Genomic DNA, 139,465 nt, shown 5'->3' on the forward strand with positions numbered 1-139,465 from the left:
GAGAAAAACTCAGTTGCACACAGTGCGGGCTCTCTTCACAGGAATTTAACACAATTGCCCTGATATTAAACACCACTACTGAACATCTATACACATTAAGCTCGATTTAGACGTTTGTTTTATTTTAAAGTGTGTGAGGACAATTGAGCATACCATGTGCGCTGTACACAAAGTATTTCAATTTGTGCTATTTACCAGTGACGGGATTGTTTTTCATGGGGGTTTCAACAGCATTTATTTCTATGGATTTTCCTGCGATTTATAATTTTTTTATAATTCCCTTCTAGATTTAAAAAAATCATAATTTATTAATTAATTCACTATTGCAGAATCATGCTTAAATTGTAGTATTTTTCATTGTCAATCAAACTAAATACTTCTCCATTAATATAAAAATCACTGTACTTATTCTAAAAACATTTTAAAAGACAAGCCAGTTATCACATTATCTGAGTTCACCATTTTCTCACTGTATCCTCCCTCAATGGCAACACTGCTTTCAGTTTCAGCCACAGTGTGGCCGAGTGTTTGTTGTTGCAGAAGGATTCTCTGTGTGGTGATAGCAGCGGTGACATGGTGGGGACTGCAGTTTCAGGGGGACAGTTAGCCAGAGTTCAGGCCCCCTCGAAGCCCAGGCCTGGAAAGAAGTGGTCAGCTGGGAGGCCAGGAGGGATGTGACCTTTTCGGCATGTCAACCAAAGGTTAGAAATGTCCACTGGCCTTAAAAGAAAGGTACTTGTTTGCCATAATGGAGGAGGCCCCTGCCGATTCTGACCAGGGAGGAGAGACCAGGTCCAATCCCGGGAGAGTTTTTACTCGCGGAATTCTCCCGTCCGCACCCCCACACACACACGCTTACACACGCGCTTACACACGCGCTTACACACGCGCTTACACACACACAGCCTCGCATGCACAGAGCTACACAGTCTCTCTTCTGTGGTTTTCTTCCCTGTCCTCCTCAAAGTGCTTTGCTTTCTTTTCAAATTATAACGCACAGAAAGTATCTATTAAGATATCTGCAAAGTATCCTGACACAGAAATAAAACAGAACGTTTATATATATATATATGTTTTTTAATCGCCTTATGTGGATGTATTTTGCACGTCAGATTACGCTTATTAATATTTCATGTAATTTACGTTTAAGAAGGAAGGCATGTGTCAGATGTGAGAGGATGAGAGACTCCATACGATGAAGAGAGATGAGTGATCCACTGCATGATACCCAGAGAGCAGATCACCTCATCCTCTTCCAAGATACAGAAAATCTCATAAATATTGGCATGACACTCTGTCTGCTACCTATAGACATATTGCACATCATATAACACATATGACCGCTCGTAATTCACACATTTATATTCATAAACGTGATTTTGTATTTAAAATACGACTCATAAACCATGATATATGGAAATTGACAGATCATATGTGAATCCTGAATTAAATATGGAATAGATCAGCTGCCGCGTGCCCTTCCTCTCCTCTTCCCTCGTCTGAGAGAGGAGCCTTGACCATGCAGGTAATTTACTGTGTTATGGGATGGGTGCAAAACATGCAGTAAATAAATAAGAGTCGATCCATTTCATTTTAGGACAGGGGGAGGGTGGCCCGCCTCCCCCTGTGTGTCCCTCAGAACGTCCTCCCCTCACGGAGCACATCCGTATACCACAGGCAGAGGGGGGGGGCCACGCGCGGGGCAGCGAGAGGAGGGGGCCACGCGCGGGGCAGCGAGAGGAGGGGGCCACGCGCGGGGCAGCGAGAGGAGGGGGGCCACGCGGGTGGCACTGTTCCGTCCATTTGCTAATTTCAATATGGCGTCTGTCTGTGTCGCTGTGGCCTTGGGCTCCGTGGTAACACCCCCCCCCCCCCTCAGCTCTCCACTCTCCCTGCCTCCCCCATGTCCATTTGACCTTGCTCTCAATCACACAGAGACTTAATAAACAGGAAACACACACACATACAAACACACAGACACACACGCATACATACATACTCACAAACCCAAACAGATATATATACCCCCTTGCAGCGTGGATATAATTTTGGATCACTCCTAGTTTCAAAATACAGAAAACACTGTTCATAAACACTGCACGGGCACATGATCACAAACAGTAAGCTGACAAACAAATAAACAAACACGCACACAAACAAACTGAATATTGAGTATTGATAATCTTTTTTGATGATCAATTAAGGACCAATATTTACTCTTAAACAATGTTTAACAACAGCTTAGTAAGTTGTAGTTCAATAAAATGTTCTAGACCAGTTTCAGCTCCACCCCAATCATTTGACTAAAATGTCTGTGACCCAAAGTTTTACAAAACAACATTTCTCATGCACACAAATGCAACGCTTTCTTTGAAACGCCAATAGGTGATTTAAAGCTTCCTAAACGTTCCCCTATTGTCTCAAAGACATTGCCTGAAAGTATCTTTTATACCGTCAATCAGGAAACACACACTGCCCAACACAAAAGATACCTCTGTCAATTCCTGACATTCGTCAATAGCATCAGTGCCACGCTTGAGGCCTCTCTGGTGTCTTTGTGTAGTTAAAGCTTACATATTGGCAGCTGTTTTGGGGCATTTTCAATGGAATTAACACTGTCACGACTCAGCTAATTAGAATTGTCAGAGAATAGATTATTCTGGAAAACCCAATGACCACACTAGCATGTCCCATAGCCTTTCCTCTGTCACAGAACGGTTACACGGCTCAGCTGTATTATGCAACGAACGGCACGTGACTAAATTAATGGGGTAGGATATTTCCTGTTATCTGACAACGATTTGACCTCAAGAGGAATCCAGTTATTGTTTTCTCTCGTTGATGTCAAGTCCTAGACTGGAAACCGAAAGACTGAAAAATCATTGTGTCTCTGGACTTCATTTGAAGATGTTTCCATTGCTTACATCCATGTCCCAGCCCTGGTGACAGACAGACAGCTTTTAAAATGTTACTGGCCCATGAATCATGATTAAAACCTCTCCAATGAATCTCTTTATTGTTGTTGCTGTTTCTCTCCTGTAGTTTCACTGTCATGAGTGTGTGTGTATGTTTGTCTGTGTTTGTGTGCGTGTGTGTGATTGAGGGGGTAAAAGAGGCTTAATAAGAGAGAGAGAGAGAGAGAGAGAGAGAGAGGAGGAGGAGGAGGAGGAGGAGGAGGAGAGGGAGAGGAGGAGAGGGAGAAGAGGAGATGGGTGTCAAGCAAAAGCAGAGGGAATATCACACAATTCTCTTTATGCATTATTGTAATTAGATTCCCCATGATAGCTCAATTAAGTCACATAGCTCAAGGGAGAATAGTGTTTTGTGGTTTGACTTTCTCTCACAAGGGGTCCAGTCTGTTAAGTAAGAAAGAGGAACGCGGCTATTAATATGGTCACTATATCAATTAATGGAACACATCGTTTAGGCCCCGCAGGTTAGGTGAGAAACATGAACATTGTTTCTGCCACTTCCTCGAGCTCGGCTCAAGGACAGGTAAAGGTAGTCTCTCCCCCTCTCTGCCTCCAAAGCACCGTGAGAGATGAAGGACGTTGGCCACCGAGACGAGGACGGGCTTTTAAAGTAATGTATTCTAATGAGAAGAGCTCCATCTATGGACCACCTGTTGAACTGCATTTCATGTCGGAGCACCGCTTTGCCAAGAATATGACTCCATCCGACTTCGAAGCCATGGGTTAAGGTGAGGTAAAATAAACAAAAGACCAATAACAAAATGTAACGATATATACCGGACATAGTGCTTCTCTTTACTTGACAAACAAACCGTTTCGTTTTTGTTTGTCTTCAAGCTTAACTGGGCAATTGTGGTTATTTATTTGAGTGAATCACAACAAACGTGAATATATTTGGAGGAATTGCATGTCATGTCCGGTGACAAAGGGAGATTCAGCACTTTTCATGATATGTGGTTACATTACTGCTCTCAAGGCTGGCATCGAGTTAAAATGCCCGAGTAACATTTCCTTTTATTTATATCCGTAGACCTTGGCTGAAATAAATGAGTTGAGACAAGTGTGAGGAGCCGATGTTACGAACAATTTCTTCCTGACAACGGGAAACGAGTATGCGCGAGACATTCAACTCTTTCACTGCCAGTGCCTGTCAGACGGCCCCGGTAAGGCGTGAGGTCTTTTAAAAAGATTCAATGTCGGCAGGAAAAAAACGCATCAACGTGAAAGTCGTTGAGTCATTATCTTAAATCTTAACTATCCTCCTGGATGAAAGTGTGAGAGACAGCCATATTTGTCAGAGGTCGGTGAGAGATGCTTTATTCTCTGTGTACAGTGAACGAAGCCCCTCTCACGGTGAGATTAGCAGTCCGATCCGTGGACTAGCGGTGCTCTGCAGGGGTCATTCCTGCAGCCTGCCTTCAATTTACGGCCTCTTTTAATATTCTGTCATAGTTAAACATTTTATTGCTCGTTTTTATGGCCATATCCTTATGTCCCAAGCTTATGAACTTTTCTATGCAAATCACTCACTTCTGCCTAACATCTAGTCAAAAGACACGATGGCGTCTCCTGGTTTCCCTTTGTTGTGGAGGGCAATTGGTGGTCTCGGAGCCCCGAGTACAGCACGCGCGGAATGAATTGGCAAGACCCATCCAACACATTTCTCCATCACATTATCTTTGCCTTCATTACGCTATTTGATGGTCTTGTCAGCTACGTTGAATTAAAGTCCACCATTTGGCCAATTCCTGCAGGGACACAGAAGAGGGCAAGTGTAGAGATCAAGGAAGGGGTGCCAGCTTCAGACATAAGGAATTACTGAGATCACCTCCATTCCTTACGCTTGACCAAGAGAATCTGGAAAAAGGGTCATAGTTTTACTGTTCAGTACTGTGGATTTCTGTGGTAAGAACCCCGAAAAAAAAAAAAAAAAAAAGTAAAACTTTAATTGTCTGAGGTTAATCTCTTCTTACATACTGTTATTGTTAGCTGGCACTCACGAGACAGGCGGCTCGTGAGCTAAACACTTGTACTCGCATCACCTCCGCATATTCAGACTCATCCTCTCCAGCCGGCTCGCTCTTGTTTTCGTTCCTTCTCCCCCTTTGCGGCTTGACGAGTGAGTGGCGACGGAGAAAGGAGGGAGCGAGGGGGAAAAAGGGTTGAGTGGGTAGATTTACGACTGTGGATCAGCCACTTTGCGCGAGGGTTTATGAATATGTTTAGATTTTGTCCTCTGGCTGGTTGTGCCGTCCGAGAGCTCTGCAGAGCACAGCGGAGTGTGGCTAGGCTACAAGGCGCTGCTGTCTGCAATGTGTTCATCTGCTGTGGTATGGATCCTCGGGCCAGCCAGGAGAGTGGGACAGGGGGGGAGGGAGAGAGAGACGAGCCAAAGAGAGATAGATAGATAGATACAGAGAGAGAGAATGCTGCCAAGGGACTGACCAGTGGCCAGAGGCCTGGGCTGGGCCATTGTCCTGGTGCCATGGTGACTGGGAGTGATCAATATTACATTAGTACTATCACGCTATATGCATCCTCTGCCTCCTCTCTCTCTCTCTCTGTTTCTCTATCTCTGCCTCTTTCTATACCTCCCTCTCTCTCTGGTACTCTATCTTTCTCTCTGTCTCCCTCTTTCTCTCTATCTCCCTCTCTCATTGGGACACTCTTTGTCTCTCTATCTCTCCCTCTCTCTTTGGTACTTTTTTTTGTCTCTCTCTCTCTCTCTCTCTGTCTCTCTCTCCCTCTCTCTTTATTGCACGCGCTCCTGTGTGCCATCTTGTGCAGGTCTTTGTAAGTTATTTGATTGGAGCAGGTGATTTGAGCAGAGAGCCAGCCAGGGCAGGGGACGTGTGGATATGCAGGGGTGGGCTCTAAGTGCTCCTGAATGGTCCTAATGAAGGTGGCAAATGGAGACATAAAGAGGGAACTGGGACACTTTTCACTTTGGTCTGACATACCGTCGCTGCCCCCCACAGCCCTTGAGGGGGCGTTTGGAGAGGGTGCAACCATGCTTCACATCCTCCTCCCTCTCCTCAGACTAATTGTTGAAGATACTGACCTTGGAGAAGGGAGGAAACGAGGCAGAGAGGCGGGGTGAGGGGTTGAGAGGGGCCCAGGGTAGAGAATATACGCCGGTCACTTGACCTCTGGAGAATCCATTCCCTCTTCAAACCCTAACCCTTTGACAGAATCCCTCGGTGGTACACACACAGCACCGCCGCTCGCCCGCGGAGGAAGTCTGCGGCGCGATCGAAAGGGAAGTCACACAAATCAGAAGGCGTCGATGAACATGGCATCATAACTACCAGGATCAATCACTCCATTTTCATGCCTCGTTCCCAGAGTCCACGTCATTGATCGGAGCCTCCCCATGCAGCATTATTGGACAGGGCCAGAGAGTGGAGGGTCTTGCGCACACACACACACCCCCCTCCCCCTGGGCCTCAGCCCCTGTGCCTCGCCCTGACCCCGATCCATGTTAGACAAGTTCACCATCCTGTTCTCTCTCAAGCCCCAGTCAATGGGTGTCGATACGTTGGATTGGCTGGGCGACAGGGCCTGGGAGAGGAGTCGATGAGGGGCTGATAAGCGAGAAGCTGCTTTGTTTTAGTAATGACGGCTTAAACGAACCGACGCCCCTCCTATAACTTGTCGCTGCACCTCAAACACAACTAGACATCAATACCGGGGCTGGACACTAACCTTCTATCAGTCTGAACTGGTAGATCAGTAATGCTGCATGTTCACTACGATAATAACAAAAATATATTTTAGCTACATCCCCACAGACATATCTAAAGTATTCCCTGGTACGCCATCTTGTCATGGATGACACATTGCTTGGTGTGCAAGTTCCTTTGTTACAAGTTGCAGGACAAGTCTCAGAAGATTATTTGTAGGATTCCCAGCAGATCTGGGATCCTTACAGAATGGTGCTGAGCTCAAATCCCAGGTGGAGAGAGATGCGATGGTGCAGAATCTACAGGGATTTATCGAGCAACAGTCAGGGGAACAGTCAGGGGAACAGTCAGGGGAACAGTCAGGGGAACAGTCAGGGGAACAGCGATGCTGGATAGCTGTGGTATTAGGGTCTTTAAAATGGTTCCTTTTATTTTTCAAGCTGATTAACTGCTGGGTTAATGATATTTTATAATGTTACATTAACACTTTAACGATTTAATACTCTTGGTTCTGCACTGTAATATCCAAAGTTCATTAGAAATGAATCATGCCTGCAGTGCTGATGGTGCAGTGCTCATTACGTTTGTTGTAATTATGATCTACTTTTCACATGTAGACAAGCAGTTTGAAAATAGTAGTGATAGTCTGTCCTCTTATCAAAGATACACAGTCATGTGAACACACACACCACACACACCACACACACCACACAACACTCTGTGACACAAACAGACAAAACTGAAAACTGATTTTTGGATCTTCATTGATTCAGTTATTTACTGTCTGTAGTTGGTTTTCTGTCTCTCGACCTCTGACCTTGACCCCTGTTGTCCCCTGTCCCTGACTCCTGTTGACCCCTGACCCAGACTCTGTCCCCTTGACCCCTGACCCTGTCCTTGTCCCTGCCTCCTGTTGTCCCCTGACCCTGTCTCTTTACGTACAGATCATATGGAGGAAAGACCCAGACAGTCATGTTTAATACGGTTCGTTGCTTCTGTTGATGTTTGGGTGTTTTCCTCCGCTTCCTCCCTGGTTCTCTCACAGCCAGAAAACAACCGTCTCTCCACAGAGCCCTCTCCTCACGCGACAGACCTTTTATGGCCTGACAGTTGCACTATACCTCCGCAATTACTTTTCAATTAGCGCGATGAACATTTCCAACACTGCGGCGCAATTATTTTATAGCCCAGTGTCTTAGCACACTAATGAGCTACCAACAGCACGGGAGTGATAAACCGTCTGGCCGGGCTCCCAAAGAGATAGAGCACACTTAATGGAGTGAAAAAGTAAAAGCAATTAATGTCACATTAATATAATGATAATAATGCCTTCCCTTGCAGCTCTGGAGAGCTGAGAAACTGGGAAGCGGGGCAGGGCAGGGCTCTATGCCTGGTTGTCTGCTGTGGAGGGTGCAGGAGAGAGGGCTAGCCTGGGTATGGTGCCCCTGAAAACATCACCTGAATTGGGGAGGAATTCAGGCAGGCAGGTGTTGTTGAAAAGGTGTTTTACTGTCCAACAGGAAGAATGGAGAAAATGATGAGCGTGGCATGATAACAGGTCCAGTCTGAGTTATGTGAAATATGAAGTACATCACAGGTCAATATGAATGAAGTAGACAGGGTACAATTTCGGTGGAAATTGTGAGGTGTGCTTCCGTTGGTTGTAGCTGTAAAAACATTTAGAGAAAGACAATATTGGTGGGTGGTAGATTACATTGAAAGGAACTGTTGCTGCCAAATCAGTTGATTCACTATAGGATTTATCATTCGAAGGCGGAGGGGGATATCTCACCTTTCAAACAGCCTGAAAGATGAAGAACCGCCATCTAGCGATCATTAGGCTACGTGTCAGTAACAAATTCACTGAAGACTCATCGGTCATGTGGCCGGATATCCGCCCTATAAGTAGGGAGAACCACCTTGCAGCTCGCGCCTAGTGTTATCCATTCCAATCATTTTGATTTTGAATGCCATCGATTTCTCTACATGATTTAAAATCATAATTTGATGCCCCTCTACATGGTCGTTGTTTTATATCTATCAGGCCCACAATACTAGCTCAACAGCGCAAATACAGGGAAAACAAAATGTACGAAGTATTAGCTAACTCGGTATACCGAGTTACTGCTACGGTATACCTACTACTGTAGCTGGCTACCAGGTGGTGCATGCTGTGCTTTGGAGAGCTGGATATATCAGCAACAGAAGAGTACATCCGAGCAGGGATCACGTACCCATGTGCTTACCTGGAGAAGCCGACTGCTCCGTTTCCGAGATTCAGACCTGACCCCTGGACCGGTAAGTAACTTGTGCAGCTGAACAAGTCAAACTGCTACTGTGTGAGGTTTCCTAGCGCTAACCAGTACAAAAAAGGGCAAAAATACAGGGTGTTGATATCACAGCTTGGAATCATAGCTAGCTACATAATATCATATCATCCTACAGCTGGCCTGTGGCGTTTCTGCAACTTTTTGCTGTTTTAGCTAGCTATTTGCCAGAAGCTAACTAGGTTTGTGGCGTCGTGAAGTAAGTTAAGTTTGTGACTGTGGCTAGCTAGTTAACTACTGTTAGCTTCACTTTTCGCCACATAAACTTCAATTATGCCTAAACCGTTTAACGGAAGCATCCATCCGGTGTGTGTGTTTAGGTATGCGTGTGTATTTGAGTGTGTGTACGTGTGTTTATATGCGTGTGTGTGTGTGTTTATTTGTGTGTCAGCTGCTGTCTTCAGCCTGACTCCCCTGTCCCCTCCTATCTCCTGACCCCTCTGTGTTTCCGACGCCCTGTTCTGTTTGTGTTAATTCCCCTACATCTCCAGGGTGGCTTACATTAGAATATCTTAACCACTGGGCTGCATTAGCATAGCGTGATGGATGCCGTTGAATCTCTGTGCCAGATAATGTCCACATTTTGCATTTTAAACTAAGCTACGCCGTGGACGTGCTATCCATTTTCACAGGGGGAAATTAGACCCTGGTGGGGCACGCCTGGCACTCTGTCATCCCAGCCAAAGCTCCCTGCCTCGGTTTATGACACCTCTGGGGCACCATACTGAGACAGGTTGAGGGTCACCGCCCAGTGCCGCTGTGATGTCCCAGAAACAGTAAACAAACTTAGATGTCAGTTCCCCCGCACTTGTTGTTTTCAAGACTCAGCACCAAGTAAAAGAGAGAGGCCCCGTGAAACGATAGAGACGGCGTTCCTTTTTTTTAATGGCCGCATCCACCTGTCAGTCTCTCCTGCCCTCTCTCACTCTCTCTCTCTCTCTTTCTCTTTCTCTCCGCGCACACATCTTCTCGTTCAGCACCAGACTCTGAGGGAAACTTGATTTATCATGCATCAGTTTTATTGTAATCTCCATAGTCTGCCAGGGTGGGTCTGTGCGCGTGTCTCCTTTCCACACGCGTCCACGTCTTGATGCTGAGAGGGTGTTGATTTCCGTTACAGGGCTGTCAGAGCCCTCGGCAGATGATCAATAGGAATAAATCAGCCGCTTCCTTTATGTGACGTGAGATAGTTGTACATTTATAAGCCTCTTTATGAGATAAGATCTCGACACTTGAGCTCACCTCATACACGCTGACTAACTCGCCACCTCAGAATGAGTTCCCCGGGCGAAGGGTGCTTATTAGGCTGTTGAAGGATGCGATGCTCTGCTCTCTGGCTGGGGGCGAGGAATAACAGTATACAGGATCGTTACTATAACTGTTCATTTAATTATTTACCGTTTTTATTCATTTTAGGGTTACCTCACCTTAGCCGTGTTGGTGTAGCTAGTGATCATTACAGCCCCTTCAATTTTACTGCATATTCATAATAAAATTTTCTTTACAAGCTTTTATTATGGAGAAGATAAAATATAGAGACTCCTAAATATCAAGGCAGTGTTACTGTTCTCTCTCATTGACACCGTAATTATCAGTAGACGTGCTTACTCTGTGACATAAACACTGCCCATTACTGTCAGCGAATGGGAGGCTCATGAAGCAGCGCTCTCCTTGCTTTCTCCCCGTACAAGCATGAAAGGCAATCCTGAGCATGGTGGTAATCCTGTAATGTTCTGCTAATTGCGTTTTGAGTAATTATGAGTCTTTTATGCGCCAGTGCATGCTGGGAGTTTCCTCTCCTATCACGTTGTGAGTCCTCGCCTCAGTGATTATGATTGGATAAGAGGGCCTTTCGTTTTTTTTGTTTATTTTCTAATTAAATATTAGCTTTGACCACTTTGGGGTGATAATTAAACTATTAAACCCCCCCAACTCATTGACCACCCTGAATGTGATCAAGTGAGACTGGAGCGTTAATTAGATGCTTGGACATTGCGTTTCCTTACTCTCCAGGCTAGGTATACCAAGCAGGATGCTTTCAACACTAAGCACATTGACTGAGATCAAATTACATCCGCTTCTAAGTACTCAGATTGATCGGGAAATGGAAGGCCGTCTTCACAAGCTAAGTGTTTCTGAACAGCAGTTCACAGTGCTTCCCTCTGTCCTGTCCTGGGCCCTGCACAGAGAGCTCTGTCCTGTCCTGGGCCCTGCACAGAGAGCTCTGTCCTGTCCTGGGCCCTGTACAGAGAGCCCTGTCCTGTCCTGTCCTGGGCCCTGTACAGAGAGCCCTGTCCTGTCCTGTCCTGGGCCCTGTACAGAGAGCTCTGTCCTGTCCTGGGCCCTGCACAGAGAGCTCTGTCCTGTCCTGGGCCCTGCACAGAGAGCTCTGTCCTGTCCTGGGCCCTGCACAGAGAGCTCTGTCCTGTCCTGGGCCCTGTACAGAGAGCCCTGTCCTGTCCTGTCCTGGGCCCTGTACAGAGAGCTCTGCCCTGTCCTGTCCTGGGCCCTGTACAGAGAGCCCTGTCCTGTCCTGGGCCCTGTACAGAGAGCCCTGTCCTGTCCTGTCCTGGGCCCTGTACAGAGAGCTCTGCCCTGTCCTGTCCTGGGCCCTGTACAGAGAGCCCTGTCCTGTCCTGTCCTGGGCCCTGTACAGAGAGCCCTGTCCTGTCCTGTCCTGGGCCCTGTACAGAGAGCTCTGCCCTGTCCTGTCCTGGGCCCTGTACAGAGAGTCCTGTCCTGTCCTGAGATCCTTCCTCTGGAATGGAGTGAGGAGGAGGTGAAACAGAGAGAATAATTTAACACATGTGAACCAGTGGAGCACAGAGGCAACGACAAGATGTCTCAACAGAGAGGGAGGGAGGGAGGGAGGGAGGGAGGGAGGGAGGGAGGGAGGGAGGGAGGGAGGGAGGGAGGGAGGGAGGGAGGGAGGGAGGGAGGGAGGGAGGGAGGGAGGGAGGGAGGGAGAGAGAGTGAGAGACTGAGGACAGGGGAGGGGAGAGGGGAAAGGGGGAGTCGAGAGGGAGGTAAAGCACCATGGCGCTCTCTCAGCAGATGATGGATCGCAACAGTGGGAAGAACAAAACCAAGCATCCCTCATGCTGTCAACACAATGAAACAGGGACATAACAGGATTTGGTCACAATGCGAGCGGAGCACTTCAGAGAGATGCCAGACCATCATGCCACTTCTGCTGGAAGTCAAAGACTCCATCCATCACGCCCAGACGCCTCCTTAGCGTCTGACTGCGCTGCTGCTGTCCTCCTTCTCGGGACTTCCCACCCGAGCGCCACAGCCTCCGCCATGCACTTATTTTGGTGGCCATTGTTCTGTTGTTGTTACTCCATGGAGGTAGGTTGAGAGAGGCAGAGAGATGAGGGTGAGGCTAGGTGTGACGTATGTACCGTGGTCAGACACCAGGCACATGCAGAGTTAAGCTGCTGTCAAATCTGACTGAACTCAGTGTGCATCCTTGAGGTCTGAGTGCAGAGTTCTTTTAATACCGGCAATCCATGCATTGCAAATGTTTAGAATAGCTTCTGTCTCTAGCAGAGAGGTCAGTGGCCTCATATCTCTGTGATTCACCAACACTTGGCATCCTGTTCCATTTTTCAATCTCTCAAATTAACATACAGATGGAAACTAAATAAAAACGTGCAGTGTCAGTTTGAACAATTGTGGTCCGATTATCAGCTTGAAATCCCCTTTAACATTAAGACTGCCTGAACAACACCAATCGTTTCGAAGTGGCACGTGAATTCACATCATTGTGTACATCAGGAAGGAAACATGCAGCTACTGTATGAAACATCTCTTTGGCCCTCTTCTCCAGCCTGATCTTCCAGGTGGCCTCTTCTCCAGCCTGATCTTCCAGGTGGCCTCTTCTCCAGCCTGATCTTCCAGGTGGCCTCTTCTCCAGCCTGATCTTCCAGGTGGCCTCTTCTCCAGCCTGATCTTCCAGGTGGCCTCTTCTCCAGCCTGATCTTCCAGGTGGCCTCTTCTCCAGCCTGATCTTCCAGGTGGCCTCTTCTCCAGCCTGATCTTCCAGGTGGCCTCTTCTCCAGCCTGATCTTCCAGGTGGCCTCTTCTCCAGCCTGATCTTCCAGGTGGCCTCTTCTCCAGCCTGATCTTCCAGGTGGCCTCTTCTCCAGCCTGATCTTCCAGGTGGCCTCTTCTCCAGCCTGATCTTCCAGGTGGCCTCTTCTCCAGCCTGATCTTCCAGGTGGCCTCTTCTCCAGCCTGATCTTCCAGGTGGCCTCTTCTCCAGCCTGATCTTCCAGGTGGCCTCTTCTCCAGCCTGATCTTCCAGGTGGCCTCTTCTCCAGCCTGATCTTCCAGGTGGCCTCTTCTCCAGCCTGATCTTCCAGGTGGCCTCTTCTCCAGCCTGATCTTCCAGGTGGCCTCTTCTCCAGCCTGATCTTCCAGGAGACACGGTCCACCGTGAATGTGGAGGACTGTGGTGATTGCATGTTGGCCTCCAGGGAGTCCAGAGTTAAGGGATGACCTCCCTGGAGGTGTGCGGAGACCCCCCCCGTGACCCCTAGCCCCCCCCCTGTGACCCCTAGCCCCCCCGACCACAATGCCCAGCACAGCAGCCGTCCAGCCACAGCAGACTGTAATCAGCAGAGGAACGGCTACTGGTGGCTGATAAACCTGACTGTAGACGGTCGGCTCCTGCAGGTGATAATGTGACTTTAGTGTAGGGGGGAGAAGTGGGAAAGGGGGGGGGGGAATGAAGGATAGGGGGGGGGGGGGGGAATGAAGGATTGGGGGAGGGTAGAGTTGGGGGGGAGGGGTTGCATTCTCCAAATTAAAAGTTGTAGCCTATTAGTCTGTGTTTGCTAGCTGAGTACGCACCCATGCCTAGCGCGGCCGCTAATAGGAAAAGATGTGTGGAAGTGTATGATTTATGGTTGCATGCAGGCAGGGGTGGAATAATTTGGTGCAGAACGGGTACTTACTGAACGGCAACAACTCAGCTACTTATCCGTACTTTCTGGTGATAAATTAGCTCTTGTTGAAAGCAGCAGGAGCCCCATTCTTCATTTTGATTACTACACTTGATATCTCTTTCTTTCTTACTCTTTCTTTGTCAGTGGTGGTTCTCAGCGTTTGTTGTGTGTGGAGGTGGTGTGTTCCTGTGTTTGTGTAGCCCCAGGATGGTCCTTAACCCTGGGGTTCAGCAGCTGGCCTGCAGGTGTACAGTATCTTGTATCCCTCATGTCAGTTTGCGGGGTATGGGGGAGGGGGAGGGGGAGGGTGAACAAAGGTCATTTAGTTAATTGTGGAGATTCACAACATCCAGAGCAACATGGCTTCCCTCATTGACTGTGGCCTGTTCTGCTGCCAGCAGGGGTCCGGGGGGGGGAGGGGGGCAGGGCGGGGGGGGGACCTGTCCGTCAGCGTCCGACCCTGCCAGGACCTTCCCCCGCTCAGACAAGGTTCTCATTGATCCCCCCGTCGCCCCTCTGACAGGAAGGGGCCTGGACGGGGAAATAAGCAGGTGAAATATTAAGTTATAAGGCAGCTTCCAATCAATACACAAGGGCTGGGAGGGGTGTGTGTGTGTGTGTGTGTGTGCAGGGCCAGGTCCCCCGACAACCGCCCCCTGTAGCCTGGGGGGGGTAATGCGATTGAGCATTGTGGATCTCCCCCCTGCAGGCATGCCCCTCCCCTCCTCTCTCTGACAGGAGCGACCGGACTGAGCCCATGGCCAAGTCCTGTGGCAGCCCCTGGCACCCACTCCTCCTGTCCTCCTCTCCCTGGCTCTGGCCCGGCCCGGCTCGTGCCCAGGCTAGCTTGGCAGCTGGACCCTGGGCAGACAGCATATGAGAGGGGTAATGAGGACGGAGCTACAGTGGCAGCAGGTCTGCGTGGCGGCTCTCACACATACAGGACCACGGCATCCCTGTGCTGCCGAGACTGTGGAGCCACTTTTAGCTGTCAGTAAAAGCTTGCTCGCTGACAGTCCCCGTACATTCCAGGCAAGGGCATGTGTTCCTGCTTGGGTCTCATGCTCATTGTCCTGTGGCTTTGTGAGTCAGTGTCTCTCCTGGCCCAGGGGTCTGGCCGCTTGGCAGGTGTCATTACTTATCTTAGCCTTTGGTCTGTGGTCAGGACAGCTGAGGGGCTGGTGTCAGGTCCCAGCCCTGTTAGGGCCGGAGGGGGCAGGCCAGGGGGGGGGGAGGCCAGGGGGGGCAGGCCAGGGGGGGAGGCTTCTGCCTGGGCTCTAGGTCCTGGTGGACTCCCTGGTCTCCTGGGTCTGGTTCCTTCCTTCCCTCCGTGTCTCCCCCACACACCCCTGCGTCTGACTGACAGCTATCTTCCAGCTGTGGGACACGCCGCCCAGCAACCCACTACTGATAAAATGTTAATGTAATTAACAGATAATGGCTGTTGTTTTTAGCTGTCAATACTCAGACGGGGAGGGGATAAAGGATCGGAGCTCACAAAGTCACATTCAGATATCTGCCAGACATTGTAGAATTCAATTATTTCGCCAACAACGCTATCCCTTCCTCTTACCATGACCCCCCCCCCCCCACACACACACACACACACACACACACACACACTACACACACACCCTGACACACACACACACACACACACACACACTACACCCCCACCCTGACACACACACACTCTCTTCTCCTCCACCTGCCTCTGCCACACAATCATGGTCACGTGACCCTGCCAGCACCTGCCCTGCTGTGTGCTGGCTACCTTCTGCAGAGCTTCAGTGGAGAAACACAGGGCTGGAGGAGAGTGCTCCTCCCTGCTCCTCCCTGCTCCTCCCTGCTCCTCCCTGCTCCTCCCTGCTCCTCCCTGCTCCTCCCTTCTCCTCCCTTCTCCTCCCTGCTCCTCCCTGCTCCTCCCTGCTCCTCCCTGCTCTTCGCTACTCCTCCCTGCTCCTCCCTGCTCCTCCCTGCTCCTCCCTGCTCCTCCCTGCTCCTCCCTGCTCCTCGCTACTCCTCCCTGCTCCTCCCTGCTCCTCCCTGCTCCTCCCTTCTCCTCCCTGCTCTTCGCTACTCCTCCCTGCTCCTCCCTGCTCCTCCCTGCTCTTCGCTACTCCTCCCTGCTCCTCCCTGCTCCTCCCTGCTCCTCCCTTCTCCTCCCTGCTCTTCGCTACTCCTCCCTGCTCCTCCCTGCTCCTCCCTTCTCCTCCCTGCTCTTCGCTACTCCTCCCTGCTCCTCCCTGCTCCTCCCTGCTCCTCCCTTCTCCTCCCTGCTCCTCCCTGCTCCTCCCTGCTCTTCGCTACTCCTCCCTGCTCCTCCCTGCTCCTCCCTTCTCCTCCCTGCTCCTCCCTGCTCCTCCCTGCTCCTCCCTGCTCTTCGCTACTCCTCCCTGCTCCTCCCTGCTCCTCCCTGCTCCTCCCTGCTCCTCCCTGCTCCTCCCTGCTCCTCCCTGCTCCTCCCTGCTCCTCGCTACTCCTCCCTGCTCCTCCCTGCTCCTCCCTGCTCCTCCCTTCTCCTCCCTGCTCTTCGCTACTCCTCCCTGCTCCTCCCTGCTCCTCCCTGCTCTTCGCTACTCCTCCCTGCTCCTCCCTGCTCCTCCCTGCTCCTCCCTTCTCCTCCCTGCTCTTCGCTACTCCTCCCTGCTCCTCCCTGCTCCTCCCTTCTCCTCCCTGCTCTTCGCTACTCCTCCCTGCTCCTCCCTGCTCCTCCCTGCTCCTCCCTTCTCCTCCCTGCTCTTCGCTACTCCTCCCTGCTCCTCCCTGCTCCTCCCTGCTCTTCGCTACTCCTCCCTGCGCCTCCCTGTTCCTCCCTGTTCCCCTCTGCTCCTCCCTGTTCCTCCCTGTTCCCCTCTGCTCCTCCCTGTTCCTCCCTGTTCCCCTCTGCTCCTCCCTGCTCCTCTTTTCTCCTCCCTGCTCCTCCCTGTTCCCCTCTGCTCCTCCCTTCTCCTCCCTGCCCCTCCCTGCACACCCCCCCCCCATCCCTCCCTGCTCCTCCCTGTTCCTCTCTGCACACCCCCCCCCCACCCTGCTCCCCCCTGCTCCTCCCTGCTCCACTCTGCACACCCCCCCCCCTGCTCCTCCCTGCTCCACTCTGCACCCCCCCCCCCCCCCCCCCACCCTGCTCCTCCCTGCTCCTCTCTGCCCGGCCCTCTTTAACTCCTCCGCTTTCCGCCACGTCTCAGTGCTGCATGCTCAAGATCATAAATCATGTGACTGAGGCAGGCAGCCACACTGAGCCCCTCTCACCTCGGACAGGGACCGCGCAGTCTCCCAGCCAGCCCGCCACAAGACAAATGTATTTATTTGAAACACAGACGCCTATCAGGCTGTGGGCAGCTAGGACGCTCTGGCCGTCTGCTAGCCCACTATTCTGGTATTTTAATAAGTATCAAGCCCAAACAAGATTAGGCGCTTCCAGTTTACGAAATGTCAGTGAAGGCAGCGCTATCACTCATAATAAATGGGCTTATGCAAACAGTGGGGTTTTTGCCATGCATAAGAGCTTGTTTGGTGCGCGCTGTTGAGATGCCGCGTGCTGATATGCAATTATTCTAAAGAGTATCAAAGTTCAGGTGTGTGTCGGCCGGCGAGGTATGCACCGAGAGCTGCAGATTACCGCAGGGATATTTCATGAATAAAGAGAGAGAGGAAGCCTGGGTGATGATAAGAAGGAAGCTGAAAGTATGATAAAAAAAAAATACATACCCATAATGGATGATTCTTGGCGTATTCATATTTTGTTTTTGTAGCATCTTACCACAGTACTGTAGCTATCTGACAGGGACGATAACCACAGTGTTTGTTTTAGCTTGGATTACACCTAATGATGCCGGCCCCGAACTTTGATCAGTCCATCTAAAGGGTTTGTGTGTCGCTCCCGTAATTAACCCAGTTTGTGTGTGCTAATGATACCTAATTATCATTTGTGTAACAAGATTGCTCTCATTGCCGTAATGAGAAAAACTCCTTCAAATGTTTCGCTGTTTACAACTGGCTTTCTTCAGTTATTAGCCGAGTGTTTATGCAATTACGGCTAATTGAAGTGTTAATTAAATCAGGAATACCATTTTGTTAAACAAAGATGCTAACAACATAAGTACTGGGAGCTAGGCTAAACAGCGATGCTACCCCCCCCCCCCCCCCACCCTACCAGCCTGTGCACATGGCTACCCTTCACTCCCCCCCCCCCCCCATGGCACCCACACCAGGGGGACTGTGGCCAATCAAGCTGATTGGCACTTTGACTGGCTAGTAAAATCAGGCCTTTCTCCACCCACTGCTTGGGAATTAATTGGCATGCAGGAGAAACAGGAGTGCCGCCAGGTCTTGACCTTGGCTCACACGTCAACGCAGGAACAGCTAGGCTAACTGAGAGGGTGTCAGCTGACCAGAAACAGGAAGGAAACAGGAAGGTGGTGAACACAGTGTACTTAAAGCATTTGAATGCGCCAACCAGGAAGTTCTTTTTTTTGTGACCCTCAGTTTGTGTGCTAAATTATATTAGGATTAAAACAATTAATCTCCTCCTCTTCCTCCTCCTCATCTCATCGTCGTCACCCTCCAGGCATTACGAGACGTCCCCTCCTCATGTCCCTAAAAACGACCCTGTGGTCTTGATGAATCTGCAGCGTTCAGTTTAACGGCAGGTCATCTACATGCAGTCTCTGGTCACAGTGGCTGTAGGATCAGTGATGGATGGCCACTTGACAGAAATACTGTGGCGACGCAAAGTCTCTTCAACCATCATCCGATTTTCCACTTCTGTGCTATAAAATACCTAGAATGTATAAATACAAATTGTATCAGTCGTGTAGCACTCTTTAAATGATGAAATAAGCATTTGGGAATTTTTGGCCCATTTGCTTTTGTGCCGTTTGAGATTCTCCACACAATCCTCTTGCAGGCAGGAGTAAGTGGGTTGGGTAGATGTGGCATTGTGTGTGTGTGTGAGGTGTACTCCGAAGACACGTGATAGGTCATTCAGGTCTACGATCTCATGATAGACATGCAGACACCTGGAGAGAGAGACACACACACACAGATAGCATTTAGGACCAACACTACACCCACACACGCACACATGCACACACGCTTCAACAGAAAAACCTGCAGTTAGGAGTTTATGAATTGATTTTTTCCCCGCTCTATAAAGCCCATGTTTTCTTCTGAATGCAGTGATGTGTCCACTTGACCTTTCCTGGCCGCTTCCTCCTGGTGAACTGACTCCAGACTGGCGCTGGCCTTTCCAGCGCTCTGGGCCTCCATCTTCACTGGCCTGGCACGCAGTCCATCAGCACGTCCAACACACACACCAACACACACACGTGTGCGCACACACACACACACACACACACACACTCCTACCATAGAGTACAATGACTGACAACCCAGTGTTGGCCAGTCAAGGAAGCCCAGCTATTGGCACAGGTGACCTCAGGTGATGCTTTAGAAGGCTTGACACTGCATTACAGTTAGGCACAGGCCTTTTGTCCACCTTTTTAGTATTTATCGACACTCCATTTGTCTCTATATATATCTCAATTATTTAGAGATACGTTGCATGCACGTCGTCGGTACAGTGGAACAGAGCACCGTCGAATAATCCCTGCAGAATTAGACAGGAACGTGGACATTTTCATGGCAGCTTTTCCCCTCTTCAGAGCCCGTCTCCCAGCCCCCACCCAGCAGGGCAGGGCCGAGTGGTGGCTGTGACCGGTGCCATCCAGGTCCTGGCCGTCTGAGCTGGCATCTGCTGCCGACTGGCGAGGCACAGCGGCCTCCCCGTCCTCGCCGCTGGCCCGACATCACCCTGCCCACCACGCTCACCTGCCCGTCACATGCACACCCCGCGCCCTCACTTAATTGAGAACCGGAGCGAGCTCGTTTAGTCTCTCTGGCTAAGCAGCCCCTAATGACAGGCAGAGCGACAGCTACACATGTTCCCCGGGTGTCCCTCTGGAGCGGGCTGCTGATAGCGGAGACACAGGCCTGTCACAGAGCTGTCAGCAGCCAGGCTGTCAGGCTGCGCCGTAGCCCAGCGCGAGGGGCTCAGCCCCAGGTGCGCCCGTGACAATCTCCTCTCCCTGCTCTGCCAAGCCTGCTGCTGCCCCAACATTCATTAACACTTTTATTCTAATGGCTCCTCGGCAACGGCGGGTTCGTTATCAACACAGCGAAAAAGCCTCCTGACACAGATAAGTGTTTAGAGGTGTTGTGATGAGACAGAGCGGGATAGGGCTAGCAGGGTACAGGGCTAGCAGGGTACAGGGCTAGCAGGGTACAGGGCTAGCAGGGTACAGGGCTAGCAGGGTACAGGGCTAGCAGAGTACAGGGCTAGCAGAGTACAGGGCTAGCAGGGTACAGGGCTAGCAGGGTACAGGGCTAGCAGGGTACAGGGCTAGCAGAGTAAAGGGCTAGCAGGGTAGAGGGCTAGCAGGGTAGAGGGCTAGCAGGGTAGAGGGCTAGCAGGGTACAGGGCTAGCAGGGTACAGGGCTAGCAGGGTACAGGGCTAGCAGGGTACAGGGCTAGCAGGGTACAGGGCTAGCAGGGTACAGTGCTAGCAGGGTACAGGGAACACGTGAGATTCCTACATCAAATAGCACTGACGATGCGTCCAACTGTCGGCTTTTACCTCAGGGAAAATTCCGGAACATTTTGAACCACTGTTCCATCCTCCCCCCCCCCCCACCCGTTACAGAGACTCCGGAGGTGTGCGTCTGAGGTGTATGAAGGATTCTCCTGGCGCCGTAATGGACCTCAGCACAGACGTATGGAACACATGTGCTAATGCCTCCTCATAGGAGCCCGAATGAGCCATTACAGCAGCTAATCTGAAAGGCACCCTCCGTTCAGCTCCCCATCTGCCAGCCCGACTCTGGGGGAGGTTGTGTCTCTGCATGGAACGCTCTTCCCAAGCTCCACAGACCCTGTACCAGCCAGATGGAGGAGGAGCTGTTAGAGCTGAGTCACTGACCACAGCTCCTGCTCCACAACACGCCCAGGGGAGAGAGCAGGGACGCAGTGCTGAAGCTCAGACCTGAGAGAGAGGATAACTGTGGTCGATCAGTCAATAAAAACACCCCAACATGGTTTGTTGATATAAGCCTGTACGGAAGTGTGTGTTTGGGGTGTCTGTGTGCTGTGCTAGTGTGTTGGTAACACGTGGACGTACTAAACCGTCCTAGTGTCCTCTCCACCTCCCTCCATCTCCCTCTACCTTCCTTTACCTTTCTCCCTCCACCTCCATCTCCCTCCACCTCCATCTCCCTCTACCCCTCCCACTACCTTCCTCAACCTCTCTCCCTCCTTCTCCCTCCCTCCACCTCCTTCTACCTCCGCAGTCTCCCTGCTCTGTCCAGTCCGCCAGGGGAGAGAGAGAGAGGAGGAGGGGAGGTCCAGGGAACAAAGCAGTGACAGGGAGGGGGAGGAGGAGAGGGGGAGGGGAGAAGGGGGAGGGGAAGAGGAGGAGGAGGGAAGGTCCAGGGAACAAAGCAGTGACAGGAGGAAGCCAGCTTCTGCTGGAGTCCACCTATGGGGAAGAAGACATGTAACATTAATGGTTTCCTTTAACATCTCCTTAACCCCAATCCCCCCTAGCTGAACACCCCGCCTTCCCCCCTCTCCGCCCCAGTCCCCCTGCAACCCCGCTGCCCCCCGACCCCCTCTCCTCCAACCCTCCAGGCGCTGTTCCCCGAGGGCCTGTTTGTTTCCCTGCCAGGGGCACAGGCGGCGGAACACTGATGAGGTGCTCAGGCCACCGTGAAATGTGCCATAACCTGCCAGCGCCGGGCCTGGTGAGATTGCCGTATTTACTTTTTAATCTGGCCGCCTTAATACATGCGATAAAAACTTTGTCACATTAGATGGTGACAGATGGGCCAGGAGATGTTATTACTGGTAGGGGGGAGTGCTGGGAGGAGTGGAAGGGGGGCTGGGGAGGTGGGGGGGGGGAGGGGGAGGAGGGAGGGGGAATGGGGGTAGAAGCAATGCCCCCAATCACGATAATTTTTCATCACCCCAATTACATTGTTGAGTGCGTCTCATGGCGGCAGCCCTCGCGTGCACACCCAGACCCTCTGCTGGGAACACACACACAGAGAGAGAGAGACAGAGAGAGAGACAGAGAGAGAGAGACAGAGAGAGAGACATAAATAAAGATAAAACGAGCTGCCCTAGGTCTCCCATCCTGCTGACTACTCCTCCGCCAGCTCTCCAAACTGATGGAGGTCCACGCTTAAATGAAGGCTAAATCTTATTTAGATAAGAGAGCCAAACTGCTGCCTGGGTCTAAAGCATCATTGTTTGTTACTGATGGGTGGAGGGGGGGAGGGAGAGGAGAAGGGCAGGGGAGTGGGGGCGAGAGGCCAGGGCTGACGTTTGCATGTTCCTAGACTAAGGAAGTGATTGAATAACATAATGTAAATGTATTTGTGTGTGTGCATCAGGAGGGAAAACGTATCTATCACTGTATTAATAAATGAATCCTGGTTTGAGCTATGCAAATGGCCACGACTGAAGGGCACTAAGCATTAAGACATTCCATCCAATATCTAGTCTAACTAACCAGTAAGTCATTCAGATCACACAGACGACCAAGCGATTGTGCGTGCGCGTGCGAGACCGGTGTGTTTGTTCGTTCGCGTATCGTGTCGCGTGTGACTTCCTGGTGTGTGTGCCACCGTGCAGACGTCTCTCTCTCTCCGTCTCTCACTCTGTCTTTTCTCTCTATCTCTCTCTCTCTCTCTTCCTCTCTGTCTCTCTATCTTTCTACCTCTCTGTTTCTCTACCTCTCTCTACCTCTCTCTGTCTCTCTACCTCTCTCTCTGTTTCTCTACCTCTCTCTCTCTACCTCTCTACCTCTCTCTCTCTCTCTGTCTCACAGCCTCAAGTTTACCAACTTTGTTTTCCTCCCCTTTAATTGTTGTCTAGATTAAATAAGAGTGTTTGTGACATGGATATTGGCGGTAATGAGAGGAGCCGTGAACAGCTGCTGGGGCTACAGGCCTGTGCGGGAGCGCATCATTAGAAGCCCAGAGGCTTCCCACCGCCACGCTAGCGTAAGCCGCTAATGAAAAGAATGTAGTCACAGATCTCATTTTTCAGGCAATTCTTGTGTAAACTGGAGATTTTCCAGTGTATGCACTGTGGAACAAGGGGCCCACATAAATCACAAGAGCCTTCTGGCTGCCTCCAGAGCAGGAGAGGGGGGGGTTCTGAGCACATGCTAACCACTCAGACATATGCTGCAGCAAACCAGGAAGCTGCAACCACACAGCAGAGAGAGAGACACAGCACCTACACCTGTCCCTCTCTCTCTCCGCCTCACTCATCCTCCCCCTCTCCTCTCCCTCTCTATCCATCAACATGTTGTCCACATGCCCAGCCCCCCACCCTCTGCTAGCACACCCCCTCGCCTCCATTCCCTCCTACCCCCCCCCAGGCAAACCAACCAGCAATGCCTGCATGCAAGGCACTAAAATGGGTCATTTTTTAATTAAATACAATATTAATTACTGCGAGCATCATTAACGATATGTGAGATTTGACTAATTAGTGTAATAGTTTTGGAGTCACGCTCATTAAATATGAAAATTACAGCAGTAGAAAGGATTGGTTCCGTGATCAATCTTGTATGGACAGAGAGGAAATGATTTAGAGAATAGCTTTTATTGTACAATTAACTCCATTACAACCTGCCAGACAAGAATAAAGAGAGCAGGGAATTTGGTTGCTGTTAAGAGTTTCTGAGGGCCGCTGCCTTTGGCGTCAGTCTTCCCCCTCCTTTCAAATGTGATCTTTTTCCTGTAACCAGACGAGACACTTGCCAAAGCACACAATCCTCTCCAGAGTGGTCTCAGCTTGTCATCAAGTCAATTAGGACAGCTACTAACTGGAAGACTTGTTGATCGTTTCAACTGACAGGGCCGCTGTTCGTTATACTTTAGGCTGTCGTCCTCCGTTCCTCATGACGGATTGGCAGGCCTCAGAAGGGACGTTCATGAGGAGACTAACGGAGGACATTTTCTGAAGCTGCGGGCATGGCCGCTGTCCGGACAGCACCCCTCCTCAACAAACACACTTGTGTAACACAGAAGGAAAGAAGTTTTAGCTCGGCGGTGAGAGCATTTGACTGCAGATCAAGTGATTGCAGGTTCTGTGCGTCGCTCTGGACAGAAGCTGCTGAATGAATTCATTATTCTAACGGGGGCAAAGCAGCACAGCACATTGCGCCGGTAAACAAATGCCCTCTGAGGTGAGTCAATACTCATGTTGTTTATATGGACCAGGATGTCTGTCTCTCCTCTGCTCTGGTAAACAGTCCAGGAGCCAGGCCAGGAGCCAGGCTGGACTGGGAGTGGCTGCATCTGGCCTCGGACAGAGCGAGCGGTGGACATTGGCCCCGTCTGCAGTGTGTTCTGTGTGTTTAGCATCTGAAAGCTGTGACAATAACTGTGTTTGCAGTGCGTCTCCTGTGCCCAGGTGGCCTGGCGTGTTGGGTCCTCAGACGGATGGCAGTCTCTCTGTTTGTGTTGACTGCCCACGGATGCTGGCTCCTCTGGCAACACGCGTGTGGGGAACACATACAAATAACCTGTGTAGAGGCAAAGTCAATAATTAAGAAGCGATCCCTATTCAAATTTTGAAGTTGTTTTTATTCTGACATTTCCATGTGTTTTAACCATTAATGGATCGGTCCCAAAATAAGAAACAATTCTAATTTGTCAGAGATGAGTTAAGAATTTTTAATCTGTAATCATCATCATAATTTTCACATTAAATTACATTTAAGTTTTAAATGTAAAACTTTGCTCCAAAACTGTTCTTTGTGAGCTCTGAACAGCACAGTGTTGACGACCTTGGATCTCAGAGACGGTTCTGGTTATGTACCATAAACATCTCCTTCCTCTTTGAATATATGCAATAATCCTATCTCCCTCCTCCTGAATACAAGGCCTTCATATTATTGTAATGCTAACCTCCAGACTTCATGCCTGATAGCCAATACTTTATCACAGCTCTTTTTTTATAGCTTGGGTGTCTCTTTAAAATGATTGCCCCTGTTTTGATCTGATTAATTTTGTGTGAGCACAAACAATTACTTTTCATCTTTATCTGTTCAGGGAATCACCCTTTTTTATGGGTATCATTTATTACAAGTGGACAGCTACTTGTTTATTAGAATTTCAAGCAGCATATCTTGGCGGAGATCTCCCGTGGTCCGTATTTACATTTCAACTTCAGCTAAACAGGCATGACAAACACACACAGCGCAGCGCTGGCCAGCCCGGCCTCTTCATTTTCATTCCTTCTTTGCCGGCCAGACGGACTGGAGTTTATGCAGAAGTTCCTGAGCCCATGACAGTAGGAGCTGACTTGGGGAGGGAGAGGGAGGGAGGGAGAGAGGGAGGGAGATTAGGAGAGGGAGAAAGAGCCAGAGAGAGAGGGAGAGAAAAAGGGAGAGAGAGAAACAGGGAGAGAGAGAGAGAAACAGGGAGAGAGAGAGAAACAGGGAGAGAGAGAGAGAAACAGGGAGAGAGAGAGAGAAACAGGGAGAGAGAGAGAAACAGGGAGAGAGAGAGAAACAGAGAGAGAGAGAGAGTGAGGAGGTGGCAGCAGGCTGACTGTGAGTATTCAGGTGTGCGTCCATCATTCAGGGGAGGAGGATGAGTTCACGGCCCCTGAAATCCATCCATGACACGGGGGTCTTCTCGGTGAATATAAATGTATGTGCATGTGCCACGGCCAGGGCCATTCTTGACAAGCCAACAGCTGTTAATTATGAATTGGCCTGTGGAGAGGGAGACAGGCTGGTGAATATGCAGAACCGGAGGAACGGGCAGCGCCCGTGGAACACAAGTGTCAGACCCCCACTGCACCCTGACTGGCATGGGCTGACCCAGGTGTCAATCACCGGAGCAGGAGGCCCCTGCACCAGGGCTGGCCTGGAACCAGCCCAGAACACAGCCCTCCAGCCAGCACCGGACATCAGGGTTTCACAGGTGAAGCTATTAGGTTTGGAGATGAGTTCAATGTTTTCTTGCACAATACCCAGATATACGGTGGTTATTTGTTCATGTAGCCTGAAGAAGACATCTTTGGTCAGGGAGGGTGTTGTGGGTGAGGTCAGGGGAGGGTGTTTTGGGTGAGGTCAGGGGAGGGTGTTTTGGGTGAGGTCAGGGAGGGTGTTTTGGGTGAGGTCAGGGGAGGGTGTTTTGGGTGAGGTCAGGGGAGGGTGTTTTGGGTGAGGTCAGGGGAGGGTGTTTTGGGTGAGGTCAGGGGAGGGTGTTTTGGGTGAGGTCAGGGGAGGGTGTTTTGGGTGAGGTCAGGGGAAGGTGTTTTGGGTGTCAGGGAGGGTGTTTTGGGTGAGGTCAGGGGAGGGTGTTTTGGGTGAGGTCAGGGGAGGGTGTTTTGGGTGAGGTCAGGGGAGGGTGTTTTGGGTGAGGTCAGGGGAGGGTGTTTTGGGTGAGGTCAGGGGAAGGTGTTTTGGGTGTCAGGGAGGGTGTTTTGGGTGAGGTCAGGGAGGGTGTTTTGGGTGAGGTCAGGGCAGGGTGTTTTGGGTGAGGTCAGGGGAGAGTGTTTTGGGTGAGGTCAGGGAGGGTGTTTTGGGTGAGGTCAGGGGAGGGTGTTTTGGGTGAGGTCAGGGAGGGTGTCCAGGGGAACGCCAGTGCACTGTGATGTAGAGTGACAACAACTGTCTGACAAACTGCCAAGGGACGAGCTTAAAAACGATCCATTTCTTAATGTTGATTGGTTTTAGTGGTCAGCCAATCAGAATCGACAGAACTACTTGAGATGAAAAACCATGAATCCAGGGGTCTTTTTAAGCGTTTAATTTCTTTTGTCGCCACTTAAAATCCAATCCATCTGTCCTTTGGCCATGCAGTGATCTAGAGTTTACACTGCAGCCATCAGCGGGCTGGGGTTAACACAGGCCCTTTAACGTCAGGAATATCTCCAGGAATTTTAATTAATTTTCCACTCTTAGCAGCTGAATCTGCGTTAATTTCCCCCCCCAAGGACTTTTATAAATTTCATCATTAATAAAATCAGACATTCAATTAGTCCCAAAATCCAGATTGCCAACTGTTTCATAACAGTCCTGATCGCTTTTTCTTTATTCCTACTATGAGGTGGAGGGGGGAAAAAAGTTCAAACTAATTTCATTAATCTAATTGTCATCACTTCAAACCATCTCTTAATTAGTACAAATTAATATGATTAATCAAAATAATGACAAAAAATCATTCAATTACAGGTTTCCAATGGCAGGTGGATGTGTTGGGGGTTGATAGGGGCAGAAGGGATGGGGGCGGGACCAGGGTCGTCTGCAAACTACGGGATTGGTCCTGATTATTCCAATGACTGACAGGTTATCAATCACGCCACACTTTTAATAACGGCTTCCGTAACTTCCGTAACAAAGGGAGGCTAAGAAAAGATGTTTTCTCTCGTTGTCTTTTTTCTCCTGAAGATCTCTCCGTCCTGCGATGACAGGAAGTAGGAGCTGTGTTTGGAATAAAAGACAGTGGTGTGCGTGAAAACAGATTTCATTTATATGTAGATGATATGTGAGTCCTGCATTTCCTCATCCCATCCTTACCATCCCAATATTTAGGGAAATGTCATATATTTATTTGTTTAATGAATAAATGAATAGTCCCACACTTACATTTTCAGCAATTGTCACAATACCTACCCCTCTCCATCTCTATCTCTTTCCGTCTCTGTCTCTCCATCTCCCTCCCTTTCTCTGTCTCTCCATCTCTGTCCTCCTCTCCCTTTCTCTCCCCCTCTCTCTCTCTCCATCTCTCTCTCTCCCCCCTCTCTCTCTCCATCCCTCTCTCTCTGTCTCTCCACACACATAGGGGCCTGAGATGCTCCTGCTGCCTCGCTCCTCCATCAGGACGTCGGCTCCAACCAGGCAGGAGAGCACAACACGTCCCCATGTGTCCCGTGCCAATGGGGCACAAGCAGAGCAGCAGGTCCACCCTGGGGCTCCAGGAGCCTGGCAGGGCTGCAGCTGCCGCTCCCAGGCGGGTCCCCTCTCCCCTGGGACCAGCGACCAGGATGTCCCCCTGTGAGGCGTCTGAAGAGGCCTGGCTGTGACCCCCATCTGGAGGCCAGGGGGGAGGAGGTCTCCCCCACCCCAGGGAGGGAGGCTGATCAGCAGGCCCATCTGGGGACGGCCCCCGCCCCCCAGAGCCCCAACCCACAGCGCCTGGATCGGGTTTCCCTGCCTGGTAAGTCCCTCCGCGACTCCCAAGGGCCAGATTCCCTCACCTGCCGTGTCAGGGCCGCAAACAGAGAAGTCTGATGCTCATGGGACCCCAGCACGTCCTTCTACAGGGAGGGAGTGTGTTAGGCTGGCCTGCAGGGCAACACATCTTCAGGCCCACGGAGAATCTGAAAGAAGGTGTTTAGCGGGGGGCTGAGCATAGATGCGTCTGTAATATCTCTGTGACAGGGGCTTATCACGGTGCTCCGTCTGTCAAGATGCCACCCTATGGAAACGTCTCACAGCGCGCTGGTGTCTGATGCATATCTGTCTGACAGTGTGAGACTCTAAGGCACTGTAGACAGCCACAGCACCCCGCTACGGCTCCCTGTCACGTGCCCACGCAGGCTGTTTGCCTCTACGTTCCTCTGTGAGCCCAGCCACATCCGGCCGTGTTTCTGCCAGGCCTCTGCCCTCTGGCCTCTGGCCGTGCCCGGTGTGGGGGGCCCGGTGCGGGGGGCCCGGTGCGGGGGGCCCGGTGCGGAGGGCCCGGTGCGGGGGGCCCGGTGCGGGGGGCCCGGTGCGGAGGGCCCGGTGTGGGGGGCCCGGTGCGGAGGGCCCGGTGCGGAGGGCCCGTCATGTGAAGCAGAACCAGTCGACACAGATGCACGAGGAGGATCAGGTCACATGGGAAGGCATATGGAGCCATTTCCTGCTCCCTGCCAGCCCTGTTCAGACATGTCAGCCGGCCATAATCAGGCTTTTATCTGCATGAAGGGAGAGCAGGACGATCTGGGCTTGGTGGAGAGGCCTGGGGTGGAGAGGCCTGGGGTGGAGAGGCCTGGGGTGGAGAGGCCTGGGGTGGAGAGGCCTGGGGTGGAGAGGCCTGGGTGGAGAGGCCTGGGGTGGAGAGGCCTGGGGTGGAGAGGCCTGGGTGGAGAGGCCTGGGGTGGAGAGGCCTGGGGTGGAGAGGCCTGGGTGGAGAGGCCTGGGGTGGAGAGGCCTGGGGTGGAGAGGCTTGGGGTGGAGAGGCCTGGGGTGGAGAGGCTTGGGGTGGAGAGGCCTGGGGTGGAGAGGCCTGGGTGGAGAGGCCTGGGGTGGAGAGGCCTGGGGTGGAGAGGCCTGGGTGGAGAGGCCTGGGGTGGAGAGGCCTGGGGTGGAGAGGCCTGGGTGGAGAGGCCTGGGGTGGAGAGGCCTGGGGTGGAGAGGCTTGGGGTGGAGAGGCCTGGGGTGGAGAGGCCTGGGTGGAGAGGCCTGGGTGGAGAGGCCTGGGGTGGAGAGGCCTGGGTGGAGAGGCCTGGGTGGAGAGGCCTGGGGTGGAGAGGCCTGGGTGGAGAGGCCTGGGGTGGAGAGGCCTGGGGTGGAGAGGCCTGGGTGGAGAGGCCTGGGTGGAGAGGCCTGGGTGGAGAGGCCTGGGGCTCCCCCTCTACACCGACGATCGATACAGCACAGCTCACGGTAACACACACACAGAAGCACACACACAACTCCCAACTACCCTACATCCAGTAAAAGCTATGGCCAGGGTCTTTTCATCATGCCACACAATAGGCCATCCTTATTGTGGTCAAACCATTTCATTAGTGCAGAGTGGGTACTAGTAGATGAGGCCCATGCCTCCCCAGGCCTGGAAGAGACACAGGGACGACAGGGGCGTTAGTCAAGGTCTGGACCCATCTCCCAGTCCTCCGCCCAGACACCTTCCTCTGCACAGACACCTTCCTCTCCCCAGACACCTTGGCAGGCCAGAGCAGCCCTCTATGAGCAGGAAGTCGAAAATAAACTGCGCTCCATATTTTCATTGGGGAAAGTGAACCCAATTTACACAGCGCTCCATTGGAGATGAGCAATCTCCCCCCCCCCCCTCACCGTAACCCTCTCTGTGTCCTGTATTATTGTTGAAATAAATAACCTTTCACTGAGATCAGTGTGAGGATCTTCACTTAAATTATCGCCCCACAGATAGCTCACTCACGATCTGCTTCCATATCCATTAACCATCCTGGAAAGTGATTTATCGGTGAAGGGTAAGAAGAAGGAAGTGGTGAGATGAGGGAGGGGAGTGGGTTGGGTGAGTCAATAGTGCCCTCTAGTGGGCGATGTTGAGCTCCGCTTCAGCGTCACGATGCAGCACAAGCGGCCTCGGGCACTGATGATATTTAGTTTCTGACAGACAGTGACTGTTCACAACTAACACCTTCCTTTATGTGTTGTACGAGTGGGATATCTCCTTCTGTAACTAAATGGGCCTTCAAATGTTTTGGGTGAAAAGGGGACAGTCGCTCTTTGTCCACGGATGCGTCTTAGAAAGGCCTGAGGGGTTGAATTCAAACGATAGCTCAAACACTGGACACTTCCAGAGCCCAGCAGCACCTGACTGAGGTGCGTGTCACCACACAGAGTCTGTTTCAGCTGACAGCAACACCTCCAGGTGCCTGCCTGGTGCTCTGGTCATGTTAGGGGGGAACAGAGGACCAGAGAGGGGATGGAAACATGGCTGTACAGAGGTCCATCTCTCCATCTCACTAGTCGTCCACACTTGCCAAAGCTCCTGAATATAACCCTTCTCTTCCTCTCCTCTCCCCACCATCCTCCCTCCCTATCCCCCTCCCTCCCTATCCCCCTCCCTCCCCACCACCATCCCTCCGCACCTCCCTCCCCACCACCTTCCTTCCCTCCCTCTCCCCCTCCCTCCCTCTCCCCTCCCTCCCTCCATCCCCACCACCCTCCCCACCACCCTCCCTCCCACCCTCCCACCTTCCCCCTCCCCACCTCCCTCCCCACCACCCTCCCCACCCTCCCTCCCACCCTCCCTCTCCCCCTCCCTCCCCACCACCCTCCCTCTCCCCCTCCCACCCTCCTGTGCTGTGCAGCTGCACGCCTGGCTGGCTCCTCTTCCATGACAGACTGTTACTTCCTGGAGCGGAAACGCATTTGATTGTTAACATCTGGGCCATTACAATTGCAAACTAGGGCTCTGTACATCAATCAGGAAGTGATTTCAAAACAAAGAGACCATCCTCCAATCAATCTATTGGGAAGCGGGGGCATTACATGCTCCTGTAATCCTGGCTAATTAGCGGGATAATGGGAATGAGATTTATGAATCTGCTGAGGAGAGTGGAGGTGTGAGGACATACTCACATTAGCAGGGAGGCACGCTGGAGCCAGGACCAGCAGGGGGGGCGCTTGGTGAGGGTTTACTGTTTTATTTTTATCAACTTCTGACCACACTCTCTCTCTCCTGCCCTATAAATATATATATTCTCCCTCGCTCCCTCGCTCCCTCCCTCCCTCCCTCCCTCCCTCCCTCCCTCCCTCCCTCCCTCCCTCCCTCCCTCCCTCCCTCCCTCCCTCCCTCCCTCCCTCCCTCCCTCCCTCCCTCCCTCCCTCCCTCCCTCCCTCCCTCCCTCCCTCCCTCACCCTTCTGTCTCTCTCCCTCTTTCTTTCTCCTACTTTCACTATATCCATCTGTCATTCACGCTCATCACAAATTCTCTCTCACTTTCTCTCCTATCTCTCTCACTCTCTATCAGATGAATAAACTGATCATGAGAACCCCACAGTCGCCATGTATGTTGGTCTCAGAATCACAGAGGGCCAGGGTCAGGCTGTGTCGGCCCCAACCTCCATCTCCTGCTTGGTCTCTGTCACAGAGCCAGGGTCATGGGCCTCCCTCTCTCAGAGCCAGGGTCATGGGCCTCCCTCTCTCAGAGCCAGGGTCATGGGCCTCCCTCTCTCAGGGCCAGGGTCATGGGCCTCCCTCTCTCACAGGGCCAGGGTCATGGGCCTCCCTCTCTCAGAGCCAGGGTCATGGGCCTCCCTCTCTCAGGGCCAGGGTCACGGGCCTCCCTCTCTCAGAGCCAGGGTCATGGGCCTCCCTCTCTCAGAGCCAGGGTCATGGGCCTCCCTCTCTCAGGGCCAGGGTCATGGGCCTCCCTCTCTCACAGAGCCAGGGTCATGGGGCTCCCTCTCTCCCTCACAGAGCCAGGGTCATGGGCCTCCCTCCCTCTCTCACAGGGCCAGGGTCATGGGCCTCCCTCTCTCCCTCTCAGAGCCAGGGTCATGGGCCTCCCTCCCTTACAGGGCCAGGGTCATGGGCCTCCTTCTCTCACAGGGCCAGGGTCATGGGCCTCCCTCCCTCTCTCACAAGGCCAGGGTCATGGGCCTCCCTCCCTCTCTCACAGAGCCAGGGTCATGGGCCTCCCTCCCTCTCTCACAGGGCCAGGGTCATGGGCCTCCCTCCCTCTCTCACAGGGCCAGGGTCATGGGCCTCCCTCCCTCTCTCACAGGGCCAGGGTCATGGGCCTCCCTCCCTCTCTCACAGGGCCAGGGTCATGGGCCTCCCTCTCTCACAGGGCCAGGGTCATGGGCCTCCCTCTCTCACAGGGCCAGGGTCATGGGCCTCCCTCTCTCACAGGGCCAGGGTCATGGGCCTCCCTCTCTCCCTCACAGAGCCAGGGTCATGGGCCTCCCTCTCTCCCTCACAGAGCCAGGGTCATGGGCCTCCCTCTCTCACAGGGCCAGGGTCATGGGCCTCCCTCTCTCACAGGGCCAGGGTCATGGGCCTCCCTCCCTCTCTCACAGGGCCAGGGTCATGGGCCTCCCTCTCTCACAGGGCCAGGGTCATGGGCCTCCCTCCCTCTCTCACAGGGCCAGGGTCATGGGCCTCCCTCTCTCCCTCACAGAGCCAGGGTCATGGGCCTCCCTCTCTCCCTCACAGAGCCAGGGTCATGGGCCTCCCTCTCTCACAGGGCCAGGGTCATGGGCCTCCCTCTCTCACAGGGCCAGGGTCATGGGCCTCCCTCCCTCTCTCACAGGGCCAGGGTCATGGGGCTCCCTCTCTCCCTCACAGGGCCAGGGTCATGGGGCTCCCTCCCTCACAGGGCCAGGGTCATGGGCCTCCCTCTCTCTCAGGGCCAGGGTCATGGGCCTCCCTCCCTCTCTCACAAGGCCAGGGTCATGGGCCTCCCTCCCTCTCTCACAGGGCCAGGGTCATGGGCCTCCCTCCCTCTCTCACAGGGCCAGGGTCATGGGGCTCCCTCTCTCTCTCACAGGGCCAGAGTCATGGGCCTCCCTCTCTCTCTCACAGGGCCAGGGTCATGGGGCTCCCTCTCTCTCTCACAGGGCCAGGGTCATGGGGCTCCCTCTCTCTCTCACAGGGCCAGGGTCATGGGCCTCCCTCCCTCTCTCATAGGGCCAGGGTCATGGGCCTCCCTCCCTCACAGGGCCAGGGTCATGGGGCTCCCTCTCTCTCTCACAGGGCCAGGGTCATGGGCCTCCCTCCCTCTCTCACAGGGCCAGGGTCATGGGGCTCCCTCTCTCTCTCACAGGGCCAGGGTCATGGGGCTCCCTCCCTCCCTCACAGGGCCAGGGTCATGGGCCTCCCTCCCTCACAGGGCCAGGGTCATGGGCCTCCCTCTCTCACAGGGCCAGGGTCATGGGGCTCCCTCTCTCTCTCTCACAGGGCCAGGGTCATGGGCCTCCCTCCCTCACAGAGCCAGGGTCATGGGCCTCCCTCCCTCACAGGGCTAGGGTCATGGGCCTCCCTCCCTCCCTCACAGGGCCAGGGTCATGGGCCTCCCTCTCTCCCTCACAGGGCCAGGGTCATGGGCCTCCCTCCCTCACAGGGCCAGGGTCATGGGCCTCCCTCCCTCCCTCACAGGGCCAGGGTCATGGGCCTCCCTCCCTCCCTCACAAGGCCAGGGTCATGGGCCTCCCTCCCTCACAGGGCCAGGGTCATGGGGCTCCCTCTCTCTCTCACAGGGCCAGGGTCATGGGCCTCCCTCCCTCACAGGGCCAGGGTCATGGGGCTCCCTCCCTCCCTCACAGGGCCAGGGTCATGGGCCTCCCTCCCTCCCTCACAAGGCCAGGGTCATGGGCCTCCCTCCCTCACAGGGCCAGGGTCATGGGCCTCCCTCTCTCACAGGGCCAGGGTCATGGGGCTCCCTCTCTCTCTCTCACAGGGCCAGGGTCATGGGCCTCCCTCCCTCACAGAGCCAGGGTCATGGGCCTCCCTCCCTCACAGGGCCAGGGTCATGGGCCTCCCTCCCTCCCTCACAGGGCCAGGGTCATGGGCCTCCCTCTCTCCCTCACAGGGCCAGGGTCATGGGCCTCCCTCCCTCACAGGGCCAGGGTCATGGGCCTCCCTCCCTCACAGGGCCAGGGTCATGGGCCTCCCTCCCTCCCTCACAGGGCCAGGGTCATGGGCCTCCCTCCCTCCCTCACAAGGCCAGGGTCATGGGCCTCCCTCCCTCACAGGGCCAGGGTCATGGGGCTCCCTCTCTCCCTCACAGGGCCAGGGTCATGGGCCTCCCTCCCTCACAGGGCCAGGGTCATGGGGCTCCCTCCCTCCCTCACAGGGCCAGGGTCATGGGGCTCCCTCCCTCCCTCACAGGGCCAGGGTCATGGGCCTCCCTCCCTCACAGGGCCAGGGTCATGGGCCTCCCTCTCTCACAGGGCCAGGGTCATGGGGCTCCCTCTCTCTCTCTCACAGGGCCAGGGTCATGGGCCTCCCTCCCTCACAGAGCCAGGGTCATGGGCCTCCCTCCCTCACAGGGCCAGGGTCATGGGCCTCCCTCCCTCCCTCACAGGGCCAGGGTCATGGGCCTCCCTCTCTCCCTCACAGGGCCAGGGTCATGGGCCTCCCTCCCTCACAGGGCCAGGGTCATGGGCCTCCCTCCCTCCCTCACAGGGCCAGGGTCATGGGCCTCCCTCCCTCCCTCACAAGGCCAGGGTCATGGGCCTCCCTCCCTCACAGGGCCAGGGTCATGGGGCTCCCTCTCTCTCTCACAGGGCCAGGGTCATGGGCCTCCCTCCCTCACAGGGCCAGGGTCATGGGGCTCCCTCCCTCCCTCACAGGGCCAGGGTCATGGGCCTCCCTCCCTCCCTCACAAGGCCAGGGTCATGGGCCTCCCTCCCTCACAGGGCCAGGGTCATGGGGCTCCCTCTCTCTCATAGGGCCAGGGTCATGGGCCTCCCTCCCTCACAGGGCCAGGGTCATGGGGCTCCCTCTCTCTCTCACAGGGCCAGGGTCATGGGCCTCCCTCCCTCCCTCACAAGGCCAGGGTCATGGGCCTCCCTCCCTCACAGGGCCAGGGTCATGGGGCTCCCTCTCTCTCTCATAGGGCCAGGGTCATGGGCCTCCCTCCCTCACAGGGCCAGGGTCATGGGGCTCCCTCTCTCTCTCATAGGGCCAGGGTCATGGGCCTCCCTCTCTCCCTCACAGGGCCAGGGTCATGGGCCTCTCTCTCTGTTTCTGTCTCCCAGCGGATTTGCAGCATCTAAAGTCAACACTGAAACAGCCGAGATGCAACACATTGATGAGCCTTTCATGTGTGTCTTTTATTCCTCTCTCAGTATGGTGGCGTATATCTCCCTGACTTCTTGATCTCTCCAGGGAGACTGAAATGCCTGCTTTCAAAAGACGAGCCCTCAGGGTGTGTGAGGGGGGGGGGGAGTCGAGGCGCGAGAGAGAGAATCACTGAGTCTCTGTGGTAGAGAGTGAAGGGGCGTGCGAGGTGTGTGTTTCCACGACAGGACAGTGTGTGAGGAAGTGTGTGTGAGGGTGCGTGTGTGTTAAGTGTGTGTGTGTCCCTGAGGCGTGTGCCCCCTGTTTCCTCCTCAGGGCTCCAGTCCTGACCTTGCCTGGTGACTGGGGACATCGCCCCCGACAACGGCACATTCTGATAAAACCATTCCTTTCCATTCAGCATCCCTTTAATGTCAGCCCTGAAATATGAAGTCATTAGGCGATATTAAAACAGTGCTGACAAACTAATTAACAGAACACATTATACGGGATGGGCTCGATTAATCCGCTTTAATTGCTCTTTTAAATGGGGGCTCCAATTAAAATTAATAAAGATTTACCGGTGATCACACGAAACTACGTCGAGGAGAGGCTGTCTGAAGGGCAGCCTAAAGTCAGTGTCCTCCATTCTCAAGTTCCTGTCCCCCAACACCGCTCGCCCCCTCAGGGAGAGAGAGCCCCGCATGGAGGACAAACAGGATTAAGCAGGAGGACCGCCCAGTGCCTCCGCCTTGCTCCCTCAGTCTCCAGCCCTCCTGGGGTTGATCGCAGCACCTTGCTCCCTCAGTCTCCAGCCCTCTGATATGCAGGTTTTCTCTACATATGTGAGGTCGTCTCTTGCTGTGGTCAAGAGGTCACACAGTGAGCCTCTGACTGTACACATATAGATAGAGGAATGTGCTACTTTCACCTTTGGAAAGAGCAACATGCAGAAAATAGTACAAACGATGAGTGATGACCGAACCACCTGGGTGTTGTTTTCCCTGTGCATTAAGTCATGGAATGTGTGCTGCTTAAGGACATGTTTTGGTGGTTACTATATCTGTACTGTCCAGCTCATGTATAAAATGTCCATCTGAAAGAACTGCTTTTCACTCATGCTGGCCACTCTGTTGTGGATTGGTGACATGATCTGACGTTGTTGCTAATAAAACCAGAGTCAACCCTTTTTTCGAATAGTCGTGCCTCTGTCCGGTCTACCTGTGAAGAGATCTCATCCTTACACCCTCCTGGGTTTGATCAGAACCTTGCTCCCTCAGTCTCCAGCCCTCCTGGGTTTGATCACAGCACCATCACCTGAAAGGAACTTTGTCTTCTCACAGTGTCTTCTCTCAGAACGATATTCCTCCTTATTCAAGGCTCCTGACGTCGTTTTCTCTGCATGGCACTTTTTACAGTTGGGTCATTTTTGTGAGGCCTCGTATACAACATGATTGTAAAATATGTTTTAAAGAGATCGTAATTGTTTACGATACTGTAGAATAAATACAGAGAAAATTCTGAAGTTCTGTTGCTCAGTTGCAAGGAGCCCGTGACTACAACCTGTTTATGGATTTAAACAATCTGACTGTGATAGAAGATACAATCCAAAACCACGAACAATATTTTGTAGGCAAAATGATCAAACTATAGATATTTTTTCGTTTTTTTACACATTTTTTCTACAGCCATTGAGAGGGTTCTAGAGCGCTCTTAGAACGCTCCTAAGAAGCTCTTGGCGTTAACAGCTTCTTAACGAATCTGGGAATCCCAGCCGATGACGTTAGAACACAGCTGTGTTTCCTCAAACGACCACTAGGTGACACCGGTTCTCTTGCTTTGCTGTAGCCTACTCGTCGCTTTGCAGAGTGAGACATTAAACATGTGAAAAACAAATGTCAAATTCTACAATTGTTTTGTTGAACTCAGTGGTGATCTTAGACCCTTTTTAGGGACGCTCAAGCACCCCTAGATTTCATCTCAGCACCCCTAAAAATTATAATAATTAAAATATATATATATGTTGTTTAATATCATTTGATGCTGGTAGTTCATGAAGAAAGGGACATCCTTCGTTTTCATTCATTCGGTATTTTGCATAATAATACATAAATGTATTAATTGTTATCCAGTGAAATTAGGGATTTATATTAGCAAGGTGGTTTAGCACTTTTGCAAGGCACTGTATTCATGTCACATTCTCATTGGGGGCTGAGCACCCCTAAAGGCCTCATCCTAGAATCGCCCCTGGTTGAACTTATAAATAACCCAATCATTTTATTGACAAGCATGTATGTGTCAGCCAATATTTCATGTTGGCTGTAACTCTCCTTTTCTCTGAACACAACCATGCGGGCCTCCAGCACATGAGGTGAACTGGTCTCCAGGACTGGTCTCTATGGGTACAGGTCTCTGGGAACAAGGTCGTTTCTATGGGTAAAATCTATCATTAACAATGTATTCATTTAGCATATGCTATTTATCCAAAGCAATGCACAGAGATTTGAACCTGTAACCAGTTGATCCACGGAAATGCTCCAACCACTAAGTATTCTTCAGGCTTCATCTCTGTTGGTGTTATGAGGAGTTATATGGGTGGTCGTGCTAGCCCATGCCTTACACCCATGGCCATGATGACCCACAGACACATGTATACCACAATACATACAAGCTTAGTCTTTCATATCTGCCTATGGCATTGCTCTCAGGGATGCACCTACCTTAACGTTTAAATAACTATTTCTATTTGGTTTGCCTGTGAGAGTTCCTCTTCAGAGAAACCACAGAAGGAGAGCTGTGAAGGCTCGAAAAGTTTGAGACAACTGTCTTTGTTTTCCTTCATCATATCAGATGCTACATTTACATGTATTCATTTAACAGACGTTTTTATCCAAAGCGACTTCCAAGAGAGAGCTTTACAAAAAGTGCATAGGTCAACGATCATAAACAACGAGATAGCCCCCAAAACATTGTGGGGAGCCAAAACATGAGGCATACATTGTGAAAAGCAAATAAGTGCCAATGGGAAGAACAATAAGAGCATGTAGTTAAACAAATTACAATTAAATAACATGATCCTCGGAAGTTCTAGAGGCTACCTGGAGAAAAGCAAGCAACAATAATAGAATTCACAGCGAGTAGGCCTACAAGCAGTTACATCAGTTACAACTAATCAACAAGTGCAACATGTCCCTTAATAAGTGTCACTGTGTTCCTGGAGGAAATAAACTAACATCTCATTACCAAGTCTTGTACTGGAAATGTCATAACAAATTAATTGGAATAAAGCACTTAGGTTCAACCAGTGACATTTTAATTGAGTTGAACATTTTAATCAATTACGGAAGAAGATTGATCTAATTGAAAAGAAATGTATTAAATGATTACAAAGGTTTGCATTCTCCAGTCCTTCTCACAAAGCCAATCAAACTTGTGTTTTAATTTCTTTAATGTTATCATTTCCAATGTAATTGGTACTTGGGTGCCTAACAGGTTTTCCAATTAAATGTTTGTTCTATGCTGTGCCAAAACAGTTCATCACATGAACACCAAACGTTCTACTTTGATGAAGTGCTTCTTGTCAGTTGATTTTTTTTCCCCCCCATTTAGTTTCTAAGATGTAAAAGCTCTTGAATGAAAAGCTGAACTTTGTCACTCCTTCTTTGTTTTAATTTAGACGTTCCAGGATTTTGTTCAACCAACATTTCTATTTATGCATGTATGTGTGCGTATTGTGTGTGTGTGTGTGTGTTGTGTGACCGGAGAGGGGGCCAGAAGGCAGTGACGGACGCGTGTGTTTGTGAAGTGATTACCACACTCTGAGCGGGTGCCTGGAAGAAAGAGTCAACGGGTTTGTGGAATTTTGCTTTGGTCGCACTATTCTGATATGAGGTCACATTGGGCATTAGTCATTAGGAGGGAATGCATTGTGTCTGTTTTTAAGACGCGGCAGTTGTTCGCATCCGCGCGAGCCGCAACAATGAATGCCGGCCTTAGAAAGTCGACTTGAATTGGCTTCAGTGAACAATATGAGCAGCATGGTTTGTATGGCCCGGATTAGAGGAGTCGTAGTGACACAGAATTTAAACAAAATGTTTTCGATGGAGAGTCGCTAACATGTCAAATAGAAAACACATTTATTTGAAACAGTGAAATATCTCTAGTGTGTAACATTCATGTTATTCCTATTTTAAACACATGACACTAACATTATAAGAGTTAAGTGCAGTTTTATTCTATACTGTATTTTAACCACTCAAAAATACAGAGTTTGTGGCATGTTCACAGTAAACACAATACATATATATTGATTGTACTTGATTGAATGCTTGCACTTAATGACAAAAGATGTTATAACTTTCTGTAAAATGACTGTCTAATATAATCTTAAAACATTGTATGGTGTCCTCAAATGTACAGTTCTAGTTTTATTATACACTAACTGTATTTGATCCAACTGAAGCAGACTGGATTCCCAGAGAGTTGGTTCTATAATTGTTTCTGAATTAGAGGATTTAAAACCACAAAACATACCCAAGATAAAAGTCAAAAGATTGTTTCAAAAATGTACAAAACGTTTTCCACATTCTCAATTTATGTCTTTGCCATGACCATCAAGTTCCACAAACTGTCAAATATCACTGATCCATACGTAACCAACATGCTATACAATATATTTTGTATACACCTTAACATCTTTAAAAAATGAAAAAAGAACGCATGTAATACTGAAAATCGGTTTTAAAGACAACATAACCTATTTCATTTGGCAAAAGGTAACTTAAAAAGAACATTTTAGTAGATAATTCCTTGACTGACGTGGTAATGTTTTATTTACAACACTGAAATCTCTCTTGCTTTTAGATTTGTTGGCAAAATGTTGTCTTTATCTGTACAAAGTTCTATAGGCAGGTGGAGGATTTGAATTCGTCAGGAACATCACTGTCCAGTTTGCAGATAACCTTGTATATGGCCTTCTTCCACGACGGGTCTGAATCTTTGGATGTTGAGATGGCGTTGTAAAACTCGTGTAGGGTTATTTCAGCAACCTCAAGGAACCTATCCGGAACCTGCTTAAAGAAAACACAAATCAAAGTTGTAGATCACAAAGTGACCTTTTTTGGAAAGCGTCTTAGCTTTTACCAACACTCATCGCCTTCAAATAGTTTTTGCTGTACTCGTAACACACTGTCTCAAACAAATCATCAGGTCATCAAATACTCGATTCCAGCCCTGATGTTGTGAGAGGAGATGGAGCTGGTTAGGGCCCTTCCCAGGAATCCCACCAGCAACCATGAGATAGAACCTGGATACAAGGATGCTGGGACGAGGCTCTCTCTGCTCCTCTCTCTCTCCCCCCGCTCTCTCCCTCTCCTTTCTCTCTCTCTGAACGACGGCTGCTGTTATTTCCCATAGACCAGCCCATACAGTTGTTGGCATAACTTATTTTTCTTTCCCCTCATCTCTCGACACAAAGCCTCCGTGGGAGAGGAATGTCTTGGTCCCAAGGTAAAGACAACGGCTGCCCCTTTCCCACCAACCTCCCTTCTCCCTCGGAATTCACAGCATCTTTCTCAGCATTCCGCATCAGTAGCAATCTGAGCCCCAGTCAGGCGCAATGCTCCTCTAATCCCCAGTTGTTTTAGTGGGATTCTGTGGCTTCCTCTTCCCACAGTTTGATAAAGCATCGCCCTGGAGTTTAGATAAGGGCTGCACAGGCAGCCACAGGTGCTGTAGCGTGTGGGTCAGGGGAGGGCCATGGTTGCATGGTCGTCGTCCCAGCCCTCGAGGTGTTCATGGAGGGTGCCACCACAGCTGTTGTCAGAGCTGTGACGGTCAAGAATGCTCGATAGATCTTTAAATAACTGAAGAGAAAATTATCTATTTTTTGTAAAGTAAAGATGCCGTTAAAGCTTTGGTGTGTTATACTACATCATCAGTTGGAACAGGGGCAGGTCGAACATGCCCCCTCCCCCCCCCCCGCCTTCCACACACACCTTTTACTAAGAAAACCATATTTAACTGCCGCAACGGCCGATATTAAAAAAGCTGAGTCGTGGAAGAGAGACTAGGCAGGTCAGGGGGTCATCACGTACCTGGAAGTCATTGGCTTTGTTGTAGTGCATGTTGAGGGCGCGGAACAGCTCAGAGTCCCGACTGACAGACATGTCCTTGACGTCGTTGACCCCGTCTACGACACCCTGACGAGCAAACTTCTCCATCTGGATGTAGTAGAACTCTCTGAAGTTACTGAACCACTTGATGAGCTGGGAGGTGATGCAGCGGTTGAACTGGAGAGAAGCGGAGGAGATGAGACAATTATCCAGTCATGCATGTTTCCACAGACTTAATCATCAAGTGATAAAAGAAAGAACTAACTGTATGCTCAAACTGTGTTGAATTTTTCTAAGCAAATATTATTTTAGGTAATGAATGTTTTGATTCAAATGCGTCTTAAATAGTAATTAATTTAAGATCTAAATCGACTTTTCTGGGGGTATCAACACCTCAGCCATATGGATCACAATGGTCCATCACTTCATTCGACATTAATTGCTCAGATCTTTTCCCATCAACTTTTACAGAAAGAAAAAAAAACATCTGTCATAGCTGTGTGTTTCTAAACTCAGTCTTGACATCCACCCTGTTGTTCTATCTCTTCACCCAGAAAAAAACACCCAAGGGCTGGGCAGGCATCAAAGACGTTTCCCCCCTCCGCTGGGCTGGGTGAGAAAGCAAGCACTGCGTGGACAGAAGGAAGATTCCCTCTCACTGCCTCGGCCTGACGGGATGGAACCAGACACCAGGATTACAGCTCCTTTTGTTCCCTGCCACTTCCCACCACGGGGCTGTGGGCAAGGAGGAGACCCGGCCCGGCCGCAGCCTCGCCCCCGACCTCGGGGCAGGGCCAGGGTGGAGGCCAGGGTGGAGGCTAGGAAGGAGGCTAGGGAGGAGGCCCAAGGCCCAGTTCCAGTGGCCCGAGGAGAGGCTGGGTGTGCAGACTAGGAGACCAGGTCATGGACCCTGACAGGCAGGACGCTGTCAGGACCAGCATTGCTAGCAGCTTGCAGGCTGGCGGTTGCTGCAGTCCAACCGCTATAAAACCTCGCCTGGGTTTCAGCACAATAGCACTGCCTCTCTTACGGCCTTTTGTCACTCCATTTGCTGACTGGAGTGGCTTTTTAAAGAGAGAATGAGCCCCATGTCTCTCTCCACCCCAGGACATGCTCCTGGCTTTTCTGCTTTGTTGCTGTAAACCCTCCCTTGCTTTGTTCTTCCTCCAGCGTTGTGCTGGTGTCACCCCTGCCACCCCTCACACAGGCACAGGTAGACAGAGTCATGACCTCAGACCATAGCCCCCCTCAGAGGCTCCACACGCCTCCTGCTCTGGGGAGGACGGCGACGGCTCACCTTGACGTCTGGGAAGAAGGTTTTCAGGACGTTGGAGCTGGGATAGCGGGTATAGAAGAACATGAGTTTGGCCTTCTTCAGATGATTGGGGGTGAGACCCTCCTGGATGTGTCAGCGTTAAGGCAGTTACAACAGTCTGCTGTGACACACTTCACAAATCAGTTCACGAGACGTTAATAGACTGCTAGGGTTGTGTTGCCTCTAACTCCGGTTTGATTGGATTAGACGGACGAACAGCTCTCAAGTAACAAGAGAGAGTCAATTATGACCCTAACATGTGCTTATTGGCAAAACAGCGTTATGAATTAGATTACGGATTTCAATTAGGAAGGGACGCTTTTAGTGTCTTCTCCTCTAGGATGGTAGAGGATAGCATTGAAAAGATGTTTCGTAAATAGATTTTTACCATCTTTTTGAGAACACTAGGCTATTTTTATTAATCGACCTCATGGCAAAATACATTATATTTAAAGTATATTCTTTGTCAGCCGTATCAACATATCTCCTTTACTTACTAATTATTTTTTTTCTCTCGCTTCTTCACCTTCATAACCACACGCCTTAGGTTATTTCTTATCAGGCCACGGCACACCATACCTTTATTAGGGAATTCTACACTGAAAGGAAGTTGGAATGAAATATTTATGTGAAATATTTCAAAGAGAAGTGGATCTCTTTGCACTGCAAATATAGAGAGCATCCAGAGAGAGAGTATTCTGTTCTACGCCAAACAACCGAGACCTAATAGCCACCCAACAATGAGCACTTAGGACAATGTTTAGGACCTTCCTTATCATGGATGTAAGATGAGTCACACTTCTTTGTCATCTTACTACAGTAACAAAAACTACAACTAGCATTTCCAAATCTTCAAATAAAACAAAGCTTAAAAAAATAAATAAATAAAAATATTCCTGGGTTGTTTTTGTTTCAAATTCTGTGGAAATTATTTTAAATTGTTACTTATGGTAAATTTTTCCAAAACAGATGGTATACTTTGATGGAGGCATTCATCCTGTGTAAGACAGGAGCTCAAGTGTTGTGGTTTGAAGGCCCTTGTGGTGTTCACTGGCACTCAGACGTGACCTCTTAGATGCACCCCCATCACTCAGATGATAGAGGAATATATTCTGCACCTTTTCAAGTCTAAAAAAACACTGCTTCCTGAAAAGAAACTGATGCTTTCACTGCCTTTGAAAATTGGCTTTTGTTCCTGACAATTCTTATCAAAGCCTTGTATTCCTTTTTATTTGTCTTTTTCTGGACTTAAAGTCATTACTCTGCTCAGATTAAAGAAGATGCTGTAATTTTCTTGGGGGTTAGAGAGATCAAAGAAAAAATTCTCCTTGAAGTCGGTTTTATTGCATCTGCTCATACTGCAATGAACTCGACCAGTCATTGTTTAACTGGGAATGCAAGCTTACTGCTGGTTTGTACACTTAAATACGACAGTAAAAATACTTGTTATGTTGCTATTCATTTTCTATTGTAAATATTGTAAAACCTAGGTAACTCTCTAGGTAGCCTACTATATTTCCTCTATATATCCATAAAGTTGTATCCACAGTTTTACAGACACACAGACACACACACACACACACACACACACAGACCCTGTGTGTAGTCAAGGATATATTGAGAGCCAGGTAGGAGTTCCTCTCGGCCATGCTTTGCAGGTCTCCACATTCCATCTTGACGTGAGGGAGACACAGGCTATCCACCGGCCCCAGGGCAGAGGGCCGAGGGTGGTGGGCGAGGTGGCTGGAGGTCACCTTAGACCTCATGGCCATGCTGTCCCAGGGAAGGTCCACCGAGTCTGGGGAGGTTCTATCCAGAGGCGGGGGCATGCAGTGGAGGCCTCCGAAGTTAGAGTGAGGCCCGAATTTGAGGAGGTGCTCCAGGATGTGGCTGTCGTGCAGGGGGGTGCTGTAACTGAACTGGAACGGAGGCTGGTGCAGGGGGTAGGGTCTCTTCACTGCCTGGCCAGCCGAGCCAAGCTGGGTGAGGGTGGGCTTGCGGACCACCAGGGAGAGAGCCTCCGTCTGGTCTTGGGGGCTGTGGGTTGCGGGGCTCTCGTAGTAATCCAGAGACCTGGGTTTGATGACGTCATCAACGTGGGACTGCTCCTGGACACACGCCGCCTGGTTCTTCTTCTCTGAGTCCAGGGAGAGCAGCTCCGGACTGGGGCACAGGCGCTGCGGAGGAGACAGACTGATGCCGGCGGAGCTCAGCTTCTTGAACACCAGGTCGACACTCTCGGACACAGCCTTGGACAGCTCCTGCTTCAAGGTTTCCTGAAGGCTCTTGTCGACCCTGCGGTGACCTCCCTCAGCCTTCCCCCTGTCCCCACCTTCGCCGGTCACCGGGTCGTGTTGCTTCTCGTAATCGTCCTCGTAGCCGCCCTCCTGGTCCTCGGCCGGGCCATGGTGTCCCGGGGTGCTGCCAGAGGGCACCTCCTCCCCTGTCTCCTTGCTCTCCGCGTCCTCCTGATTGTAGACCTGCAGGAACTTCTCCTGCAGCTGACGGAGCAGCGTCTGCATGCTCTGCAGCTGCTCCTTCAGCTTGTGGCACTCTTCATCCTTGCTGCTGCCTCCGCCGCCTCCGCCGCCTCTGCTGACTTGGGCTGCCTCGCTGAGGCAGTGCTCCTGATGCTGGGGCAGCCGCTGTTTACGTTTGTTCTCCCGGTAGGCCTCCCTGGCCTCCAAGTCCGGCCTCCCATTGTCCCCGTGGAGCCGGCTGTTGGGGGATCCGGCCATCCCTCTGATGATGTTCTCCACGCGGGCTCGTTTGGCCTTGAGGTGATCGCTGAGCGGTCGCTCTCCCTCCGGGCTGGCCCCCGCTGAGGGCTGGCCCCCCGGGGAAGCAGACTCGGCCGTGCTGTCCTTGGAAGAGACGCTGCTCTGGTCCTCCTGGCAAGAGTCAGCCATGGTGGAGCTGGACACGGCGGACGGCGGGAGGCAGAAATGGCTCTCGTCCATGGTCCTCTTGTTGTGGATGGTCTTGCGCAGGAGCTGAGAGATCAAGGAACTGTTGGAGTAGGTGGTCATGGGCTCCTCGTACATGTTCCTGCGGAAGCAGGGGATCATGAGGTCAGGTTTGTCGTCCTCCGAGCAGCCGTCGCTGGGGGTCTGCATGTTGTGGTCAGACAGGCTGAGGTTCATGATGCTCGGTGCTGCTTGTGAAGCCTCGTGGGGACGACGGGGAGAGAGCAGACCACAGAGTTCTTCTCCGATCTGAGTCCCTGGGAACAGAACAGAGCTCCGTAAGACTTCGGTACATCACAGTCTCAATCATTTTTACAGTTCCCTGTCTTACTTCACATGTTTTGCCTCAATGGATTCCACCTATTGATGCTTGAATATAAACTGTGCCCTCAAAGAAAATAATTGTGTTTTCTTTTTTTTTTTTATGATGCTGCTTCACTGAAGAAACTATTGTATGTTTTTTTAATGTCCTTTCTGATTTTAAGATGAGTTCTTCCGTCGGCAAATTGTGAAATTACATATTGATAGTATTGAATTATCAAAGGATAATTATAAGAAGACCTGCAGATACATCCACCATAATATCAAGATCTTGAGGCAAAAAAAAACCCAACTAAAACAGCACTCGTGTCTCCTTTCATCTTTGGTTTGGAATTATCAATACATTTTATCATCGATAAAATGAAAAACAGTTCTTAACTCATGAAAGGTATTTTAAATCCGTTTTTGAAAGGCTTGAGAAATTGCATAGATAATTCATGCAAGTATTGAGATGAGAATCATTGTCTTAAGTAACTTCACACTGTTCAATAGATTATGTTTTTCACGAGGGTGGAAAGTAAGTATGGACAGAACCTTTAGTTATACATAAGAAAACCTAAACCAATCCTGATTGTGTTATTTGTTTTCATTGAGGTTCTATATGTTTTTGCCTTGCCTTGGCTACTAAAAGTAATATGTTTGTATATTTGTTATGTTGTTTGTATTATTATTATTTTAATACATAAACAATAATTAATTAAAATAACCTACTTAAGATAGCATTCAGTCTTTTTGATGATACATTGTACATACCATTAATCAATGTACAATCCAATATACAATTGTATCTTAAGTCTAAAATGCATTAATTAATATATAAAAGGAGTTACCAAAAAGATAGGCCTAAAACATGTGTACAGCATAAACAATATGTAATCTTATTTTACTGTGCAATAAAGTTGGCTCAGTAATATATTTAGTTAATAAACTCACAGCCAAAAAAACTGCCACAGTCAAATGGATCCTCTAACCTCAGTATATACATGTAATAACATATCATCTAACCTCAGTATATACATTTAATAACAACATATCATCTAACCTTAGTATATACATTTAATAACAACATATCATCTAACCTTAGTATATACATGTAATAACAACATATCATCTAACCTCAGTATATACATTTAATAACAACATATCATCTAACCTTAGTATATACATTTAATAACAACATATCTAACCTTAGTATAGACATGTAATAACAACATAAATACAGGCATGGGAAGTATAAATAAATAAATAAATAATATTCCACAAGGGAATACTATTTTACACTTGCAACAGAATTGATCTATAATCTATAATTTACGGCAAATTGTGTATGTAGACTGATGTATCCATTGCAGTAACTGGTGGACAGGTAAGATTATAGAATAAATTAAATTACTGGATGTGTTATTTCACTGTGTTCAATCAAATAAAGATGTTGTTGATTTTGTAACTGAACTATATTAATGCATTAATACAGCCAAACTAATAATAATTAGTAATAACCTTCAAGATTTGTTTCAATATTATCAACAACTCGTGGCATTTAAAGTCCAAATACAAAACTAAAAGAGCTTCAGACGTGAAGACGTAGCTTGACGCGTCTAAACAGTTTTACTATTTATTGACCAATATACAAAAAGTTTTTCCCGATTTTCAGAAAACGCAAACATTAAACTTTAAAACGATTGTTTTTTTTTTTCATGCTTGCTATGTGCTTCCCAATCGTGAGAGAATACCCCGAAATGATGCTGTGCTTGAAATGTGAATCTTTGAAAAACTTTCACAAACACTTGCTTTGATAAGTTACACAAAACATAGTATTGTAATTATTTTCATTATCTAATCTAAACCATTCTAATTTGTCACTACTAGCGCGTGTGCCAAAGTATAGTAACAGCATGCTTCTTACCTGTTGCGTTGAGGACAGTGGAGTTGATGCACCGAGATGTTGAGATGAGGTGATGAGAGAGAGAGACTGTCATAGCAAACCGGAATATAGGCGTGGCCTCTACAGATAAATGGGAGTTGTTGAGACACAACTGGACACGTGGAAATCCCGTAGAATACAAGGGAAAAATCTCTTGACCACACGATTTGTCTGGCTGCTGGAGATTTGTTTAATCTATGTGACGTCAACACAGTTTAGCATTAGGGCTGTTGGCCATAGCAGTAGCCTATGTATTATTTTCTTATTTTATCGAAACACATTATTGGAGTGTCTGCTTACTACACTATTTATTGTGTCGAGGTGTTTTGGGCCGCGGCTCCTGCTGAGTGCAGGTGTTGAAACTGAATATTGTCGAGATTATAGTGAATCAAAAGTGACCATATCTCCGCACATTGTCAGTTCTAGCTAACTATTCCGAAGAGAACACAGCATCAGAGAGAACACCGATTCAAAGTGAACAAGATTAATACACTTTTCAGTATTGAATTTACCGACGGTGCCATCACCTTAGTGTAAACACAAGAAGAGGACATAAGGAAAGAAAGCGACTTTAAACTATTGAGATGTGTCTCCTGCGCCCCTGTGTGCTACTGGTGTTGGTTCACCCCACACGACATCCGCGGTAGTTGAACCGCTCCAGCGTGAGCTACGGTACAGTGTGACAGGACAGGAGCTTTCCTCCCACGGACGGGTTGCTGTCTCTACAGCCATAATGTTATCCCATTCCCGGTGTCTCACCCGGAATTTTGGTCGCTCTCTATCTGCCCTTCGCCAGGTACGCATTATACGCACCGGAAAACAAAACTGGGACGTATTTTCTTCCGTCTACAGACTTGCAAGCTAACGCTGCTCCCGGTAACTAGTGTTGAGTGCGCTAGGCCGCTGGGCCTTAACATTCAAGCCAAGGACAGCATGACACTGAGTCTACCCGGCACGTCTAGAGCAGTCGAGATCGTTTTGGGGAATCTTCTGTTACATGCAGTATAGGGAATAATATAAATGCATATACGTTTTGTTTTATTCTACATTGTGACAAATGAAGCAAGCGTATTCTGTGCTACATGGCTACCTTGTAACTCATGTTAGCTAGACTAGCCTTTAGCCGGATCAGCTGCTACAACTGAGGTCATTTAATCATGCTCTTAGCGTCAGTCAAATATAGCAGCTTGTCAACCAGCGTGATACAGAATGCCCCCCTTTTAATGCAGCTGGCCAAAACGGTAGTATGTGTTTCGGGGTTTACTGCCAAAATAACCTCAACGTCCAAAGTCTGTCTCAGTACCCCCTCCAAACAGTCCGAAAAACAAACAAATCCATGAGCTCTGCATTCAAAGATAAGCCTGACATCTTCTCAAGCTACGGTTATTTATTGACGTTTTGTGTTGTCGAGGGAACTGTACAACGATTCTAAGTCCTATACCCAGTGCTATCCCTATACTCCTTCAACAGGTTGTCTAAAACACACAGGGCCTAGGCTAACTGAATCACCACTAGTTCAGCAGTGGCTTCCCATGTCAGTTTCCTCTGACCTTTGACTGTACCCAGTACCACACTGGTGTCATTGACTTTACAAAGCTGAACGTAACTTTATTGTCCACACGTGCATAACGGGGCACAAATGCACCAGCCTTGAAATGTAGACCCGCATATCATATCAAACACATGAGAAATGCTTAGTTTAGCCCACCTAGTTTCTGATTGACATGAGCCATCTACAGTAGGATCACGTTTAGGAAGCTACGGTATCAGGTGATATGTGTGTGTCGATGGTTCCTTGTACAGACCCTAACACTGTTGACTCCCTCTTTCAACAGGGAAACAATGTTTGGGTTCGTCGGGCCACTTCAGGTAAGTGGCTGACTGTGTTCTCGGTGTAGAATATTGTATTGCCTCATCAGCTTATTCAGTTTTATAATTTGTGTTACAGCCCTCTCTACAAGCCATGGTGTAACCTTAAACAGCCATGTGTGAGTCTCCCAGCATACTCTACCTCTTATAGGGTTACACTACATTCTGTTTGATGACACTCGTTGGCATAGTAGCCTGTATGTAATTCGACACAGTTTGTCCTGCTTGCAGCTTGATATTTTGTCGATGTGTTTGTGTTTTAGGCAATTCGAGCCCAAGTCTACCATCTTCCAGATCCGTTACTTCAGAACATCCATAACATGCAGTACGTCTCTTTCCAAACATCCTTCATTTCTTCCTTAAATCAGCACTGTGTTTCTGTGATGCTCCACCGTCATGTGACGTGATTATCCACCGTCATGTGACGTGAGTGGTTTTGTGGCGTCTGTCCTCTAGAGAACGAGGTGGTCACAGTCAAGACTCCGGCGTTCGCTGAGTCTGTCACAGAGGGCGATGTGAGGTGGGAGAAAGGTGAGCCTCAATAAGACCTTCTCTTTAGGTTTGGCTCAGTGGTTAGAGCGTTTGACTGTCGATCGAGATGGCAGGATCAAATCCCCATCTGCAGGTCGCTTTAGATAAAGGCATCTGCTAAATAAGTACGTTATTATTGTTGTTGTTATTGTTGTTGTTATTATTATTAAGAGGATCTGTATCCTTGCAGGTGTTGGAGACACCGTGTCTGAGGATGAGGTGGTGTGTGAGATAGAGACTGATAAGGTAAGAGCCTTCGCTGCAAGAATGGCTGTTGCATCATTGAATACCTTTGGCCTGTGTATCGATGAAAAGGCCGGTGGTTGAGCCTGTGCTCGGGGCAGGGCTGTGTGTGAGGATGTGTCCTGTCTCCAGACGTCTGTGCAGGTTCCCTCTCCTGCGGCCGGGGTGATCGAGGAGCTGCTGGTCCCTGACGGAGGAAAGGTGGAGGGAGGAACTCCTCTCTTCAAGCTCAGGAAGGGAGGTCTGTACCAAAGGAGGGGAAGCAGGGAGGTCAGTACCAGAGCAGGGGAAGCAGGGAGGTCAGTACCAGACCAGGGGAAGCAGGGAGGTCAGTACCACAGCAGGGGAAGCAGGGAGGTCAGTACCAGAGCAGGGGAAGCAGGGAGGTCAGTACCAGAGCAGGGGAAGCAGGGAGGTCAGTACCAGAGGAGGGGAAGCAGGGAGGTCAGTACCAGACCAGGGGTGGTCGTTCAGTTTGGTTCTGACCCTCCGACCTGCCTCTCAGTGTGGCCTCAGTCTCAACCTCCTGTCTCCTCTCTCCTGTCTCCTCTCTCCTCTCTCTTTCAGCAGGAGCAGCCAAAGCGGTGGAAGCCCCGGCTGCCGAGGCCCCCGCTCCTACAGCAGCTCCTCCCCCTGCTGCTCCTGCCCCCTCCCCCCCTCCCTCCAGCGTGGGCCCCATCCCCACCAGCTTGCCCCCCGTACCCCCTGTGCCAGCACAAGCCATGACCTCCAAACCAGGTCAGTCCACACTCAGCAGTTAATCAGAGGGCTGACTGTTAGGCTAGACAGGTCTTGTCACGGTAAGGGTCCTAGCTGTGGTCTGGGGTGCTGGTTGTGATCGTGGATCACCTGATCTTCTCCTGTGTGATGTAGTGTCAGCCATTAAACCCACCGCCCATGCTGCCACGGTAACCCCGGCTGAGGCAGGGCCCAAGGCTGCCAGGACAGAGCACAGGGTGAGACACACACACACACACAGACGTGACCAAACACACACACATACACACTACCAGACACACACACACACAGAAGGGACCAGACACACACACAGACAGACTACCAGACAGATTTAACAGTTAAAACGAAACTTTGTTTGCACAGTTTTCTTTTAGTTTAGTTAGTTTTGACTAGAAATACACTTTTTTTTCGCAGGTCAAGATGAACCGCATGAGACTAAGGATCGCCCAGAGGCTGAAGGAGGCACAGAACACCTGTGCAATGCTGACAACTTTTAATGAGGTCGACATGAGGTAGGAGAGTTAAGAGTAGCACAGCTGCCCTAAATTAATAAGCCTTCAAACCGCTGTGAGAACTTACCACCCTCAGAACCGTGTAGTGGGAAGCGTCTCATGGAGAGACTCTTTGACACAGGTCTAAAGTAGCACATCGGTTGTTTGAAGTCACATTTTTTATCTAATAAAATAGAGAAGTAAAAAAAAATTAACAAATACTGTCTGAAAATTGTACAAACTTAACTAAAAAAGTTCAAAGGTTGTGTCTTGGTGTTGTGGGTTTAAAGAGCGGAAACAAACAGTTATGGAATTTTCTTCATAGGAAAAGCTTTTTGAAACCTTACACCCTCTTCAATGCAGGAATGTAAATATTTGGTCATAATGTGGGCAGAAACAAAAATAAGATTTGTTAAAGCGGGCTTTATTAATTTACAAGGAAACGTTAATGCCAGTGTTTGCCCCCTGTGCTGGAGATTACACTTTAAGGATTTCTTTTCCCCACAAATGCGTGGTGTCAGCTTTCAGCTATTCAGGCGTTTCTCTGTGTCCTAATTGGATTGGCATTGATGGTCAGGAGGAAGACTTCCCCGGCTGGCCTTGTGGAGGGCTGAAGGAGAGAGTTAGACCAGGAGGCCCACAGAGACCTGTGTCCTGAGTGCTGAGCCTGCCTCAACCGATATGGGCTTTTATGACAGGCCAATAAGATTTACAGGCTTTGGAAAGTGAAGATTTTTATCGCTTCTTCTCTCCTTTCTCGGAGAGTGTGTGTCTTGGGAGGGGCTAACGATGTTAGCGGAGAAACCCTAGAGCTTCAACAGGGTTAGAGACAGGAAAACAAACAATTAAAAAACAGAGATACAAAAGCCTTTTTCATAACACGAAGGACAAGTGGCGGTGAAACAGTAGCAGCGTTATGCCACAGACACTCAGCACCCCTGACCCTGAAGGGCAGACAGCCACAGACACTCAGCACCCCTGATGCTGAAGGGCAGACTGGTTCACGTCATACGTAGTAGTAATCAGTACATGCTCTGCGGTTTGCCTTCCACAGCAATATCAGTGAGATGAGGCAGATGTACAAGGATGCTTTCCTGAAGAAGCACGGCATCAAGCTGGGCTTCATGTCTGCGTTCGTGAAGGCAGCGGCGTACGCTCTGACAGACCAGCCCTCCGTCAACGCCGGTAGGTTCACCGGGCGCTTGTCTGAAGGCCAGCTCCCTCTCCAGACCCAAACTCTGCAGGGGGGCTGTGGGTTTGAACAAGAACAAGATTGACATTTGAGTTTCTTCCATAACCCACCCTCAGACACCTCACAGAACTCATCTCCTCCCTTCAACACCACACTGGCCTAGTTACACCACCTGGGGGGGAAGCCTGTTCATCTTTCGTTTTTATCCGAGTGTCTAACATGGTCTGTGGTTTACCACCTTTACCTTCTCCCACAGATATGTATGTTGATGTTGTATGCTGACACAAATCTTAATTTCCGTAACCACAGATGGATAAATCAAACCTCAAAACGTGTTTATATCTCCTCAGTTGTATTTGAAGAACATGCAGTTCATGTTCCACTGTCTCTCTCTCCTCTCTCTCTCCTCTCTCTGTCTCTCTCTCCTCTCTCTCTGTCTCTGTCTCTCTCTGTCTCTGTCTCCTCTGTCTCTCTCTCTGTCTCTCTCTCCTCTCTCTCTGTCTCTGTCTCTCTCTGTCTCTGTCTCCTCTGTCTCTCTCTATCTCTGTCTGTCTGTCTCTCTCTCTCTCTCTCCACTGTCTCCTCTCTCTCCTGTCTCTGTCTCTCTCTCTGTCTCTCTCTCTGTCTCTCTCTCCAGTCATTGATGACACCACCAAAGAGATTGTGTACAGGGACTATGTGGATATCAGTGTGGCTGTGGCCACACCAAAGGTATCCTCACTCCTCCACCCTCACCTCCTCCCCACTCCTGCATTCGATGCGTTCAGAGTGTGTGGTTGAACAGTGTGGTTGAACAGGATGGTTGAACAGTGTGGTTGAACAGGATGGTTGAACAGGATGGTTGACTCCAGGTGTTCTCCTCGTCTCCAGGGTCTGGTGGTGCCTGTCATTCGCGGAGTGGAGGGAATGAACTTCACCCATATTGAGAAGACCATCAACGAGTTGGGAGAGAAGGTGAGCGTTTAGTGTCTGGTGTTTTCCCAGCGTTCTGTCTGTGTGTGTGTGTGTGTGTGTGTGTGTGTGTGTGTTGACGCTCTGTGGCGCTGGGTCGCAGGCCCGCAGGAACGAGCTTGCCGTGGAGGACATGGACGGAGGGACGTTCACCATCAGCAACGGAGGAGTGTTTGGGTCCATGTTCGGCACGCCCATCATCAACCCCCCGCAGTCCGCCATCCTCGGCATGCACGGCATCTTCGAGCGGCCCGTGGCCATCAAGGGGAAGGTGTGTTCGTCCTTCCGGATAGTTCTACAGTCTCGTTTTCTCTGTCACAGTTTTAGTCTCTGTTCTACTTACCCTTGCCAGCTGCTCATGTTGCCACATACTGATTTCTCAGATAGTTTATGTAGGTTACCTAACGTGAAGCCTCAGAGGGTGATGTAGGTCTCTGCTTTCTCGGGCCGTGTGTGTGTGTGTGCTGCAGGTGGAGATCCGGCCCATGATGTACGTGGCGCTGACGTACGACCACCGCCTGGTGGACGGCAGAGAGGCCGTCACGTTCCTCCGCAAGATCAAGACCGTGGTGGAGGACCCCCGAGTGCTGCTGCTGGACATGTGAGCCGCAGCGCTACCCACTCAGCACAAACAAACAGACCACACTTCACTGACCCTGGCTAAACCCTCATGACGACGATATCATTGATACATTGATTGTATCGTTTACTGGAAAAGGGAAAATTGGGGAGAAAAGGGAGATAGAACTATTGCATGGAATGAATTGGTGAGAATTGCTGCTTATGTCGGCTGTCTAGTTCTGGAGTTTCACAGAAACTGCTTTCTGCAGACTCAGAAGTGTGCCACGTGTCATTGACAACTTCAACATTGTAATATGACAGGCCAAGTTAACAAAAATGTTCTGGTTTTGATGAGGAGAAAAAGGACAACTGTACTCTTATCATAAGACGTACTTAACCCCCTAAAACACTATGTCCTACAAAGATGTTCAAAGTGCAGGGTTAGAATGCTTTCTTACACTGACAACTGTGCAGTGTGCATTTAAGCATTGTTTCAACATCTAATTCATAAAACACGAGAAACTATATTCATGCTGTGTAAAAAATAAGTGACTATATAAAGATTTTAAACAATAAAACTTGGGAGAAATGATGTGTAGTGGTCATTTATTGTGTCAGAGGTACTGAGTGTGATCCAGACTTGGTCGTACTCCCACCAACTATTGCCAAGTATATGTCTAGGAAGATGGAAGATTTAGTGTGAGTAAGCTGGTCTGTTTGACTTACAGGAAGTGAGTAAGCTGGTCTGTTTGACTGACAGGAAGTGAGCTTCTCTGAGTCAGTGTGGTGATCATCAGGTGGGAGGTTCCGGTGTGGAAGACATGTTAGGAAGACATTCAATTTCTTAGAATGGTGCAAATTCAGACACAAATCAAAGGGATATTATATATAAATAAAATAATATAAAATATATCAAACGTAATTATACACAGAAATACAAATATATAGGAGAAGTTGCTTATTTTTATTCATCGTGTTAACGCCGGCTCACAATGCTGGCTGACCTCTTTTGTGGTCGTTGTCGGAGGAGGGAAAATCTCTGTTCTTCGTGCCAGGTGAACATTACTGGCATTGACGGATCATGAATATTGCAAGTCAACTTCCAGGCATGCCTAGAAGTGATCCCATGCCTTGTAATCTGAGGGACTGTGTGGACACTGGTCAGTTAACCAGCCTCTATCTCTGGTCATACTGACTGGCCTGGTGATAGATGGAGGACTCACTGCTCAGCTTGTGCTTGGAAACAGACCCATGTCCAACTTCAGTTCTGCTCTGAGACACACACAGTGTTAGAAGCTAATCTAACCTGATCTAGGTGTCTTTACTGCATTCCACCACCAGGGGACAGTACAGTAGTGTTCCAGCATTGCCCTGCCAGCCCGGTGTGTTAACCTTGTATCTGCAGCGTGTAGTGTGGTTTCCTGCGTTATCGGTGCTAACTGCTCAGGCTCTGCCAGGGGACCCCGCTGAAGAAGGGATGACACTTGATGTCGCTCACTCCCCCTCCCCCAGAGCCCAGACGATAGCCAGCGTCAAACTGGAGCAACTGAGGAACACAGAGGAAGAAGTTAGGCTACACCGCTGTGTGAGTCCAGGGTGTGTGTGTGTGTGTGTGTGTGTGTGTGTGTACCTCAGTGAGCAGCGAGGCAGCTGCTGTACTCAGGTGGTCTGGGATCAGCAGCTGGGTGTGAGAGCGCACACCTGCAGGGTGGAACCGCCACAGAGCCTGGAGACGCAGGACAGAGCCTCACAGAACCTTCATCACAGAACCATGCCTTCATCATAGAACCTCACAGAACCATGAGGTACCCGAGCCAAAAAGAATTCTGGTGATGCTCACCGTTCCAGTCAGGAGTTCAAAGAGCAAGGCCCCCAGGCTCCACCAATCACAAGCCTCTGTGATCTTGGCCACGCCTCCGATCTCTTCAACAGACAGGATCACAGGATCATTTGGATGTTCAACACTAGATGGCAGACTATGTTTGAAGACTCTGTTATCACAGAGGTCTCTTAACCCTTGCGCTGCCTTCGGGTCACATGACCAAAAGGTTCATAACGAACCATCGTTGTGTTTACCCAATTTTACCCAATACAAAAGCAAATAAAAATAATTTTCTTTTAATCTTCGCAATGTGGGGGGTCTGAGACAGCCCAACGGTTAAAAGAAAATGCTTCACTTTGTTTTTGTATGCGGTAAAGTTGTCGCAAACGAAGGTGGGTCACAATGACTGATGGGTCAGAATGACCCGAGGAGAACACAAGGGTTAAACATGTTTTTAAACATCTTGAAACTGTGTTTTACCTGGAGCACAGTACATGTGCTCCATCGCCATGGAGCTGATCTCCAACTGCACCTCACTCCACAGGCTGAAGAACGTCATGCAAACCTTGCCTGGAAAAACAACATGTTTACGTCACAATGACGGCTGTCGTTCAAATGAGAATCGCACCACACGGAGGGGTCTTCCTTCACCCACCGTTGTTGGTGAGCAGGATGTTGTTTGGGTTGAGGTCTCGGCAGATGACCCCCTGCTGGTGTAAACTCTCCAGGGCCAGGAGGATCTGAGCCCCCCACAGACGCACCTCTCCCTCGGGCAGCCCCCAGCCGCCTGCCCTGGCTGCCTCCCTCCCCCTGGAGCTCCTGTCTGGGAACTGAGGCAGGTGGCACCAGCCCTCCACCTCCATCATCTGGTCCTCACCCTGCCCCTCCGATCCCTCTGATTTGAGGAAGGCGTCCATGTCCCCCCTCCGACACTGGGGGCTGGCCCCCGGGGGTGCGGTGGGGTCTGTGCTGCACAGAGAGCCCTGGATGTGGGGAGCATCTTTCCCCCCTGGGCTCAACAGCTCCCAGCCTTCCTCTACCTCCTCCCCGGGGCCCACGTGGTACTTCACCCCTGAGATGGCCAGGGAGATGCCCGCGGGATGGCCCTGCTGTGCCCCAGTCCCGCAGGAACACTGGGAGTTCCCCGAGGATGTCCTTACCTCCAGGGAGGCGGAGCACGCAGCCCTCCCTGGCTGGAAGGAGTCCCTGAGGTCCGGCTTTACCACGCTCTCCTCTCCGGCATCGCCGTGGGCCCCCGCCGCCCTGTGAGACGTCCCCACCAGCCCTGCGGAGGCGTCCAGCTCTCTGGCGGAGCTACGGCCAAACTGAGAAGCGCTGGTGGACAGAATCACCTGGCTCTGGCTGTGGAGAGGCAGGTGTAACGTGGCCGGGCTGGAGCAGCCTGTGCTGGAGCAGCCTGTGCTTGAACTGATACCAAGACTTTCCATGTTTGTTATGAAACCTGCCTCGCCGAACGAGGTCTGGGTAGTGTGAAGCACAGACGACCCTGCAGCTCCGTGTGTGTCTGTCGCTCCACAGGGAGCCTGGGTCTGGCCGGAGCGCGTGGGGTCAGCGGCGTTCCACGCCTCGTCAAAGTCCGAGCAGGACTCCATGAGTCCCAAACCTCCCTCCATCCTGGGCAGCTCTGAGACCACCTCCAGAGACTGTCCGATGAACGGCTGGATGGGACCGTCAGGATTGGCCTGAGATTCGAAACTCAGCCGCTGATTGGAGACTGGAGGGACGTGAGCGCCGACGCCTGTCCTGATTGGCCCAGAGAGCGAGGAGGGGGCGGGGCGGAGGTTCTGCAGGCAGCCTGTCTCCTCGCAGTACGAGTGAGTCCCACAGCTGTCCAGCCTCTGCTGGGCCTCATCCCAGGAGGCCAGGCCGTCCGGGCTGTCCTCTGCCTCACGCTCCCTCACGGGCCCCAGCCCAGAGCAGCTGTGCCCGTGCTGGTAGTCTGTGCTGAGGCTGGGGGAGGTGTAGCTGGTCTTCAGTCTGGTCTTGTTCTGGCTGAAGCAGTCTGGGTGCTCCTTGGCTCGGTCGGTCCGGGCCTTGTGGAGCTTTGAGAAGAGCCTTCCGCCTACGGGAGGAAGGGGAACACAACGAGATGCCTTCACTACAGGGCTTCCCTCATCGTGAAGATATCCTCTTTTCAAAATCCTGCTGCCCCTTTTTATGGCCTCCTCTAACATCTCCAACACCAGAAAGGTCAGACATGTTTACTCAGTTATTCGTAGCGTCAGAGAAACAGCATCTGTGTTCAGCTCTGCAGGGCAGCCTGGGCTGTGTCCAGCTCACCTTGAACGTGCTCCAGATGCAGGTAGACAGCGTCCTCGCTCACGTAGTAGCGCAGCAGCTTCACCATGAAGGGCACGCCCTGGGGAATGACGGTGGGCTGGTCTCTGCTCTCCCAGCTCGACTTGGGAAGACTCTGACAGGACAAGCCGTAACCGCAGCGACAGCACGGTTAGCACCCTTCACGCAAGATTTTCTTCAAAACAATTACTCCTTTCTATCAAACTACGAAACTAAGTACTCACTTTGACAACAAACGTTTCCTTGTTGATCAGGCTTTGGACAATCAGGACCTTGTGGGGAAGATAAATCAATGTTAATCTAAACGGTGCAGATACAACAGGCCAGACAGAGTCCCGTACAGGGGCAAGACCTCAATGTCACTGCTACTGTGTGATGGCAAAGGTTTAGCAGTTAGGAAGTTATCATGGAGACGACATGGGCACATGTAACTAGGAGATACTGAACAGAAGAGTCTGACAAAGTCCCAGAGGTCAGAGTCTGGTCAGTAACAGTCTCACCTTGTCGATGATTCCCACCACTTTACACATCTCTAAGTCCTCCACTGGGGAACTCAGGTGTCTGATTGGCCGGAACCGTAAGCTGCTGTAACCCTGGTGACAACAAACCAGGAGGGGGAACCCAGATCAAAACAGAGCAGACTGAATCGTCTGCAGAGCGGCGCTCTGCCCTTCTGATCCCTGGATGTGTTGCTGTATATTCCACCTGCGCTGTTCATACGTCGCTGACGAGAAAAAGCGTCTGCTACGCGAACAAATCGTCAAACGTAAGCTAGCCTTACGCTAGCCACAAGAGATGGTCTCAGCTCCACACATTCTGGGCTGGATGTGTCAGCACGTGAGAGAGGGCCCAGGGAGGGAGACCCCAGCCTCGCAGTCAAACATCATACAGATCAACACACTGTGAGCTGTAAATGAATGAGGGACCTGTGATGGTAGACTGTGGTCTGGTGACCCCCCCCCCCCCCATTTGTTGTCATCAAACATGTGACTTTACTAGGAAGGAAGTGATAAATGGAACTAGACACAGCTTCCTGTCTGACCCACAACAATAACCAGATCAGACTAATGGAAGTATAAGAACGTTAGAATGAGCCTCACTTTGTTTAAAAATAACAGCCGATTTTTAAAAACGCTACAGTAAGGTCAAGGATTCTTTTCTCACCCCTAAATGAGGGTTTCCTTTCCCAAGGTTGTCTTGGAGATGCGAGATGAAGATTTCCTCAGCTCTCTTCAGGTACTGGGTTGTCTTCCTCTTTACAGCTTCCCTGCGCTCCTTGTTGGGGTCCACTGGAACAGACAGCCCCCACATCAGACCTCCAGTCCTCCCTCACACGCACACACACACACACACACATGAAGCAGACCCTACACACTCACACCACACACCTGTCTACCAGCTCGTCTCCAGGTCGTGACAAGTTATCTATAGATATCTCACAGCTGGGTGTAGCTCCGCCCCAGAGAGAACGACCATAACCACAAAGAAGAAAGAGACGGAGATAGACAGAACTGGCTCTTAACTTTTGGTCGGCTACTTCCTGTTTTTCCCAAGCAATGATTCATCCTGTCTCTTCAAGAGATTGATCCATTTTCCCCTGTGACTTTTACACAGTAAGCAGTCACTTCAACTATTCCATTAGTTGTCACTCCATAGCTTTAAACCAGCTGCTCTCTGCTCATCAGACGCAAATAAACCAGGCATGAATCCAGGGGCGGAGCTAATGTTATACACGGGTAGAACACGTCCAGCCCTCTCCTTGAAAAAGGCTTATCTGTGCATCCCCACCCTACTTTTATAGTAAGAAAATTACATTTAAAAGGCGACATCCTCAGTCATTTAACCCCTGTGCTGCCTTCGGGACACAACGACCCATCGTTGTGCTGCGACAACTTTACCCAATACAAAAACAAATAAAAAGCATTTTCTTTTAACCTTTGCGCTGTGGGGGGTGTGAGACAGCCTGAAGGTTAAAAGAAAATGCTTCACTTCATGTTTGTATGAGACAAAGTTGTCGTAACACGTGGGGGGGGTCACAATGACCTGAAGGGTCACACTGACCCGAAGATTACACAGGGATTAAAAAGCTGCTCCACACACACACACACACACATCTCTGACTGCTTTGCTCCCCTCAGGATAGTCTGTACCTTGAACTCCATTCAGCAGCAGATCCACTCCGTTCTTGTAGTAGCTGAAGGCAGCCTCGTAGTCCTCATTCACCTCCCGGTCCAGAGCCATGCGGATCTGCTTGGCTGCCTCCAGCAGGTAGTCTCTCTTGGCCATGACCACCTCGGCTCGGCCGGGTCAAGGTCCGAACGGGCCTGGACACCCAGAGAGGGGGGGAGAGGTCTGGTCAGCACCTTACAGACTGAGCTACGGCAGCACAACTCCCCTATCAAACTAATCCTACACAAGTGAGGGATTCTGAAAACGACCTCACAATGATCAGTTCTTCTGGTAATATTGAATGCTCAACAACCAAGGTTGTGCTCAGAGGTAAATCCTTCCAGGCAGTCAAACATCATTGTTCAAGAACCAAACAGACAACGCACGGCAGTGTAAACTGAAAGTATGACAACAATGAAGCAGTTTTAGTTCCTCAAACTAAACATAGTTCTGTTCATAAACATGCAGTTATGGTTATTCACCTTTGCTCCCTGGTCCTATCAGCAATGGGATTCATCTCCAGGTGCCGACTCCTTGCTTAGGGTTTTCTTATCCTCCTTGACTGGAAGGGTAAAGTCTTTCATGCAGGGCATGACGAGATGAGCCTGGAGAACTAAAGAATGTGTGGGTGTGGGAATGAATGACCAGAAGCAGCAATGCAGTACTTCCTGGATAGAAAGGATGACTCTGAGCATTTTGAAGTAAGCTACTATAGCATGCTCTAGGGAGACACACACACACACATGCCCCCACACTTAGCATCCCTTTTGTGGGAAGAGGAATCGACGCAGATCCCTTCTTGGCGCGTTGTCAAGTTACATAGCCTTCTGCGAGATTTCCAAGATTCAAGCATGCTTGTACTGCTACTGTGTAAAACAACTCGTATTACAGGATATACTACGAAAAACTATTTGGTAGATCAGCGGATTGAAATCAGCAACTCATGTAGCTACACGTCACGTTGTCGACACAGGCATCTAAGGAGCGTTATAAAACAGTAATCTGCCGTTCCAGCATCCCCCATCACACTGCCATCACAGCATCCTGAATCCACCCATCTTTAGAACGGGACAACGCACATTCGTTAACATGGAGAAAACATCAGAATAAATACACGCCCTACTGTACCTGGTGTAAGGACATGCCCTGGACCGACCGCCACCGTCCCGACAACCGCTCTTATCTTCAACAGCCAGCCCTTACTGATGTGAGGAGAGGGCGCTGGGAGTCAGACTATTGGCTAGCAATGATGTCACAAGGGTACCATCAGCTACAAGGCCTACACTTCCCCCTCACATCCTAACAGATGCCCGATTTAAAGAGACAGCGGTGTTTTCCTGCTCTGAGAGGACATTACAATTTACGGGGTTAATTAACGGTGTTTCTTAGAAACAGATTCATTTGACGGATTTGAACTACAACCACGTGAAATAAGACAGTGCAGATGACGATTCTTTTCTTGAATAATTTGGATGGTGGCGGGCTGGTTTGAGGTAATAGAGATCACCCTGGATGGAATCAGTTTCTCAGACTTGGTCCACAGTACCAGATGGAGCCAGGCTCTCTGGATTACAAAGAAGTCCCAGGGGAGGGCTTCCTTACACACAGGAGGGGAGGAGAGGGGAGGAGGGAGGAGGATGGGAGGAGAGGAGGGAGGGGGAGGAGGGGAGGAGAGAGGATGGGAGGAGGGGAGGGGAGAGGGGAGGAGGGGAGGAGGGGAGGGGAGAGGATGGGAGGGGAGGGGAGGAGAAAGGAGAGGAGGGGAGGGGAGAGGATCGGAGGGGAGGGGAGAGGGGAGAGGATAGGAGGGGGGAGAGGATAGGAGGGGGGAGGGGAGAGGAAAGGAGGGGAATTAGAACCCACAGACTCAAGATCTGCAGTCAAGCCCTCTACCCACTGAGCCATACACAGTGGCAAACGTCACAGACTGCAGGGTTGGGGATGACATAGGGAATGTGACAGATTCTTATTGCTAGGATGTTTTGTTGGATGACATTTCTCAGGTGTGGATACACCTCTCAAGCCTTTCTTTGACAGTAAAACTCACCTGAACAAGTCCCAATGTTCAGACTACAGGAATGAGACCTGACGGATGAGGAGTGCATCTACACATGAACACTTTCCCAGGTATTATGAAATGTGCTGTTGTCTGAACAGGAGTGTTGTTTGCAAACATTGTTTTGAATGTCATTACAGGATTAGAAAAGTCAAATGTTTTTTTCTTTGTATTACTGTCTGGCATTGAAAAAAAAAGAAGATTTGGCCTGTGTACAAAATCCTATTTATTCAGAGTTGCATATACAGCCGTCAGTGATTAATTACAATAATTCAAAGCTTCTCTGACACAGAGATCCAGAGTCACTTCCTGGACTGATTTGGGGTCTTTTCAGGCGTAACTTTATCAACACCTTTCTTCTTCTTCACTTTCTTCCCCTTTGTTTTGGTTTTACCAGCTGCCGGCTTAACGTTGAGAGCAGGTCTGGACCTGGTCAGGTGGTTGGCGGTTGGACTCAGCTTGGTGTGGTCCACGTCCTGGTTCGAGGTGGAGTGCATCCCCTGAGCCGAGGTGGGCTTGGCGTGGGAAACGCGGGGGGAGGAGTCCTCCAGCAGGTTAGGCTGGGAGTAGGAGCGCATGGCTGGGGAGCTTCCGGCAGGCCGGCGGTGGGTGCTGCCCCCTAGTGCGGGGAGGTGGACGTGCTCGCTGCTCAGGTTGGCCACGGAGTAGTGGCTGCTGTTGGACATGACGATGTGGTGCCAGGAGCTGAGCGGGGTGGCGGAGAAGTGCTGGGGGCCGCTGGAGTCGTCCTTGGTCCCTCCTGGGGACATGACCATGGAGCTGCGGGGGGTCACAGCCTCGACGGCGCTCTGGAAGGTCTTCAGGATGCGCTCGCTCTTCTGCTTCTCCTTCTTCTGACGCGACTCCACCTTCCTCAGCTGCCGGCGATGGTCCCTCATCATCTGCTTCCTGGTGTCGGCCAGACCCCTGCACACACACAAACACACACACACCCCCGTTGAAGACATTCATACTTGACTTCCCCGTCTGATACCGACGTCTTCTCTCTATGCGACAAGACACACAAATCATGAACCTTTCCAAATATTTGGCTTGAGCAAGCAGATGTGTGGAAAGATAGGCCGTGTTACAATTCATTCAATCTAGTTCTAGTTGACCCTCAGTGATCCGGCCTGCTCTCTGCTCTCTGCTCCTCAGACACCTGTAGTCCACTATGCCTGTTCCTTCACCTGTAGTCCACTATGCCTGTTCCTTCACCTGTAGTCCACTATGCCTGTTCCTTCACCTGTAGTCCACTATGCCTGTTCCTTCACCTGTAGTCCACAATGCCTGTTCCTTCACGATCCAGTCTCTGGATCAGCTCCTCTATCTGGAAGCGCTCCAGAGGAATACTGGATTGCTGCGAGGGTTAGACATCGCAGTTTAAACAACATAAAACACAAACAGTAAATGTAATGTGATGTTCATCAAATATTCTGAACACGTCATCATTCATAAGTAAGATCACTTGATGATGAGGTGTGATCAACATGTGTGCCAGGATAACTCAGTGAATGGGAGTGATATTAGCCATGAGTGAAAATGAAGGGCCAGTTCTTTTGTGTATTCTGGGACATTGGAAAAGCATCAGCTCAGCCGCCCGTGTGAAGGTCAGTGGCTTAGGGGTGTCTGTCTGGAGACCTGCACAGCCTTCCGGAAGTCTGCCACTGGAACACGCATTGTTCCGTCTTTATCGATGTTCCTGAAAAAGTCCCAAAGGCGAAGCTTGCGCTCGTCCAGGTAGTCCTTAAAAACAAAAACAGAAAATAAACGTTTGGTTCCTTTATTTATATTTTTCAAGTCTAAGTTTGAGACTGAGCAACAAGGCAAGGCCAGGTACGATTATTTGTATAAACAATCTGTTTTTTCACTGTGTGCTTAGCTTGTCCTTTTTCAATGACCATGTTTCTAGAGTCTAACAGCACCATACCTGTATGACCTTCATAGGGTCTGGACGTTTGGGTGGTTTTTTGGCTATGAAGCCTCCCACCCCTCCATACTGCACCTCCAGAGAGGGGTGTTCCTGACAGGTCAGGTCCAGCAGCTGCACAAAGTTCTCATTTACCAGAACGTTCTGCACAGGAACACACATCAGTATCGAGTAAGTTCTCGTTCACCAGAACGTTCCGCACAGACGCATTGAACGTGACTTGTCCTGATAGGTTCGAGGTCTCTCTGGGGGGGAGGAAGCCACTCACAGATATGTTGATCTCCTCCAAGCCAGTTTTCGGTGTGTTCTTGACCACGTTGACGAGAGCAAGTGCGCCCTCTACTGTCAGGGAGTTGTATGCCAGCTGTAGAGAAGCAGGACGTCCAGATTACCCCGTGTATTTACACAAGGGCAGTAGTTTTTTTTTTTTTCAAATGTGGGCTTTGATCTAAGGATATCGTTTTTCACAATCTTTCACCAAAACTTTTTTACTCAACCTTTAAACTTTTTTTTCCAGCTGAGGTTTGTTGTGAGACAGACAGGAAATCCTTCATGCGTACCAGCAGAACCCCGAGGGTGTCGTTGGCTTCCAGACCCTTGCACAGCATGCCCACCCCCTCGTTAGTGATCCTGTTGTTGTTCAGGTCAAGGTGTACCAGAGTGTTGTTGAATTTCAGCGCCTCACCCAAAGCCAGGGCCCCCTCATTCCCAAAGCCGTTCCATGACAGGTCTAGGTACTTCAGGGTCACGTTTACCTGCAAGGGAGCACACACGGTGTGTGACGCTTTGGATCAAAAGACTCAAATGACTAAGAATTTGACATTTCGAAGGTGTGTCTTACCTTCAGCCCAGCACAGAAGGCCACCGCTCCTTTCATTCTGAGATGATTCCAGCTCAGATTCAACACCTCCAGGCCCTCATTGTTTGCTGTCATGATAAAATATTTGGCGCAAATTAATACAGAAAAATAATAGTTTTAACCGTTAAGCTCATGAAAATATGACCTACCTAACATTTGGCCCAGATGCTCCCCACCTCTCCCACAAAACTGATTGTGGCTCAGGTCTAACTCTTTCACTCTGTAGTTGCTCTGAAGGGAGACACACACACACACACGGTGTGTATAGGATTACCTCACAGCCAACCAAAATACATGATCCAATTACAATGTTGTTGCTATTCACTCACTGCCAATGCATCAGCAAAATACTTGGCGTCGTCCTCTATGAATTCATTTCCTGTTAAGATATGATGAACATATCACACAGATTGAGGTGGGGCAACAACATGAGGTGGAAGTGCAAAGCTTAAGTATGAAATTACCTGAAAGTTTGATCGATTTGAGGGAAATGTTTTCCAGTAGCATCTTTGAAAGGCACTCTGCCCCTGCTGTCTTTAGGTGGTTGTTGGACAAGTTCTGTAAACAAAAAAAACTGTATTTTAAAGTTGAGTGTCTTTCAGACAAAGCATGTAGGACCAACAACTCACTTATGTCCTCTTGTGGCACACACACAATAACCCACAACACTGCTGCAAAACATCAATTTAAGACTTTCACAAATGAAAAGACAAACATTACACAGCCCCTCACGCAAACATACCAGATGTTGAATGGTGAAATTTGCCTTTAACATCTCTACCATGTATCTAGCTCCTTCAGCAAGCAGGTGATTGTCTTCCAGTTCCAGGTTGTTAATATGCATGTCGGTCTGCGAGGAAAACATTGAAATACATGACATGAAGTCAACTGCAGAAACAACAGAGTAGATCTCTCCCAGACATACCACGAGAGCTATGGCCAGAGCCCTTCCCCCCTGAGGACCCAGCCCATGGTGGTTGATGTTCATGATGGGGGCGCCTAGGTTCCGTATGAAGTAGGACACAGGAACAACCCCCAGCAGCTTGCAGGCCTGCAGGTATATCTCAGCTGTGGACGTGTCCTGGTTGCTCGTCTTAACTTCTGTCAATACAGAACATGGTTGCCGATCAAACCTGGACCAACCTGTCCTCTCTCTTGAAGAAACACCATGAGGCCAGGGGTGTAGATTTAATTTAACATCCACCCCACTTTATGAAAAAGCCTAATCGGTCCCCGCCAATTTTTAAGAAAATAAATAACGGCCGGATCCTCAGTTATCAAAAAATAGCTGTTTTTGAAACATTTGAAAACAAACCTACGGCCCTGCATTAGGCAACAAGTGGCCAAAAATATTACCGTTCACCTCCAGGTCCGTGTCCCAGCCCTCCTCCAGTGCGGGATTTTCGACAGGAGAGGGACTGTCGTCCAGAAACAGTGACTCAAAAGACAGGCTCGACATCGATCTCTCTGAACAGCACTCCTACAACATCCACTTAATGTGTTTACTGCTTCTACGGGTCGTTTACTGATGCTGCCAAGCTTCCCTTGATGAGACTATGTCTTGGTTTGTTTGAAAGTTGCGAATGTGAAATGAAATACTTCTGTTGTCCATACCCCTGTAGTCCACAGTGTAATTCGACCTTATAGCAAGTGACATAAAACATTTACCACTCACCATGGTAAAAGCCTGTGTTTGGTCAATACGTATGTGACGTTATGCTCTTGGTACATAGGAATACCGTGAACATGCAATCAGCAGAAAAGTTGACAGCAATCAAAAATATAGGATTTCACAATTTTAGAACATTTGTATACGTCATAATTTTTATGTCATGCATACCAAAAGACCAGCGTATTGTTTGTACACATATTCTCCATCCGCTCTCACCATACCGATTATGGATGGGGGGGGGGGGGGGTGCGTATCTGTGTAGACACTGGAGCAACCGTACTTATAATAAACTTTTTTGCGCATGCGTCATTGGGAATAGACATGATTGGGACCATTATATTCTTCGGACTCTACCCACTAACTCGGTTTATAAATCGCGTCTCAGGTAAATTACAAACAAATGTCAGTCTTTACTAATAACTAGTAGGCTACTAAAAGTGATTGTGTAGAGTATTATTAAAATGTGTTTATATTTTCACTGAACACTCCCTGGCAGGCAAGATCAGATACTATCTGAGATAGCATGTTTTCCCACATTGACGTTTGCATATTCTGCAGATTTCAAAGCTAATAAATCCCCCGTTTTATCTTGAGCGCCACTAGAATAAGGATTGCATTGGTTTTTATCTTGAAGCGTCTTAGCTGAGTAAATTATTTGGAAGCTATTCATGGAATTTCCGTTTAGCAAACTTCGCAAGCTACCTAGCTAACAAAACCTTTAGCATATGTCTAAACGAACTGCATGACGTCAGACGAACACGTGCTAATGTTTTGGTGTAGATCGTGTGCAATGATCGAAAGAATGGGAACGTCACCAATTCTATTGGTGCTATGTTATGATTTTAAAAGTACAGTTAAGATTGTTTGTCAACCACAACCTTTTCTATTATGCAGAGACCGTGAAAAAGAGTTACTCTCCCGTATTAATTAATGGCGGAGGACTTTGGGATGGTGAACGAAGTGTCTCGACCAAAAGGTTTACAAAGACTCAGACTTCGCTGTTGGATCTCTGGATCAGTAGACCCGTCAAGGCCAAGAAAGAGACAGGGGAAATGCTGAACGAGGTAGAACCAGGGACGGAGGAGAAGAACAGAATAAAGGTGGAGAAGGTGAGGCCTGCAACGGAGGAAGAAGAAAACCCCGTTAAACCAGAAATGGAGGACAAGTTGACGGAGAAGAGTGAGGTACAAGTTGCGAAGCAGGAAGACGCAGACGTGATTAGAGAACTACAGGATGGGCGCGTCGGAGAAGAGCCCCCACGGCACGAGTTTGAAGACACGATCGTGAACGTCTTCTCTGAAACGTTGACGATGGACACCGCGGAGGAGACGGCCCTCGTCTCTATGGAGGAGTGTAATACCAGTGGACAAACGCAGGAATCATTGGTCAAGGCCCCTGAACTCCCAAACGGTGATCAAAACCAGTCCGTTATCGACAACAAGACAGAGGAAAATGGGGCGAGCCTTTTGGACCAGCAGGTTGACCTGTTACTGACAGCAAACAATGCTCAAGTTCAAGAAGGGCAAGGTGGCACCCAGATCAAAGTGCTCGCAAAGGAAGAACATTGGGATGAATACATTGACACAGACGCACTGTATTCTGGGACTTGTGGTCCTGGGACAGACCTGCGGTCTGGGGACAGTCCTAGCCAGCCTCACCAGGCCGGTTGGCACTTCCCTGTCGGCCCGGGGCTGGGAGAGGTGGTCTACTGCCCTGCCTGGGAGTTCCCTGCCATGAGCTACTACCCCACAGTGCAGGGAACCATGCCCTTCGAAGGTGAGAATCTGCCCACCTTGTAACACGTACAGCCCTGTGTGTCACCATACTGGATCACAAGGGGCGTAGGTTTGTTTTCAAATGTGGCTGGGACAGCTTTTTCTTTTCTTTCATAACAGTATGAGGCCATTAAAATGATAAAAAAAAAAAAAAATAATAATAATAATAATTGTGGGGGGATGGACAGATTAGCCTTTGCTAAAAGTGTGTGGGGGCGAGGCCCCCTCCCTGGTATAATGAACCCTTACCCCCTGCTGTGTCACCCCTGTGCTGTGCTGTGCTGTGCTGTGCTGTGCTGTGCTGTGCTGTGCTGTGCTGTGCTGTGCTGTGCTGTGCTGTCATCACACCTTGTGAGAGGGCTCGTACATCCCCCTCTCAGCTGTGTCAGAGCGACTGTTTGTCCCCCTCAGTGATGTGGAGGGTGTGGGAGCAGGTGGAGGAGGCCCCTCCAGCCTCACACTCGACGCCTGTGTTCGACTTCACCGTCATGTCCTACAACATCCTGGCTCAGGACCTGCTGGAAACCAACCAGCAGCTGTACACACACTGCCCCCTAGAGGCGCTGCAGTGGGACTACCGCTTCCACAACCTGCTGCAGGAGCTCCAGAAGTGGGAGCCGGACGTAAGGAGGAGCCAGTCGGAACAACATTTGATCTTTTATCTGATTTGACTGGATCTTAGTGAATGAATACTGACCGTGTGTGTGTGTGTGTGTGTGGATGGCTGTGTGTGTGTGTGGATGGCTGTGTGTGTGTGTGTGTGTGGATGGCTGTGTGTGTGTGTGTGTGTGTGTGTGTGTGGATGGCTGTGTGTATGTGTGTGTGTGTGTGTGTGTGGATGGCTGTGTGTCTATGTGTTCCATGTGTAGATCCTGTGTTTACAGGAGGTGCAGGAGGACCACTATGAGCAGCATCTGCAGCCAGCCCTGACTGACATGGGTGGGTTCCAGAACCTGCACATCCCAGTTGTGTCGAGCCATAACTCGAACACTGCTTTCACACACTGCTGCCACATGCACTGCGTCTCACCGCCTCCTCGTGTGTCCCTCCAGGCTACACCTGCGTGTTCAAACGACGGACAGGCGCCAAGACGGACGGCTGCGCGGTCTGTTACCATAGCGATCGCTTCTCCCAGCAGTCTGTGAGTCTGCTGGAGTTCTTCAGGCCGCAGTGCCCCCTGCTGGACAGAGACAACGTGGCTGTTGTGTTGCTGCTCCAGCCGGTCATCACCCAGGGGTCAGAGGTCACCGCCAAGGGCCCGCCCCTCTGCGTGGCCAACACCCACCTTCTGTTCAACCCCAGCAGGGGTGACGTGAAGCTGGCTCAGCTGGCCCTGCTCATGGCGGAGATCCACCGAGTGGTGGAGGGCTGCAAGGCCGCGGGGAACCCCTGTCATGTGATCCTGTGCGGAGACTTCAACAGCGTGCCCAACACGCCCCTGTACCAGCTGATCACCAGAGGGGCGCTGCACTACCACGGTCTGCCCACCTGGATGGTGAGCGGACTGGACGTGCACTAACCCCAGTCAGAGTCAAGGTGGAAAACATTCACCTGTCTGCCTGTGGGATCTTTCCACTATGCATTCTGTTCCCACTGTAGTTCATGAACAAGCGTGTGAAATCAAGCCATGCTGTGTACTATGATTCTGTGTTGTGCAGGTGTGTTTTATGGTTCTGTGTGTGAGCAGGTGTGTATTATGATTCTGTGTGTGTGTAGGTGTGTATTATGATTCTGTGTGTGTGTGTGCAGGTGTGTATTATGATTCTGTGTGTTTGTGTGCAGGTGTGTATTATGATTCTGTGTGTGTGTGTGTGTGTGTGCAGGTGTGTATTATGATTCTGTGTGTGTGTGTGCAGGTGTATATTATGATTCTGTGTGTGTGTTCAGGTGTCTGGCCAGGAGGACATGTCCTACAAAGCCCTCCAGCGCAGGCTGTACGCCCCGCTGTGGCCCAGCTCTCTGGGCGTCACGGACCACTGCCGCTACGCCAGCGCCCTGGAGCGGCCCAGCCAGGAAGCAGGTCAGAGTCTGAGGAGGCTTACCTCACGAGGGGGTTGCAGAGTACCTGTGAGTCTCTCAGTTATGCTCAGCTCCTCGTCAAGGTTTCTGTGGACTCTGGTGTTTGTCCTTCAGGGGGCGTCCGATACAGCCACCCCTTCATGCTCCAGCTGCGCTTCTGTGAGGCTGCGTTTGTCCGGCCACAGAACCTGGACATGATCCCTGGGGTGACCGACAACACACCTGGTAACTCACCTGATAACTCACATGGTAACACACCTGGTAACACACATGGTAACACACCTGGTAACACAGCAGGTAACACACATGGTAACTCATCTGGTAACTCACCTGGTAACTCACCTGGTAACACACATGGCAACACACATGGCAACACACCTGGTAACACACCTGGTAACACACCTGGTAACACACCTGGTAACACACATGGTAACTCACCTGGTAACTCACCTGGTAACTCACCTGGTAACTCACCTGGTAACTCACCTGGTAACTCACCTGGTAACACCCATGGTAACACACATGGTAACACAGTCTTGTGTCTCAGGTCTAAAATAATTAATTATGTTCTAATTGGTCAGTAATGTGTCAGATGACATTTGCATGTGTTCTGTCACTTCAGATCCTGAAGAGAAGCGGCAGCAGTTCTTGTCCCCCAGGTCAGATGAACCGTGTCAAACTGGCCACATGTGTTGCTTTTGATGGTAAACATAAACTCACCTTGATAAATCTACCCGCAGTTTCAGAAACACCATCGACCACAGCTTGACCCTGCGGTCGGTCTACAGACACGTCCTGCCTGGCTCTGACCGCCCTGAGGTGACTACCCTGCACTCTGAGGTTGGAGCCACAGTCGACTACATCTTCTACACGGCAGGACCTGACCACAGAGGTCAACACCAAGGTACAGGACCTGACCACAGAGGTCAACACCAAGGTACAGGACCTGACCACAGAGGTCAATGCCAAGGTACAGGACCTCAGACTGTATCCTGATCAATACTGAGTTTCACTAAATGGGGTTGATGACAGAATGGGGCTAATATAACTTGCCTTAACTAAAGCCAACCTGTAGAGGTCTCCCACAGGTGAGCTGCCTGATGGTGGTTGTGTTTGTCTCAGGTGGGGGTCTGCCAACAGGAGGCCTGAAGCTGCACAGAAGACTCTCACTCCTGTCTGAAGAGGACCTGTGGGCGATGAACGGTCTACCCAACCAGATCTTCCCCTCCGACCACCTGAGTCTACTGGCGAGGTTCCACCTGGAGGTTCCACCTGGAGGTTCCACCTGAGGTTCCACCTGGAGGTTCCACCTGGAGGTTCCAGCTGAAGGTTCCACCTGGAGGTTCTACCTTAGGTTCTACCTGAGGTTCCAGCTGAAGGTTCCGGCTGAAGGTTCTACCTGAGGTTCTACCTGGACCTTAGCTCCGTGTGACAGATAAGGGGCGGAGTCAGATTTTACCTGACAGTTGATGCTGCTGTTGATTGGAAATCAAAATATTTTTAGTTCTTTATTTTGATGGAAGTAAATAGGTAGTTTGTTTACGTTCACATAGTTTTATGGTTATAAGAAAAAGAGTACAACTCTGTTCAAGTGCAATGTTTACTTTTTGAAGTGAGAGTTATTTATCCTTTTTTTAGGCCTTGGCCTAGTGTTATGGTACAAATATTGAATAAATATTTTCCATATAATGTGTGTGTGGTGATGTGGTCAGGGGTAGAGAAGACAGACTGACAGTTGTCACCCCCTCACCCCGACACTGGCAGCACTGTCTGCTGCTGACTGGTAAGACTGTGACCTAAATGATGGCAGAACTCTCCTTCCATCGCGCTCCACCGAGACACTCCATCTGTCAGGGTGAACATGTGTGTGACTGGGAGGCAGAAATGAAAAATTCATACCGAAGTGGGGAGCGTACAATGCATGACAGGGTTCAGTGAAGGCTCACTGTGTGCAGTGTAGAGCAGCGATGGCTATCATCATCACAAGACACACTGATTACAGCGGCGTGTCCAAAGTGTATTTGATATGAACTTACTAAATATATGTCGATTTTAATAAGCTTCTAGCCATCTATGAAAGGTTAATACTGTATTTCCTAGTATACAGTGTTGTGGCTGCATGTGTAACCTGGATCTACCGTGGGTGCTTCACAGGGATCCCAGGACAGCTTGCTGGAGACTCCGCTGTGGTCCAGACTCAGACAAGGAGCAGAAATGGGTCAGTAGGCTTCTTGTATCTCAGCATAGGACTCTTGGAATAGAGAGTCCTGCTTGTTTGTCTATACCTCCACATTGACCTAAATCCAATATCAAAACAACAGCACTACCTTCAACCCTGTAATTGTAGCCACTGAAATCCTCCTGTTCCAGTTGTCAGCCACATCAGAAGCAGGGCTCTGTTCTGAAGAGGCATGCCAGGTTTGGTTAGCGTAAGGGAAGGGTAATTGTTGGTGAAGCCTCGCTTTCAGACTGCAGAGCTGTCAGGTTGACCATCCCGTCCAGAGAAGGTTCCAATAGATGACTTTGACTGTGTAGTATCCTTGGGCATCAGCAGAGCACAGACACAGACAGCTGGGAAGCTACACAAGTGCACACTGGCAACTACACAAATACTGTTCCTTCCCACAAGAAAAAGAATTACATCAATGATGCTAGCACACAAATTTGAGTTTTATCAATGTATATGAACATATAAGCTGCAACTGGGCCTTTGTTAACTGTTTAGTTAACCCTAACATTTTGTAGATCTATACAGTGGGACTGAGTTCATGTCCAAACTGAACAGGAACCATGTTTGAGGTTCCCTCGAGCGCTCTGGGGCTGGTCTGGGAGGCAGGGTACTGACTGTGCCAGGTCCCAGCTCTCGGTTGGCAGGAAGACCTGGTTCAAACCCTGTCTGTTCTCACACCGCCAGTTAATTACACTGTACTCATTGATCACACCAGTTTGGCCCCCACAGCATTCTGTACAGTACACGTTTTGTGCATTATTTGGTCGTTGCACCTGCTAAAAGAATTCAAATGGGAAAATGGAACGTAAACCTCTTTATTTAGCCTGTAAATAAACTCCCAGTTAGCAGCACTACCCCAGAAGTCAGTAATGCCTGAACAATAACTGGTACAGGCAGACAGGTAAAGGAATGCTTTATTAAAGTCTGAAAGTGTTATGAAATTCTACCCTTTTGGTAGTAGACAACTGTGTTTTTACTGCTTAAATGAAAGTGGACAACGTCAATTTTACAAGCAAATGAAATGTTACTGGACATTTAAAATGTCTCTACTTGACTAAACCTCCATCTGAGTGTTGAGTTGATAAGTCAATACCAAGGAAGGTATGAAACTACAGCACACATACAAAACTCTGACATGATTGTTGTAAAACTGTCGCTTTGCACCAAGTGAAAATATACGTGGAAAATATCCAAGTAAGATATATAGAAAGATGCATTCAAATTGATGTCAATACAGTGGCAAAAAGAAACTATTTACCTGCCTTGGTTCCTAAGGTGTAAGGCCTAAGAGGTCAGTGAAATGAGCTTCAGCGTCTTTGCTTCTCTGGACAGTGAGTGTAACTGTGAACACTGCAGATGTGCTTTTCACTGCCCAGGTAAACATCTGCTTTTCACTGCCCAGGTAAACATCTGCTTTTCACTGCCCAGGTAAACATCTGCTTTTCACTGCCCAGGTAAACATCTGCTTTTCACTTTTTTTTCTTTTCCTACTTAACTACATCCGACTAGTGTCTTCATTTTCTGGACATCCACATCACTCATGCTGTAGAAAGTACAATGATTATGGATTCATCCCAAATTCAATCATTAAATACATGTAAATAGCAGAACATGCTAACATCCTTGTATGTGGTAAATGTACATACTCACGTCATGGTTATATGGAAAATGAGATAAATAGCAGTTTGCCCAAATTTAATACGGTAAGAAACATTTAAAAGTTGTCACTGTGTTATCTCGTCGTTAAAACGTTTGTAAAAGGCACAATGGCAGTGGTTAGTTACTAGTCACTACAAAAGCATTAACTGTCCAGCAGAGCTAAAGTTTACATGTATTTACACCTCTGGGTACTACACGGTGACACAGATTGGACACAATTCTCACAGGAACATCTAAATCAACTGATTGACAACATGGAAATCTATGATATGTCTAATTGCACATTTAGGCTGTGGTATCCTAACCTAGTTTGAGACATGAGCCAAATTTCACATTGCATATTGACAAAACCCTGCATATTCATTTAGAAATATGACTGAAATACCTGTTTGACCTTTTGGAATTTAAAAATGCTGCCATCACCACTCACCAAGTTTGTGGTAACAAAAATCCACAGCACAATTGAATGTTTTGGAATCGTGTTTGCCCAAACTACTCTGCTACAGTAGGCCTTCAGCTTTTAGCCAGCAAACATGGCCATGACTGTATGGTAAGTCAAATGGAACAGGTCCAAAGGCATTTGTCCGTAACAAGCGCTTGGCAGACTTGAAAAATGGTCCTGCTCATACTCTAATTTGATATCCATTCATGTCTGAAGACGGCTTCGAATCTAGAACTTTCTTCTCTCCGGATGGACTGAGGAAACAAAACAAAACAAGTTATGACGTCTCATGTGACCTATGTGCGACTCCCTCCAGTCCTAAACCACGAGACATCACCACTGTTGCGCTAACACTAACAAATCAGGTTTTTTTCATAGTCTACACTATTTATAAAATATCCATAAACAGACTTGAACATTGACCTAATACAATTCCCAGTGTAGAGGAAGCGAGCCCTCGGCTGGTTCTGTTATCTCTATGAATCTGTCGGTGACTGCAGTGGGTTACCGCATCTCTTAGGGATGCACATATAGAAAAAAAAAATTGACCGATAACAGACGCTCGTCAACGACCGTTAACCGACAAGATAAAACATGTAGAGTGCATGTATATATATAATTTTTACTCCCACAAGGGTTTTGATTTTTAAAATTTGCAACACTGTTTAACCGGTAAACATTCGTGTTGGCGGTTGATTATGAGCACCCCTAGTATCTGTAGATGTGTGACTGCAGTGTGTGTGACTGCAGTGTGTGTGACTGCAGTGTGTGTGACTGCAGTGTGTGTGACTGCAGTGTGTGTGTCTGCAGTGTGTGTGTCTGCAGTGTGTGTTACCGTCTCTCGACGCGGCTGTTCCTGCGCATGGGGCTTCCGGGGCCCCGCTGGGGGGAACCCATGTCCTTCTTCCTGTCTTTGGTGGGGGAGGGGGGAGCAGCCTTCCCAATCTGCAACACAAAACAACAGCTTCCTCAGACCTCCTGGATATAACATGGTGGGGGACAGTAGTGGCAGACACACACACATGCAGACAGACACACATGCAGACAGAGACACATGCAGACAGAGACACATGCAGACAGAGACACATGCAGACAGAGACACATGCAGACAGAGACACATGCAGACAGAGACACATGCAGACAGAGACACATGCAGACAGAGACACATGCAGACAGAGACACATGCAGACAGAGACACATGCAGACACACACACATGCAGACAGAGACACATGCAGACAGAGACACATGCAGACACACACACATGCAGACAGAGACACATGCAGACAGAGACACATGCAGACAGAGACACATGCAGACACACACATGCAGACAGAGACACATGCAGACAGACACACATGCAGACAGACACACATGCAGACAGAGACACATGCAGACAGAGACACATGCAGACAGAGACACATGCAGACAGAGACACATGCAGACAGACACACATGCAGACAGAGACACATGCAGACAGAGACACATGCAGACAGAGACACATGCAGACAGAGACACATGCAGACACACACACATGCAGACAGAGACACATGCAGACAGAGACACATGCAGACACACACACATGCAGACAGAGACACATGCAGACACACACACATGCAGACACACACACATGCAGACAGAGACACATGCAGACACACACACATGCAGACAGAGACACATGCAGACACACACACATGCAGACAGAGACACATGCAGACAGACACACATGCAGACAGAGACACATGCAGACACACACACATGCAGACAGACACACATGCAGACACACACACATGCAGACACACACACATGCAGACACACACACATGCAGACAGAGACACATGCAGACACACACACATGCAGACAGAGACACATGCAGACACACACACATGCAGACACACACACATGCAGACAGAGACACATGCAGACAGAGACACATGCAGACAGAGACACATGCAGACAGAGACACATGCAGACAGAGACACATGCAGACAGAGACACATGCAGACAGAGACACATGCAGACACACACACATGCAGACAGAGACACATGCAGACAGAGACACATGCAGACAGAGACACATGCAGACAGAGACACATGCAGACAGAGACACATGCAGACAGAGACACATGCAGACAGAGACACATGCAGACACACACACATGCAGACAGAGACACATGCAGACACACACACATGCAGACAGAGACACATGCAGACAGAGACACATGCAGACAGACACACATGCAGACAGACACACATGCAGACAGAGACACATGCAGACACACACACATGCAGACAGAGACACATGCAGACAGAGACACATGCAGACAGAGACACATGCAGACACACACACATGCAGACAGACACACATGCAGACAGAGACACATGCAGACAGAGACACATGCAGACACACACACATGCAGACAGACACACATGCAGACAGAGACACATGCAGACAGAGACACATGCAGACACACACACATGCAGACAGAGACACATGCAGACACACACACATGCAGACACACACACATGCAGACAGAGACACATGCAGACACACACACATGCAGACAGAGACACATGCAGACACACACACATGCAGACAGAGACACATGCAGACAGACACACATGCAGACAGAGACACATGCAGACACACACACATGCAGACAGACACACATGCAGACACACACACATGCAGACACACACACATGCAGACACACACACATGCAGACAGAGACACATGCAGACAGAGACACATGCAGACAGAGACACATGCAGACACACACACATGCAGACACACACACATGCAGACAGAGACACATGCAGACAGAGACACATGCAGACAGAGACACATGCAGACACACACACATGCAGACAGACACACATGCAGACAGAGACACATGCAGACAGAGACACATGCAGACACACACACATGCAGACACACACACATGCAGACAGAGACACATGCAGACAGAGACACATGCAGACACACACACATGCAGACAGACACACATGCAGACAGAGACACACAGACAGACATCAGCCTTTCATTACTTATAGGGGCACTAAAGGGAGTTCCATTATGGTAGGACGCAAATGTGCTGAAGATGCAGTGTTAAGCTGATGGTGGAACCCTCCCCATCTGTAATGTGATTGTGTGTCCAGTCATTGTGCACAAGCTCTCTCCATAAAACCTCAGTCATTGATCGATGGAACCAGCTACGTGTGATGCACTATGAAGCAGCGCTGAGGCATCAGCATTAGTCTCATCACACTGCAGGATACGCATCATCACACTGCAGGATACGCATCATCACACTGCAGGATACGCATCATCACGCTGCAGGATACGCATCATCACGCTGCAGGATACGCATCATCACACTGCAGGATACGCATCATCATGCTGCAGGATACGCATCATCACGCTGCAGGATACGCATCATCACACTGCAGGATACGCATCATCACGCTGCAGGATACACCCTGAGTCAGCCCCCCCGAGTCAGCCCCCCCGAGTCAGCCCCCCCGAGTCAGCCCCCCCGAGTCAGCCCCCCCGAGTCAGCCCCCCCGAGTCAGCCCCCCCGAGTCAGCCCCCGGTACCTTCAGCCTCATGTCCCTGGTGTGTCTCTCCAGTTCCCTCCTCAGCTCCTCGGGAGACAGCTTGTCCACGTCCAGGATGGAGTGCTTCCACTCGATCTGCTCCACGCTGTGGGGGTCGTGGGACACGTACTGGCCCAGCTTCAACTTGCGCAGGCTGTGCCACAGGCCCCGGTAGGCCCCCTGGAACTCCTGCACCAGGTCCGCCAGCGAGCGGAACTCCAGGGGCTTGAACATGAGGTCGTCCCTGCGGCTGATCCCCAGTGCGCCGAAGCGCCCTCCACAGTGGACGCCCAGCACGATGTGGTAGAAGTGGTTCCCTGAGAAGTGAGTCTTGAAGCTGAGGGGGAAACGCTCCACGCCTGGCATGCTGTTGGTGAGGTAACTGGGCTGGGTCAAGGAAACAGCTCTTATCATGCTGTACTTACACACACACACACATATGGTGTGTATATGGTACCTGTTCTGATATCTACTGATCTGATATTTGTAAACACAAAGTCTACTGATGTAATATAATGATCTAATCCTATAACTCATGTTGTGGATCTTCAGCAGTGTTTTCACACACATCTCAGGGTTTCCCTCCAGGCTATTTGGGTTTTCTAGACGGAACGGAAGTAGTTTCCTTGAAAGCCAGTTGGAAAGGCAAGTCAAGGACCTTTTCCCAAAAACACACAACAGTTCCTCCTTTCTTCCCCCGTTACTGCCAGCTGCCAGGACCACACTGGTTCAAAGAGAAGGATACAAACACGGAAACACCTGCGCTATTAGCATTTTACAAAACTCAAAATACACTCACTGGTGGAGTTTCCAAACACTACCTCACAATACACTGACCAGTAGAATGAGCTAGAACCTACAGAACGTCACATGACTAGGATACATTCCCAGGATCACAGCCTCCAGACACTTGATTGGCAGAGACTCGCGGGTCATCTCCTTAGCGATGTCCATCAACCTGCAGACAGCATGAGAGGGGGAGAGAGGAACACATGTTCTGTGAGTCATGCAGAGGCATGATGACCAGTGTTGCAAAGCCAATCTCATCAGAAGTCACTATTGGCTTTCTGACAATTCGCTGTGCCAGTACCGACCCCTTCCCCTCTGGTCACACAACGAGGAAATCATTTACTTTCTGCAGCACTTGTCGACGACATGCAAGACCTCCCAAACGCAGCTGAGACATGAGAATTCAGCCGAGTGCAGCTGAACGAGAGAAAAGCATCATAAGCATCTGCAGGCTTAACAGATCTGTGATATCTGTTCTTTAGCCAAAGCCCTGGGGTGCAAGACAAATATCCCGATCGGGTGTACGATCAGCAGGAGAGGCCAGACTATCAGCAGCCTGTCGTCTGCGCCAGCTCTGTGTCTGCTGCCTGACCCCTGGAGGAGCCTGACCCCTGGAGGAGCCTGACCCCTGGAGGAGCCTGACCCCTGGAGGAGCCTGACCCCTGGAGGAGTCTGGCCCCTGGAGGAGCCTGACCCCTGGAGGAGCCTGACCCCTGGAGGAGCCTGACCCCTGGAGGAGCCTGACCCCTGGAGGAGTCTGGCCCCTGGAGGAGTCTGGTCCCTCTCACCCTCCGCGCGCTAGTCATCTGGTCTGTTGACATTTACAGCGCTGCTTTACACAAGACAGTCTACCCCATAAGCGTCAAAGAGTGACCTGAAAAAGAAAGGTTTGAAATCTCAAAAGGAAGTTTAGAAACAGCAGCTTACGCAGTGAGAGGACGGCTCTTTTTTATTTCAAAAAACTGTGTTCCAGTATGATTGTACCTGTGGGGTTCTGTTAAGGACAAACCCAAAATATCAGAGAGAAAGGGGAACTAGCTACGGTGCTTTCACAACACACACCAGTATACTTTGGAGACAAGAGGACCACTGTGAGTGCTTTTTTTCTATTCATAGGCTCTTTTCCATTAATAATTGATCATCATCTTGCACAGAGTTATGATGAAGTGGTTTAAATAGCATGGCTTGAACAGACTACTCACCCACATGAAACTGTGTTAAAAATCACAAGGCCAGCCAAGAAGGCAGACTTCATGAGAAGGGCATCTTAGTGGCCATTAAAATGTTATGTAGCATAGCTACTCTTTGTGCCCTATGTCCATAAATTAAATCAGCTTGAATCCATTATGCATTATGCTTATTGTAATACATTATGGAGAGCTTGGCTGACAAATAGTTATTTACATAGACCCATGCTTGATTTTATCCCACATATTCCACCCCTCTGAAAAAAAAAAAATCATTTGATGAAAGTATGCACTTAAACCTCTCTGGGCATCTTTTTATTTTCACAAAACTTTCCATCCTAATACCAAACTCCATATAATCACTGGAAAACAGATTTCAGGCTCCATATGGTACACTTGATAAAACATTCCCAGGCTCTTTGACTAGTCATCAGCTATTTCCTGATCTTGGTGAAAGTTAACATCTGGTTGAACCATTCCAGGCTAAAGGATACTGCAAGTCCCTGATGTATTTCTGTATGGCTTCCAGGCGCTGTGGGATACTGGTGGTTGGTTGGTATGTAGGCACACTCGGTATGGGAATCTATGGGGCAGAAAACACACTTAGACAGCAGCACTGCACAATCAGTATATTGACATCAGCTGGTGAACGGCCTCTTGTTCAACCCCTCAGCTTCCTTTTCTAAGTTAAACTGTCCACAGACTATTCCTCACAGGGTATTCATTGAATGTACAAGGGCGGTCCCCAGGAGGACAGAGGCAGCATTTTCTCTGTTTGGACAGTAGTGGTAAATCTACTGACATGTTGTTTCTGTTTGCCTCCTGCAGTGACCAGCAACAACATGCCAACAACACTGTGATGATCTGATTTGTTGAAAAAATCTATAAAAATACAGTCTAGAGCGCAATGTCTCATAACAAAAACAAATCATTGCTGGAATAAAAGGCGGGTCTTTTGGTTGTCCTAGCTAGACACACAACATTAATCAGGTTTACTGTAGTTCCTGCAACCATGTGAGAAATAACACCTGCACAACTGCTATTAGGTGTTAACGGCTGAGCGTTTTAGGGGTATCTAGAGGGTCGTTACTGAGTGTATTCAAATAATCCTGCATTGTCAGCAGTCTTCGCCTCACATCCAGGGCCCTGTGTATCTGATTTAAATTAACGGGACAATCTACTGCTTCCAACAGGATGGCTCTATATTTTGCAGAGGAAATGAAGGGATCGAACGACATGGCAGTTATTTCACTACAATTCGGCTAGTGTATGAAGATGTAGCTCTGACTGAACACAGCAGGTCAGTAATGTGCTCCTACCTTGGGCAAGTCATTGCACCCCCGGATTCCTTTTCCTATGTCTTCTCCATTAGGATGAATCCGGGCCACGTGCCGCCACATCCGCTCCCAAGTCTCTTCGTCCACAGGCAGGCCTCCTCTGTTGACAAAAAACGGCACTCCTCCATCGCGCAAATCCTCTTCACCCTCCTCCTCCTGCTCTTCATCTCTCTCCTCCACCCCTTCGAAGCCCACTGCGCTCCTGAGCATTTCCCAACAAGTGACCAAAGTCCAGTCCTGGATACTGGGGCAGCGAGGTTCAGAGATGATCGGTTCTGTTACCGCTAATCTGCTTGTTCTCAACTGTGACTCCAACAGCAGATGTAAAACTCATGACACATTGGATGTGGGGAACCTATGTTGAGGTCTCGTCTCTCTGTGTCCAAAATGCAAATATCACACAGAGACCAATAATAGGCGAACGCAATTTTATGAAAGTAAGCTAATTGCCAGACAGAAATGTGGTAACTTTGTCCAAAAACTAAAAAGCAGAAGGGAAGCTGAAAGTTTCAAGAGCTTTTACGCAATATAGAGAACCTATACAGAATCTGCACCATTCAAACCTCTAATTTGGTCTTGTTGAGAAATCAGGCATTATTTAAACCCAGGTATTATTACTAGAGCTCCGTGCATGACAATTGACCGTTTTCAACTTAAGCAGTGATTAAACAGTACCGCTACTCCGGTAAATCGATTGTCCTTGCACACGAGTACATAAATTCCCTCAAAAGACTATAGCATATAATAGCAACAAATATTACATTTCTCGCCTACAGACACTACCATATAGCCTAGAAATCCCTAACAAAAACGTTTTCCCAGAGGTCATTCGTTCTATATCCAGAACACCAGGTAGGTTGAACACGAACACATTTCCCCGACGTTCCTCGAATTTAGTAGTCTGATCACATAGCGGTCATTTTCTTGAAAAAATATTCATCGTGTCAGTCCGAGTCATTGTCCGGTTATAACGCCCAAAGCTCCGCTGAGCGCGAGCTGATCTCATGCCCACAACGGCGCTCAGACACTCCCCGATCCTTGCAAGCTGCGCATGCTCGGATCGAGCGGATTACACTATCAGTTTAGAAATCTGTCTGGATGGTCTTCATATGATCACAAATTAGACGGAGAACATGTTTGTTAAAGTCACTTGACAAAACGTGTGCAAGACGTATCCGTTGAGGTAACATCTACAGAACCAATTTCATAACCATCAAAATATGTATTTTTAAAAGAGGTCCACGTGTTAACATGGAAATGCCTACATTCTGTGTATATGACCTTTGATGCCAAAACAAAATCGCTGACATGCAAAAAAGTATTACAGTAATTTATCATAGCCACACCATAAACAGGAGACTTTAAATGCATCAATCCAGGCTTATTTATTCATTTTCACACATAGAACGGTGGAATGTATTTGCACTGCAATACATCATAAACTGGTAAAACAGATGAACCAGCAGTTCTCTTCATGAATGCAACGTCCTCCACCGGCCTCCCTCCTCCACCACCACCACTAACACCCCTCATGACAAAAAAAAAAACGAAATAATACAGCAAATATTATAGTCTCAAAAGTCCAAGAACCAAATGTGAGCCAATAAAACCTATGGCTCAAGTTATATTACAACTGGACCTTCGAGTCCATTTCTCAGTCCATCACCCATCAACGTTAGAATCTCGGAGCACCATAGTCATCTGGCATCCTTTCGATGTTGTACCTGTGCAGCAACAACAAGACAAACACTTAACTCAGGACACTTTCAACACACGTTAAGGAGCCAATGTGAATAGATTAGACTCTGTCCTCAAGTATAAATACAGTCCACCCGCGCCAGAGACAAGCTAGCTTTCTGTCGGCACAGCTGGTTAGTAGTCACGCTTGCGGGTCAGAGGGCTCGAGTTTGAGTACCAATGAGGGGAAAAGCAAACTGACTGGCAGCACGACTCCAACTGTTAACACACACCTAAAGTGTGAGTCCACCCTGCATTTTCTGACCTGTGGTTTGAGATGTACATGATCGGTACACCTGGAATCTTCCGGATCCTCCTCTTCAGGTCTCGGTCTACGGTGGCCAGGATGTAACACTTGTGCTGTGATGGAAAAAAATACAAATGAGTTAAGAGATTCTCTCCAGAGACACACAACCACTCAGTGCTGTGTGTGTGTGTGTAGTATTTTGTGCGGCTGTTGTAGAGTTGTATCACCTGTGTTACCCTTTGGACCAGGCAGTCGTCAGCGTATGTCCCTTTATGCGTGCAGGGAAGTCGCTCGAAACGAGGATCTTTCGCTATTCTACAAACGTGAAACATGGATGAATACGGCTTTTGGTCAAACTCACCAAAAAAGGTTATTGCAGTGTATTAACAATGCAGTTGCAGTAGGGGGAAGGATAACCATGGTAACGATTAGTAATACTACACATACAAGAACAAGTGAGACAATGGTTTTTGTGTATGTATTTAAAAAGGGGTAGTTTTACCTCAGAGCAACTCGATATTTCATCCCGAGTTTCTCTATCTCAGCCATGACACAGTCTGTAATACAGGGGATACCTGCGCAATAGATAACAGGATAGACGCAGTCATTAGGGCTCCAACATGACTTGTTGCTTACAGTAAGAGTGATGCATCCATGATGTTTACGCACATTTGGCATACAGGCAGTCCATCATAGACTGCACAATGTCCAGTTTGGCCTTGATGGAGAAGTTTATGAAATTTGTATCGACCAGGATGTGATATGGGGGCCCGAGCTGTGTGTTATACTGGAAGAACAGGCATGAAGGATATTTTAGCCTGTGGAGATACAAAATTAAAAATTAAAATGTGAATAGAAAAGACAGCAACAAATTAACTGTCTGGGGTTTAATTTCATGTATCCGGCCCATTTTAAAACTCTTACACTTCTTTTTCCTTGATTGCTGATGGATCTTTTTTTACTTTTTCCTTTGGTTTGGCACGATCCTTCTCTTTTCTTAAGAAAACATAATTTACACATTAGCTACATTTAGACATCACATTTATTTTAGTAAATAGATACTACATATCGTTTACCACATACTCACATTCTATGGTCTTTTAAACTGATCATTCTCTTCATTGCAGCAAACTTCTTAGTCTTCTGTTTCCCCTTTATCAAACGAAGAAGACACATTTCAAGTTGTAAACTAGTTAATCTAGCACTAGCTAGGCTAGGTAGTGTACCTTCCACCATGCAATTTAGCTAGCTAGCTAGTTCTAGCTAAACAACATGACAAAACAACAAAGACAAGCGCGACTACCCAAACATCCTTCAGTTACACAGATTTCAACTATTCTATTTTCTGAAATATTAATCAAGTTGCGATTTACCATGTTTTAAGATCCAAAACTAGTTTTCAGCTGTTTATGTGGCTTGCTGCAGTCCTCGTGCGAGCTCTAGCAACGCGAATCATTCGTCATCAACGCCAGCCGTCTGCACCATTTTCCGGTTGTGGAAAAAAAGACAAGTTCCGGTTGCTATGGGCGCTATCATGAAGCTAAGAAGCTGAGGTAAGGATATTATTCTCGTTAATAGACATTTAGCTAAATTGTATTGTCAGAAGGCGTGTGGACATCTAGCTAACGCAGTGCTATTGTGTTGATGAGTTTCTTGCACGCTTCATCACTGTAGCGCTATTAACAGTATGTGTCATGCTAAACCATCATGTTATGCCCTGACATTGTCAGCTCGCTGAGGTAGATAGTTAGCTCAGTAGCTAGTAGCTATCTAACTACTCTAGTCTCTGTAGTCTAGACAAGTCACACAATGCACCTGAATTCATGGTGTTACATTTTTTTGGTGTTACATCAAGGTCATTTCCAGATTCTCATTTCCAGATTCTCTTGTTTTAACCCGACACCGAGCATACTGTATCCAGCTAAACGGAAGGCTGCTTTGTTATCTGTGGTAGAATTTTGAAATGAAACTATATTTGCTGATGTAGAATGCTTGAAAGGGAGTGCTATCTACTAGCGTAGCTATAGAGAGACATGTTACAACCCAACTCTCAACTCGTAAATGCAAATATCAATCAGTTGGCTAGCTATATAATTGTATGTGCTATGTAATTTAGATGGCAAATAGGCTATAGCTAGCTAGCTAGTCTAGTGTCTCATTATAAAAAGTGCCAGCGTTCGCTAGGTAGTGCTAGCTAGCTAACCTTGTTTACTATGGTTGTACGTAGGTTATGCCTCAACGTCAGTATTTGTTTTAATTGAAAATGAATTCAGTTTTAAATGGGCCCGGCCTTTCATAATTGCATACTGCATAGATAACGTAGACAAGAAAGTTAGATAGTTTAGGCCTTCAGTGTAATGGGAACTTTTGACCAGGTCGTTCATGCATATTTAATTATTTGGGAACGATACTGTACGTGCTGTCCCGTCACCCAACACGCCTCCGGTGTTCGTTATTTTGCTTGACGGTAGCTTGACATTCTCTTAAGTTAAAGAGTACAGTAAATACAGCGTTATCAATTAAATATTCTTGTCTTTTCATGTGTAGAGAATTAAGCGAACTGTATTCGAGACTTCTGGAGTTGGCACCTTGAAACCGATCGAGTCCTTTTGTGAAGAGCGGCGTTTTCTGGAAAAGCGAAGGAATCATAGTCTTGCCTGAAGATGGTCTGATGGACCGCCGTTTCCTGCTGACCTTTCTCTTCTGCTCTGCATCGTGGATCTTCTTCTGGGAAGTGCGCTGGAAGAAAGGAAAAGAGAGTCAAATTGAAGAATGGCTTCAAGGGCACAACCTCTCAGAATACAGACACTTATTTGAAGGTCGGTTCCTATACGGCTATTTATTCGATCAGCAACCTAATCAATGCGTGCAGTAACAGTGAAGTATGAGACAATTGAAGTGTGAGTGAGTGAATCCCCCTGAAATGACATCCAGGGTCAGTCAGTTATAAACACACCAAATAAGAAATATACAATCTACTTTCTCAAGACGTGTAGTAATCTCATTTAGCCAGGCTGCTGTGACTGACAGCCGTGTGTGTGTTTGTGTGTGTGTGTGTGTGCGTGTGCGTGTGTGTGTGTGTGTGTCTGCCCAGATGTGCAGACCCTGGAGGAGCTGATCCTGACAGCGCTAAGCCGTCTGGAGGAGGAGGTGAAGGAGGCCGGGCGCTGGAGCGAGCTGGCCCAGGCTCACATCCACTTGCTCAGAGACTTTGCCTTCCAGGAGTGGCTCTGCTCTCAGAACCTGGAGCATTACTACCACACGTAAGGTGGCCAGGACTCTTGCCCGGCCGGACTCTCGCCCGGCCTGACTCTCACCCGGCCTGACTCTCACCCGGCCTGACTCTCACCCGGCCTGACTCTCACCCGGCCTGACTCTCATCAGCCTGACTCTCATCAGCCTGACTCATCAGCCTGACTCTTCCCCAGCCTTTATGTTCAGCCGTGGTTTCTCATCCCCGGTCTCCAGGGACCCCCTTGCATATTTTTCGACGTTCCCCTGTTCCAACACACCTGGTCGTTACCAGGCTTCTGCTGAGCTTGTTAACGACCCATTCATTTGAATCAGCTGTGTTGGAGCATGGAAACGTCTGAAACATGCAGGGCAGGGGAGGGGTTCTGAGGACCAGGGATGAGAACCACTGAACTGCTGTTTGGTCATGCTCGGTGTGTAACCGTTAGGTCAGCAGGACACATTCTGCTGTGCTGTTCGCTCCTAGTCCAGCAGAGGGCAGCATCGCTGTTCCCCGCTCCCTGTGCTTGGTGACATTGAGCTGAGAAGACTGCAGTGTTTCTAAGGGTTGCTGCAGTCATCACTGTTCTTTAAGGGCTGGTACACATGGCAGCCTGTCTGCAGAGCTGCAGATGTGAGGGGTTTGCTGGCCCTGCGGAATGCTCTAGTGTTCCTGCGTTGACTCGCAGAGTCGTGACTTGTGTTTTAAGTTTATGCTTGAGTTTGGAGGTAAACAAAATGTAAAAAGGTCACCGTGGTTTATGTAGTTTACAGTAACTACATCGCATAAATTGTGGGCATCTTTGTTTATTCAGGTTGTCAAACCAAGTACCTATTATTAGCATTCATCAAAGACCATAAAACATAGGTCATAGGAGACCACAATTGGCATAGTGATTCAATCAAATACTAAGACTCATAGTTATAAATCATTGACATCAACATTTGATCTGTAAACACTATCTTAATGTCAGACAGTGGTTCTAATAGCCACTGCAGCTTTTCAACTTTGACCTCCCAGAGAAGCATCTGGAACATCTAGGCTCAGTTTACAGACCTAGGTTTTAGTCTAGGACTAGGCTTACAGTTTCAATCTTCATTTTCATCTTCATAAAATGTTTCTCTTACTTGAGGACGAGGCTTTATCTATGTGTGAGACCTGGGCCATAGTGTCATCTGAAGTGGGCATCTCTCAGTGGAAGAGAAGGGGGTCACTCTTTTCCCCAGTCCAGCTTGCTGTTTACACAACCTCAAAGCTGTTCGTAGAGGTTATTCCCGTGCAGATTAGGATAAAACACTACTGTTTCCTCATTATGTTTGAACGTGTCTTTGACTGTGAATCGACCTCAATTGAAATCAACCCCTTCTGAACTTACTGTGGGCCAATGAGACCACTGGCTTGTTAAAGTGGATACATTTTTATTTTATATTTTCTACAATCGTTTTTTGTTGTTGTTTGTGGTTCAAATGCAGACTGAGGAAGCTGGGTTGTGTGAATCTGGATGATTTAGCCCAGTTCGACAGTCAGCTGCAGCTGTCACTGGCTGCGTGGGGGTATTACTACGAAGATTACATCAAACTGTCCACCGGCGTCAAGCTCCTCCAGACCTCCAGGGGGAGCCGTGACCAGGACTACGAGATCCAGCTGGTGCACAGCCTAGCAGAGAGGCGTCTGAATGAGAAGTGGTCGATCGGTGAGTGCCTGAAAGCGAAGGGTTTACTGGTTGCTTGAAGATACGGTGAGAGATAAGGACTCGTTACGTGTGTAGAGTAACACACCAGGACTGGAGGCAGGTTACCTGTCTGCCCTGTTGGCTCTTCCTGAAGTGAGTGCAGCATTTTCCTTACAGGCTACATTCCAGCGTAGTAGCTGATAAGTGGTGCCATGTTAGATTGTGTAATGGATTTTGTGAGCTACATTTCCATTTGAAGTGTCTGTTGAGTGCCTGCTACTTGACTAGACAGAAAGATATGTTCTTTATTTGTTCAGGAAACTTTGTGTGACCTGCCAGTAGCATTTAGCTAGTTCAGAAAAATATGGGTCATCCTGGGTGCAAAGTCCAACATTGGTAGGATATTGGCTAACATTTTACTTTAAATGCGCCGTGTTATAGTCAAAACATCAACACTGAAATGAATTTAAAGTGAAACATGTTATTTATGTGCTTAACCACAGACTCTGATCTGATCGCTAACAGTGTCTGTCTTGATCCGTTTCAGCCGGAGCTCTAATATTTGGCTGTACTGTGGCGCTGTGCTTTCTGATAAGGGACCTCATGTTTTACGTGATTGGTGAGTTTACTCAGACATGTTCAGGTGTTTGGATTGTGGAATGCTTTCCTGTTGCGCTGTACCAGCCGCTTGTACTGGCACCCAAGTACAGCGTGTCTTTCAGGGTGTTGACTTCAATTCTTTGCGTGTCATGTTGCAAAAATAATACTTCCTCATCTTTTAGTCTCTGTCTGTTCTTGAGTATTCCTTCTCTCAAGTAGCCTACCCGTCCGATCTTAGAGGTAGTTCCAGTAAGTCATCTTGAATGCCGAGTTGTCTCTGTGAAGTTCCCAGCATGCTCTCTCTCTCTCTCTCTCTCTCTTTCTCTCTTTCTCTCTCTCTCTCTCTCTCTCTCTGGCAGGTGGAATTACTGTTTCCATCATAGCGTTTGTCTTCACCATCAAGTTCCTCTGTGAGCTCGCCGCCCGTGTGGTCAGCTTCCTGCAGAATGAGGACCCGGGGCGCCGTGGAGACCGAAGTATCTACGACTATGTCAGAGGAAACTACCTGGACCCCCGCTCCTGCAGGGTGTCCTGGGACTGGAAGGACCCGCAGGAAGTAGGCCAGACCATGAGCTTCCGTGTTCAGGTGAGACGGACCTCACCTGTCTCTGCACCATCCATCACCATCCACCCTGCAGCATTTACACTGCCTGTACTTCAGGGATGGATGGTGTAGAGCTGGATGGATGGTGCAGGGTTGGATGGGTCTCCAAACACGAGGGACTGTCATAAGAGTCAAAGCACATCTGGTTTACAGTTGTCTGCTTCCTGCCCTGCTGCTGTGAAGCCTGTCTGATGCCCTGCATGTCCTGCCCCCTCCCCCCCCCAGCTCTTCTACAAGAACGGCCAGCCCTTCCCAGCCCACAGGCCGGTGGGGCTGAGGGTGAACATCACCCACGTGGAGCTGGCCCTGGATATCCCCGTCACCCAGGAAGTCCTGCAGGAGCCTGAGGCCAACGTGGTGAAGGTGGCCTTCACCGTCCGCAAGGCCGGTCGCTATGAGGTCGCCATCAAGCTGGGAGGCCTCAACGTGGCCTACAGCCCCTACAACAAGATCTTCCAGCCTGGTACGAGGAGAGAGAATGCCTTCTACAGTTGTAAAATATCTACTAGTTTGTCTTTTATTGGAAAGCCACTTGTTGTGGTAACGTGGTTCTGGCTGTCAGCTGTTTCAAGTCACACCGACTCACCCCGCTTGTTTAGTCTGCTAAACAACCATCCAATCAGTCTCCTTCCTCAGGATCACTGGGTTGACACTCTCCTCAACCCTGGTCCTCCAATCAGACTCCTCCTTCTCCCCCTGTCAGCGTTAACTCTCTGCTGGTCCCCCCAGGTACCGTGGTCCCTTCCAAGACCAAGATAGCGTGCCACTTCTCCACCCTGCTTCTGACCAGAGGGCAGCAGCACGTGCTGCAGATTGAGCCCAGAGACGAGTACGGGAACCCCACCAGCTCCTCCACCTCCCTCACAGACGAGCTCCACTACACCGTGCACATCCACTCGGTAGGAGCAACACACCACCTGGCTGACTACAGCGCTAGATCACTGGCACGCTGAGATGTATCCCGCATCATGAACCACAGCAGATGGTTTCATCCAAAGCAGCAATACAGAGGAGTATTCGAACCTGCAACCTATCATTGTGCAGTGCTCTAACCACTAAGCTGTGTGTGTGTGTTTCCAGCTGGGCACGCTGGATGAGGACAGTCTGGAGGACTGCTACAGCCAGGCGCTGTCGTCCAACAAGCTGCTGTGTCAGGTGCAGTTGAAGCTCACCCTGCAGAGGAAGGGCTGTTTCCGCGCACGCGTCTCCTACCAGGACCAGCTCCTTAGCAACGGAGAGTTCGACATCATCGTCCTCAGCGGTCAGTGGTCACAGGGGTAGAGATGATATTGCCGTTAAGAATTTAACCCGTTAAAATGTATGACTCGTTTGTTACTGTATAAATGGCAGTCTTTGCGCCCCCGTTTTTCCGCTATATTCATCACTTCCGCCGCTGCTTCAAAAATGTCCTGAAGTTGCATTTGGACGGCAGCGGGAGTTGTTTATTCCACTGAACTCTAACGGTCTTCAATGACGCCAGTCACTCGCAAAGACATGACAACCAAATAAACAGGTCGAGTACAGCGAAGCACTTTCTGCTCGCTCAGTCAGGCAGTGACAAACATGGCCAGAGGATGTTATAAGCTACGTTACACTACCGAAGAAGCTGCAACGAGCTAACGTTAAGTTAGATACATTTGACAATTAAAATTTAAAATGTAAAACTTTCCCAATACTGTAACTGTACTTAAGTGGATTTTTCTGGTATTGGTTCTTTACTTCACTATACATTTTTCTGACAACTTAAAAAATGTTCTACACAAATATCTGTACTTTCTACTTCTGACATTTTTAAGCCAGGCTTGTTACAGTTTTCATCTGTATTTGGTGGCATGGTTAATATTATTTATATATATTATTCATTGCGCACCTTTTTTCATTTCCTGGCTGTGACGCACAACAAACGTAACAGTCTACAAAGCAAGACCATGGAGCCATGAAGCAAGGCATAAGGCAACTGGAAGAATATTTCCCCCCAAAAGTTTTGAAAACGTGTTATATCTCCCATCCACTCTTTTCACTGTGTGTGTGAACAAAAAAAAAATTTTTTTTGAAAGGTTCAAAATTATTTTCCCCAAAAAAGTTGAAAGGTTGAAAAAATATTAATTTCAAAATGACTAATAAACATGCCGAAATAAAGGATCTTTTAAAGTCCATGGTGAGTTCTTTGCTTGGTTGAAGCAGTAGCCTATTGTCTAACACTTTACTACCATCTTAACCCCAACGCCCGCAGAGAACGAGAAGAACTGTGTGGAGAAGAACGTGTCCACTCCCGGGATTAGCATCTACTTTGAGGCCTACTTGTACAGCAGCGGAGCCTACAGCTCCTCCTGGCAGCTGCCCGCCTCCTCGCTGCTGGCCCCCCAGAGACGGCCCTCCATGGGGGACGAGGAGGACGAGCATGACTCCCCTGTGGAGGGCCAGCCAGAGAAGGTCAAGAAGCCCAAAAAAGTCTACTGCTACATATCGCCAAAGGTACCTGGAGAGAGGGGGGAAGAACGAGGTAAAGGTACCTGGAGAGAGAGGGGGGAGAACGAGGTACCTGGAGAGAGAGGGGGGAGAACGAGGTAAAGGTATCTGGAGAGAGAGGGGGGAGAACGAAGTACCTGGAGAGAGAGGGGGGAGAACGAGGTAAAGGTATCTGGAGAGAGAGGGGGGAGAACGAGGTATCTGGAGAGAGAGGGGGGAGAACGAGGTACCTGGAGAGACAGGGGGGAGAACGAGGTAAAGGTACCTGGAGAGAGAGGGGGGAGAACGAGGTAAAGGTATCTGGAGAGAGAGGGGGGAGAACGAGGTATCTGGAGAGAGAGGGGGGAGAACGAGGTACCTGGAGAGAGAGGGGGAGAACGAGGTACCTGGAGAGAGAGGGGGAGAACGAGGTAAAGGTACCTGGAGAGAGAGGGGGAGAACGAGGTACCTGGAGAGAGAGGGGGGAGAACGAGGTACCTGGAGAGAGAGGGGGGAGAACGAGGTACCTGGAGAGAGAGGGGGGAGAACGAGGTAAAGGTATCTGGAGAGAGAGGGGGGAGAACGAGGTATCTGGAGAGAGAGGGGGGAGAACGAGGTAAAGGTACCTGGAGAGAGAGGGGGAGAACGAGGTACCTGGAGAGACAGGGGGGAGAACGAGGTAAAGGTACCTGGAGAGAGAGGGGGGAGAACGAGGAGGATTTGTGCATGTTGTAGATGTTTCTCTGCTCCCATACAGACCTGATTCAGATGTTTTCAGAATAATTTGAATATTCGATATCAGGCCTCTGCAGAGCTTGATAACGACCCATTTATTAGAATCTGGATGAAGAGCGCCGGTCTAGACAATGTTCCGTGTTTCTTTTTAGGGTAGCAGTCTGTGGTGAATGGTGATAGATTTAATAACCAAGTCAATTGTTTTGTTTACACAGCAACTTTCTGTGAAGGAGTTCTACTTGAAAATTATCCCCTGGCGCCTTTTTACTTTCCGAGTGTGTCCCGGGACTAAGGTGAGCAGGAACAGAAGTTTGGTCATCTTGTTTTTAGATTTTAAATGTATTTATACTTGTTTTTAGTATAAATGGCTGATCAATTGACTTAGTTAATTGACTAAATAAACAACACATTATTTTAGTGACATTTTCATACTGCATCGGCAGCCAAATGTACTTGTTTTAGGCATGAGCTAGCTCATAAAAAATTGTTGCAACTAAATGTGCATGTTTGCAGTGTAGTATGTGGGGTCGCAGTGTGTCGTGTGGGGTCGCAGTGTGTCGTGTGGGGTCGCAGTGTGTCGTGTGGGGTCGCAGTGTGTCGTGTGGGGTCGCAGTGTGTCGTGTGGGGTCGCAGTGTGACATGTGGGGTCGCAGTGTGTCGTGTGGGGTCGCAGTGTGTCGTGTGGGGTCGCAGTGTGTCGTGTGGGGTCGCAGTGTGACATGTGGGGTCGCAGTGTGTCGTGTGGGGTCGCAGTGTGACGTGTGGGGTCGCAGTGTGTCGTGTGGGGTCGCAGTGTGTCGTGTGGGGTCGCAGTGTGTCGTGTGGGGTCGCAGTGTGTCGTGTGGGGTCGCAGTGTGTCGTGTGGGGTCGCAGTGTGACATGTGGGGTCGCAGTGTGTCGTGTGGGGTCGCAGTGTGTCGTATGGGGTCGCAGTGTGACATGTGGGGTCGCAGTGTGTCGTGTGGGGTCGCAGTGTGACATGTGGGGTCGCAGTGTGACATGTGGGGTCGCAGTGTGTCGTGTGGGGTCGCAGTGTGACGTGTGGGGTCGCAGTGTGTCGTGTGGGGTCGCAGTGTGACATGTGGGGTCGCAGTGTGACATGTGGGGTCGCAGTGTGACATGCTGGCAGGGCTGAACTCTCCCATCCCCTAGTTCTCCTACCACGGGCCCGACCCCGTCCACAAGTACCTGACTCTGGTGGTGGACGATGGGATCCAGCCCCCGGTGGAGCTCAGCTGCAGAGACAGAAACATCATGGCCGCCACGTTCATCCGCTTCCTCCATAAGAACATCGGTGAGTCTGAGCTGTTTCCCCACTCACTCCAGCCCTCCTGTGGTTCTGGTGTTGTCCAGGGTTGTCAGAGTGTGTTGGGCTGTGTTGTGTGTGTTGGGCTGTGTTGTGTGTGTTGGGCTGTGTGTGTGTGTGTTGGGCTGTGTGTGTGTGTGTTGGGCTGTGTGTGTGTGTGTTGGGCTGTGTTGTGTGTGTTGGGCTGTGTGTGTGTGTGTGTTGGGCTGTGTGTGTGTGTGTGTTGGGCTGTGTGTGTGTGTGTTGGGCTGTGTGTGTGTGTGTGTTGGGCTGTGTTGTGTGTGTGTTGGGCTGTGTTGTGTGTGTGTTGGGCTGTGTGTGTGTGTGTGTGTTGGGCTGTGTGTGTGTGTGTGTTGGGCTGTGTGTGTGTGTGTGTGTGTTGGGCTGTGTTGTGTGTGTTGGGCTGTGTTGTGACGGAGTCAATGTGTCTGCAGGGGGCTCCGAGACGTTCCAGGACAAGGTGAGCTTCTTCCAGAGAGAGCTCAGAAACATCCACTCCAAGAGGCCTCGCACCAAGACCTGCCTGAAGATCAGCAGGCACACCATGCTGGACTCAGTGAGTGCTCAGCTAGGCGGCTGATTTACAAGTGCAGCTTCATCAGTGCTTTTTCTTACTCTTGCCCTTCCCTCCCTCAGTCTCTGAAGGCCACCAGGAACTTCTCAGTGTCAGACTGGAGTAAGAACTTTGAGGTGGTGTTCCAGGATGAGGAGGGTAAGTCCAGTACTTGGTGAGCAGCAACACACAGAAGAGAAACATGACCTGACCATGACCTGGGGGGTGAAGATGCCTCACGATGCCCTGACTGTGTGTGTGTTCCTCCTCAGCGCTGGACTGGGGAGGCCCTCGTAGAGAATGGTTCGAGCTCATATGCAAGACCCTGTTCGATACGTCCAACCAGCTTTTCACACGCTTCAGCGACAACAACCAGGGCTTGGTAATCCTTGTTCTCTAACCCAGTGGTTCCCATCCCTGGTCCTCGGGCCTCCCTGCCCTGCATGTTTTAGATGTTTCCTTGCTCCAACACACCTGATTCAAATGAATGGGTCATAAGCAGGCTTCTGCAGAGCTGGAGAACAACCCATTCATTTGAATCAGGTGTGTTGGAGCAGGGGAACATGTAAGACATGCAGGGCAGGTGTTCCCTGAGGACCAGGGTTGGGAACCACTGCTCTGGCTCTTTGGGCTGGGGTCACTCTAGTGTGTCACTCCAGGAGGGAAGGTTTGTGAGGTTAGACTGCTCCCTCCCCCCAGGTCCACCCCAACGCAGAGCGCCCCGTCAACCTGCGCATGAAGATTTACGAGTTTGCGGGCCGCGTGGTGGGGAAGTGTCTGTATGAGTCGGCGCTGGGCGGAGCCTACAAGCAGCTGGTCCGCGCTCGCTTCACCCGCTCCTTCCTCGCACAGATCATCGGCCTCAGGATGAATTACAAGGTATGAGACACACACACACACACACACGGTATGAGACACACACACACACACACACGGTATGAGACACACACACACACACACACACACGGTATGAGACACACACACACACACACACGGTATGAGACACACACACACACACACACACACGGTATGAGACACACACACACACTCACTGAAACTACACACTGTCATGCTCGCACTCCCTCACACACATCCTCACATGCAGTGTCACATACTCACACACACTCTCATTCACTCACACACACTCATGCATACTGACGCACACTCTCATTCACTCACACACACTCATGCATACTGACGCACACTCTCATTCACTCACACACACTCATGCATACTGACACACACTCTCGCACACATGCCAGCCTACTGCACCTCAGGTGAAGGTCTGGGGTTCCTCCCTGCTCTCTCCCTGTGTCTGGTTCCTCGGCTGATGTCATCGTGTGAACGTTCTCACGGCCAGAGGAATGAGACCTGTTTATTTCATATCTCACCAGCCAAACCGCTGTGGTGTTCACACCGCACAAGGACCCCAGCCTTCACCCCTTGAAGTGGATGACTCATCTCTTTTTTCCCAGTGAGATCCAATAGAACAGTGTTTATTTGAATTCCCTTTCCCCTTTGTTTTCATTTCCGTGGCAGTACTTTGAGACGGACGACCAGGAGTTCTATAAGACCAAGGTCTGCTTCATCCTGAACAACGACGTCAGCGAGATGGACCTTGTGTTCGCTGAGGAGAAATACAGCAAGTCAGGACAGCTGGAGAGGGTGATTATACCGTCCTTACCATGACCCCATCACACACCAGCTACCATGGTAGAGTCATGCCCTCCGCTGTTCTCCTGTAGGTGGTGGAGCTGATAGCCGGAGGAGCCCAGATTCTTGTGAACAACGAGAACAAGATGCACTACCTGAACCTGCTGTCTCAGTACCGGCTGGCCAGCCAGGTGAGGGAGGAGGTGGAGCACTTCCTCAAAGGTAAGCACACAAACATGTCAACAGATACTCCGGTTGCTTTGAAACCCAAACTGTTCCATAGGAATGCTATGTGCTTGTCAAGTCTCTGAATAGCTGGGCCACGACACTAACCACTGTTTCAACTGCAGGCCTCAATGAACTTGTTCCAGAGAACCTTCTGGCCATATTTGATGAGAACGAGTTGGAGGTATGTGTCATTCTGTCTTGTGAGTGAGTAGTCCTGGCCTTCAGATGTTGCTAAGTGCAGTGTTGTGGTGTTAGTGAGGATGTTGTGGTGTTAGTGAGGATGTTGTGGTGTTAGTGAGGATGTTGTGGTGTTAGTGAGGATGTTGTGGTGTTAGTGAGGATGTTGTGGTGTTAGTGAGGATGTTGAACCTGTCCTGTGTGCAGCTGCTGATGTGTGGGACTGGAGACATCAACGTTCAGGACTTCAAGACTCATGCTGTGATCGTTGGAGGCTCCTGGCACTTCAGAGAGAAGGTAGCTACCTCACCACATGCTCTGGTCCACACTGACATCACGGACAATGCTTTTGGGGTTAGGGTTCGAATTAAGTTCAAATTACAACAAGGGTTAGGGCTTAGTGGTTAGAGAACACAATGTTGAATGGGAGTGAATGGTCGGAACCCACTAGGATAGAAAATCAAACCTGTGTGTGTGTGTTCCAGGTGATGAAGTGGTTCTGGGCCGTGGTGTCCAGTTTCACCCAGGAGGAACTGGCCCGTCTGCTGCAGTTCACCACAGGCTCCTCCCAGCTGCCCCCTGGGGGCTTCAACACCCTCTGCCCCTCCTTCCAGATCATCGCTGCACCCACACACAGCACCCTGCCCACCGCACACACCTGGTGAGCCCTCACACACACACACACACACAGTCACTCTATCTTGCTCCTGTATTCATCTCATGTATTGAGCCTGGTGTGGAATGGTCTTGTTTGTCTCCAGAGATGGCAAAAGTAAAGGTACAGATACTCATGTTTAAAATGACTCTGGTAAAAGTTGAACTGCTGACTATACTTTTTCACTCAAGTTAAAGTAAAGAAGTCGGGGCTCTGACATATGCTTTTTTTGTTATTGGAATTGGCAAAAGTTTTTCAACCTTTTTTCCAACTACATAATTCCTTTTTTATTTATTTTTTATTTTTTACTTTCCCCTCCCAAAAAATATAACCTGAAATTGTTCATCCTTTTGTTACTTTTATTTCAAAACGTTTTACAAAAACAAAACTTTTAACCTATAGAAATTATCTTTTAAATGTTTTGGTCTGTTTTGAATTTGATTTTTTCTTTCTTTTTCACATACATTAACACAAAGTTTCTTTATTTGTATTTTCAAAAAAACTAAAACTAAATTTAAACCTTGAGTGAAAATACAATTTAAAAAAAAATAATTGTGAAGTAAAGGACTGATACAAGAAATCTACTAAAGTACTCTGTTACTTCCCATCTCTGTCTGTCTCTAAGCTGCTGGACAGGCTAAGAGCCGTCTCTCACTGCGTGTCCTTGTCGTCCCTCCCTAGTTTCAACCAGCTCTGCCTCCCCACATACGACTCCTACGAAGAGCTGCACAAGATGCTGAAGCTGGCCATCAGTGAGGGTAGCGAGGGCTTCGGCATGCTCTGAGTGTCTGCTCTACATCAGGCCTGTCTGTCCGATCCAGACTGCTCTACATCAGGCCTGTCTGTCCGATCCAGACTGCTCTACATCAGGCCTGTCTGTCCGATCCAGACTGCTCTACATCAGGCCTGTCTGTCCGATCCAGGCTGCTCTACATCAGGCCTGTCTGTCCGATCCAGACTGCTCTACATCAGGCCTGTCTGTCCGATCCAGACTGCTCTACATCAGGCCTGTCTGTCCGATCCAGACTGCTCTACATCAGGCCTGTCTGTCCGATCCAGACTGCTCTACATCAGGCCTGTCTGTCCGATCCAGACTGCTCTACATCAGGCCTGTCTGTCCGATCCAGACTGCTCTACATCAGGCCTGTCTGTCCGATCCAGACTGCTCTACATCAGGCCTGTCTGTCCGGTCCAGACTGCTCTACATCAGGCCTGTCTGTCCGATCCAGACTGCTCTACATCAGGCCTGTCTGTCCGATCCAGACTGCTCTACATCAGGCCTGTCTGTCCGATCCAGACTGCTCTACATCAGGCCTGTCTGTCTGATCCAGACTGCTCTACATCAGGCCTGTCTGTCCGATCCAGACTGCTCTACATCAGGCCTGTCTGTCCGATCCAGACTGCTCTACATCAGGCCTGTCTGTCCGGTCCAGACTGCTCTACATCAGGCCTGTCTGTCCGATCCAGACTGCTCTACATCAGGCCTGTCTGTCCGATCCAGACTGCTCTACATCAGGCCTGTCTGTCCGATCCAGACTGCTCTACATCAGGCCTGTCTGTCTGATCCAGACTGCTCTACATCAGGCCTGTCTGTCCGATCCAGACTGCTCTACATCAGGCCTGTCTGTCTGGTCCAGGCTGCTCTACATCAGGCCTGTCTGTCTGATCCAGACTGCTCTACATCAGGCCTGTCTGTCTGGTCCAGACTGCTCTACATCAGGCCTGTCTGTCTGATCCAGACTGCTCTACATCAGGCCTGTCTGTCCGATCCAGACTGCTCTACATCAGGCCTGTCTGTCTGGTCCAGGCTGCTCTATAGCTGCTTGTTCAGTTCATTCAGCAGGAGAGAGGCTCTGCCCTCACCAGCACAACAGCACACCTGGCACATCCTCTCAGACTCAACCCAACCAACCAGGATGCTCTTTCAGGCGCATCACAGGTGCATTACAGGTGCGTTACAGTCAGAAGGCATTACAGGAAGTCAAACAGGAAGTCTCAGAAGCTGCGCCTCTGTATCCTAAAAGCACTCTGTACATATGACGTTGCTTTTGTGTCGATAAGAAGAAAAAAAAGAAAGAAAAAAAAAGAGGAAAGAAAACAACATACAAAAGAAGATGAACCGGAGGGGAAAAAGAAACAAACATGCTTTGTTAGGGCTAGTTTTACTCTAGATGCTAGCGTTGCTTAGTTTTATATAGAGACAACATAGCACTAGCGCAACAAATGTACAGAGTTTAGATTTTCACTTTATGCTTCCGTAAAGTTCCGGAAGGTTTAATCTGAAGAGTAGCCTACACAGGGTGTGGATATGCTGCTCAGCCCACTGCATTGTGGCCTTAAGACATCAGGGATGGATGCTTGTTTATATCACCCTTTTATTTCAACACAATGTGTGTACATACATGTAAATAGGTTTTCATCTTACTGCAAAGGTTCATGCCTTTTGATTTGATCATTGGAATGAAGGGACTTGATGTGTAAATATGTATTTTGTTTGGGGAAGGTATACATTTTGTATTATTTGGGTTTGAGTTTTAGAGTTTATTGGTTTTGGTTCAAAGTATAAAGATTTCAAGGCCTCTCGAGGTTATTTTCAAATATTTTTTGTTTTTAAAGAAGCCAAGAAAATCCCCATGTTTGTTTCTGTGTTTTAACTTATTGACTCAGTGTGTGTTGACCCAAGCCATTGATGAATTCTTGTTTATGATACTGTGTAGTCAAGCTGTCATTGTTTTGTTTGTTTTTGTTAAAACCTGCCTTATTCAAACCCTTTGCCTGTGATGGTACCTGGACAGGTGTATAGCTATGGGAAGACTAGGCAGCCCTAAACTACGGTGATGTCACTGTGAAGTAGGACTCACCGGGGTCTGTGACTGTGAAACCTTCGGCTCAGTCCCCCAGACATGGATTAAGCCGAGTCCTAGACTAAAATCATTCTCAACAGAGATCTTCACTGAATTCTTCTTAGTTTTAGGCTTAATCCCTGTCTTGGTCTGGCTGGTCGGGTGTAGGTGTGGGCAGAGACCAGAGCAATGCAGAGCTGGGCCGATGGATGAGTTAGATGTTACCAGTGTTCACAGGCTTGAAAGGGTTTACCTCAGGTCCTCCTGTCTCCTCTATGCATCCCGTCACCTCCCCATCACCTCCACCACACCTCCCCATCACCTCCACCACACCTCCCCATCACCTCCCCATCACCTCCACCACACCTCCCCATCACCTCCACCACACCTCCCCATCACCTCCACCACACCTCCCCATCACCTCCACCACACCTCCCCATCACCTCCACCACACCTCCCCATCACCTCCACCCCACCTCCACCACACCTCCACCTCACCTCCACCACACCTCCCCATCACCTCCACCTCACCTCCCCATCACCTCCCCATCACCTCCACCACACCTCCCCATCACCTCCACCACACCTCCACATCACCTCCACATCACCTCCACCACACAGGGAGTGTGTCCAGGAGCACGCCAGTGCGCTGTGTCGTGCGATAGCCCAGTTTCCTTCTATGGCTCCTGTCGTAAGCCTCTTTATAACTTCATAAGACTTGAGACCGTGTAAAAAGTGTTTAGTTTGTGTTTCTATGTATGTTTCTCTGTATTTATTTTAGGCATTTGCAATGACCACGTTCGTGTTTATCAACATAGACCTGAGCAAGCTGGAAAGTAGATAAGTTACTTTATGGTTTAATAATAATTAATGCCTCATTCTGTTATCCTGTTCCTGTTGGATACATTTTCACAGCCTGCACTGTTACCACGATCATGTTAGCCAGAAGCTGTCACACCATCTGTGAAAAGCAACCATTTTAGCTCTACAGTATTAAGAGGCATTAAGCGGTGTTGTCCAAATAACGTCTTTCCCTACGTTAACATTCACCGTGACGATTCTCCACATGGAGCCCCACAGATGCACGTGCGAGTCCCCTTAACAGCTCCACCCTGACTCCTCTACTGTCACAGCCTGCCAGCTAAATCTACTTCAGCCACTAAGAGATTGATCTCATGAAACCTCCCACTCGTTGTTGAACAGGTACACGTGCCTGGGGGAGGGGCCTGCTTTGGGCTATCCAATCAGAGCTGACACAGTTTTACGTTTGAGATACGTTAAGCTCTTCACATCTTATTTGCCTCTGAAATATGTTGATTTCAACCATGTGCATTAGGAAAAGGACAGTTTGGTAAGGTGAAGGATGAAAGGAACTGGTTTGAAGGATTTTATGTTTTTTGAAGGATTAGTATTTCACTCTGGATAATATTGGAGTCAGAGTTGTAAATTATCACTTAAGAGTGATTTATACTTGGAAAGTATAAGTGATTGTTGGGGTTTATTTGGGGATTTTAATCCATGTAAATATTGTGAAACAGTTGCCTATGAGTTGGAGTTTTTTTTTTTTTTTGTAAAAAAGCAAAGCTTGTTGGCCGTCACTTCTGAATGTTTGGGTTCTCCTTGGTTGATAATGGAAATAAAGTGATGGAAAATATTCAGTTTTTTCAGTGTAAAATCCACTTACAAGGCCTGCTGCTCTATAAGATAGTTCCTCAATCAACCTGCTTCAGTCACTCATTGGTCAGGGGTTCAAAGTATATATTTCGGGATATATTTACGAAGGTAAAGTTTACCTATCTCACAATAAAAGTAGCTATTTAAGCTAGCTCTAGCGATCTAGGATTTGTGCAGAAACGTTAGCTAGGTTAGCCAGCTAAAATGGTTTTGCTACATTATAATGTACTCAATTATCTGTCAGCTTGCTTGCTAGTCATTACTCACAAATAATTCAGCAAATGTCATATTTGTTTCCTATGGATAATGTAATGTCACATGTCGTTCTCAGTTTTTAACAAAAATCTGGAAACACAAAAATATTTGAGCTATGCAAGTGGGCCGCAAAGTACAAAAGGTCGGGAATGGCTGATCTACACAATCAAAAAGTAAATTAGATTTGAACAATTTCCTAGTGTGTCTCCATGATCAAAGAAAGGAGTTGATTCATAATTTCTGTTCCAGATGAAGTCAGGACGTGTAGATCCAGGGCTTACCAGTCCAACTGCTTCCAGACTTCACCCCTGTCTGTCTGTCTGTCTGTCTGTCTGTCTGCCTGCCTGTCTGCCTGTCTGCCTGTCTGCCTGTCTGTCTGCCTGCCAGCCTGTCTGTCTGCCTGTCTGTCTGTCTGTCTGTCTGTCTGCCTGCCAGCCTGTCTGTCTGCCTGTCAGCCTGTCTGCCTCTGTCTGTTTCTGTATGCCTGTGTGCCTGCCTGCCTGTCTCTCTGCCTCCCTGTCTGCCTGTCTGTCAGCCTATCTGTCAGCCTGTCTGCCTGTCTGTCAGCCTGTCTGTCAGCCTGTCTGCCTCTGTCTGTCTCTGTATGCCTGCCTGTCTCTCTCTGCCTGCCTGTCTCTCTCTGCCTGCCTGCCTGTCTCTGCCTGTCTCTGCCTGCCTGCCTGTCTCTGCCTGTCTCTGTATGCCTGCCTGTCTCTGTATGCCTGCCTGCCTGCCCGCCTGTCTGCCTGCCCGCCTGTCTGCCTGCCCGCCTGTCTGCCAGCCTGTCTGTGCCTGTCGTCATGTCAGGTGGAGGAGGAATGGTCAGTATGCCCAGCACAGCCAGAGGCAGCAGGAGCCTCCAGGAGCTCAGTCAGGATCCAGCATGCTGAACGTGACAGGGATGGAACCCAGAGGCCTGTCTGAACTCACGTGACTGCATGGGGCCCCTCTGCTCCGGCTGACGTGGACCCTGACAGGGAAGCCCACAGTCTCACTCTGTCAGAAGGCCCGCTGGGGCTTTCTGACGTGCTGTAGAACCCTCTCACGCCCGGACGAAATCAAAGAGAGGGAGCAGGACGTCGGTAACCTGGCCTCGATTATGATATCCCGTCTGCGTCGCTGGGGTGACAGGCCAGCCTGCAGGTGCTGACAGGGGAAGGCCTCGTTCAGAGTTTACGTGTCGGGATCGTTCCGTGAAGAGTGAGGTTTCTGTGTGCCATATGGTGCAGGGACAGCCGGGTCCTCGCAGGGGAGCAGAATGGTCATCTTCATCTTCATAGATCAACTTTAGTTACCACGTAAACTTGATCACGACTGGATTGCAGCAGCATGTGCTGCAGGTCCTTCCGACACCAGATGATCGTTCCTGGGTGTGATATCATTGTAGACACCAGAGGGCAGTGTGGCTTCATCACAGCCCAGTGTTATTGGGAGAGCGCTCTGACACAGAATGATGTGAGTCTGAGGCCGTTTCTTTTTTTCTGTAGTCTACTTTTTTTTCTTTGATTATGGGGATTTCCTTCAATTGAGCCACACTGCCTTCTATGTCCTCTTCTCATCCAGAGAATTAGGAAATGTAGAAAAGCATAAAAGTAAATCATCATTACACACTAACAGATTGTGTTTACCTACTGACTTGTTTCAGTGACTTTACGGGACACACCTCATTAACGTTTGAAAACAAATGCGCCTCATCTCCACTCGTTCCCATATAGTTAGTTAGACCCCCAGCCCTTAAGCCCAACCCCAACCTCTAGCCCCAACCCCAGCCGATAGCCCCAACCCTGGCCCCTAGCCCCAACCCCACCCCATAGCCCCAACCCTAGCCCCAGCCCTGGCCCTCCACACCCCATCTCTATGCAGCCTGTCCCTCATTGTTCTGTGAGGCACATTGGCACCAGGAAGGAAGCCATCTTGAAGCACTTGGAGACAGGAGTCCAATGATTTCAGTCTTGGCATGCAGCAGAATATTAGCATAATGGACTGTCTCAGATTCCAAAAGGGAATGCTAAGATAAGGAAGGACCTGCAATCGTTCAGGAAGTCTTCGGTCATGTCCCTGGAAGCATGGTGTTGTTGCTCCTTTCCTTTGGGATATGACGTGTTTGAGGAACAACCACATCTACTCGATGAATACGTCGAGTTATTTGGAACGGCAGGGATTCCTGTCTCTTCCAGTTCTCCAAAAACAAGTGTGAAGTGTTGCCACTGGGACAGACTCAGATCTGGACCTTCTCCAGCCTGAGGGACGAGAAATAATGGACGGTTTTCTGCATGCGAGAAAATACTCTCCAAAGTTAGTTTCCTCCTCTGCTCTGCCTCGGATGGGTTGTCCGTGTGTTTGGCTGCTGGTCCTGTGGAGGATAATTGTCCGCAGACACGACTCGTTTACAGGAGAGAGAACACAAGTGTGGCAGGACAACATACCGTTCAGACAACATGACTGATGTTCTGCTGGACGCCCCCAGGGCCCTCTGCTTCTCATTCAAACATGGGCTTCTCATTACCTGATTGGACGGTGCTGATTAACTGGCAACTGGATTGGCTACAGGAACTCATCATCAGAGCTGATTGGGCCAATTGAGGGGCCAGTCTGAATCAGTGTTGACTGTTAGGAAAGGCGCTGTCCAGGAGCTGGCTCGACCAGACCTCTCCCCGGGAACTCTCCTCCTCACAAGATGAACTGACTTCATGTTACGTGCGACTGGCCCCTTCTGCCTGGCCCCAGCCGCTGGCAAACCTCTGCAGCGTGGAGCGAGGCCCCCAGAAACACACCAGAATCCTGTTCCCTCGGCGCAGAAGGGCTTGCCAGCCCGCGGAGCTTTGACAGCTTGATGGATCGAGTGAGCGGCTTTGAGTGTGTATTTCCCGCTGGTTCATCCCTCGCAGGCCCCTGGAGGCAGACTCGGGGCCCTCGTCGCGTCCTTTTACGACATGGTGACATTGTGGTTGTGAGAATGACGTTGTGGGGAACCCAAAGCAGTGCTGAGGGAGCGGGGCGATGAAGGATCTCTGGCCGATCAGCAGGAGGAAGGAATGTGACACGGTGAAGGGATGCTGTTGATTAAAGACCGTGTTTGCTCTCTCTTTCTCACCCAGCTTTTGTCGCTTTCCTCACCTCCGTCGTTTATACTCCGATTTCAGCTCTCTGTCTTGTTGGCAGCGAGACCTGGAAGCAATCACTGCCGTCGGGGCACTGACCAGCCAGGCCTGGAGAGCTGGAGGCTGTTTTGCTGTTCTGCCTGCTGACCTCATGACAGCCAGAAACGTTACAGCCTGAGGGAAGCCCATTCCTACTACCTCGCCGTCATTCACAACCCCACCCTCCATCCTCACCCACCCTTCATCCTCACCCACCCTCCATCCTCACCTACCCTCCATCCTCACCCACCCTCCATCCTCACCCACCCTCCATCCTCACCCACCCTCCATCCTCACCCACCCTCCATCCTCACCCTCTCTCATGAAGCCTTGCCCCCCGACTGGATAGTTGTGTCTCAAGACACATCAACACAGAGAGATGTCTGTGTTGGCTCTCTCATCGGTATGAGCGATGTGTTGGCGCTGGTCGTTTGACAAACGCAGAGAAAGAGGCAACACATCTGTCTCCCTCCTCCAAAAACACAACATGTCGTATGTTACGCCTCTTTCCAAAATGACATCAACCTTACGGCTTGCCTGGTGTATGGTGAGGTCAGACATGTTCGCAATCTTTCATCCTGCCTCATCCGAAACCTGAGGGGGGACGGGGGACAGAGAGAAGCCTCGAGAAGCAGTTTGGAGGAGATGAAGTGGTCCCCGGTCTGGGCCTGTCTGGGTTATATATGGTGTTGGAGACGGCCACCTTGATTCATGGGGTTAGTTGTCCTGTTGGGATGTACAGCCGTATTAGGTTCTGTGTGTCGGGAAGCATTTACAGTCCTCATATTTCCTGTGCATAACCCCGGGCTCTGAAGCAGACCCTTCCATTGTGATGAACAACCCCCCCCCCCCTTCCTCCGACATGGTCTTTCCCATATCAGGGAGAAATGGGCTGTAAAGAAGAGTCCACGCTGGTCGTGGGGAACGGGACCTGTGTAAAACAAACAAAGCAGAACAGCGCAGTGTTTCTGCCTGCCCTCGTAAACACCGCCATGTCAAACTGTCCCTTTAACCGCAAACGCATGTGAAAACACTTCACATAGAGCCTGGCTCATGGTGGGAGACGTGTTTAAAGCGTGTTCTCCTGGCGTGTGTGCTGAACCGGGGGCTTGGCTGGGCGAGGGGGAAGGGTCACGGACAAGGCCTCAGTCAGAGCCAGCGTTGTGGGTTCTGAGTAACGACGGTGGTTTTCTGTCTGGAGTTACGACCCTGAGGGGACATTCAGAGCGATGGAAAGCAGACCCAGGGCTGACTGGATGCTGTCCGCATCCCAGAGGAGCTGGCTGGCTCCGCACAGGAACCAGCCTGGCACAGGCCTGCTTTCTTACCGCAGTCGTCGCAGGCGTGCAGAGGGATGCAGGCCACTTGGCCAGAGAGCACTGCTACTCATCGGCCAGTGTGGTTTAAGCCTCAAGACAAACACTGTCCACAGTGGATGCATCCGGTCAGACTGCAGCAGGGAGAGAGTTGGAGGACTGAGCTTCCATTGTGGTGCTGTTCTTTTTATTTGATCTGTTTTTTCCCCTCCCTGACATACTGCTCAATTCATCCTTTTTGTCAGGGGCTCAGTCCTCAGAAAGGGGATTCGGCTGGAACGTCAGAACACAGTCAATGTTATGGAAATTCAGAGTGTCACTGGTTGTGTTTGAGATTTTTCCCCATAAATGAGTGAGGTGTAAATCCTGGTCTCTGGGAACAGGCGTGATTGGTCTGAATGACCTCAACCGTCTCGTGAAGTGGTTGGGCCTGGTCTCCATGGCGGTGGACCACAGTGGGTGGCGTGGAGGCAGCTGTGCTGGCTGTCTGAGCGTGCTGAGCAGCAGGGCGTGAGCGCCCTCTCTGTCTGGGAAGCCGTGTGATCATCCAATCAGTGGGAGGCTCCCTCATGTTGTTTTCATGTTCCTCCAGTGACAGGACCTGATGTTATAGAGCAGTGTTCAACAACCCTGCTTCTACCTACCCTCACTGCCTTTACCCTCCCGCCCTGCCTCTACCCTGCCTCTACCCAGTTTGGCTTGCCTCTGCACAGTGGATATAGAGAGGGCATGATGGGACAAAGAAGATGATGGATTGGAGCATCAAAGCTGGATGATGGAAGGACAGAGGAATGAGCTCAATAAGAAAAGCGCCCTGCATGGCGTTTAGCCTGGCAGTGATGAGAGCCAAACTGGCACTGTGCCACACTGTGTACCCAGACCTCTACCAGGAAGACCACAGGATGTGTAAGCCTCTGATGGGAGGGAGGGAGGGAGAGAGAGAGACAGAGAGAGAGACAGAGAGAGAGACAGAGAGAGAGACAGAGAGAGAGACAGAGAGAGAGACAGAGAGAGAGACAGAGAGAGAGACAGAGAGAGAGACAGAGAGAGAGACAGAGAGAGAGACAGAGAGAGAGACAGAGGGAGAGACAGAGGGAGAGACAGAGGGAGAGACAGAGAGAGAGACAGAGAGAGAGACAGAGGGAGAGACAGAGGGAGAGACAGAGGGAGAGACAGAGGGAGAGAGAGAGAGAGGTCTGTCTAGAGGATGGAGGGGTGGAGGGACCGCGGGGAGAACACCTGCTGGAAACTGCTGAGTGAGTGAAGTGTGTTCCTGTCGGGGCCAGGGGGGGGGGGGGGGGGCGGGCATCCCCTGCCAAGCCCTCAGCAGGCTGCAGGTCCTGGGCTGGGCGGACTGGGCGGGCTGGGACCACCCTGGTGACAGCTGGGTGAGGGCCACACTCCCTTCAAACTAACCGTTTGATTGACTGCATCCTATTAGCTGCTGCCGTAGCCGTGCCCAATCATCAATATAGCTCAGTGGTTCTCAAACTGTAGCTTCAATAGCCCCCTTTCTTGATTTCTGAATCCAAGCACCTCCAATACCTGTATTTATATAGTATAAATGCATGTTTATACCCATGTTTTCTTGATTTACCCAATTTTCCACTTTCTCTCGCATACCCCCTATAGTACCTCCCGGTACCCCATCTGAGAAACACAGATGAGGATGGACTCCCCTGAGAAACACAGGTCTAGATGAGGATGGACTCCCCTGAGGAAGAGCCGGAGCTCTGGGACTCAGGCTGATGGAACTCCAGACAGATCAGTCTGCCTCTCAGCCTACCTGACGTTCCACCACACTGGAGCACCTGACGTAAACCGCAAACCCACATCACTCTGAGGTAGTGGAGTTTTGTAGTATCAGAGCCAAAACCACCAGATCCCAATAGCTTCCTGTGTCTCTCAGCACAGTGACACCACTCCTCCCCGCGGTCATGGAGTTGCTTCCCGAGTCCAGATGCCAGTTCTGCCAGAACAGGATGTGACGTCACGATCCTCGCTCCTCTCTGCTTTCTCTGTTAGTGCTGCGGGTCAGTGCAGGAGCCTCTTCCTGTTGGAAAGTGTCAGCCACCCAGAGGGATGATGAGGATACCATGCAGGACTCGCTGGGGAGGACATTACAGGCCAGGTCCATGTGTGGACACGAGGCTGGACACAGACATGACCGAGCCTGTTGACTCAGTTCAGGGTGGGAGCTGAACTAGGACCCGGTTGTATATTTTCCTTCATGGTGATTGGACGACAAGCAAGAGCAGTCTTTCTCCTTGGAGGATCATCACATTGTTGGCCCAGTGATGTTGAAGAGAAATGTGTAAACAGATCTGTCTTTTTAACAACTACCTTCATGGTTGAGCTATGATGACCACTTGGCTACTTTAACAATCTTTTCCATGAACAAGTAAAGATGCTATTCAGAGACCGAGTTTCAGTTACCAAAGAGGAAATGTTCAATCTTTAGTTGAAAGAAGGTTGCAAATAAAGAATTGTTGTAATGAAACTCACCCATCAGACATCTAGACTGATTAGAGGCTCCCAAATATAACAAATGTCCATGAATCAAACATCAAACACGTAAAACACATCTGGAGATGACTTAACCAACGACAAACGGATCCTCTGCTTGGTGATTGCCGGTGAAGGCATCAAAGTGATGTGAATAGAACACAGCTAGCCAATCATGACGGATGTCTGGGAGAGACAGACACGATACCTTGGAATGCCAGTGTGGCCCGCATGAGGTAATGAACTGAAAATATATTAGGCACTGATACACAGAGGGATGGCTGACGAGCTGCCTGGTTTGTTTGATTCATGTGGACCCAGGTAGAAAGGATCCAGTCTGCCAGCAGGTCTCTCTCTCTCTCCTTCTATCTGACTGCTCTCTCTCTCTCTTCTCTCCTTCTATCTGACTGCTCTCTCTCTCTCTTGCTCTCCTTTTCCTCTCTCTCTCTCTTTCCTCTCTCTCTTTCCTCTCTCTCTCTCTCTCTCTCTCTCCTCTCTCTCTCTTTCCTCTCTCTCTCTTTCCTCTCTCTCTCCTCTCTCTCTTTCCTCTCTCTCTCTTTCCTCTCTCTCTCTTTCCTCTCTCTCTCCTCTCTCTCTCTTTCCTCTCTCTCTCTCTTTCCTCTCTCTCTCTCATTTTCTTCTCTCTCTCTCTCTCTCTCTCTCTCTCTCTCTCTCTCTCTCTCTCTCTCTCTCTCTCTCTCTCTCTCTCTCTCTCTCTTTCTCTTTCTCTCTCTCTTTCCTCTCTCTCTCTCTTTCCTCTCTCTCTCTCTCTCTCTTTCCTCTCTCTCTCTCTCTCTCTCTCTCTCTCTCTCTCTCTCTCTCCCTCTCTCTCTCTCTTTCCTCTCTTTCCTCTCTCTCTCTCTTTCCTCACTCTGTTTTCATACTCTTTCTTCTGTTCACACATCTCTCTAACCACATTTTATCTGTAATCGTCAAACACTCTTTCCTCAGTTTAAAAGACTTGCCGTTCACTTGTTTCCAAAACACCAAGTCCTCTTCTCTCAGTTGCTGCGGTCCACCTGTGGTCCACGTGTTAATACCAGATGTGGTTCGGCCTTTCTCAATCCTATTACGATTATTTCCTTAAATCAATACATTTCTGATCAGTTCTCCCCTGTGAAATATCTGCAGGGTTATATGGGATGCGTCAAGTCATCATTAAAGACCTGAACCTTGGAAACTGAACTTCGGAGCAGCAAAGTTGGAGCCGGTCTTGAGCCAAGATGGCGGACAGATGCTTGGCCTTCTCCGCTTCTGGTCACAGCCAACAAGGACCCTGCCTGTCATCACACACTATCAACAGGAGAGACACAACACAACAGGGCAGAGAGCCGGCGTACCAACACAAACATGGCCGCCTCAGCCAGTAGTGTCATCCAGTTTCCCGCCTGCTGAATGTGCGCCGTCATGCTGCCAAACACCACACAGTCTGTGTTTGCTCTCTAATGGAGGCTAAGAACACTGGAAACATCCTGACTGGTGAAAGGAGATTGGTCAGTGTCACAGGGCTGGGTTTGGCAATCCTGTACGAGTTTCATCCCCTGAATAATGTGATTCCTGATTTTACAGTGTCTTAATCCAAGGAAAACTTGGATGTTCACACATTGTATGGAAACTTCTAACCGACCTATAAAACAAGAGCAACACTTCCTATCCTTCAGATCAGAAAACATGTTATTGAATGATTTGTGTGCATAAAGTGAGAGGAGGCTGTGTGTATTCACACTGGTTGATTTTCCTGGCTTCTCCTCTTTGCCCGCTGTCTGCCAACATTCCATGAGCGGCCCGGTTCAGCACATCGAAACAACTGTCTCGAAACATGATCGTGTTTGTTCACAGCTTCTGATATTTGTTGAGTCCGTTACAAGGTGCCTTTCTCCTCAGCTGTCATGCCTCCCCTGAGAGGGTCACCTTCATGAAACAACACACAGGAGGAATTCTGATTATGATCAAGATGATGGAATGTGAGACTGCCCTGCTTCTAACAGAGGACACACAGGGCCAACGTGAGCAAACGCTGTAAATCAACCCTCACCAGACCTCATCCCATTTCTCCACTGCACAGTTGTTTGTGTCCGCTCCCGGAACCTTGACTGTGTGTGTGTGTGTGTGTTTCACTGAGGATCCACTGTACAGGGAGTTGCTCAAAGTCTTCAGGCAGGGGTGAAGGTTATGGTGCACATCTGGTGTGAATGTGTGAGTGAGAGAAGCGGGGGGGGGGCTGTGGTGGAGGGTTGGGAGGAAGGGGGGGGGGGGTTAGGGGGGAGAGACGCCTCTGAACCATCTATCAGGGAGAGCATGACATGACATAGTAGGCCAGCTCACCCGTGTAATATGTCAACCGATTCATTCATGAACCCTCCCCACACACGTCCTCTCTCTGACGCGGGGGCTGCCGGGCGGAGGCTGGGCGGAGGCTGGGCGGAGGCCAGACACCATATCCACATTCTGGGGGCCAGCTGAGTGTGCGGCTGCATGTACTTAAACATGGTTCTGACCTCACCTCTCTTGGTTCTGGGGCTGAGCAACAGCATGCCTGGCTGCAGCCTCATTAAAACATGGCTCCTTGATGACTGGTAGCCCTGGGAGCATGCTGGGTGTCCAGCCTGGCTGGGCCTGGACACAACTGGCCCCTCTTCCTACCTCCTCAGCCTGGACACAACAGGCTCCTCTTCCTGCCTCCTCTGAGCCCCCCTTGGGAGGAATCCCTCTGCTTTACAGAGAGCTGGTGGTTAGAGCGATTAGACTGCCGATCAAAAGGAAGCAGGTTCAAATCCACCTTGACCTGTGCATTGCTTTGGATCAAAGCAATTAGATTTGAATTTAGCATTCTGCTAAATAAATAAGAGACTAAACACAATATACAACATATGGCCTGTTACTATTCCTGAAGAAATGGTGTTTGTTGAGTGTGATTGTTTTACTGTTTTATTTGTCATGTTTCCCTGGCCTACTGCTCCGTGAGGTAACAATGTGGGAGGCCCACTGGGGCGTGTGGTACCATGACCTAACCCTTCCCAGGGTGTGTGTGTGTGTGTCTACAGATGTGTGTGTGCACTGCATTCTGCCGGCCTGGATCTGGTGTGTGTGGACGACATTACACAACAGCAGGCCCTGCCCCACCTCTCCCTGTGGAAAGAGATGTATTAGCTGGGCAGCAATGAGACACACGAGGGAAAAAGTTCCCTAATGCTTTGTTAAGGGACATGGAAGTCCCAGATTGGGTCAGCTGTAGATAATGCTGTGAGCTGTAATCACCCCTTAAAAGAACACTTTCATTTTGACATTCAGAATAGAAGACGTTTGATGGTTGTTTGGTGCTCTGAAAGAGCTGTGGTTCTGCAAACTAGAGCAGCGAAGAGAGAGTTTATATCCGGCAGTACAGAGCTGCCTGCAGATTCTGTCTGAGACAGGTTGACTCAAAATAGGAGGTTCAAAGACGTGCCATAAAAGGCCTTGATAAATTGAGCTATTTTTCCAAACATCTGTCTGAGGCTTTGAAAATAACTCCTGCCTATTTGCCTGCCTGCCTGCCTGTCTCTCTGTCTCTCTGTCTGCCTGTCTGCCTGTCTGTCTGTCTCTGTCTCTGTCTCTGTCTCTGTCTCTGTCTCTGTCTCTGTCTCTGTCTCTGTCTGTCAATCTTTGTCTGTCTGTCTGTCTGTCTCTGTCTGTCAATCTTTGTCTGTCTGTCAATCTCTGCCTGCCTGCCTGTCTGTCTGTCTGTGGACTCAACAAGAATCACATGGCCAGAACCCTGTTTCATTGATTTTTGCTCATGAATGCTAATACACTGTCTCTTTTGGTGTTGTAAACGTTACCTCACTGACCCCTGGAGACGACACAGCGCCACGCCTCCTCTGCCGGCTGAGCGTTCCACACGTTCTCACAGCTGGTTTCGAGACTAATTGTGGTCCTGTTTTGCCTCAACACGCGCTGCAACCTGGTTCTCAGAAGACTAGCTCAGTAGGCTTTAATGGTTATACATGCATCATGCTTAATAGGACCCTGTTCAGTCCAAATTGGATTCACAAGGTGGGGGGGGGGGGCGGGGGGCATGGCAATTTGGCTGCGAAAAGATCACATGACAGCCGGTTAGCAGATATTCAGCCATGATACCATGTAAGACCAACTGTTACCCAGTAGTAGTGAATACATGGTGTGGAAACTGTTTCTGCTTTTAACCACCGTCAGTAATTCAACCCAATTATCAAATTGTCAGGCCAGGGTCTCTCTTTGAAGAAGCACATGCCAAAAAGAATTCCAGTTAGCTGACTTAGGCCCAGTTAATGCAGTGACACAGCGTGTGAGAGAGTACCAGTCATCAGTGAGTCAGCCCCTTGAGGTGTGTGTCATCTCCTTTCCAGCAGTGACACTAAACAGATCTTTCACGCGCATTTCTCAACGGGCGACTCAGAATCACAACAACTAACTTTCGTTTCATTCGTCCTGTCGCATGCCCGGTTATCATCTCGTGGAACTGTTGAAGGGTGGGCTTGGGAGTACAGCAAGCACCGTGAATTCATCAGCCTTAGATTGATTACAAAACATGTTCTCTGCCATAGTGGATCACAGTTAGTGTCAATGCAGGCCTGCAGTCAGTGGAGCATTGGATCTCTGTTGGAAGAGCAAACTGTAATTTGTGCATTGCTACCACAATGGCATGTTCTTTTTTCCTGAAAGGCCAATAGGTTACTTTTGTTGCCTGCATGAATAAGCTGCAGGGTCTCATACTTGTACAGGTGGTGATTTAGAGTTAACAGGCCTGTGAGCGTGCTAGGATTCAGGGGAAATGTTTACAGCGGCTGACATGTCTACATACTCTCTGTCAGCATGAAGAGGTCATGTGCTGTTGAGTCAGAGAAATGCGCAGAAATTTGAGGGAACTTCTGGATATAATCAAGCAATTAAGTGAACACTATTATTTTGCTCTCATGTACGGTAAAGAGACCATTTACTGGTCCTGGTTCAAATATAAAATCTCTTTTATATGGTCTCTATGACATTCATGAATGGGAAATGACTGAACGGGAAAATGTAGAGGATCCTGGTCTCAGTATCCCCTCAACCACACTGGAGATTTGAAGAGCCTGCAGTTGTTTTACAGCAAGTTACAATTACATTTCATCTAATCCTCTGGTCTTTAAAAAAAAAACCTGTTCATTGTTTGCGCATTTAGTAATTATTCCAAGAGAGTGAAAAAAAAGAAAAAGCATTTGAAACATGTGCCAGACGGTTGGCAAGGAGACCGAAACGTCTCTCTGACCTTCCCGCCTCTCCCAGACCAGCCTCACTCAGCCTGCACCGTCAGCTAGGAAGCTAAGTAACGCTATCAGCAGTGTCTGCCGTGTCGGGGACAGATAAGTGTGCGTTGTGTTCAGCGCTTGACCAGCATAGTTACACGCGGCAGATATCCATTTCTATCCTCCTGGGTAATAAAGTTGCTAATGTGGAAAAGGCTTGACCCTGATTTTCCATGCTAGGTTGAAGGAGAGGCTGAGGACCAGTGCTGCGAGGACCAGGACGGCCGTCTCCCCCCAGCTGACATCTGCTGGAGACGGGAAGACAGGCAGGATGGAAGACAGGAAGACAGGCAAGACTGGAGACAGAAGGACAGGCAGGACTGGAGAAAGGAGGACAGGCAGGACAGGAGACAGGAGGACAGGCAGGACTGGAGACAGGAGGACAGGAGACAGGAGGACAGGCAGGACTGGAGACAGGAGGACAGGCAGGACAGGAGACAGGCAGGACTGGAGACAGGGGGACAGGAGACAGGAGGACAGGCAGGACCGGAGACAGGGGGACAGGCAGGACTGGAGACAGGAGGACAGGCAGGACAGGAGACAGGAAGACAGGCAGGACTTGAGAAAGGAGGACAGGCAGGACAGGAGACAGGCAGGACAGGAGACGGGAGGACAGGCAGGACAGGAGACAGGAGGACAGGCAGGACAGGAGACAGGAGGACAGGCAGGACAGGAGACAGGGGGACAGGCAGGACTAGAGACAGGAGGACAGGAGGACAGGCAGGACAGGAGACAGGAGGACAGGCAGGACTGGAGACAGGAGGACAGGAGACAGGAGGACAGGCAGGACCGGAGGAGGGTGTGAAGACCCTGCAAAGTCAAAGCCCAGCCAATCAAAACGTGACAGCTGGCCGACAGTATTCAGGCTTGTCCAAGGACCATGTCCAAGGACTGGTCATGATATCTTCCCTCCTCCACATGTATTCACTGGTTACTGCTGTTCCTTTGCTGATTTACACCGAGACTGATTTGCCGTGAATCTGAGCGTCGCAGGCTAATGAATGGAAGCACTCTCAGTTGTGGGATAAGTAGACTTGGTGGAATGTCATGGACAGGATTTCTTTTGGCCTAATTGGTCTTTGGCGCGATCCGCCTTTTGAATCCTGTCCAGTGGTATTCATCATGGTGGGGCCGTGACATCATGCAGTGCATTGTTGGTAAAGAAACCCTAATACATCAAACGTCTTCAGACGGCTGCACGGCCACATGCAAAGCAATGACTAAAATAGTGACTTGAACGTCCGTTCAGACACGCTAAAAGCTGGTGCTATGGCTGATTCCACAGGAAATGTTTACCCAAACGGGCTCGCGAGGGGACCTCACGCTAAACAGCTCTGATGTGATCCATCTTACAGACACAAGTTACACTAAAACCATGAGAAGGCCTCTCCCTCCCTGTGATGTATGTCCTCGGCTGTAAACCTGCTTACCTCTGATCACTCTCCCCCGGGCCAAACACACTGTTCTCAAACCAGTGAACCAAGAAGAGAAAAATGGGGAGGGCGCTGAGGACCAATCAAATCTCAAGCACCTTCATAATTGAGATTTATGCTAATGAGAGGCAGCTGCCCTGATCACATTCCTAATGGAGGAGGTCGTTATGTTGAACGTCCTCTGGGAGGGCTTTGCTGCCCGGGCTGGGGGGGGGGGGGGGGGGGGGCAGTGGTGGGGGGGGCGGCGGGAGACCTTGTTTACCTCCAGTTCTCCACATTCCTGCTCACAGAATAGCCCTGTCTCTACAAGGCAGGCGCCCTCAGGATGTCTCTCTCTGCCTCTCTCTCCCTCTCTATATCCATCTCTCTCTCCCTCTATTTCTCCATTTAGCTCTGTCTATCATTCTCTCCGGTCTCTCTACCACTGTCTCTCTCCCTCTCCTCTTTACTACTGTTTCTCTCGCTACCTCTCTCTATTCATCTGTCCTCTTCTATCTCTCTCTCCCTCTCTCCCTCTCTCTCTCCATTTATCTCTATCTTCATTATCTCCTCTCTACCACTGTCTCTCTCCCTCTCTTCTCTACCACTGTCTCTCTCTCTACCTCTCCCTGTCTCTTTACATCTATCGTTCTTTCTCTGTCTACCTCTCCCTCTCTCTTTACATCTATCGTTCTTTCTCTGTCTACCTCTCCCTCTCTTCTCTACCACTGTCTCTCTCTCTACCTCTCCCTCTCTCTTTACATCTATCGTTCTTTCTCTGTCTACCTCTCCCTCTCTCTTTACATCTATCGTTCTTTCTCTGTCTACCTCTCCCTCTCTTCTCTACCACTGTCTCTCTCTCTACCTCTTCCTCTCTCTTTACATCTATCGTTCTTTCTCTGTCTACCTCTCCCTCTCCTTCTCTCTCTCCCCAGGCTGCTCCAGAGTTCAGCCAGTCCTCTGTCAGGAGGGTGGAGGGGGCTGACTGCCCCAGCTCCATGGGTGTCTCAGTGTCCGTGTCTGACTTCAGAGGGTGGGCCTCGGTCCACCACGGACAGGGTTTATTACACGGAGAGAAGAAACACAAACGAAGCCCCTGAGCCCCTGCAGGGTGACCCCAAACACCAGGATCAGGTCTCTCTCAGCTCTGGCCAGGAAGCCCACACTGTAATGATCCACCTTCACCAGCCGGGTGCTGGACCATCCACCATGAAGACGTTTACCAAACAACGGCAACCCATGAAACGATCAAGTTTGCCTCGACAACATGTGTGTTGTTTTATTTACTTTCAACCAAAGCGACAAACAGGAGAAAGGATTTGAACCTTGAAACTCTTGAACTGCCGTCACATGCTCTACCTCTGAGCCACAGCCATGGCAATGAGGTGAATCCTTTTGTTCCTCCTGACTGGAAGTCTTAGGTCTCTTGATACAGTTGGCTCTTGGTTCACTATGACATTGCCAGGAGTCATGCATATCTCAGGTCTTAGAGATGGAGCCGGCATGTGTGCTGTAAGACACTGGTGCTTTTGCCAAGAAGATGTTGAGGCTAAACGCTTATTCATTGATAGAGCTTTAAGAGGTTCAAAGGGAGGCTTGTCATTAAGGCAATGTTCCATTAGGAAATTCCCAATCTGATCCATTTCCTGATATACAGTTTTCAAGAAGCACGTCATCCCTGAAGTCTTTGTGAACCTGAAAGAACTCAAATGAATTAAGAGTCTTTCAGCTGAAACAATGCTGTGTGGATGTAATGCAAGTGTTGGATGTAATGCTGTGTGGATGTAATGCTGTGTGGATGTAATGCCAGGGTTGGATGTAATGCTGAGTGGATGTAATGCCAGTGTTGGATGACATACTTGCGCTATGCTGCCAGTGGTGGTGAGGTCTGTGCAGCTTTTTAGTGTTACTGGAATCTCATTCTAACACAGTTCATACATGTTTCCACTTTTTCTGCAGCAATCTGGCAAACTAAACAATACACACACACACACACACACACACGCACACACACAGAATCCCACCACCTCTCTCACGGTTTTCTAAAGACAGAACTCGAGGCCCCGCGATATTAAAAGGCTGAGTGTATCTCATAAAAGAAGCAGTGAAAGTGGTTGTCTTAAATGACGCCCATGTGACCAGCTTGTAACACCAAACTGACAGGACCTCCTCCACACAGGCAGGGAAACCCAGCTCAGTCTGAGCACATCGCACCAACTCCTCTATCTTCAGCTGCTTCCTCTGGGGGAGGGTCTGTGTAACGTACGCTTTATAATCTGCAGCAGGATCAACGGAGGACTCCCGTGATATCCGATCCAAATAGAAGCTGTCATGTTCAATGAAGAAAAAAATGCATTCATGGAACACATATCCGATTCAGGCTGTGGCAAAATGTTCTGTGAAACGAGTCCCCGAGGCTAATATATGTGGTACATTTGGTTCTCCTCTTCCCTGGTCCTCACTGCTGTCCAGCCTGAACAATATCTGTATTGTGTCCACCGTTGGTCAGAGGAAAAGAAGGCTGGAGTCATTGGTACAAATGGCAAAAGGTAGAAGAGATTGACATTCCCTCTTGGTCTCCCCTATCAAGAGCTCTCACAGAAGCCAATTCAAATGGAACACTTAAAATTCTGGAGCCACAGCTAAGAATGCACTGTTGATACTCGGTTACAATGAGGGCCCTACTTTCTGGGCGTAATGATACTGTTTGGGTTTTCAATGGGTACACTTGAACTCTGAACTCCAGGCAGCACTCTAATAGTGACCAGGACGTCAGTCATTGTGCCTCCGACCAAATAAACGCAAATGCTTCTCTCTGGGGACATCCTCACTGACAGGCCAGCCTCAAGGTTTTTGTTCACCGGACAGAATTGATTAAAAGGTGTCACACCCATAGAATATGAAAAGTCAGGAGCTCCATAATGCCGGCCTATACAGACACAACGGCCACAATGGCCTCTCAGTTCACAGCCTTGCAAAGCCTTGCGAAAGAACAGCTCACCCTCTTTCTTTCTCGCTCTCTCACACGTATGGGCACCACAGACATGGCCGCAGTACACACATCCTTCCCTCAAGTAGAAGTACAGACACACATGTTTAAAGATTAAAACTAAAGTAATGAGCTTGGCTTTAATGTAAGAAGCAGAAAATACTGATATTTGTGAGAGAAAAAAAAGGAATGAAATTAAAAAGTTTGCAGAAATAGAAATAGTGAAGTACAATACTAGATTTCTTTTTTTAAAGTACAGTAACAAAGTATTTGTACATTGTTACTTCCCATCTCTGGTGCACACTCTCACATGACCCCTGCTGCAGAGATACTATTGTACTGAGACAGTTCACTAGTTCATAAGAGGATCATGACATTTCATATAACCTTCATAGTTGTTATCAGTAAGCTGTGGACGTGCAGGACTTGTTTACTGCAGAAATGCAGCTATCGTTCTGTCTCTTAACTTGAGAACCAGTAGGCCTGTCTTGGTGGTCTCTGCAGAGTGGTCGTGAGTGAGGACTCTTGGTGAGAGCGGGCTCATCTCAGCCAGGGGGAATCTCTTGCTGTTCATGCCAGAGTCCCTCCAGATGCTGCACATTACTTTCACAAAGTCCATGCCTGCTCTAAACATCCACACGCCATCCACACGCAACGTGTTTCTGTTCAGAAGCACAGTGTTGCTGTTCAGAAGCACAGTGTTGCTGTTCAGAAGCACAGTGTTGCTGTCCAGAAGCACAGTGTTGCTGTTCAGAAGCACAGTGTTGCTGTTCAGAAGCACAGTGTTGCTGTTCAGAAGCACAGTGTTTCTGTTCAGAAGCACAGTGTTGCTGTTCAGAAGCACAGCCTCCCAGAGCCCTGAAGTCGCACAGCAGAGCCACCACCACGAAGCTCCTAGCGGTGCTAACCCTAACTCAGGTCAGTTCACAGAAATGTATGAACCACACTATAATTACATTTAGTCATTTAGCAGACACTCTTATCCAGAGGGACTTACATTAAGCACAGGGACATTCCCCACGAGGCAAGTAGGGTGAAGTGCCTTGCCCAAAGACACAACATCATTTTGCACAGCTGGGAATAGAACCAGCAACCTTCTGAGTAATAGCCTGATTCCCGAACCGCTCAGCCATCTGACTCTATATCCTTCATTATATTCATATTTTCTACACAGTTGGAAGTGTACTTAGTCATACTTATTGACAACTGTAATACATAAGTATGTTTGTTCCTATACTTTGTATGAACATTGTAAGTCTGGTATTTTTCCTTCTTGGGAAGCTGTGCACTCTGAGGCAACAAGCCAGAGGTTTAGTATGAGACAAGTCGAATCGTAAGACAGCTCCCTTTTCTAATTCGATTTCCCCTGAGCAGGAAGAGACTCAATCTGCTCCAGTCTTGTACACAGCTCAGCTCCAGACTAGAAATGTCTGCTTGGAAAAACCACACAAGCTGGAGGTGAGGCAGGAGGACCCTGTGTCTAAGCAACACGTTATTGCACTGTAAGAAGACAGACATCTGGCTTGCTCTCCTTAACACTCTCACACATAGACAGTATTATGGTAAACAACAACTAATTATTTCCTGATATCTAATGACGTTTGTTAGTTTATCCTTTAAACTTGGCTGCAGAGGGTTAGACATATTCCCAGTATTGATTTATGACTCATGATGGATGTATAGACCCAGCGGGCCGCTAAGCTATAGCCCTCTGGTCTGACTGCTGGAACCCGTCACGGTGAATAGGAATGGCGCTGGCATGCAGGAGCCTTCGGGGTTGTGAGGCAAAGTGCGTATTTGTGGGTTGAATTAACCGAGCCAGCTCTCTATGGGTTGTTGAAGAACTTCTGGGAGTATAGATATGTGTTGTTTCCAGACTGTGAGGGGAAACTGATGATGTCGCACAGATGAGATGAATGAGATGACGGTTATGTAACTCACTAGTTTTCCAAGAACTCAAATTGAGCTTTCACCGTGAGCAAACTACATTTTCACTTTTTTACATTTGACTTGTTTTATCAAGTTATAACTTCGACGGTGTTACTTGCAAATTAGTAAATCTTTTAAATAACTTTTTTTTTTTTTTACCGCATAAAGATTTGAGCAGTGTCCAAATGATGGACGGCACGTGCGTTTAGCACAACGGAGCTTCACTGTAAATTGAAGTGTAGCCTACACTGCGCAAACCGTAGTTTCTTGTGGTAACACGTTTTTAAAAAGTTCTTAAAACGTGTCTGCTGTCATGGTTTTAAAATAGAAAGGCGCGGTGAGGCAGTGCGTGTACGCATCAATAAGACCACAAAAGGGGGAGTTCCTACTTGTAAAAGGCATGCAATCCCTACAAACATTCCCGGTGACTTCAGAACCGAAGAGGTGGTCATATGTACGGGAGAACGACACACGCTCGAACAGCCTACTTTCACTTCGAGGCAACTGCGCTGCAGCTCAGCCCGGGAACCGCTCTGCTGGCCGTGCTCTTACCGCGCAGGGAAAACATGAACTATAACAGATGGATTAATACTTGTACGAGATTGGCATAATTTTCTCCACATATCACATTAAACGAGGGCGAATTGTGTACTTTTCTTCTTTTTTTTTTTACAATAATTTTTGAGTTGATAAGTAGCTTAGACTAAGTTGCATCCTTTGGAAAGCTCACTTGCTCACTATGGACAGATATCTAAGTAGAAAGAGGATATCGTCTTGTTAAATTATACGACTTTTTTGATTGGCTCCTGATAAAAGTGTGACTGCAGCCTCCGCGGCAATTTTGAAAAAGACATTTCGATTACATAATGGATCGTTTTTTAATAATAGTTTTAGTGTTTTTTTCCGTTGCACTTGTGCGAATGTGTGACTGTCAGAAAGAATCAGCAGATGGCATGCAGGATGGTGCAGGCGCCCGAGCGATGTGGGACCAGCTACTGTCTCGAGCGAGAAGCCAAGGTCATTCCACGCGGGGACCCGAGGACGCTGTCCCCGCCAAACCGTCCAGAGATAGTTCCCCGGTGTTTTCTCACAACGCAGCAGTGGCCATACCACCTCGAGGTGACGGAAGTGCACCTGAAGTGCACCGCGCTCGCATGGCGGGTGATGCCACATTAGATCGCGGTGCGGTCCGAACACCTAGACAACTTGGCACCCACCAGTCATCACCGCCCAGACCCAGACTCGGTTCCAGACAGGCTAACAAACACAGTTCATCAAAGACTAGGCGTCTTGTCGGGTAAGAATTTCAGTCAAACGTGTCCATAAAGTGTTACATGTGGATGTTCCAAAGCCCCAGGACATTTCAGTGACACAATTGTCTCATTCATGGTGGTGAAATGATGAATGAAATGAGTTTGGTCTCTCTAACCGAATAAATGACAATTACCTGAATGTACTGAAATGGCATAGCAGGACATGAACTCCCTAGCTTCAAAATCCAGAGGGTCCCAATTTGGATAGTTCTCTCCTTGTCATCACAACAGTTGTGATGTGTCTAGTGAAGTGTGAAGTGTGTGTGTGTAGAGTGTGTGTAGAGTGTGTGTAGAGTGTGTGTGTGTAGAGTGTGTGTAGAGTGTGTGTAGAGTGTGTAGAGTGTGTGTGTGTGTGTGTGTTTCTCCATACCTAAGCTGTGTTGATCCACCATGTTGCCAACAGCCATGTAGTGGTTCTACCACAGCCTATGGCTGGTGCACATTTGTAAATTCACTTAATGATCAAAAACACCTGTTTCTCCAACGGCCCTCTCTCAATGCTGAAAGTCTTTTTCTTACTTAACTCCAAACAGACCCATTGGTTGTTTCCATTCAAGTCCTCTATTCTTGAGTCTAAAGGGGCCTTCCGTAGCTATAGGCCTGTTCCCAACCACCATGAACCACACTTCTTACACATCGAAGAGAAATGCGTAATAATTAGACAGGGTGGCAGGAGTTCACCTGGGGCTGTAGACAATAGATGTTAATGACATGGTATTGAGTATTTCATAACAGCCTAATGCCCCATAAGAATACTCAAAGGTATATGGACAATTTATGTGACCACTTTATGAGCAGTGTGAGGATGGTCTCTGATTGGTTCAGCATCTGTTGGCGGATGTGACCCTGCTCCCTGGTCTAGATCATATAGAATACTGTACATCTGTGAAGCCTGTTAGAGAAACCCTGACTGGATTGGCCAACTTAGCCTGCCCTGATTTCAACCTGGATCTTATGGCTTTGTTGCTTGGTTCCAGCACTACAAACACACATCAAGTCCTGAATATCCGATGATTACTTGTTTGACAGTCTTCTCAGCAATGGTCTCCGTCTATCATCAATCTGCTCAATTCTGTTCCATTGTCATCCACTGAGCTGCAACCCTCCCCTCTTCCTCCGGTCCTAAGTACACTGTGGGGCCCGTTCCATCTTGAAACACAGCACCAAAACCACAAACAGCTTTCTTTTTTCTCTGCAAGAATTCAGAGTTTGGATCTGTGTGCCCTACTTAACAATATTTACAGCGTGCAAAGAAAATAACTCAGCTGTATATTGAATCAAACTTGTTTTCTTGCACCAAAGGAGAAAGGCCAAAGTTAGTTACACCAGAAGCTCTGTTTCCCAGTCTTGACTGAAAAGGGTCCTTTGAGTTTTAAAGCGCATCTTCAGGTGTCGTAAATCTTCAGAGTCATTACCTTGTTGTAATTCACATGTTTCTTTCCACATCTCTCTGAATCATTGGGTGGAATGAATCATGTGCTCCTCGTTAGTGTGTACAGTTTGTGCATGACACATTTCCACCCGGACTTCCCTCTACTTACTCATTCACGGGTCTCCAGTGCTGCCCTCAGGGAGGTGAAAGGTCACACAGTATTCCTGTATCCCCGCTCTGTCAGGGAAAGAACCAGCTCTGCTCCACATCCCATAACAACTGCTAAATCATTTCTTCACTGGGATGTATTTCAATGTACTGTAAAACTAGACACAAATGTGATTCCTGCCATCCACTGTTGTATCTGTATGTAGGATTGACTCACAGTTGAGCTTTGCCAAAGGAACATTTGACTTCTGTCAGTGCCATATATCTTCTTACGAAGGAATAGCAGGAGAAGCAGCCTCAGGGCAGATAGTTAAGTACTTCTGTCTTTCACCATAACACCTCCATCCTCCCAGCCCTTAGTCAGTCTGTGAGCCATCACTCTAATCACAGCATCTACATGACTCAGACATCCACTTACATGAACATACAGTGACGAGGTGATGGGGGCATAGATATATGGCGGCACTTAAGCGGCTGGGGTTTAACGTTGCCTCTGGGTTTATCCTGTGGTGTGCTGCCTTTTCATGTGTCTCATTGTGCGATATTGCCCGCTCTGCCCTCCGCCGATTAAGGAATGCGAAGAATGCAGTTATAACCGTTTGAAACTTGTCATCCTTCGTTTAGTCTGATTCATGAATGAGCGGGCAGGGTTGTGTCCCCCGGGTCCACGGGAGGCTCTCTCTCCGGAGCCGTCGCTCCGCGGAGGAGACGGACCTGGGAGGCTACACACTCACAGATGACGTTTCAAGCTACGCCTTGGAAAATGTTATTGGATCAAAACGCAAATTACAGATGAACCTCCGAGGTGCCCACGTGAAAGGACCTGCCTTCATGATGTCTTTCAGAATCAAATCTGTCCCGAGGAATGTGGAGGAGGGGGGGAGAGCCAGACTATTATGTCTTGAGTTATGAGTCTCAGGGTGCTATGTATTCAGCATGGAATTGCTGTTGTGAATCCCATTTACCCAGCCTTCTCTGGAGGAGGGGATCCCTCAATGAAGCGCACTTCCCAGGGTCTCTTCAGTTCCTTCTCTCTATGAGTTCTCCTGGGAGTTTTTGACCTTGTCTTCTTTGAGGGTTTAGGATGTAAGTTGGTGCAGTTATGTGGGCGTATGTGTAGCCCTCTGTGACATTTCTGTGTTAAAAGAGCCATATAAAAATGGTTAGAGTTTGACGTAGCCGTGCCCTCTCGTTCTTGCAGGCCCAACGTGTGTGGAGGACAGCAGTGCTGTTCCGGCTGGGCGCAGGCTCCAGGGACGAGTCGCTGCATCAAGCGTAAGTATTCAACTCCAATCATGGATCCTCGGTAAACAATAGTCCCTGTGTCCTGTGGGTTGACCATGCCCTTCCCATTAACGAGGACCATCCGTCCTCTCTCCAGTAAGAACCTTTTATGGACAAGACTGTAAATATCTTTAGCAGGAGGGGGGCTGGCTGGGGGGGAGGAGGGGGGGGGGGTATAGATCGGTGACAATTATACAGCTTAAAGAAGAAACAGACATGATAAGACTTGGGAGGGAATTTTTCATGAAGTCTGATTGAACAACGACAAAGTCAGATGCATAATATCTGCGTTGTGGAAGTGGAAATGTTTCGGAATGTTAAAGGCTTCATGGTCATGTTTGTCATGCTGAGTTGCGTGTTCCTTTCATTTTGAATCGTAGTGAGGAAATTACCCAGTGCTTAGCAGCCGGCTGTCTGACACAAGCTCCTTGGTTACGGGTGGAACTGCCCTTTTTTAATACGACCACAGCATTATTGGATGCCTTAACTGCCGTACAATTAAAACCAGAATGGCAGATACCAGCGTGATTTAATAATTGGACACTTTTTAAAGTGCAATTTCGGCAGGATTTTAACAGCGTTAAAGTGTTGCTTTGCTTTTCATTGTAACATTCTTGACATTTGACAAGTTTTTTTCTCTGTAATTTTACTGTTAATGGTTAACTGTTCAGGAGTCATTCCAGTGGGAGCATTTAAATGTTCAGTGTTGAGAACCGTGCCCTGCTACCCACCTATCACCCCATCCACAGGGCACATCTCAGAAGGAAAATCACTTGCTCTGTCTCTCCGTCTGCAAACGTTAAAAGGTTTTTGTGTTTGACGACTAGTTCTTGTTGCAGGATGAAATAACAGGTTTTAAAAGAAGCTGTTTTAGAAAGAGTTATCTTTATGTTTTACAAGCGCAGAATGTGAAACCCACACTCGCAACCTGCATTTCTGTTTCCCAACAGCTCACGAAACACATCCCTCCACTTTCTCCCCCTGCTCCAATTCTCTCTCTCTCTCTCTCTCTCTCTCTCTCTCTCTCTCTCTCTCTCTCTCTCTCTCTCTCTCTCTTCTCTCTCTCTCTCTCTATCTCTCTCTCTCTCTCTCTCTCTCTCTCTCTCTCTCTCTCTCTCTCTCTCTCTCTCTCTCTCTCTCTCTCTCTCTCTCTCTCTCTCTCTCTCTCTCTCTCTCTCTCTCTCTCTCTCTCTCTCTCTCTCTCTCTCTCTCTCTCTCTCTCTCTCTCTCTCTCTCTCTCTCTCTCTCTCTCTCTCTCTCTCTCTCTCTCTCTCTCTCTCTCTCTCTCTCTCTCTCTCTCTCTCTCTCTCTCTCTCTCTCTCTCTCTGTCTCTCTCTCTCTCTCTCCCTCCCACACATGTTCCACATTGGTTGTTGTTGTTTTGCCACCAGACAGGTCCATAAAAGTCACCCAGTCAGCTTAGATGACACTACAGACGCCACTGCTGCCTAATGAGGCCCATGCCCCTCCCACCCTCCGTGCCCCTCCCACCCTCCGTGCCCCTCCCACCCTCCGTGCCCCTCCCACCCCCCGTGCCCCTCCCACCCTCCGTGCCCCTCCCACCCTCCGTGCCCCTCCCACCCTCCGTGCCCCTCCCAGCCTCCATGCCCCTCCCACCCTCCGTGCCCCTCCCACCCTCCATGCCCCTCCCACCCTCCATGCCCCTCCCACCCTCCGTGCCCCTCCCACCTCCACACTCACTCCTTTTCTCAAGCCCCAGCTAAAGGCACACTTACCAAGGTGTAAATTACATTTAAAAAAGAGCTGGAGTTACTAAAATCCAACAGGCAAATATTTACCGCAAAGTAGCAGGTCCCTTCTAAAGTGTCAGTGTGACTCACAGAGGAGCTCCTTAGAGGGTCTCAGCATCTGGTCTGCGTTAAGATCCTGGCTCTCAACCAGGCGTGAATGGAGGGCACCTTCAGCTGGGAGAAGCCTCACACTGTGAGCCCTGGGCAGGCATGGTGCCAACACAAGCCTGCCCTAAGAGTCCCCTCATGGGAGCCCTCCATGGAGGTGCACACCCCACCCACCGGTTACCAGTGTGGCCTGTTGATCTTTCTCTGGGCTCCTCAAGTGACGCTTGTCCATGCAGAAGGGTAACTCGGAGCGACAGAACAAAAACACGAACCTGCCAACCTACATATCAGTGAAAACATGTTGTTGGTTCATTACATCCAGGAAATCCTAGGAGAAGGAATTGAATGAATGCTTCATATTAAATCCATCAGTTGCAACTTCCACCCCTGGACGGTGGATTGAATGTCTTGGAAAATAAGGTTGCAATGTAAATCCTCCTTTGTTGAATCAGGTTGAGGTCAGAGGTCAGGTTGAGGTCGAAGACATGTGACAGGAACAGGTTGGTGGGTCTGAGAGAATGCTACATGGTGTAGGAGCAGGGATAGGAGAGAAGTCTGGGTCTGGGTCTGGGTCTGGGTCTGGGTCTGGGTCTGGGTCTGGGGCCGGGTCTGGGGCCGGGTCTGGGGCCGGGTCTGGGTCCGGTTCTGGGTCTGGGTCTGGGTCTGGGGCCGGGGCCGGGGTTCAGTTGTGGGATTTAGAGGACATCAAGTAGGATTGAACTGGTTTGGAGTGTACAGACTGTTGTGTCCAGTCCTGCCTGGTCCTAGTCCTAGAGGTCTGGCTGGTCCTAGGCCTAGAGGTCTGCCTGGTCCTAGTCCTAGAGGTCTGGCTGGTCCTAGGCCTAGAGGTCTGCCTGGTCCTAGTCCTAGAGGTCTGGCTGGTCCTAGTCCTAGAGGTCTGGCTGGTCCTAGTCCTAGAGGTCTGGCTGGTCCTAGTCCTAGAGGTCTGGCTGGTCCTAGTCCTAGAGGTCTGGCTGGTCCTAGTCCTAGAGGTCGGCTCTGCATTGTTGTAAACTCTGGGGGATGGTACACAGACGTGCTTCTTCATAAGTCGCATCTGTCAAAAGTTTGGATGTTATGCACTGGCGCGCTCAACCATAACAAGAAATGAAACGTTCTTTGTTGGTAATTGCCTCTATGTGTAACTTCATCTTATTAACTACTTTTATGAGTACAAAGTGATTTTGTGACCAAGTTGTCCACAATAAATTTGTATCCGACTTTGAACCCCATCTTTGAACATCCTGTCAGCATGGTCTTGTCAGCCATTGGTTGCCATTCTGTGTGAAGCTGTTTTGATTGGTCTAAGCCGTAAAGTGGAGACAGGTGTGCCATCCTTTACTGGACTGGACTTATTTACAGGCTGAAACCCTGCAGAGCTGAGAAGGTCTATCTGCAGTAACATTTCCAGATTTACATCTGTTCCCTAACACGAGAGGAACTGTCATTGGGGATCTAGAGAGGCAGAATATCCCTATACAGCCTTGTTTGGCTGATAAAACAGACAGACAGACAGACAGTCAGAGAGACAGGCAGGCAAGCAGGCGGACAGGCAGGCAGGCAGGCAGGCAGGCAGGCAGACAGACAGGTAGGCAGAAATACATAATCCCACTGCGAGCAGTATTTATGAATTTTGAACATAAATCCTGTTCATAGTTGGCCTAAGCTTAATCACATCGACTAAACATTTAATTGTGATGAAACTGAAATTACTGGTTGATAAATAGTTGTACTTGTGCCAATTGAATCAAAGGAGACATCAAAGTAATTGAGGATATTGCTAAGAAATAGGACATGAAGGATAGCATTAGTTCTCTCTCGTGAAAGTATTTTGATCACTTTCAATATTTTAATTGATCGTTGGAGAACTATCGAAGCATCAATAAGCAAGTTAGTGACTCACCAGCAAGTCAGTGAATCGTAAAATGAGACAGAAATGGTTAGCAAGAGGAAGGCAGCACACCTTGGTGAACAATAACCACCACGAAAAGCAGAACATTGGATTACTGGAATTCCTTTGCTTTGTATCATAAATATCCTCAGAGATCTGTTTCCAAAATAGCCAAGTCCCCTTGCAGTTAACCTCAATCAAAAGAGACTATTAGTTACATGTCTAAAGGGGATTGGCACCTGATTAAACAGACAAACACATTCATCCAGGACCGTATCAAAACATTAGCTACAGTACCAGGCATACGCTGGTAGGGTTTATATATGGTATCTTACATGGTTATTACATTCTTCTCTAGTATTAGTCTCATTGTAATTGTCGGTTTAAAAAGGTCATAATTGGTTTAAGAATCTGCCAAAACTGTGTCATTTCTTACATCTCTATCCTCTGTAATCAACAGCAGCCTTAATACTGGCCTGGCTCGGTTAACCAGCGTATCTGGGAAACCAGGTAGCGCACAGGTCTGATGTGAGCCTAATGAGCTCTCAAATATCCTGTTATGGTGTTTGTTTTTGGTTCACTAGCTTTCATTCCCCCCACCTCCCCAAAGCTGGCATTTAGAGCCTTGTGCTTCTACTGTTTACACGCGGGACTTGGCAAGCCTAGATTAAAAAGATGAACTTGCTCTGGCAGGACAGAGAGGGCCGTGTTGTCTGTGCTGCCAGGGTCACTATGCATCAGTGTCGTCAGCATTGCGATTGCTTCTCCTCCAGACATGGTCTCCTTGTTAATTGGATTAATGACATGGTCTGCCGCACACGAGGAGAGATTAGGTCTGAATGTCGAAGGCCTTTCACTGCATGGAGGATCCCCACCGCGCTGGCTGGCTCACTCTGAACGCCCTACACCGGAACAGCCGATTGGTCAGCGTCCAAAGACTCAAGTAGGTTTGTCCAGTTATTGTAGTTCTTACTTGCTTCGGCGTATCTAATGGAGTGGGGAATATTATCCTGCGCTAAATGTGCCGTGCGTGAGTGAAAACCATCCATGACCGTGTGGTCTTGAGGACTAAACGCGACCCCCGCGGTCGCCCGCGGAGACGGCAGATGAACGGTGCGACACTCGCAAAGAGAGATGAAGTTGCTTTCAGCCTCTTAAGCAGCCTTTGACTGACTGAGGGAAACGTGATCGAAAAAGAGTCCTGATTTCCTTCCAGATTTTCTTGGCCTGCTGTGCTGTTCTGTCCAGACCCCCTCTAACCCTAAAATAACTCCCTGTGGAAAAAAGTCTGCCTCTCTTTATTTCTCCGTCTCTTTTCAAATATAAATTTCCTGCATAGAATGTTTTTTTAATTCCATCACATCCTCACTGATGTTTGAGCAAGAGAAAAGCCTTCCAAAGTGGTATCGAGTATGTTTTGTTAAAAGACTTTCGCTTTCAGCCCAACATTTGGCAGTGACCTCATTCCACAGAACATGAATTGTATGTGTGGAGACCTGTGTTGTGAGAATAAAACACGGAAATTATATCTTTACAGACCAAGATGTCACTTGTGACTGTGATCAGTGTCCAGCCTGTTATTCTTCACCAGCATGTTCTAATCACGACCATTTAGTTTGGCCACTGAATGTGTCTCAGTTTGGCCTGTAATTGTAAACCACGATCGACTGTGTGAAATAACCATCATCTTGATCATCTTACAGGCTTTGTTACTCTTCTGATCAGTTATATATATATATAAACATATATATATATACACACACACATCCTGTTTGACTCATTTGAGTCTTGTCTGTTTGTCTCTACATTTACATCAGACCCTGAGAGGAGATTGATGTCCATGCTAACCTTCAGAACCTCTTGTGTGAACCCTCAGTGGTCCATACAGTACAACACGGAACAGGTCAATTGGACGGAGCTCATCTTAGGGTTGCTGTTAGAGGCAAGGAGCTCACAACCATGGTTGGTGTGAAACCAAAAACAGTTTGAATCTGCTTTCTCTCTCTACCAGCATGTGTCCACCTGCTCGTACAGTACCTCCCTCTTACATGTGGAAGCGTTTAAACCAGCCCCGTCAGAAACGTACTGTAAATTCACAGCATTCATTTCTTTAAATGAATACATTTAAGTCGCATTTGCCCTAATATCTCTGTTGCCATTTTGGATGTTGTATCTGAAATTCAGCACAGCTCCCTATATTGTTGATAAACTTCTTACAGTGGAGTTTGATTTCTTTGTTTCCATGGCTGCCACGGGGTCTGAGGTTGTTCCAGTGACTCCATGGAACTTGGCCAGTCTCTCATCCTTATCAAGACTGAATCTGCTGTCAGCTGGTCACCTGTATGGGCGTTTCATTGGGAGAGGGGATTTTTATAGTCCGTAAAGTTGTTTGAAGAGCAAGCGATGCTATATACATTAGCTTTATGGAAGAGTTAGATATATAGTTTGAAAGATGTGGAGAGACAATATTCTGTGGAAAATGTGACCCTTCAGGTCTTCTCATCTAGATAGCTTTGAAATGACCCAATATCCCATTCATTCATTCATGTCCCCAAAGGGCAGTTAGTTCTGCAGCAAGACCAGCATACAGACAAAACAGTTTATGGCATACATAAAAAAAATATACCGTTCAAGACAATAGTCTCTGAAATTACCCAATATCTGTTGGGAGAGGGAAAGCATTGATCAGGGAGAGAGCAAAAATAAAAAGAGAGCTAAGAGCTATTATTTACATTAAGATCAAAACGATTCCCCCCTCCTGCCCCTGATAAGGCCTATGCCTAGAAACCATCACTTTTTACAAGTGCTGAGGAAGCTCTTTAAAACGGTTAGCTCTCTGGTGACGTTGTTCAGTCAGGGGTGAAGTGCTCTCCACCCAGACAGCCGTATCGGTCTCCTCTGCTTGACTTGAAGAAGCAAGGGGTCACACGGTCCACAGTCCAGGGGCATAACTCTCCCTGGCAGCCTGGAGAGCTTTACAGGCCTTTAGACAGATCCTGTAATCAATACACACACCCTGTGTGTCTGAGAGACCATCATTACCTCCAGGGCTGTGCTGCTAGCGCTCGCTCTGTCTTCTCAAACCAGGAGTGCTGCCGGCTCCTCTCCAGCTGCTGGCTGTTTCTAGGTGGCAATTGGCTTTCTTTCGGTCTGCCACATGTTTTTCTAATTGCTACCATGGATGATCGCATGGTGAGGAATGAATTACTGCGGCGGCTCCTGACGTCTTGACGTCTTCCTGCCGATGACAAGTCGAGGCTCCGCTGCTGTTCTGTGGACTGGCTGCGTGCTGTGGGAGCCGCTGTTTGCGCTGGGTCTCTGGGGAGAGGAGCAGCAGTGGTCTGGTCACGGGAAGCTGGAGATGCACAGTCCTGCCTTCTCTAACGACTGTGGCTGTTCCTGCTTGTCCCGGCACCCTGAGACGTAACTCTGTCAGGGATCTGTCATTGGTAGCTCTCCTCAGAGCCACGCAAAGACAGGCTTGATTGACAGTCTTACACGGCTCTACTCTGCAGCACTAAACAGTAAACACTATCCCACTCTCTGTCTGTCTCATGCAGGCCTCTGGCTTGTCAGGGCAACACGTAGCCAGTCATATATCACACTGGCTCCTGCTCCGGGCCCATATGGAACCTGTTGTGGCGTTCTCCAGGGGACGGGGGGGTTTGTGGGTGTAGGGGGAGCACAGGGCTCACAAAGGTAGCTTTCCCCAAATCGGGCGGGGCCGGGCTGGGCTCACCCCCCCCCCCCCACAGACCATCTCAGTATGGGGCTCATTAAAACCTGAACGAGTCAGACCGGGGGGGGGTCATAGAAAGCAGGATACACTGCGGCTAAAAGTAACGTACACAATGTCATGGGTCAACCGCAGGTTAACACAATCCCTCCATCGGGAGGTGGGTGGGGGGGAGGGGAAGGCTCCAACTACTGTATTAGGTAAAAACACACACACAGGGAGCATGGATGTGAAATACACTCCTCCATTTTGTGAAACATTACCTCTACAGACTATACTGTGAAGAGACGCTGGAGCCTCAGTCAGTATGGAGCTGCCTGCCCCTGCTGGTTCTAATTAGACGCAAGCAGCACGGAGCGTGCTGGAGGTCTGAGGCAGAAGCGATCCAGAACCGCTGGTTCACTTTCTTAAAGCGAAGCACTGGATGAAAGCCACACCTCAACACGAGAGGAAACTATTATCTGAAACTATTCTGAAACTATTACCATCCAGAAGCGATTGGATTAATAATGCTCAATCGCTTCTTGTCAGAGAGAACTTCCGGAGAAATGCCTTAAGGGATGCTTGTTTCCACCTGAGTTGATGGATGCACTTTAACACACATTTCTTCGTGATATCGTTCTTACCCCTCTTAAACTTGGGAACACTTGACCCATTTAACAGCTTTAGACAGTCCCTGACCCTTAAAGACAGAATATTTCTCCCCTGAAAATCTAGAATCCCAAAAGCTTTTTTTTAACATTTGTTATCATGACCACTTAGTTGGTCATGGTTTTCCAAAAAGGCTGTTTCTATTTCAGATTTGAGATGCCTTTTGCAGTTTGGGTTTTGAGCAGGGTTAGAAATTTCCTTTGAACTATTGTTCTCTGTTTCAGTTTTCTCTGTGAAAGGATTTGATGGCAGCTTGGCCGTGAGGACTGTGGTCCTCTCCTCCTGAGCCCTGGTGTTCCGGACAGCACTGTTGTCCTAAATCTCATAATGACACATAATCTCTTCAACCTGAGGAGAAAGAAGCCCTTCTGATTATCACAATTAAGCCCGTCGTTATTGATATTATTTCCAAAATGTCCCAATATCAAGTTATCTGAGACAGGATTGTTTTACCTGTGAAGGGAAATGGGGAGATCTCATTTTTTTTTATACGTGTTTGAGTTATGTCAAATATTTGGTTTCAAATTGCCCCTATCTGAATGAGGGGATTGTAAAAGTTTGATGGGTTATATTACTGTTAGTTGGAGAGAGCGGGCAAGTCTCTAGTGGATAGTAATAGACTGGAGACAAGCGCTCGGTTGGAAATGGGAGCCTGGTGGATAATGGAGGCCCTCCTCATGTCCACACACCGTCAGACTTTAACAGGGAACCGGGGCCCACCTGGGCCCACTGGGGCAATTCTGAATACTACTAACCCAATAAAGGCACAGGGTTACTTTAATATGCAGACACGGTTTCAACATGCCTCTACACATTTTGTCATGAACTCTTATGGTTTCAAATATAATCAATTTCCAGCTCTGTTTTAAAGGAGGACTGATTGTTGAGTTCCTCCCTACTGTTCCTCTCTCTCAGTTCTCTGAGAACCTTCCAGTGAGATGGGTTGAAGGTACAAAGTACAGCAAGACAATGGTGTTTATTGATAACCAAGCTAGAAGTTGTTATAAGTGACTGAATTAGTTGTTTTTGTGGTTTACATTACTGTGGACAATGTGTACTGGATGATTTTCTATCTGGATATCCAGGTTCAGACTAAGCTCCCAGCTGATTGGTCATGGAGCTAACCTGTCTGTCAGCAACCTTCTTAATTAAGGACAAAACGACCCGTGCCAGGAATGTTTCCTATTTCTATTATTCCTTTTCAAATGAATTCTTATTTTATTATGATTCCCCCAAAGCAATAATTACACCACATTTTGTGAAATGGATGGAATGTGAGGCAATTAGTTTTAATGAGGTGCAAGACAAATCTGCACGACAGCAATTACTGTGACAGGGAAGTGTTGAGCAGGGCAGAGGAAAGGCCTGGGGGCGGGGGTGAGGCAGGCGCTGCAAGGATCCATGTGGAACGCATGGCAGAGTCAGAGGAACAGAGTCAGTGACCTGCCGCCTCCATTGTCACTGCATGGAATGTGTGTTTGTAAGGTGACACAACTGAATCACTGTTGTCCAACAAAACCTAACAGGGTCACGGGGTCACAGCGCCTTCCCTGATGGGCGTCGATCACCCAGCGCTTCGCTGGTCAGAACATTCTCTCTCCAGGATGAATAGATTCAATCTGGACTCCGACGCTTGCTTTCTGTCATTCGTTTGCCTGAACCCTCCATCATGATGTCAGTGAGTTATTGGAACTGTTTGATTCAACACTCTTGAGGCAGAACAGACCCGGGCTGGCAGGCTGTGGATCCTAGCCAGCCCAAAGTCTAGTTAGTGGATGATATATTTAACTTTGCCAAATCAAGCCCGAGTACTTCTTATTTTATCCCATGATGGAAAACTCGATTCACAGACAAAGTTATATGAGTCCACCCCTACATTTCCTCAACAGTGTACACTTCATCAGAGAGAGCTTCACTTTCCTCCATGCTGTTAAAAGTAAATGTTCTAGCAAATGAGTGAGTGAATATGCCTCACTAAAAACCACAAGAATATGGTCTTGGTTCATGTTCGGTTCCCAAACGGTTCCTTTTGTCATCACACTGTGGATTGACTGTTTGTCATTCCTACTTTTTAAATAATCCTCATGTTCAAACATGATGTTGGCACTGAATCCCAAACCGCTTGGCTTAATTGGGTCTCTACATGGGAATCCGATCATTGTTGGACTACAATTATGGAACAAAGCTGTAGAACTGTACATTATTATAGATCCCAGTGATGCTTTCTCCAGAAGGACCAGAGACTACAGTAGACTGCGACTACAGACCACAGTAGTCTGCTCCTACAGACCACAGTAGACTCTGCTCCTACAGACTATAGTAGTCTGCTCCTACAGACCACAGTAGACTCTCTGAGCAGCACCCTGATAGCAGGAGGGTCCCTGGACAGCAGCGGCAGGTCTCTAGCCACACCCAGAGCCTGGCAGCAGGTCCCCCCCTGCCCCAGGTCCCCCCCTGCCCCAGGTCCCCCCCTGCCCCAGGTCCCTCTCTGCCCCAGGTCCCTCTCTGCCCCAGGTCCCTCTCTGCCCCAGGTCCCTCTCTGCCCCAGGTCCCTCCCTGCCCCAGGTCCCCCCCTGCCCCAGGTCCCTCTCTGCCCCAGGTCCCTCTCAGCCCCAGGTCCCCCCCTGCCCCAGGTCCCCCCCTGCCCCAGGTCCCTCTCTGCCCCAGGTCCCTCTCTGCCCCAGGTCCCTCTCTGCCCCAGGTCCCTCTCTGCCCCAGGTCCTTCTCTGCCCCAGGTCCCTCCCTGCCCCAGGTCCCTCTCTGCCCCAGGTCCCTCTCTGCCCCAGGTCCCTCTCTGCCCCAGGTCCCCCCCTGCCCCAGGTTCCTCTCTGCCCCAGGTCCCTCCCTGCCCCAGGTCCCTCTCTGCCCCAGGTCCCTCTCAGCCCCAGGTCCCCCCCTGCCCCAGGTCCCTCTCTGCCCCAGGTCCCCCACTGCCCCAGGTCCCTCCCTGCCCCAGGTCCCTCCCTGCCCCAGGTCCCTCCCTGCCCCAGGTCCCCCCCTGCCCCAGGTCCCTCTCTGCCCCAGGTCCCTCTCTGCCCCAGGTCCCCCCCTGCCCCAGGTCCCTCTCTGCCCCAGGTCCCTCTCAGCCCCAGGTCCCCCCCTGCCCCAGGTCCCCCCCTGCCCCAGGTCCCTCTCTGCCCCAGGTCCCTCTCTGCCCCAGGTCCCTCTCTGCCCCAGGTCCCTCCCTGCCCCAGGTCCTTCTCTGCCCCAGGTCCCTCCCTGCCCCAGGTCCCCCTCTGCCCCAGGTCCCTCTCTGCCCCAGGTCCCTCTCTGCCCCAGGTCCCTCCCTGCCCCAGGTCCCTCCCTGCCCCAGGTCCCTCTCTGCCCCAGGTCCCTCTCTGCCCCAGGTCCCTCTCTGCCCCAGGTCCCCCCCTGCCCCAGGTTCCTCTCTGCCCCAGGTCCCTCCCTGCCCCAGGTCCCTCTCTGCCCCAGGTCCCTCTCAGCCCCAGGTCCCCCCCTGCCCCAGGTCCCTCTCTGCCCCAGGTCCCCCACTGCCCCAGGTCCCACCCTGCCCCAGGTCCCTCCCTGCCCCAGGTCCCCCCCTGCCCCAGGTCCCCCCCTGCCCCAGGTCCCTCCCTGCCCCAGGTCCCTCCCTGCCCCAGGTCCCTCCCTGCCCCAGGTCCCTCTCTGCCCCAGGTCCCCCACTGCCCCAGGTCCCTCCCTGCCCCAGGTCCCTCCCTGCCCCAGGTCCCTCCCTGCCCCAGGTCCCTCTCTGCCCCAGGTCCCCCACTGCCCCAGGTCCATCCCTGCCCCAGGTCCCTCTCAGCCCCAGGTCCCCCCCTGCCCCAGGTCCCTCTCTGCCCCAGGTCCCCCACTGCCCCAGGTCCCTCCCTGCCCCAGGTCCCCCCCTGCCCCAGGTCCCTCCCTGCCCCAGGTCCTTCTCTGCCCCAGGTCCTTCTCTGCCCCAGGTCCCTCCCTGCCCCAGGTCCCTCTCTGCCCCAGGTCCCTCCCTGCCTACAGCATCTGTGTCAACAGCATTCCAGCCCTGTTGACAGAGCCCTGCTGTTTCCTTTAGCCCCAGAGACGAGTGACCTGGTTTACTGTTTGAGGACAGTGTCATAAATTCTCAAGTGCCATCCAGCATATATGTTTGTGTCGCGAAACGGAGAGGCGGTTTGGTGCGCACGCTGAGGACTGTTGAGGTAGCTGGGGCAGAGGAGGACAGCAGGATGGGTTCATCTCTATTAACTGTGGAATCACATCAACACTCGAACTGTACTTGCAGACAATTGACAAATATTGGGACGTCCATCCGTCTGTTTGTACAGTAAAGCCTCTCTCTGTTTGTTTTTCAAATACAGTGTAAATCTGCCCAAAGCCTTTCCATATATGAAGTTGTAAGGCATTTACAGTTGGACTGGGGAATCCAGTTTCCAGCTCCCTCTCTTTTAGGGTCTGGTTTTATGACCTGTTTGTCCGCCTAACTGTAACTGCACACAGCAGATTCTAAATCAGTGACGAAAGGTATTTCTACAAAACCCCATCACAACGCCAGGGTCCGAAAGCCAGCTGCTCTAGCAGACCCGCCAGAGAGCTGGAGCAGGCCTCGCCCAGACAGAAACCTGATAAGGGTAAACTGGAAGTGATCACATACACCCTAAACAGGGTTGTTAAGGACTCAGGTGAAATCAAACATGACAGCCTCTCCAGGCTTTTACTAGCAGAGAGCTGGAGTCAAATCATGAGCAGTGACAACCAGCTAATAGTCCCATGATTGAACCTCTGCAAGGGTTCTGAGATCACGTCGACCATGTCTGAGGCTGATCTTTCCTGTTCCAACATGACCCGATCGATGTTCTCTCTCCCTCTCTCTCTTCCCCCTTTCTCTCTCTCTCTTCCCCCTTCCCTCCCTCCCTCCCTCCCTCCCTCCCTCCCTCCCTCCCTCCCTCCCTCCCTCCCTCCCTCCCTCCCTCCCTCCCTCCCTCCCTCCCTCCCTCCCTCCCTCCCTCCCTCCCTCCCTCCCTCCCTCCCTCCCTCCCTCCCTCTCTGCTCCCCCCAGCTGACTGCCAGCCCCCATGCCAGAACCGGGGCTCCTGCAGCAGGCCCCACACCTGCGTCTGTCGCTCGGGCTTCCAGGGGAGCCGCTGTGAGGAAGTGGCCCCAGAGCAGGTGTACATCCACTCAGGTGGGGCGCTGAGGCGGGTGGAGCCAGGAGCCCAGCCCTTCCAGAGGGACCAGCCTTGGAGGAGAGCCCAGGACAGGCAGGCTGGAGAGCACCAGGGCCCCGGGGCCCACACGCCCAGACCAGCCACCACCAAACAGCCTCTTCACGCTGTGTAAGTCTCACACACACCCAGGCCTTGTGGGGTTTCTGTTTACCTGCTCCACATACGCAAAGAGCTCGCCGTACTTTGGGTTGTAGACTTGGTTTTCGTCTCTCAACAAACATTTGATCACAAAAAGTGACGTGTTCAGATGATATCATGAGATAAGTCCTCCTTTTCTACACTTACCGCATG

The 139,465-nt window shown here is 49.4% G+C and overlaps 9 protein-coding genes and 2 long non-coding RNA genes across 14 annotated transcripts in view; 6 read left to right on the forward strand and 5 right to left on the reverse strand.

Annotated features, from left to right (window-relative positions):
• The first annotated feature begins 8,553 nt into the window (after nt 1–8,553).
• Nucleotides 8,554–21,353, forward strand: LOC146300187 (uncharacterized). The gene is made up of 3 exons (XR_014732191.1): nt 8,554–8,953; nt 20,639–21,029; nt 21,282–21,353. It is a non-coding gene; the product is annotated as an uncharacterized LOC146300187 (long non-coding RNA).
• A 5,871-nt stretch (nt 21,354–27,224) lies between these two features.
• Nucleotides 27,225–44,330, forward strand: LOC146300188 (uncharacterized). The gene is made up of 4 exons (XR_014732190.1): nt 27,225–27,310; nt 27,413–27,509; nt 27,807–28,181; nt 42,115–44,330. It is a non-coding gene; the product is annotated as an uncharacterized LOC146300188 (long non-coding RNA).
• Nucleotides 39,710–46,095, reverse strand: prox2 (prospero homeobox 2). Its single transcript, XM_084681489.1, has 4 exons — nt 44,494–46,095; nt 42,858–42,967; nt 41,543–41,737; nt 39,710–40,516 (listed from the first exon to the last, which is right to left on the reverse strand). Exons 1-4 carry the CDS (start codon nt 46,016–46,018, stop codon nt 40,349–40,351), a joined length of 1,998 nt encoding a protein of 665 aa, XP_084537615.1. The 5' UTR covers nt 46,019–46,095; the 3' UTR covers nt 39,710–40,348.
• A 2,617-nt stretch (nt 46,096–48,712) lies between these two features.
• dlst (dihydrolipoamide S-succinyltransferase) lies at nt 48,713–55,254 on the forward strand. Its single transcript, XM_084681490.1, has 15 exons — nt 48,713–48,882; nt 49,922–49,955; nt 50,035–50,074; nt 50,219–50,280; nt 50,412–50,486; nt 50,677–50,732; nt 50,862–50,970; nt 51,297–51,467; nt 51,603–51,685; nt 51,882–51,979; nt 53,013–53,143; nt 53,788–53,861; nt 54,021–54,104; nt 54,205–54,372; nt 54,572–55,254. The coding sequence occupies exons 1-15, from the start codon at nt 48,820–48,822 to the stop codon at nt 54,704–54,706; spliced, it is 1,383 nt and encodes a 460-aa protein (XP_084537616.1). The 5' UTR covers nt 48,713–48,819; the 3' UTR covers nt 54,707–55,254.
• Nucleotides 55,255–55,607: 353 nt separating this feature from the next.
• Nucleotides 55,608–62,218, reverse strand: rps6kl1 (ribosomal protein S6 kinase-like 1). Of its 2 annotated transcripts, XM_084681492.1 has the most exons (12): nt 62,101–62,218; nt 61,455–61,585; nt 60,954–61,127; nt 59,968–60,092; nt 59,304–59,396; nt 59,028–59,075; nt 58,786–58,918; nt 57,140–58,567; nt 56,965–57,054; nt 56,503–56,585; nt 56,293–56,388; nt 55,608–56,208 (listed from the first exon to the last, which is right to left on the reverse strand). In XM_084681492.1, exons 3-12 carry the CDS (start codon nt 61,087–61,089, stop codon nt 56,098–56,100), a joined length of 2,343 nt encoding a protein of 780 aa, XP_084537618.1. In that variant the 5' UTR covers nt 61,090–61,127; nt 61,455–61,585; nt 62,101–62,218; the 3' UTR covers nt 55,608–56,097. The 2 variants fall into 2 exon arrangements, with proteins under 2 accessions (XP_084537618.1, XP_084537619.1); XM_084681493.1 differs by lacking the exons at nt 60,954–61,127; nt 61,455–61,585; nt 62,101–62,218 and adding an exon at nt 60,192–60,446.
• Nucleotides 62,219–63,242: 1,024 nt separating this feature from the next.
• Nucleotides 63,243–67,451, reverse strand: lrrc74a (leucine rich repeat containing 74A). The gene is made up of 13 exons (XM_084683320.1): nt 67,174–67,451; nt 66,743–66,918; nt 66,560–66,667; nt 66,282–66,375; nt 66,147–66,196; nt 65,967–66,048; nt 65,800–65,885; nt 65,519–65,713; nt 65,227–65,322; nt 64,959–65,102; nt 64,670–64,774; nt 64,303–64,388; nt 63,243–63,955 (listed from the first exon to the last, which is right to left on the reverse strand). Exons 1-13 carry the CDS (start codon nt 67,274–67,276, stop codon nt 63,331–63,333), a joined length of 1,950 nt encoding a protein of 649 aa, XP_084539446.1. The 5' UTR covers nt 67,277–67,451; the 3' UTR covers nt 63,243–63,330.
• Nucleotides 67,452–67,770: 319 nt separating this feature from the next.
• angel1 (angel homolog 1 (Drosophila)) lies at nt 67,771–72,972 on the forward strand. 3 transcript variants are annotated; one of them, XM_084681494.1, is made up of 10 exons: nt 67,771–67,874; nt 68,384–69,265; nt 69,676–69,887; nt 70,134–70,203; nt 70,317–70,759; nt 71,152–71,284; nt 71,398–71,508; nt 71,906–71,942; nt 72,024–72,253; nt 72,406–72,972. In XM_084681494.1, the coding sequence occupies exons 1-10, from the start codon at nt 67,811–67,813 to the stop codon at nt 72,570–72,572; spliced, it is 2,349 nt and encodes a 782-aa protein (XP_084537620.1). In that variant the 5' UTR covers nt 67,771–67,810; the 3' UTR covers nt 72,573–72,972. The 3 variants fall into 3 exon arrangements, with proteins under 3 accessions (XP_084537620.1, XP_084537621.1, XP_084537622.1); XM_084681495.1 differs by having other exon boundaries at nt 72,024–72,220; XM_084681496.1 differs by having other exon boundaries at nt 72,024–72,187.
• Nucleotides 72,973–74,409: 1,437 nt separating this feature from the next.
• On the reverse strand, nt 74,410–83,548 carry vash1 (vasohibin 1). Its single transcript, XM_084681497.1, has 7 exons — nt 82,505–83,548; nt 81,680–81,768; nt 80,926–80,982; nt 80,093–80,167; nt 79,210–79,591; nt 76,450–76,559; nt 74,410–75,868 (listed from the first exon to the last, which is right to left on the reverse strand). The coding sequence occupies exons 1-7, from the start codon at nt 82,730–82,732 to the stop codon at nt 75,796–75,798; spliced, it is 1,014 nt and encodes a 337-aa protein (XP_084537623.1). The 5' UTR covers nt 82,733–83,548; the 3' UTR covers nt 74,410–75,795.
• A 340-nt stretch (nt 83,549–83,888) lies between these two features.
• Nucleotides 83,889–86,005, reverse strand: fcf1 (FCF1 rRNA-processing protein). The gene is made up of 8 exons (XM_084681499.1): nt 85,880–86,005; nt 85,594–85,658; nt 85,431–85,502; nt 85,176–85,324; nt 85,009–85,081; nt 84,734–84,821; nt 84,525–84,619; nt 83,889–84,246 (listed from the first exon to the last, which is right to left on the reverse strand). The coding sequence occupies exons 1-8, from the start codon at nt 85,880–85,882 to the stop codon at nt 84,198–84,200; spliced, it is 594 nt and encodes a 197-aa protein (XP_084537625.1). The 5' UTR covers nt 85,883–86,005; the 3' UTR covers nt 83,889–84,197.
• Nucleotides 85,962–99,397, forward strand: arel1 (apoptosis resistant E3 ubiquitin protein ligase 1). The gene is made up of 22 exons (XM_084681498.1): nt 85,962–86,059; nt 87,054–87,325; nt 87,601–87,769; nt 89,211–89,431; nt 89,958–90,029; nt 90,370–90,596; nt 90,840–91,077; nt 91,344–91,513; nt 91,695–91,875; nt 92,848–93,089; nt 94,013–94,090; nt 94,950–95,091; nt 95,538–95,659; nt 95,740–95,815; nt 95,929–96,038; nt 96,356–96,535; nt 97,196–97,321; nt 97,402–97,531; nt 97,660–97,718; nt 97,922–98,011; nt 98,200–98,375; nt 99,051–99,397. The coding sequence occupies exons 2-22, from the start codon at nt 87,178–87,180 to the stop codon at nt 99,151–99,153; spliced, it is 3,060 nt and encodes a 1,019-aa protein (XP_084537624.1). The 5' UTR covers nt 85,962–86,059; nt 87,054–87,177; the 3' UTR covers nt 99,154–99,397.
• Nucleotides 99,398–122,203: 22,806 nt separating this feature from the next.
• LOC146300197 (latent-transforming growth factor beta-binding protein 2-like) overlaps nt 122,204–139,465 on the forward strand; it is a 91,390-nt gene continuing 74,128 nt past the window's right edge. The window contains exons 1-3 of the mRNA XM_084681500.1: nt 122,204–123,029; nt 125,787–125,860; nt 139,006–139,282. Of these exons, the coding sequence (XP_084537626.1) occupies nt 122,599–123,029; nt 125,787–125,860; nt 139,006–139,282 (782 nt within the window). The 5' untranslated portion in view covers nt 122,204–122,598. The remainder of the gene's footprint in view (nt 123,030–125,786; nt 125,861–139,005; nt 139,283–139,465) is intronic.

This window comes from Hypomesus nipponensis, chromosome 3 (assembly GCF_054491055.1).
Source record: "Hypomesus nipponensis isolate SF chromosome 3, ASM5449105v1, whole genome shotgun sequence".
NCBI lineage: Eukaryota > Metazoa > Chordata > Actinopteri > Osmeriformes > Osmeridae > Hypomesus > Hypomesus nipponensis.

Coding starts and splice junctions, on each gene's coding strand:
- dlst (XM_084681490.1), top strand. CDS start 48,820: ATGTTATCCCATTCCCGGTGTCTCACCCGGAATTTTGGTCGCTCTCTA. Junction 50,487..50,676: donor CGATGTGAGGTGGGAGAAAG/GTGAGCCTCAAT, acceptor GTATCCTTGCAG/GTGTTGGAGACACCGTGTCT. Junction 50,971..51,296: donor CTTCAAGCTCAGGAAGGGAG/GTCTGTACCAAA, acceptor TCTCTCTTTCAG/CAGGAGCAGCCAAAGCGGTG.
- angel1 (XM_084681494.1), top strand. CDS start 67,811: ATGATTGGGACCATTATATTCTTCGGACTCTACCCACTAACTCGGTTT. Junction 70,760..71,151: donor ACGGTCTGCCCACCTGGATG/GTGAGCGGACTG, acceptor GTGTGTGTTCAG/GTGTCTGGCCAGGAGGACAT. Junction 71,943..72,023: donor CAGCAGTTCTTGTCCCCCAG/GTCAGATGAACC, acceptor ATCTACCCGCAG/TTTCAGAAACACCATCGACC.
- arel1 (XM_084681498.1), top strand. CDS start 87,178: ATGGACCGCCGTTTCCTGCTGACCTTTCTCTTCTGCTCTGCATCGTGG. Junction 91,876..92,847: donor CGACATCATCGTCCTCAGCG/GTCAGTGGTCAC, acceptor CAACGCCCGCAG/AGAACGAGAAGAACTGTGTG. Junction 93,090..94,012: donor ACTGCTACATATCGCCAAAG/GTACCTGGAGAG, acceptor TTGTTTACACAG/CAACTTTCTGTGAAGGAGTT.
- vash1 (XM_084681497.1), bottom strand. CDS start 82,732: ATGCTCAGGAGCGCAGTGGGCTTCGAAGGGGTGGAGGAGAGAGATGAA. Junction 80,983..81,679: donor AAATACATCAGGGACTTGCA/GTATCCTTTAGC, acceptor AGAACCCCACAG/GTACAATCATACTGGAACAC. Junction 79,592..80,092: donor GAGGCTGTGATCCTGGGAAT/GTATCCTAGTCA, acceptor GACCCAGCCCAG/TTACCTCACCAACAGCATGC.
- fcf1 (XM_084681499.1), bottom strand. Junction 84,620..84,733: donor TGGTCCAAAGGGTAACACAG/GTGATACAACTC, acceptor TTTCCATCACAG/CACAAGTGTTACATCCTGGC. Junction 84,247..84,524: donor ATGTACATCTCAAACCACAG/GTCAGAAAATGC, acceptor GTTGCTGCACAG/GTACAACATCGAAAGGATGC.
- rps6kl1 (XM_084681492.1), bottom strand. CDS start 61,089: ATGGCCAAGAGAGACTACCTGCTGGAGGCAGCCAAGCAGATCCGCATG. Junction 58,568..58,785: donor GCATCTGGAGCACGTTCAAG/GTGAGCTGGACA, acceptor TTCCTCCCGTAG/GCGGAAGGCTCTTCTCAAAG. Junction 56,586..56,964: donor GCACATGTACTGTGCTCCAG/GTAAAACACAGT, acceptor TGTCTGTTGAAG/AGATCGGAGGCGTGGCCAAG.
- lrrc74a (XM_084683320.1), bottom strand. CDS start 67,276: ATGTCGAGCCTGTCTTTTGAGTCACTGTTTCTGGACGACAGTCCCTCT. Junction 66,197..66,281: donor CAAATCGATCAAACTTTCAG/GTAATTTCATAC, acceptor ATATCTTAACAG/GAAATGAATTCATAGAGGAC. Junction 66,049..66,146: donor ATTTTGCTGATGCATTGGCA/GTGAGTGAATAG, acceptor GTCTCCCTTCAG/AGCAACTACAGAGTGAAAGA.
- prox2 (XM_084681489.1), bottom strand. CDS start 46,018: ATGAACCTCAGCCTGTCTGACCACAACATGCAGACCCCCAGCGACGGC. Junction 42,968..44,493: donor GAACTCCTACCTGGCTCTCA/ATATATCCTTGA, acceptor CTTAACGCTGAC/ACATCCAGGAGGGTCTCACC. Junction 41,738..42,857: donor CCTTCTTCCCAGACGTCAAG/GTGAGCCGTCGC, acceptor GCTTCTCTCCAG/TTCAACCGCTGCATCACCTC.